The sequence below is a fragment of the Melitaea cinxia genome, chromosome 7, assembly GCF_905220565.1.
Source record: "Melitaea cinxia chromosome 7, ilMelCinx1.1, whole genome shotgun sequence".
NCBI lineage: Eukaryota > Metazoa > Arthropoda > Insecta > Lepidoptera > Nymphalidae > Melitaea > Melitaea cinxia.
This window is the reverse complement of record NC_059400.1, coordinates 9,609,673-9,753,851: the sequence shown is the minus strand read 5'-3', so window position 1 is coordinate 9,753,851 and position 144,179 is coordinate 9,609,673. Positions and strand designations below refer to the sequence as shown.

The window sequence follows — 144,179 nt, the reverse complement described above, 5'->3', positions numbered from 1 at the left end:
AATAAGTGTAAGACTCTTTTAATTAACGACCCCATCCTTCAGTATCCAGACTTTAACAAAGAGTTCAATCTCACCACAGACGCTTCAAATGTAGCCATCGGAGCTGTATTATCTCAGGGACCCATAGGTTCTGACAAGCCTGTTTGTTACGCGTCTCGTAGATTAAATGATAGCGAACTCAACTATAGTACAATAGAGAAAGAATTATTAGCAATAGTATGGGCAACGAAATACTTTAGACCTTATTTATTTGGCCGAACATTTAAAATAGTTACTGATCACAGACCATTACAGTGGATGATGAATCTAAAAGAACCTAACTCACGACTAACAAGATGGCGACTTCGACTGAGCGAATACGACTTTACGGTCATATATAAGAAAGGTAAATTTAATACCAACGCAGACGCTCTATCTCGTGTTCAAATTCACATCAGTGAAACTGACGAAATTAAATCGGTAATGGATAGTATTAGAGAGCTTGAGTCAATGATTAATAACCCATCAGAAACACCCCCATCTCAACATAGAAACTCTTCAACTGACACCGTACACACTAGTAATGAACAACCTATATTAGAAGTCCCGATCACTGACGTTCCCCTTAACAAGTTTCACAGACAAATTTACTTTACTGTAGTTAGTGATGTAAAACGACGACCGATTATAACTAAGCCATTTGAAAACCATACGCGGATAGCTATTCAGTTGTCGAAATCTAGTTTAGAAAACGATGTTATCAATTCTATTAATGAATACGTTAACCCGAAAGTTAAAACAGCTATATTGATAGATCCTCCCTTAGAAATGTATTCGATAATACCAATTTTACAAGAAAAGTTTAAAAGCTCCTCTCTTAACCTCGTATTAAGTAAAACTGAGCTCGAAAATGTTAAAGATTATCTTCAACAACAAGACATCATTCAGAATTATCATAACGGTAAAACGAACCACCGTGGTATTAACGAATGTTACCTCGCTCTGTCTAGGAAATATTATTGGCCGAAAATGAGAGAGCAGATCACTAAATACATTAATGAATGTACTATTTGTGGTCAAAGTAAATACGACAGAAATCCCATTAAACCTCAATTTAATATAGTACCCCCTGCTACCAAGCCATTTGAAATTATCCACATGGACCTCTTTACAGTTCAAAACGAAAAATATATCACCTTCATTGATGTCTTTACTAAATACGGTCAAGCGTATCATTTACGAGATGGAACCGCTGTTAGCATCTTACAAGCATTATTACTTTTCAGTACTCACCACGGAATACCTTTCACTATAATAACCGATAACGGTACGGAATTTACTAATCAGCTTTTTTCAGAGTTTATTCGTCTCCATAAGATAATCCATCATAAAACTTTACCTCATAGCCCTAATGATAACGGTAACATTGAACGATTTCATTCGACCCTATTAGAACACATAAGAATTCTTAAGTTACAACACCAAGATGAACCAGTAGTTAGATTAATGCCATACGCTATTATAGCATACAACAGTACTATTCACAGTTTTACAAAGTGTAGACCTTTTGATTTATTGAACGGACATTTCGATCCTAGAGATCCCGTTGACATAGATTTTACCGAACATCTTTTGCAACAATACGCTCAGAATCATAAACAACTAATGAAACAGGTTTATGACATAATTAATGAGTCCTCACTGAGCAATAGAACAGCCTTAATTGAAAATAGAAATAAATCTCGCGAACCAGAAGTAGAATATGTTCCAGGACAACAAGTTTTTATTAAAAATCCCTTTGCTTCTCGTCAGAAAACTGCACCTCGCTACACACAAGACACAGTCTTAGCTGATTTACCAATTCATATATACACATCAAAAAAGCGAGGCCCCGTAGCTAAGTCACGTCTAAAACGCGCCCCTAAAAATAACCGATTGTTGCAGGATTCTGCTACTGCTGACAATACACGTGACGCATCCTCAAACCATAAGACTTGAGAGCTTAGCCGATGGACCTGGACTTTTGCCCTACAAATTAGGACCGACCAGACTAATATCACATTACCACTCCTTTATACAGTATGTAAAATTGACTGATATTGAAGATAAGATAAATTCTGTACAGACACAACTTAACACTTTTAAGACCAGACTGAACAATGAAACTTACATTCTTTACGAGTACCAGATTAATTATCTTACAGACAAGCTAAACAAGGTACTAAGTCAAGTTAAATCTTTAGAACCCATTAGAGTTAAAAGAGGTCTTGTAGATAGTCTTGGATCATTAATAAAAAGTGTTACTGGTAATTTAGACTATCTTGATGCTCAAAAGTATAATGAGGCTATTCAAATATTGCAAAACAACCAGAATAAAATTATTTCCGAATTCAATAGTCATATTAGTCTTAGTAAAGAATGGATGTTACAACATAAAGGTATTTTAGATCAGTTAACTATAAATCAAGAAAAAATTAATAACACATTAGAATTTCTTATAGAAGTAAATACTCGTAGAGACAACAGTTTAGTCCAGTCTGCTCAGTTTGCCCAATTATTAGGAATTATAAGTAATAATGTAGAGGATTTAGTGCTAGAAATAATTAGATTAGAAAATATAATGGCTTTTATTCGTGCCTCCAGCACTCATCATTCTATGATAGATATAGGAGTATTAAAAACGATGTTAGATAAGTTAATAACTATATACAGTAAGGAGCAAATTCCTGATTTAGAATTACGGGAATATTATGACTTAATCAAACCAGGTTCATACTATCATGATAGAACAATAGTTATAGTTTACAAATTTCCTATAATATACATAGACAGGTATAACTTGTACAAACTATCCATCGTTCCAAATGAAAAACAACTAGCCCTTATTCCTCCCTTTCCTTATATAGCAACAAACGAAAAAGCATTCGTGTACATAGAGGCTGAATGCCCGAAGTATAGCAGGATATTATATCTCTGTGACCAAAAAATAAGTCATCAAATTCGTACAGAACCAGACTGCATTCAAGAGCTTATTATCAACCAAAATCTTAAGGAAACCTGCCACTTCACGAAGGTTATGTTGTCTGCTGTAGCAATAGATAAACTGGATGATCAACACTATGTTATTTCATTACCTAAGCCGGAGAAAGTACAGTTAGCCTGTGAGAGAAAAGAATTCAATATACTACAAGGAAGCTATTTGGCCACTATTCCCATGAACTGCCTGTTGCGAACTAAAGAATTCACCGTTATCAACGAAAATGATGAGATAAAAGGCCAGCCGCTGAAGCTATCAAGGATCCCATACAACCAAATTAACCAAACGACTACCTATACCCATACCGGTTCCAAGATGATTAGTCTAGATGATCTTCACAGCATCCAAGATAAATTGTTACTAGAAACCCCTATACAGATTGACAAGACACAATCAATTGTTTTATACCATACAACGATACCATTTTATATCTTAATTTTATGTGTATCAGTAGTTATCGTTGTATTAGTAAGCCGAAAATATAGATGTTGGCCCTTAAAATCAGAAAATGAAGAGAAGCAGCAAACGCCTAAGACACCAGTATATGAAGATATGGATAAAGGCATCAAGAGACGAGATGAACTTCCAGCAACATTTTCTCTGAAGCTGACAAAATAGTTGCTGTTCTGCGGGTGGAGGTGTTAAGTACGGAACCGTACTATCTATCATACAGTACCCTAAGCTCATCCATGAAAATGCCGAGCATGCATTTAATATCCATATTCAATAAACAACGGAAAACCGATGCAGCCCATGTCGCAACGTCCGTCCAGCCACGAGCCGCCGACGCAGCGATTTCGTCATATTTTAAATTTAATTTCATTATTAATTTTTATACAAAATTTTGTCATTCCTAATTCTCGCATCGAATAGGTTTCACATCTCTTAATTGTAATTTTATTTTAATTAATTAAAGTATTTTTTAAGTCATTTTGGTTTTTTTTCGATCCATCGGCTGCAGTAAACGTAATTCACATATCCGCACGAATAAACATTCAACTTATATGCACACATCTCTGATTACAATGGATAAAATTGAACATAACTATTTACTTGTTAAGCAACATAATGCTTGAAACTAACTAGTTATGTATTTCATAACAATTAAGTTATTCATATAGGTGTAATCCTATTCTAGCTGTAATCATACTATATATTGTACAAAACTATTAGATCATAACTCTGTTGGATTGCCTAGTAAAATAAAGGTAAAAATAAAAAAATATCCACAATCTCGAGCATAACAATATCATAGACTGGAATATTTAAAATTATTATATAATACCGTTGGTTATTTCAACAATTATGTTGGTACACAAATATTATTATATAACAAAATTAAACAATTTCGGGCCAAAGAAAAAGTATAAATTATCAAATCCAAGTAGTCTAAGTAATAGTTTATTTTCAGCATTTCTAGATTCACAATAGCTGAAATTCAATTAAAATACGGAAAGCTCTGATTACTATTATTTTCTTGCTTTCAATATAAATGCTAAAACTTTGAAATTCACATTAAAACTTTATCTGAACAATCGTGTGCGGTTTCGTAAGGATAGAAAGCGCAGAGTATATTTTACGTTTTTTTTTCTTTATACACACACACACACACATACACACACACACACACACATATATATAAATTACATTTTATTGATAGATATATTTTTACACGCATTTTTAAAAGTTTAAATTGAATTTTTACGCTTTAATAGTATTCTATGAAATAAATCAAGTTCGTTTTGTCCCTTCAGTCTTGACTGAAAATTTACAGAATATTAAATTTTATTTTAACACACACGAACAAAAGAGAATGATAATATGTAACTATGTACTATGAAATGTGTTCTCAATGTCTCGTTGTTGAGTACAATAATCCCTATGGACTTAAACTGGTAACACACTTACGGTATTAGAATGTATGTATTTATTGGCATATATTTTCAAAGACTCGTTTATTCTAGAAACATGTTATTCATGTGTTAGGGTTAGTGTAGAAAATATCATTGTCTATTCCATTTCTGCAAATGGACAAAGCAGTTCGGTGTAATTTCATGAACAGTTATCTGAAAAGCTGTATCTTGAAGTTTAGTTACGTTAAATATTTACAGTAATGATAAATTAATATTGCTTTAAAGAAAAGAAAAGAGAAGACTCGAAGCTCGTTTCGCAAATTCAATTTAAAAAAACGTAAAAATTAGTCTTGGTTCTTTGGTCTTTGAAACGCAAGATATTTTAGAGAAGTTCTATGTTGCGTTATAGGTAAATGTTCTCTGTGTCTATCTTTAAGTATACGTCGACCATATCTTGTTCTACTCGCTGAAAGTAAAACTTTCTGTAATAAAACTAATTTCGATTTTCCTATCTTATAACAAGCCTTCGAGATTCAAAATGTTCTCTATTTTGATATCCTTCTTTGCGAAGTGTTATTTAAGTACGCAGTTATTGCGTAATGTATATAGACAAAGCTCGTTACTGTGATTAGCAACTCTATTGTAGAAGGTCGATGTTGAACGGAAATAAAACACTCGTGGACGAGAATATATTTATTTGATGATAGATATAAGATTTGACAAATGACTAAATTGTAACGTGCCGATCGCAGCGGCGGTAACTGGAACATACATATTTTACTGCACCACATCACTGAGTATGTATGTATATACATGAATTACAGATAATATATTGCGTCGCTTACATCTATTACTATGTAAAACTGGATCTCTGTTTATATCACATAATTCAAACAAACAACGTAATGCCCAATTTTAACCCTCATAGATGTTCGTACTTTTCAGATTGGATGATGTATATATCAGATATTATTCGATAGATAGTTATTGTTCCGTTTCTGTGAGTCCAATCGTTATGCTTATAATCTTCCACATAAATGTGCTGTTTAGTCTTGTAATAATACAATAACTTCGGGTTTTTACAATAAACTGAAATATTTAATAATAATTAAAAAACTTACGAAGCTATAGATAAAATTATGTGGTGTCATGTGACACGAGGTAAGAACGAAGTTCCTTCGGATAGTATAGAAGCAACACAATTTAAAAAAAAATTATTTAATTTTATGTATATTTTCTAGTTCTTGATTTTATTTTTTTTTTTATTTAGTTGGTTGGTTTTTAATTAAGTACTTAAAAGTATTTAGGAAATTTAATATTTTAGAAAATAACAAATACCGTAAAATAAAATAAATCAAACAAAAAAACAAAATAATAAATAAAACTATTAAATGAAATAAAAAACATGTCTTTATTTACCGTGACATATATAAAAAAAAACCTAAAGCAAAATAATTTTAAGTAATTCTATTTTTCTTAATAACGTTAAGGGCGTAATTTTCTACTATACTAAGAACTAAGAAGTTTTCATCATGATTAGTAGGATCATGAGGGTTCCTTATTGACGAAGGAACTGAAATTTTTTTTTATACTATTTCGGTTTGTAAGCATAATTCTACGGACGTATGTGTCCATGTATCTCTTAAATGTTAATAGTTACGATTACTTCGCCTTATAGACATTAGTTTAATGCTACAGATATACTATTTTGTTTATATATTCTAAAAGATAAAATAGAAATTCAGTTGTCATTCAAAGTATATTCAGTTTTATTACCACAAAAAGAAGTAAATACAGTATTTTTTTTTTTTTTTTATATCACTAGTTCGGCAAACAAGCGTACGGCTCACCTGATGGTAAGCGATTACCGTAGCTTATAGACGCCTGCAACACCAGAAGTATCGCAAGCGCGTTGCCGACCCAATCCCCAATCCCCCCAGGAGCTCTGGTCACCTTACTCACCAACAGGAACACAATACTGCTTGAAAACAGCATTATTTTGCTGTGATCTTCTGTAAGGTCGAGGTACTACCCCAGTCGGGCTGCTCCATATTTTGAGCAGGAAATTCCTGCTGTGCCCTACCTCAGTTAAGTTATATGCCCACAATCAATAAGACTCGCGAATATAATAAGGGTCAAGCATTGTGTTAAGTCAGGATTCTGATTTTGACATCGACTTTGAGCAACAACCCAGAAGTAAGCAGGAAATTCGCGTCTCGAGGAAAACTAAGCAATTAAGATCTGTGTCATATTTACTTATAATATAAGAATTATATATATATATATATATATATATATATATATATATATATATATATATATATATATATATGCATTTGCTATTAATTTTATAAGAACTAAGAAAGGCATTGCTTTGCAAGCTTAAATAAATAAATATCATTAGAACTTAGGCCATCTTATTAATAAAATCAGTGTTAGTGCAAAAATGAAACCTCATTTCCAAAAGCGTTTTATTTTTATAACTAGCTGACCTGGCGAACTTCGTATCACCTTATTTTTTCTGAAATATAACAATAACATAATATATCAAAATAAAATATAGCCTATCTTTTAAGTTGGATCAAACTGCACACGGTGTGCAAATTTGACTAAAATCGGTTAAGTAGTTTAGGAGTCCATTGAGAACAAACATTGTGACACGAGATTTATATATATTAAGATAATATATTCCATTCCATTCCATATAGTTCCATAACATTTTGATTTTGGTGCCGACAATTAGTATGGTTAAAATAAAAGCAATCAACACCGATGCTGTTTATCAGAAGAGCTTCTGACCCTTCACGAACTAGGGGTTTCAACTTGAAATACATGTTATTTATTTTGTTAACGAGAATTTTAGTAAATGAATATTCAAGGTCAGAAATCTCTTTGAATTTTACATGTTCCTAAAATAATTTAATTAGCACTAAATATTTGTGTACAGTACTAAAATATTAAGTTCCTAATTGCCTTAGATTTTGTGAGAGAAACTTAAGAGATTAAGTGTAAATTTGAACACAAGGAATACAAATACCCACTGTACAGTGTACAGTATATAACGCATTTTAAAAAGAAGTAGAAGGAGAGCAATGACCTAAATATTTTGTTGACCTCTACTTACAATATAAGAATGTAACAAATACTAATTACAATGAATACTTTTCTATTTATTGTCAGAATTGTAGGAATGGTCTTGTTTCGAGAAAGCGCAACCGCGTTCCCGTGTTTCCGCCCAGGCGTGTCGAATGAACACCCCAGAGGTCCGTGCGAATCGGACATATCCTCCAGCTCCCCCGGGCTGGAGGCATCCGTTAGGGATTTCCTTTGCGTAAAAAAAAGGAATGGTCTTGTTAAAGCATTTAATTGCAATAGTAAAGTAGACTTTATTACACTGATAATTATCCACAAAGAATTCTGTGTTCTAAATTTATTATGCTTACTTAGAATAACAAGTTAGCATTTGAGATTTAGCTATGACTTAGCAAGTGTGTCTTGTAATGTTTTATCATAACAAAGTCAAAAGTTATTATCTCACGGGAATCACTTTATCTTTGTGGTTAATGTAATCTGTATTCAGCATTCGCTGAAGCAGACGTAAAGACTTTATTAAATTAAGGAAAATACCAGTCATTGCCACGCTTACTTTTGAGATAAGATTTTATTAACCGACGAGATTTATTTTATTATCTTTGATAGAAATATATACGGATTGTAGCACTTCTAAGAGTTTATGGTTAGATATAAAATGTATCTTTGTAGCTTGTTTATTGCCCTGCCTGACTTCAAATTCGTTTTTTTTAAATATCATAAGCGCAATAGCTTGAATAGGTCGGTGTATTGAAGTTGCTCCACGAAACAGAATACGTTCAACTATACTCTAATCAGATAATAATAAATATAATTTACTACTATAATCAGAACTAAAGGTCTTATTATAATGAAACATGTACTGCAAATAGCTGGATTTCCAGAATAGCACGTAAGTGATGTGAAACTAATTTATTTCAAGTTAAGATAAAATAAATACTGTACTTAGAGTAACTTATAAACGCAAAGCAGAAATAAATAAGTAGTTATGACACGTTACGTTAATAAAAATTAAATAACTTACAATGAAATAAAATCATTAATTGTCCGATCGTTTTATTGCGTGATCGCTGCTGACTTTGCTAGGCGTCAAAGTTTTTACTTGTGATGAATCTAAATTTTTGATTAATTCTCCTTGATGGTTATTCATTTCTATGTACTGACATACCTATTGTCTTTGAAAAGCAAGTTTAAAGCAGTGTACAGTAAGCAATTTGCATTTTATTGATGAAAACTAGCAGTTGCCGGCGGCTTCATTCGCGTAGAAATCGATAATATTACATAATAATAATATTACACAGAGGGGCTAAAGTAGTGTATAGTCATTATATTACAACAATTCAAAACTCTTTGCACCAGATTAATAGTTCACCTTTCGTGCGTTACAGTGGCGTACCGTGATTTTGTGCCGCCCGGGGCCCACCGAAAATTTGCCGACCCTACCAATTCTTTTTTTTATCAAATAAATATAACAAACTTATTACAAGGACAATTTTCATTATGTTAATAAACTGACTTCAATAAAGGAGGAGGTATTCAATTCTAATGTATTTTTATGTACGGACGCAATTTGGAATTATCTTTTTGTCAACTGACAAAAATTCGTTGTGATTTCGCAGCCCCTCTTTCGTGTGCCCCTCTTGTATGGCCCCGCGGCTACACCCACGCTACGTAACTGGTGCGTTAGAACTACCAAACTGCTTGCAAGTTCGCAGAGTTATAAAATAAATAAGTTTCTGAAATAAAAGTAGCCTAAGTTACTCCTTACTACATCAGCTATCTGCCAGTGAAAGTACGGTCCAGTCGTTTCAGAGATTAGTCGGAACAAACAGACAGACAGACAAAAATCGTAAAAAATGTTATTTTAGTATATGTACCGTGTACACAACCACATGCATTTAGTAAAAAGCTTATCTTAATATTACAAACAGACACTCCTTTTCATTTCATTTTATTTATTTGTATAGACAATTACTTAACCTGACATACGTCGTCATGTCTTGCGTACAAGTCGCGCATGAATTTGAAATAATCATTACGTTTTCTGAAATTTTAAATTTTTTTTAAAGTTTTAGAAGACTATGAAGATATCAAAACAAGTATTACTAAAAAAATCTAATGAAAAAACAGGCTATAAATGAAATAGGTAATAGAGAAAGCTCTTGACTCGAAGCTTCTATAGCACAGATCAGATGAGCTTCATACCTGTCAGTATTTGTACAAAAAAAAAAAACATAGAATCCAAATTGTGGAAAAATATAAAACGTTGTTGAGCTCTTCAAATCCGCTTTGCAAGAGTAAAATATTTTAATAAAATGTAAGCCGCTCAGTTTAACATACATTTAAAACCTTCCATAGTGGATCGCCTGTCTATCTGTTTATTTTTACTTTAATAATAAAATATTTGTGTAAGTAGATACAACGGTTTAAATTTACATTGGTTATAATTTCGTAACAAGTTTTTATATATATTGTATATATTTATACATATAAATTTATTTGTTATCAAGAGCCTAATGATAAAGTTTCATAGTTTTAACTCCAGAAATGGTGAACTTTCACAATAACCTGTATACTTATGATCAAAATATAATAAACATATCATACATTCCTACACATTTATTATGCACCCGCTTAGATCTAGAATTTCCATAAAGCCTGAAACAAATTTTACCTATTTTGAATCAGTAAATAAATCACTCATTCACTTCAGCCTAATACATTCTACTGCTGGACATTGGCCTCCACAAGTTCGCGCGATGAGTAGGCGGGTTAGTGATCGCAGGACTGTCTTTGTCGCACTGAAAGCGCTGCTGCCCGTCTTCGATTTGTGTATTTCAAAGCCAGCAGTTGGATGGTTATCCCGCCATCGGATGGCTTTTTAAGTTCAAAAGTGGTAGTGGAACTGTGTTATCCCTTAGTCGCCTCCTACGACACCCACGGGAAGACAGTTGGTGGTTATATTCTTTACTGCCATAACCACACAGCAGTTTGGAAGATTACCCAGAACAAACAGACAGACAAACAGAGAGTCGGACAAAAATTTCAAAATCATTTGTCTGTGTGTTAGTTTCGTGTAAACAACAATATTTTGAAATCACAGACAGATACTTCAATTTTATAGTATGGACTTTCTTAATATGACCTACGGTACCTTACGGTGGCATCCATTAATAACCTGGGCTATTTTTCGAGCAGTTTAGACCCCTCCCTCCACTTAGGTAGGATTTAGAGATTTGCATGGACCCCCTCCTCTTATGTGAGATTGACGCTGAATATAATAGAGATTGATGGGAAATAATAAACTGTTCAAGTATACCTACTATTAGTTAATTTATTTAAATGAAATAAAATTCACAGCAAAAACTAAATGATTGTTATAAATTAATAATATTTTAGTAAGTAATATTTTATATTTTTTGAAGTTGATGTGATATTTTCCATTATACTCCCTCGGTTTAAATGAGATTTCATAGGACCCCTCCATTCTGAGTTCACGTAATTAATGGATGTCCTCTGAGGTGATTTAAAAAAAAAAACACATTGCATAAATTCAATTATTTAAGATTATGAGAGTTATTATTGTTATTTCGAACAATTATACTAGAGTACCTGGGTGACCGAGTTTAGCTCGGTATTTATAGTAAATCGTGTTTTTTTGGAAATCGTATTTAAATGGGAATGACATATTGATAAAATATGAATAATATTTTCCGAATTTACCGACATATAAAAAATATGAACTGGTTATTTAAATTAAAAATCATGAGTGCAATTAGAAAAAAATAATCGATCTGGAGACATGGGGATTTGATAGGGGTCGTCTTGGTCGATCCCAACCAGCCGATTTCCTGACGATGAGCTATTACAACTTTATCGCGAAATTTGCTGTCGCATTCTAACGATATTGTAGCCATTTTTTCACGCTTAAAAACAAGGATAAAACGAAATTTTCTAAAAATGAATCCTAGCTATATATGTACAGAACATATGTATTAGATATACATATATACATAGAAATCAAAAATGACGAATACATGCTAGCCGACATAGTTGAATAACGTAGTGAAAACACTCAATCAAGGAAAACTACATTTTTCACTAGAATATAAATAATTAAATTTATTAAGTATTGGAAAATGAATAAAAAAAGCTCTTGGAAAAGTTACTGAAATCTTAATTGTGTTAAAATAAAAACTTTCGGGTCTTTTCACGCCCCACAAAATCCAATTTATGTAATAGTTTGGATAAAAATTTTCTCTCATTTTAAAATATTTTTGGCTACAATCCAAACACGTTAATTGATTGTCCAAATACTCCAGCAGTGAAGGATTTTTCGATTCTCATAAACAGACGTAAACGACGTTTCCTCCCGTGACCATGGTTGCTGTAAAGTATCCGAATCGTCAGGTATCTAAAAAACTGAATAAACCACGATAACGACCGAAAAAATTGTTTCATTATAATGAGTGAAATTCGCGTTAATTGAATTATTAGTCCTTATTAGGAGTATAACAACTTTTGATAATTTTCGAAACACATAACACATACCCACATAATATAGAAATATAACTAAAAAAGTAGAGCAATCTTTACTATAAACTAACTGCTCCCACGTATGGTGCCGGACGTAACTTTTATTCACAAGGGTCACGGAGGGTAATAATAATTTTCGGAATGAATATTATACGTCCTCTAAATCGGTTGGTTGATTTATATACATCTATAAAAAGTATCCGTTAGGATATTTTAGAACTTTTCATATTTTTATAATTTATGTATGTCAGTTTGGTCTGTTAGTAAAATTAAATATTTTCTTAGGTACTTTTATAATCTATACTAATGTTACAAGAAAAAAAAATCTTTAATTCAAACTAAGAGCTTATTTGGTTATTATTTTAGTTTTTTAACCGACTTCCAAAAAAGGAGGAGGTTCTCAATTCGACTGTATTTTTTTTTTTTTTTTTTTTTTTATGTATGTTACATCAGAACTTTTGACCGGGTGGACCGATTTCGACAAATTTTGTTTTAATCGAAAGGTGGTGTGTGCCAATTGGTCCCATTTAAATTTATTTGAGATCTAACAACTACTTTTCGAGTTATATCTAATAATGTGTTTTTACTTGACGCTTTTTTCGTCGACCTACGTTGTATTATACCGCATAACTTTCTACTGGATATACCGATTTTGATAATTCTTTTTTTGTTGGAAAGGGGATATCCCTAGTTTGGTACCGTGATAAGGAAACTAGGATCTGATGATAGGATCCCAGAGGAATCAAGGGAAACTCTCGAAAATCCGTAATAACTTTTTACTGGGTGTACCGATTTTGATAATTTTTAATTTAATCGAATGCTGATGTTTATCATGTGGTCAAATATAAATTTTATCGAGATCTGATAACTACTTTTTGAGTAATCTTTAATAACGCGTAGTTGCTTGACTATTTTTTCGTCGATCTACGTTGTATTACTTGTCGATGTAATTGAAGTCGGTTTTTTTTTCGTTTGCGAGCAAACACAATTATGCGTTTGAATTATTACAAGAGAAATATAAAAAAGTATGATAAAAAAAATTAAACAATTATAGAACTTCTTAAACAAAAATACCGTTCGACTATATGGAATAGTTAATGGCAAGGATATTGAACGTGACACTCAACCTACGCAGAAACGAATATATGGTCTCTTTGAATGGTAGAGTGAGGTACAGGAGTGAGGTAATCATACTGTCTATGATCAAACACATTTCACCCCATCAATTCCACTCGTGTGTCTTTCATATTTTTTTCTTGATCAATACCTCGATTACACGACACATTCTATAAAATTTTGTATGACTGCTTTGATAGATGTGTTCCTAAAAAAAAAGTAACGCTAAATACATCACGTTATAATTATCCGACATGGTTCACACCTGAGATTATACGTACTATTAAAAACAAGTATTTTCATTTAAAGAAATATAAGCACAGCGGGCAGGAATTTAATAGAGAAATGTTTAAGTTTTATCGAACAATGACTAAAATTTTAATTAATAGTGCTTTTTCAAATTATGTACATACATTGGAAATTAACTTGAAAGATAATCCTTCTAAATTCTGGGACTTCGTTAAAAATCAGCGTGCATCTAATAATTTATGTACAAACTATGAGATTAATGGCAATGTAGTTTCGGGATTAAACGCTGCTAATGCTTTCGCAACCTATTTTAGGTCGGTATTCCTACCCGCAAAACCTAGATTAGATATGAATGAAATTTGTTCAGTGCCTGGTGCGTGTGTTTCTGTAAGTTACATATCTGAGGCTGACATCCGTACCGCAGTTAGGCGCCTTAAGCCCCGTTCGACAGCAGGTCCGGATGGTATTCCTTCATATCTTATAAAGGACTGTCTGTCTGTTTTTCAGGGCCCTCTTTACTTTATCTTTAATCTGTCACTATCATCCGAAAAATATCCGACTGCTTGGAAATTATCTCGAGTAACACCAGTTCTTAAGAGTGGTAATAATGGTAATGCATCTAATGGTAATAAATCTAGAACTATAGACCTATAGCTATTTTATCAGGCTTTGCAAAAGTTTTGGAAACAATATTAAATTGTCATATCACTGCTCAAATCCAGTCCCGACTGTCAGACTCACAGCACGGTTTTCGCGCCCGCCGCTCAACTACCACGAACCTTATTAATTTTACCGACTACAGTGCAAGGGCTTTAGACAGAAGAAAACAAGTTGACGTTGCCTACTTTGACTTTCAAAAAGCGTTTGACCGCGTAAATATTGATATTCTTTTAAATAAGTTTTCAAAATTAGGTTTTACACCCACTTTATTAAAGTTCTTTGCAAATTATTTCACAAGCCGCGTTCAATACGTCCAACTTGGGTTTTATCGGTCTGATCCGTACTTTGTACTTTCTGGTGTAAGCCAGGGTAGTACTTTAGGTCCTACCCAATTTCTCACCATGATTAACGACCTTCCAGAAGTACTCAAAAGAACCCAATGTCTGATGTTCGCTGACGACCTAAAGTTGTTTATGACTATTGAAGGCAATAATGATTGCGATGCGTTTCAAAATGACATACATAATGTTTGTGCCTGGAGCAGAGACAATCAATTAGCATTTAATACATCTAAATGTAAAATTGTAACGTATACTCGGTCCCATTCCCCGATCTCCTTCACGTACACCGTCGACGGCGAAGCTTTGTCTAGAGTAGATAGTATACGTGATCTACGTATAATCTTTGATTCGGCGTTAACATTCAATCACCACATTAAATTAACGTGTCAAAAAGCGTACAAAGCACTTGGGTTTGTTATAAGACAATCAGCAAGATTCTCTAACAAAGAATCAATTTTAATATTATACTTTGCTTTTATTCGCAGTACATTGGAATACAATGCTTTAATCTGGAATCCACACGAAAAACTTTATAAAACCTTAGTTGAGCGAGTGCAAAAAAAGTTTGCCCGTTATTTGTTCTTTAAACTATATGGTTACTATCCTTATTTGTATCCCTCTCTTTATGTGAATGGTATGGTGGGCTTGGATACTCTTGAGCTAAGGCGAAAGTGTGCCCTTATGCTCCACTACTACCATTTACTAAATAATAAAATAGATAACCCTACGACATTGGGGGCATGTGGTATATGCGCACCGCGCTGTACGGTCATGAGGCGCTCCCGGCCGCTGTTCGCGGTGGAGTGTGTGCGGACGCATGCTGCTCGGAGCGCCCCAACGCAGTCAGCCCTTCGCTTACTTAATAATATGTTGGCCTCCAATAGTAGTACTGATATATTCGCTATGAATTCGTCTGAATTTGTTAAATCTTGCTTTAAGTATTTAGAATTATGTTAATGTGTATACTCGTATTATAAGATAAATTGTTATTTCTTTAATGTATTTGTTGTAGTGTTATTAATTTATGCTTGTTTATTGTACGCCTTGGTTGTAAACTGTAAGTGCAATAAATGTAAACTGTAATAAATAAATAAATAAATAAAATTACAAATCCATTATTTTATTGACTTTAAGGCTTTAATTATAATAAATGGCTACGAATTAAAGTAGGGTCTTAAAAATAAAATACTCAAATTCTGGAGTAGTTCGATTTTGAAAGTATACCTTACAACTACCTACCTTAAGCTGTGTAGCTACGGTAGTAAAAAATATGAACACCCCCTTTCTTCCCGTAGGTGTCGTAAGAGGCGACTAAGGGATAACACAGTTCCACTACCACCTTGGAACTTGAAAAGCCAACCGATGGCGGGATAACCACCCAACTGCTGTTTTTAAAATACACAGGCCGAAGACAGGTAGCAGCGTCTTCGGTGCGACAAAGCCAGCTCTGCGGTCACCAACCCGCCTGCCCACCGTGGTGACTATGGGCAAAACACATGAGTTCGTGCTATTTTTGGCGCGAACTTGTGGAGGCCTATGTTCAGCAGAAGACTGCGATAGGCTGAAGTGATGATGATAATGATTTAAGCATTAACGTTAATAATACGAATATTTAACAATAATTGTAAATCACAAATTTGCTAGTAATTCAGTAGGTGAAGCATATTAAATTAAATTCAATGTTCCGTGTCTATTAGCATAATCTCGTGATAAAATACAATTATAGCAAAGTAGAGAATCAAAGCATAAATCCCCACAATTAAGGTTTGTATGTTTGGCTACATGAGGGATTTCTCAATGTTATAACGTGCTGAATGTAAATATAATCTGCTTAGTTCATAACATTCTTAAATAAACACAAACAAGATACATATTTAATGTGAAGTTGATTAACAGACATCATTGATAAATAATTTTCTCTAATTTCTGTCTAAATAATTTTCATTTCATACCATGCTCGGTTCTTGCGTCCCTAACAGTCTAACACTAGCCTTACCTAATCCATATTCTGTATATAGTCGCGTGGTGTCGGCTGAGTAGAATAACATCACTCCCTTTCTTCCCGTGGGGGTTGTAAAAGGCGACCGAGAGATAAACCTGGCTCAAAATCATCAGGGTCCTGGAGAGGGAAAACTTCATTTGAAACCCGGAATGGGGTCTCCGTCGAGCATTCGTGCCATAGCTCTAAAATGCGAAAGACTCCTGCAACCGAACTGGCTCCACACGTATCGACTCGTCGTTCTTGCGGGCCTAGCCAGTGAGGTCAAGAGGATGGCGCAGAGCTTAGGCAACTCTGCGTTTTCCTAAAAAATGTCCTAGGCGACACAGTGTATGTCTGACACTGTCTAAATTGTCTGCAATAGACGGACTAAGGCCAATGATGATGATTCTGTTCACTGTTATGGCATTCAAAATGAACGGATTATAAACAGACGATTATCAAAATTTTATGAGGATGTAAATGTATATTCAATAGAATTGAAAAGATATATTTACCACAATACATAACAAATAACTTAATGTAAGGTAATTGTTACATTATATAATCACGTCAATCCAGGGATAACCACAAATCTAATGGCTTCTCATTAGCTTGAATCCATTGAGACATTGGAGGTTTGTAATATATTTTATGTAACTACTGACCTGCCCGGCTTCGCTGGAACGCAATTTTCTAATGGAAAATGAAACTTTATCCAATTTGAACGGATTATTGCATGAAGTTTGGCAATCGATATAATAAATTTTGTCAAACTTATATAATTGAACGAAAATACTTGTAATTAAATTATATATACAATATACTATGTAGTACTGCATTGTATAATAAATAATATTTACTTGTTTTCACTAAATATGTGAAGGAATGTCTTTTATAAAATCTATTTTTTTTATTGATCAGCCTGTATAGTAAAAAGACAAAATAGCTGTCCAAATTTCATGATTCTATTTCACCTCTTGAAGGTTCGACTATACGATGACAATTATCGGTCAATCTTTTGTAATTATCATTTTATATTATCTGTTTATATTATTATTTATTATAGTTGTAGTGTAACAGGCCTAATTCTGTATATTGATGATTTCTTTTAGAAAATATAGATGTCATTCAATATTGACCCAATTGTACAAATAATAACAATACTGCTCGCAATGCAAAACTCTTTATATTTTAATTTTTGTCTTTATGCCTGTCTCTTGGCTCCGCATGAGTAAATAAAAGTTGAAATAATTTAAGCCCATACTACGAGCTCGCACTCTGGATACTTTTTTATTCCGAAATTCTTTCTCGTAGGAGAGCGAATGAAAGCCAAAATTTATAATAGCGAAAAATGTAGCGTAGTTGTAAAAGCTTTTAAGCAGTAATGTTATAACATATTGTATGTAATTATAATGCTAAAAAAAGTTTAAAGCTTCTAAACTCAAATATGACGGACTTTTAATTTGTATTTAGGCGTAGGATTTCACAAAGGCTGAATACCTATTTACTTATACATTTTTAAATAGTACCTAGTGGCCTAAGAATAGAGATTGATGATAGTAATTTCTAAAAATATTAAAGTGTCTATAAAATTTTATTCCCTAGTTCATTCCCTTAGAAAAATTTAAGTAAAATTAAGTATTTATTTTTTTATTACTAGCCTTAAAATTAGTTTTTCATGATTATATATAGCCTTTAAAATAAAAATCTTTCATAGAGATTTTCAACCCTTACGTATCTCGTTTAGGGGCAAAACTACAATAACTGTCTTAAATCGCAAGCGATGATTGACTTCAATAAATAACAATGACTTATGAAAATATCAACAAGTAATACAACGTAAACTTGTACTACTGTAGTTGTAGTAAAATTACTACTGTATAATAAATAAAACTATTAATTTAAATTCGCGTTGCCAATTAAATACTAAACAGATCGTAATCAAATATAAATTTGATCACATCACAAAATCCTTCTAACAAGAACTTTAATGCTTAATCTTAACCTACCCTCTTTAGCCTGAAGCTTTTTTTAATGCATATTCTATTTACCTATTAAGATAAAATCAAGGAAAAATATATGTTTATTTGTTAATTAAATAGCAATTCTAAAATTACTTAATCGATTTAAATTATATTTTCTACCATCAGGGAACAAGTACTATACATGTACAAAATAGAAAATGAAATAATAAATTGCCAAAAGGATCAATTCACACAATAATACGTAGCACGTAAACGAAAAAAGCACTTAACCTTCAATTTAATTGCTAGAATACTTTTAAATTATAGACACGTGCGCAAATGATTATCTTTAAAAGTAGTTATAGAGGTTATAATCCACTAGTATTTCATTTCTTTTTTTATTACAAAGAAGGCAAACCAGTCTACAGTTCGCCTGATAGTAAGCGGATACCGCAGCAAATGAACGCCAGTAACAACAGAAGCGTTGCCAACGCGTATTCGACCTTATCCCTGACCCTTCCCAGGAGCGGAGATATTTGTATATATTGACCCAACATACAAATTAATATTTAAAAAACGTATTATTTTGTCTTTTCTTATTGATATTGATTTTCTTTGTTTATTTTTTACGCACATTTTTTTCAATACCTGTACATCTAACCTTAATTAAATATTACACATATGTCTGCGATGGCTGATGAGTAGGCAGTATGGTTTAGGGTGAATAATTGATTGTATTGATGTCGTAAGGGCCGTCGAGAACCACAACAAACGCATTATATTTATATGAAAACGCTTACTTGTACTAGTTATGTGCCTTTTACCAAATGAATTGAATTATTTTTCTCTGTGACGAAGACGAGTCCAATATTTTTTTGGTCTTTGTATTAAGTTAAAGCACAATAAAATGTTTTTGTAGTATCTTCTGAACTGACTGACTGATACAGTGTATATAAGCTCTTGCCAAATACCCGGGTAAAAATTTTTTCGTCTTCCTTAGAAGGACCGAACCGGGCATGCCTGATCTGGACCGGATAAGGTATGTAACGCAGAAGATATGTCTGGACTTGATCAGGATGAGATGAGATTTCCTGATCGGGTCCAGATCAGGAAATCTCATCTCATCCTGATTAGCCGGTTCGGTCCGGTCATTTTAAAAAACACAAATGTGTATTCTTGAAAAAATTGTTTAATAAAAAAATCTAATAGATATTATAAATATGTTACTTAACATTATTTATTTTTGTTTATTTTTGCCAATGCATTATTTATTTATGTTTTTACTTTAAATATCAATTATTTTTATATTATTAATTAACTATTGTTATTAATTAAATTTAATTTATTAACTTCTTATAATTAACCACTAATTAACTACTTCCTACTACTTACGACTGCTCCACTGTGTGTCGAAATGGACTTCTTGCTAGACTGTCCTGATAACTGTATATATACTAAGTGCGCTTAAAAATATTGATAGCGCGATTCAGGCTCAGTTCGCGTAATTTCTTTCAGGCTATCCTGAGCTGGACCGGACCGGGTCCTGATCCAGTATGCCTTACCATACTTGATTATATTTTACATCGGGCTATCCTGATCTGTACCGGACCGGGTCCTGATCCAGTATGCCTTACCATACTTTATTATATTTTACATCAGGCTATCCTGATCTGGACCGGACCGGGTCCTGATCCAGTATGCCTTACCATACTTGATTACATTTTACATCAGGCTATCCTTGTCTGAACCAGACCTGGTCCTGATAGAGCTTGCCGGATCTGGCATGCCTCATTCTATCCTGATCCGGTTCAGATACATGGTCTGGTTAAGCCTGATCTTTTTAACCGACTTCCAAAAAAGGAGGAGGTTCTCAATTCGACTGTATTTTTTTTATGTATGTTACTTCAGAACCTTTGACTGGGTGGAGCGATTTCGACAAATTTTCTTTCAATCGAAAGGTGGTATGTGTCATTTGGTTTCATTTAAATTTATTTGAGATCTAACAATAACTTTTCAAGTTATATCTAATAATGCGTTTTTACTTGACGCTTTTTTCGTCGATCTACGTTGTATTATACCGCATAACTTTCTACTGGATATACCGATTTCGATAATTCTTTTTTTGTTAGAAAAGAAATATCCCTAGTTTGGTACCATGAAACTAGGATTTGATGATGGAATCCCTGAGAAATCGATAGAAACTCTCGAAAATCCGCAACAACTTTTTACTGGGTATACCGATTTTGATAATTTTAAATTTAATCGAAAGCTGATGTTTATCATGTGGTCACATATAAATTTTATCGAGATCTGATAACTACTTTTTGAGTAATCTTTGATAATGCGTAGTTACTTGACTATTTTTTCGTCGATCTACGTTGTATTACTCGTCGATGTGATTGGAGTCGGTTTTTTTTTTCGTTTGTGAGCAAAAACAATTGTTTTTAGTCGGGTAACTGTCTTCTCCTAATATAGGAGAAGGATTAAAAAACTTTACCTCTGAAGAGCAACAAAAACAAACTAGTTACTACATTTTTTAATTTATTCATGTAATAACAATAATTAAATATGTCTTAAATGCATACGATTTATTTGCACCCTTAAATATTAATTGCTCGTTAAATAAATTCATTAATAGATTCCTTCACAAGTATATGTATTCGAAAACAAATTTGGAATTATAAAACGACTCATCAAGTTATGCAACGTAAGCGGAATTGAACTAATTTACAATTTAAAACGTCAGCAATAATCGTGGGAAAACTTCGAAATATTCCCTCTGCCAATTTTATTACGTTGAAACTTTATAGACTTATTATAATAAGTTGTATATATTGTGAAAAGTTATAGAATAGAATAGTAATAAGAGTAAATAATTAATTGCATAGAGAGGAGAAAATAAGATTACAATTTCAAAATATTCTATAACATGTTTATCGTAATAAACTCACAGATATATAATTAGAGAAGGAAAAAGCAGTAAAAATTTCTTACTCAAAATCTCGAACAAACCGATTGGAGAAGTATCTCAACCTAATAGAAGATCTCAGGTAATTAAGACTGCTCTGAAACGGTATTATGTTCCTATGATTAGTAAGATAGTGTGAGTGCCTGATGCGGTGTATTGACAGACTGTAGAACCAGCAAGGAATTCGTGATGCTCCTTATTATTATTTTTAAACGACTTGGTCGCAAAGAAACTTACTGCCTCTTAAGGTAAGCGAGAACCGTAGCCTATATACGCCGACACTATTCTCGATCCTCCTCAGGAGCTCTAGCCAGGTCGGACTACTCGGTCGGATAGCTTGGTCGGATAGCGATCGTTACTCATAGTAGGGAATATATCCGCCAGCCCGCATTGGAGCAGCGTGGTGGATTAAGCTCTGATCCTTCTCCTACATGGGGAAAGAGACCTATGCCCAGTAGTGGAATGTTACAGACTGAAACGAAGCGTAATAAATAATTATGAAATAACACACATAAAAAAATACAATCGAATTTAGAGCTTTCTTTTTTCCATCAAAATTTCAAAAGCAATATCATCCTCATTTCACAAATTATAATTTCAATTATTTTTAAAAAATGAAGCTACCACCGGTTAGGAATGCAGATTTTGATGTCGTTTATCAATAACCAATCAATTTAGATAAACCTTGACATCATATCACTATTTGATTTTATGTTATAACCTTAGAGACCTGACCTTAATTAGTAATGTAAAAAATTTAGTTAATATAAATTTTAAGATAATTAATAATTCTTCTTAATATATAAAACAAAGTCGGGTTTGTTCGAACACTTATAACTGGTGAACGGCTGGACCGCTTTTCATGGTTTTAATTTTTTGTATTTATCTCCATCCCAAATAGCAGAATAAGTATTAAAAAACATCGGTATATCGACGAAAAAAAATCCAAATGTTCATGGTTTTAGTAACTGTCAAACATCCTGTCGATACGCTAAACTTTCCCCTAAAATTAAAAAACATATTTAAATAAAGGTTTCGAATGGAAAAAATATATCCACAACAATCAAATAACGGCGTATTTCAGATTTTAAAACTGTAGAATAATGACAGTAATGAAAAAGGATTGACTTGAATGACATATTGGTTGTCAAATATTTATGCATGCGTTTCAACAGCTTTCTTCCCTATATGTACGATGATGCATTTTTACAGGAAAAAAGATATATAAGGTTATGACATTAATTATTATCATATATAATATAGGTATTTTGGTTATTCAATTTGAATATATAAATCTATACTAATATTATAAAGTTGAATCGTTTGTTTGTTGGAACGCACGAACCTCAAGAACTACCGGTTCGAATTGCAAAATTCTTTTTGTGTTAGATAGTCCATTTATCGAGAAAGGCTTTATAGGCTATATAAAATTTTAGTATTTTATTCTAATTAACGCGGGTGAAATCGCGGGTCACGTCTTGTACACTATAAAATATCGCTAAAAAAACGGTTTACTGTTTACAATATGAAAAAAGGATAGCCTTAGTAATTATTTTAGATAGTAAATAAATTAAAAGTAAAAAACTTTTAAATACAAGTTTTCATTTAAATATGCTAAAAAATAATAAAATAAACGTTTCCATTGAAACTTTTACTATCAAAATATAATGCCATAACACAATTTGTTGCATTACGAGATTTAAGTACGCGTGACAACTAAATTTGAATATTTTAAAATTTAAATTTAATTATTTTATCTGCTTGATTATCTACATAATTAAATTCATCGATTAGTTTTTGTATCATATAAATTGTTTATGACTTTTATGTCGATAATGAGAGTTTTATTAATTATTTTTAATGCAATAAAAATTATTACTATTATTAAAGGCAAAGTTTATTTTAATTTTTAGCGTATTTAAATAAACTTGTCTTTTAAATAGTTTTTTTTACTTTCATTAATTTTTTACTTCTTAGCTATCGCTAGACAGGTTTCTTAGTCAGTTCTTACATTTGATATCCATATTGTAAGAAAGAAATAAAAAATACTTTATTTAGTCCACTATTTTTAAAAGTCCAACATACTAGATTTACAGTGGCGTCACTTTATTTTTCAAGATATTCTAAGCCCTTTTAAGTGATACCCGTATTGAAAGAACATAAAAACTTATTTCAATATCTCTTGAAACGCTGCTATATTAGGTTTTAAGTAATGTCACTTTATATTTTGAGTTACTGTCAGCAAGCCTTTTATTTGATACCCTTATTGTGTGTATTGTAATAGATGTCCCGCCATGTCGGATTTAGAATGACGTCACACAGCTGTAGTGCATAGTCATGCATACTAAACGTATATACAAAATTTCAGCTAAATCGGTTGAAGATATATGCTTTAACGTAGAAATGCAAGATTTCACTCTTATCGACCTATATACACATGTACATAGTTACATACATACACTGCAACTTAAATTAAAGTTATTAACAACAAATAGGACAATCTGCAAAAAAAAATATGAGTTTCTTTTCTTTATAGAAACAAATTCGAAAGAGCCGAAATAGCCACCTTTTCAAGTGCTAATTGGACATCATGGACCTAGGTTATAGGTTAGCACACTGTGAGTAATGATGAGTCATTCAGTGAAGAGTGCGATGGGTTTTTCACCTTTTTCAAAACGTTAATTGTGAACTAAAAAGTTTTTTGATTTTTCTTATGTCGTAACAAAATGTCCTGAAAGGAGAATCAAGCTTAATGATCATAAATGAGGAATTTTATTTTGATGCATCAGTAAACTTTCGTATCGTTACCATATATACTGTGCAGTAAGACTTAACACAATCAAATACCAAAACGTATCAGCGTCAGTCATTCGGCAAATTGTTCTAATAGCATATTAATCTTCATATATATAATTTGTCATTAATTTTCCATTCATTATTGTTAAATTCTAGCTTGGATTCTTGACCATAATATATAATAATTCATACTTACCACATAAGTATATAGTTATCTTGGTAATTAAAATCAAGCCGCTTGTTCGTCTTATGAACGTTGCCATAATTAACCTTTTTCTCTTTTATAATAAGTACGTAGTTATAAAACATATAATATATTTAGGGTATTAAAGTAGAAAACTAATTAAACTTTTAATTCACGCTTAACAGACAAGGATTTCGGTAGAATGAGATTTAATTAATGGAATACTGAGCCTGTCAAAAACAACGATGACGGTGCTAGCTTTCCCTTAAAAAAGTAGTGATAGAATGGGCATTTTGATATTAAAATATTTTTTTGAATAAAAGAAAGTAATTTTTCAATCATGTATATTTAATTTTAACACTGTCGTAGTTTTACTTAATACATTTATCTTTAGTATCACAGTTTCAAAACATTATCATCACATCGATACAATGAATGATATATACATATACAGCCTTATTACTAACAATTAAAGTGTGTAATTATTCTAAATATAAACAAATTGGTGCGTTACATAATATATTTTTTAATATATTAAAATGATAAAAGTAGCCAAACGGCCATGAAAATTTATTTTATACATATAGCATCAAATGTATTTTTGCTAACAAAAATATTACATAAAATATTTATAGTCAACGAAAACATAGGATATAAACAAATTTGTATATATATATATATATTTATGTATGGCTTATAAAATAAATAAGATAAAAAAGTATTTTTAATACCTTTTTCTCCTATTGTAGATTTTTCTTTAATTACGTAGTGAAGGTAAAAAAACTATTTGCTTTCAATTACGTATTACGGTAATAGAATAGTGCAATATAATCTTATATTCTGAATTATAGTAGGTACGCGCGAGAATAGTATATATATAATATCAGGTATTTTAAGAATTAAACGTTATATAATAATGAAAACTAAAAAAAATTGTTATAAATAAAAAAAAATAAGAAAAATGTTACAAGTATAACATGCATATGTTATCTTGATGTAAAGGAAACAGTCAAGAAAATGTTTTTACAAATGTTTTAAAATAGAAAAAGTAGTCCTTTATATACATCTACAATTTATATTCACTATCTACGATCCTAAAATTTAGGAATATTGTATTTCACACTAGGATCACTGCTACCTGCAACAATATCACAAACAATATTTTAATAATACAAAATGACAAGCACCAGCTTCCGAAGCTTTTGTTTAAGCTTCGATACCCGTATATCATTTGAAAACTTTCACTTCTATTGCAAACTATTCTTTTGAAATTCTAAAATAACTTTTCATAGTCGTACCTAAAATAAAACTTTTCACGTTTATTCTTGTCATAGATATCGGGTGTCCGTGGAAAACGATCTTTATTTTCTCCTATTGAATTCATGCTATCCAAAAATGTTTTCCTTTCTATTAAATCAATTGCAAATGTTTTATTCCGTTCGATTTCAATTGGATTCAGTTTGAATTCATCAAATAAAACAACGGAACTTAAGAGTTCATACTTTTACGTTCTCTCTAATTAATTCTAATGTATAAAACTTACAACGCTACTTTTCAACTTTTTAGTAACTTGAATTGTACAAGTAAAAGAGTTTTAAAACTGTATATTAAATGATTGTATTACCTTGGATAAATTGCATGGACATCGGGATGAACTGGGATGTGTGTGGCAATGTGCGAGTGTGCGTGTGGAGACATGGCCACTGCGTTAATAGCCCGTATACGAGCGCGCAATCTCTCATAATGCTCCGGTTGGTATTGGGCGGCAACAGTAACTGCATTGCCGGAGTACTGTTAGACAAAAATACACTCTATATTATATAAATTACAAACAATTGTGTTAATTCGCGAACAATAATTAAAATGAATAATGAGTAAACTACTTATTAAATATCGATCGAATTTAATTGGGACTATTACTACTTGCTGACGAGTTATGATGAGTACTTTTTGAGGTTTTCCTAATAATGCGTTTTTAAATGATTATATCTTGGACTATCTTCGTTGTATAATTGTAGACGTGAATTAAAGTTATTACCGTTTGCTACTAACACAATTATTTAGAGTCGGTTAAAATGTCATAATATGTTATGTACAAACAAAACATACAATTTTAAAAATATTTGTATGACATTTTTGTTTTCGTATATATTAATTACCAATAAAATTTTGGTGCTTTGTATTTATACTGTTCAGTTTCGTCAAAAGTCGTTTCTGTAACAAAATATTTAAATTTCTTTTATATTCAAATATTTGTTTCTCTAAATTTATTTTATTATACTTCTGGTTAAATTTATTTCGTCAAATCAAAAGGCATTGTTATCAAGATAACTAACCACAATAAAAATAGAGTTTGGTTTTTATTTTGTGCCAACAAATTGTTAACAAATATATTTCATTTTTAAAGCTACCAAATACTTCAGCTGAAATAACTTTTCATGTGCCCATTGGGAGCTAAAACGTAAATTTTATATTGATTCAAATTCAGTAAATTGATACTTAAATCCTAGTCAACTCATAGAGTAGGCTGACGTGAAGTGTGGGCACTTAGGATAGTAATTTGAAGATGATGTTTTAGGTGACAGCTAGCTGATACTGATTAAAAAAAAAATGTAATAAATGTACATATAAATAATGCGTATTTAAATGTTTATTTCACGCAAACTCGGGACAGAAATCGAACCCACAAACGGTGCAAACCGGAAGCTATTTGTATTGGTGTAAATAATTTTCAATTTAGGCGTAAATACCTTTAAAGCAGCTGCCGCTTGTTCGTGTGTTGCACGAGTTAGATCACGTCCATCAACACTCAGTATTCTATCTCCCCTATGTAGTAATCCATATGCTGCCCCTTCTGTTGAAATACCAGACACAAAGACACCGCATGTGTCATCTTCCTCTCCAATGCTGCCATCAGTTTCGCCACCCAAACCTCCTACTATGTCCATTCCTAATCGGGAACCCGTACGCACAAGACGTACCATTCGCACACACCTGTTTCGTGATAAATAATGGATGTTACATCGTATAGTAAAAAAATAAAAAATAAATCTGTAACAACATCATGGTCTTCTGTTTAACAGCCCACTTTGTAGCTGTTTTTTATTGTTGTATATACATAAATATATAGAGGATTATCTCTTAATCCGTTGTTAGTTAGCGCATTATTTTGTATATTTAGACTAATATCTGTAACGTGTCGATTATACGAGTATTAACCAGGACCGATGGCATTACAAAAGCTTAAAAATTATTAGTATTGTGTTATTTTCTAAGGTTTTCGAAGTGTATAAAAAAAACGAATATTTATCTCCTTGACAACTAGCACATGAAATTATTGATGAAAAATTTCGATACTCAAAAAAAATATACTAAGAATAGAAACATATTTTTATTTAAGTAAATAGCCAATCTATTGGTTTTTTTTTCTTTTTTATTACTTTTTGTAGCAAATAAAATTTTAGTAATGCTCGATAAAATCAACGAAATTTGAAAAGGTGCCAATATGCATTCGGTTCTTACGAGACTTGAATTGAATTTCAAAATACCTTGGTATTTTATTGAGCTCCTCTTCAGACAGATCATGTAGAGTCGAGCAGGATGTAGCCTGAGTTCTCGCTGCAAAAGTATTTCGATAAAAACGACGAAAAAAAATATGTGTGCGTGTACTAGTGTACACACGTAAGAAGTGAAACTTCTTTAAGACCTTATTTTTCGAAAAATGATCCACTATATGCAACTTTACAGAAATTGGTTATTAAAGTTAAATTAGATAAAGTTTAACAAAAGGCTTTTATTATCATACAAATAAATACAAATAATACAATTATTTCATTTTATCTTATTACTACTAAGATTATTACAGCATTTTGATATTTATCACGTTACTATAGAGTGTTAGAAATAAATAAGGGTGCAATAGAAAAACGGTCAAGTCTAGTGGTGGGAGTCAGCCTGCTTAAACGACATGCTATCCCTACCTCGCTGGCGAAAGTACTCTTCGAATCAACCGTGCTAGGGACAAAAAAAAAGATGGCGCGTGACGGAAAAATGTGACGCGTAACAGAAAAATGTGACGGTATTTTTTTTCCAACGCCGATAACGAAGTTTCACTACGATAATAAAATAACATAATTTGAAATAAAATTCTTTAAATATAAAAGGTAAATTGATTTTAAAAACTAATTGACAAAACACATTTTTCAATTCAATTATATTAATATATTTCTTTCACTATTGCGCCAACGAGGTAATAATAAAAATCGTTTTTAAGCTTACATATTAACTTTTTTAATAATAAAATTATAGTTGCTTACTAGAATAAAGAGGAGCAGTTCTTGCAACGGGAGGAATAGAGCCTGCTGCTGGCAAAACCACTAATGTGACATGATCTCTTGTACTACGCAGCGCTGACACTGCTTTAGCGTGGGTTACTCCTATCAATGATGTTTCAGTTCCCTGTTGCAAACAAAAAGCATTTTTTTAATTTAATCAAATATAACATATTATAGCTATAAATACTTTACTTCGTTAATTACTACCCAAACAATACTGAAACAAGCGTGTGACCTAAAAACCTGCGTGAGCTCCTAATATTTCCTTATGAGTGCACTTGATTGGCTACAACGATTTGCGCGAATATTAGCAAACATTCCTAAATAATCACTTGCTTAAGTACGATATTCTGGCAAATTATTGTCTAACATAACAATATAATTATCATACTTCAAATAACATTCTTCCCTTTACTTACGTTTTCATCTCGGACAGCTAAAATTTTATCTCCTAGTTTCAAGCGACCGTCATGGTGAGCGGCACCTCCAACGGCAATGTGAGATATAAAAATCCCTTCACCTCCTGCCGCATCGTCTGCTCCACCAGCGATTCCTAATCCTAGCCCTCGTATTCCACGACAAAGTGTAACAACCATGGCTCTACGCGCTCTTCGAACTTTCTGTTAAATATATTACAATATTTAAATAAATATAAAACGCGATTATATTTTCAATAAGGTAGCTTGACTATCCTTCAATTTTTTTTTGTAAGGTTGATTTCTGACAAACTTACCAATCTAACAACATTTCCAGCCTTTTGTAAAGCATCTACTGCAACAGAATGTGGAGCACCTTCTACGGAGATGTCGTTCACCTAAACAATTAAATTTTAGGCGTTCGATAAGCTAATAGTTTTGTCTTAGTAATATTCACTTCTATTACAAAATATTTATCTTATATATTAACGAAAAAAATTGTTGTTTGTTAATAAGATATTTAGTAAATGTTAAACATTACACTTTCAATGATAGTTGTGCATTATGTAAGTCAGAATCTAATAATAGAATGAGTCGAGCATCTCGCGAGTGAAGTACATCACGGTAACGGTAGTAATCTAGGTAATAAGGGTCTAACAATAAACAAAACTTAATATAACATCAAACTTAAAAAAACATCAAACAATACTTTATTAAATATTTACCTCATCATTATTTTTTATAAACTTGGTTATTTTTTCGCATTTTTATATTTAGTGAAAAATGGGACTTAAAAAATAAATATCACGTAAGACATTTTGCTAAAGCTTTTAATCCTTGAATATATGAGTATATTCACAGAACGATGTATTTAAAAACAACTGTAAACGTTGGGCTCCATCTCTCTTGCGCCTGTAATGTGACTGACTAATTTATCTTTCACGCTAGAATAACAGAAGAAAGGATTTGCTTTGCTCAGGTAGATATTGAGGAGTTTACTGATTTATGTATTAAATAATAAAAAAAGTAAATTAGACGAAGATAATGTAACTAATTACTTCAATGCCTAAGAAGAAGAAAACTGAAGCCTAACCTTTTGTTTATATAAATAGATTAGCAAACAAGCGTACGTCTGCAACACCAGAAGCATCGCAAGCGCGTTCCTGACCCCACTGCCACTTCCCCCCAGGAGCTCTGGTCACCTTACTCACCAACAGGAACAAGACAGTGCTTAACACAAACTTACGTGCTTAAACAGTGTTATTTAGCTGTGATCTTCTGTAAGTCGAGGTCATTCCCAGTCATCTGATCCATATTTTGAGCAGGAAATTTCTTGCTATGCCCTACCTCAGTTAAACTATTAATTCGTTCAATAATTATTTCATAATGAAGTTATATTAATTCTCTGGCTACGTTTCTTTGCTCCTTCAATTTTGAAGTTTTAATTACGAATTATAATATTCATAAACGAAATGAGCGAATGGATTTTTAACGGAAATGTTTCAGTCTGTATATTTTTAGGTTTTCGTATCTTAAATACTTGACAAATCGTACATGGCATTATTATTTTTATGTATGAAGGTACGCAATACATATCTTTGTAGGCAGTCAAGAAATCATTCAAATTGAAACTTTTGGCTGACACGTCATCTTGGTTTTATCTTAATCGCTAGTGTATTGTGTCCCAAGTTAAAACCACAATTTAACTGTATTGGCCGTGCAAATTTGACCCGAATTTATGTTTGCTGTTCCGCTTTTTTAAGTTGTTGCTTAAAAAATTAAAGGCGTATCAATATATTTTTAAAAATAAACTTTTAAAACCGGACCGGTAATTCTAGAAAGTTTTGTATTCAAATGCAACAAGCAAACTCCTCAGCTTCCAAAGTTTATAACTACCATTCAATAACAGCATATTAATAATATATAAATAATTGAATATCATTTGCAAAACAAATAGTTGGTAAACTTATTTCATGATAGCCGCACAAGACTAATAGTCCGGTCAATTTAGACATTCGAAGTTACATACATTTACAACAACTTGATAATATACCCGAAAAAAGATGGCTGTGCATATTATGACAAGTGCCTGGGTGACCGAGCTAAGCTCGGTATTTTTAGTAAATCGTGTTTATTGAAAATCATATTTAAATTCAAATTACATATTTTATATATATTATTTTTTACCGAAAGTATTAAAAAATATAAACTAATATAAAAAATCAAAAAAAAAAATTAAAAATAATAAAGATAAAATATGAATAGTTATAAAAAATAAGAACTGGCTATTTAAACAAAAAAAAAAAAAAAAAAAAATAACGAGTGCAATTAGAAAAAAAAAAAAAGAAAAAATAATAATCGGATATGGATCGGAATCGGATTTGAGGATTTGAGCCATGGTCTTTTCGGTCGATCGCGACCGACCGATTTCCCACCTATTACAACTTTATTAACAACTGCGAAATTTACCTGTGTATCCTAACGATATTGTAGCCATTTTTTCATTGTCTAAAAACTGGGATAAATGACATTTTTTAAAAATGAATCCTAGCTAGATTTATTTATCTCCCCCGAAATTCCCTGCATACTAAATTTCATAAAAATCGTTGGAGCAGTTTCCGAAATTCAGATTCTGTATATTTATACAGGGTGTCCCAAAAAGTAGTGATAAGCGGAATTCCAGAGATAGGGCACCCCTTGGGGTATCCGAATCACCCCTATGTATGTTCACCGATTTTGCATAGTTTTCGAGTTATGAATTTTTTTATATGTTTTTGAGAATTTTCCACCTGAACAACTTTAAAAATTTCTAAAAAAAAAGATTGAAGACTTTTTAGAATTTTTGTTTTTGTATCTAAATAGTCATGAGCTGTAGCTTCCCGCTTAAAAGATTCAGCTTCTTAAATTTGATGGAAATTGTGAAAATCTAAGTATAAAGTGAAAATTTTACGTTTTGAGAACTATGACTTCAATTTTCAACTTAGAATTAAAAATCTAAACAGGCAATTTTATGGTTTCTAATTAGACTTAAAAACTTTTCCAAAGTCTCAGCTTTCATAATCATAAATAAAAAGTTGTACTTAATGGGGCTACTTTTGCTAAAATTTGCCTTCAAAGACATCAAGGTGGAAAATTCTTAAAATTACTAATTTGAATAAAAAAAATTTTTTTGCTCAATTTATTATTCCTTTAAGGTTAAATAGTTTTGTCGGCGCTCTAGCTGGGTCATACGTATAGGATTCGTGCGGAGGAAAATGATAAATCCGTAGACTGAGTGATATGGTTCCAAAACGATGGTGCTCCATGCCATTTTGCAAGAATAGTCAGAAAACATTTAACAGAAAGATTTATTTTAGATACATCGTCTTAAAAAGTTTTCTTTGAGTCTTACGAATGCTATTCTGTTGTTTTGAATTGTTTCTTGTGCCTGTCTCAATTTTCGTCTTAACTCCGCTACGTTGCTAATGTTTTTAGCGTAAAATATTTCTTTATAATATTCCCAGACAAAGAAATCGATTGGATTCAAGTCTGGGGACCGCGGCGGCCATGCAATGGGCCCTCCACGGCCGATCCATCTGTCTCTAAATCTTTCTGTTAAATGTTGTCTGACTATTCTTGCAAAGTGGCATGGAGCACCATCGTTTTGGAACCATATCACTCAGTCTACGGATTTATCATTTTCCTCCGCACGAATCGTATACGTATGACCCAGCTAGAGCGCCGACGAAACTATTTAACCTTAAAGGAATAATAAATTGAGCAAAAAAATTTTTTTTATTCAAATTAGTAATTTTAAGAATTTTCCACCTTGATGTCTTTGAAGGCAAATTTTAGCAAAAGTAGCCCCATTAAGTACAACTTTTTATTTATGATTATGAAAGCTGAGACTTTGGAAAAGTTTTTAAGCCTAATTAGAAACCATAAAATTGCCTGTTTAGATTTTTAATTCTAAGTTGAAAATTGAAGTCATAGTTCTCAAAACGTAAAATTTTCACTTTATACTTAGATTTTCACAATTTCCATCAAATTTAAGAAGCTGAATCTTTTAAGCGGGAAGCTACAGCTCATGACTATTTAGATACAAAAACAAAAATTCTAAAAAGTCTTCAATCTTTTTTTTTAGAAATTTTTAAAGTTGTTCAGGTGGAAAATTCTCAAAAACATATAAAAAAATTCATAACTCGAAAACTATGCAAAATCGGTGAGCATACATAGGGTTGATTCGGATACCCCAAGGGGTGCCCTATCTCTGGAATTCCGCTTATCACTACTTTTTGGGACACCCTGTATATACAAGAATTGCTCGTTTAAGGGGATCCCAGACAAATTCGGCCGTTTTCATGTGCTATAAAGTATACGTTAAAGTTACGTTAAAAATATCAAATAAATATATGTTGTAACTCGGATTCAGTTTATTAATGTGACTGTAAGATAATTGTATAAAATTCTCTAAATAAAGAGAAATAATTGTTTACCTGGACCTCCTTTCGCGTACAAAAATCGTATAGGCTTTCTAATTTTACTACTTACAATAGTGAATATTTTTTTTATTAATTAAGAATCCTGTACTTAATATTTCTACAGAAGGGTTTTTTATTAAGTGCAGTATTTTATTAGAAAATCGTAAAAATATAATTTTTGGTTATTTGCCGGGCGACAGGCGGCCCGCGGCAGACGGCCAGAGGCCTTTGTACGGGGAACTTGTGTCGCTCGTCATCGCACGCTGCTCTTGCTTACGCGCAAATCTATTTACTTTTTTTAATCCAAGATAGGCATCAAAATGTAACAGGTAGACAGACTTACTGTTGAATTTCGCAATTGTATTTACTTCAAATAAAAAAATAATTTAAATTATTAATTTTGAGCTGTGTAAATGTAAAGCTGCTTAGCTTGTAGTCTAAGATCCGAACCTAAAGTCGATCTTCACCGAGCTGATAATAGAATAAAATATAAATTTAGTATATCTATACAAATAAAATTGGAGCGGCTGCTTTTAATATTAAAATAACCGCTTTTTACTAAATTCATATGGATGTATACACGATACATACACAAAAATAGCATTTTGACAATTTTTGTCTGTCTGTATGTCTGTTTGTTCCGCCTAATCTCTGAAACGGCTAGACTGATTCTGACGGAATTTTCACTGGCAGATAGCTGATATAGTAAGGAGTAACTTAGGCTACTTTTATTTTAGAAATTTATTTATTTTATAACTGCGAACTGAACAACAAGTAACAACTAGTAATTAATATAATTTTATAGCCTAAATGATCGACACGACAAGAAGAAAATTAAATAATAATTATGGATGATCACAACTTGTACGCAAGCTCTAGGTCTAGGAAACGGATCAATCGCATGTCCTAAGTAGTACAAGCTAGAGCCGGTAGATGGCCGAGTTTAATAACCTTTACGTAATACTGATCAGGTGAAGTGCGGGTGGGTGGGGTGTGGCAAAGTCTAAATGCTCAAGGTCATTGAGAAGGGGGAGCCTCTTAATAGTATAAGATTACAACTTTTACTAATTTTTGAATCGTTATAGAAACGGTGGCTCGTATGAATAAAAGTATATATGCATTTTTATAGATAATTTTATGATCTACAATTTTTGTCCGAAGTATTTTTATGATAAAATTTACTTTTTTGCTGAAAATCGCGAAAAACTCATTTTTTTACCTTTGACCTTGAATAAAAAAATTCTATACAGGGGAAAGATGGGGGGAACTTTCAAATTTTGTTTATAGCTTGTTGTAAATTTGTTAAAAATAAATGGTTTACAAAATACTTTCCAAAATAGAGAAAGATTTAAAATTTGACGTACAATCCTTTCGCAGCGGTATTTTGACTGCAAGAATGGTTACGGACGTTATGGACGTCGTCTGCGTCAACGCTATACAGCACCAAAAATACCTACGATTATACCTTTTAAAATAAAATTCATTTACCTGTTTCTTCTTTACATTTCATATCTACAGAAAGTGCCGTAACAGAGGTAGACTGTCTTTTGTAAAATTGACCTTCAAAAAGTGCTTATTTTCAGCCCGCTTTGAATAAATGACTTTATGGTGATTCTGCTGAGTTAAGTTATAAGTTGTGACTGAAGCAGATGGAGAAAATAATGAATATATATGGCTAAAAAAATAACACATGGTGCTGCTTTAAAATTGTCTTGATACTACTTATATTCATTTAATTATGTTTATCGGCCTAAGTTACTAATATTGCGAGATATTTATAGTGTGAAGCTAGCTTATAGCATGGTTATTATTAACATAATAACAACAACATTCAAATATGCGTCGTTAGATTACACGTTGTTACAGAATGCGTTGAAGAAATAAAGGTTCATTGCTCGTTCCCCGTAGGTGATAGCGTGATAATATGTAGCCTATATGTTGACCCGACTTCTTAATAATATTCGTGCCAAAGAAGTAAATCTATGCAGTACTTTTTGAGTTTATCCCGGATATACATACAGACAAACAGAAAAAAAAATCTATAACCTTTTATTGTAGATCACACCCCAAGTATTCTTTTAAAAAAATATTCAATGTACAGTTTTGACTTCCCTACTATTTTATTATATGTATAGATTACTATCTTTTCGCAACATCGACTTGAAATGTGTTAATCTTTACAAAAAAAAAAAGAACATATGCAATTTATGGTTCAGTGAAAACGTTTAAAACTATAACTTGTTTACTAAACAATTTAGTAATACCAGATTAGTTATTCTTCGAATATTTTAAACAGGAATGATTTATTTAAATAATATTACACGAGATAATTAATAGTAAGTCTGAACATAAAATGTAGGTGTACTTTACTAGTATGGAATGTCAATAACACTTGTGACCTAAATAATTCGAATAAATATAAATTCTAGTATATATTTTATGCAAAGATAAATTATTCAAAACCTTGGTTTAAATATGTACCTGCAGTAAGACGTCCCCGGTTTGCAGACGGCCGTCGTTTTTAGCTGCGCCATTCGGTGCTATTCGAGTGATGCTGACGTCACCACCGCTTTCACTACCCGCTATACTCAATCCTAGACCACTAACACCCCTCTCTAGTGTTACATCTGTCGTTTCCCAGACGTCATCCGGATTCGTCGTGCTATGATGCATTAAATACTGAAAAAAATTGAAGTAATTAATTTTATAGTTTAGGTACTAGCACACTAAATTTTGTTTTATTTTGGAAATCATCATTAAGATTCACATAACAAATGTCAGCATAATAAAGGTTGGGTTAGTATGAATTTTGTGGGGATGCGCTTTTGTTTGATATTTAAGAAAAGATCTTGATCAAAACAAAATTTTGTTTTCGAACGCTAAAGCCTGTAATATCCCACTGTTGAGAAATGGGTGGTCACAAAATAAATTATGTTTAATTTATTACTTCATAAAATCATTTAAATACTACGAATGAAGCTTGTTTATCAACAATGTATGTGAACCTTGAGAATAGGTTTTGTAACAGAAATGAAGAAGCTTTTGTAAGCGCTTTAAAGTAATAGGACCGCTTCAGTGGAATAGGTCGAGACGCCGCGTTTCTCAGCATTTTTAAAGTAGCTATTATACTTATAAAACTGTTTAAGTTTACGCTCTACATTTAATTCAAATAGTTCAATAGCGTTCAAACAAAACTGTAGCTAGAGTTAATAACTAATTTCCCTAATCCATGTCTATGTCCCATCAATGAAAATATGAAGGAAAAAAAAACGTAGAAGCTTCTGTATGTATAAGTTGAGTAGACGATAAAAACCCACAAAAATTAGTTCTTATAAAAAATATACATGTAAAATAATTTCATCTAGCTCACGATATAATTTTACTGTGTTAAGATAATTATACCTGCAGGGACTTCTTACTTTGCTTTTTTCTGTAGTCAGTCTACAACTTTAATTGTTTAAAAAAGTACACGAAGACAAGAATTACTTAAGTATGTGAAAATCGTCTACAATAACGTTATACACTTGCATCTACCCTTCAGGTGATGTTAAGCTAATGACTTTTTAGACTATCACAGATGAGTGATATGTAGCCTCAATCTTTATTTTTCTTGTTTATTTTTTTATTTATTAAAGGATAACCGACTAAAGATACATTAAATGTCCAGAAGTTACGAATAAATGAATGATGTGTATACTTTTCCATCAAATACTAATTGTAAGGAAATAAAAAACCGTCAGCGTTGGACCATGTCTTAGTTTTACTAAGCAGTCACAGGACTGTCGATTTGTAGTTGTAATGAAAAATCGCCTGTGGTATTATAGTAATACATGCATGTTAACAAAAGGCATGGACATTTTGAGACCGTAGATGTAAATTTTTAAATAAATAAAAAAAAATATTTTACAGTCGCAACAATACAAGGAACAGCACAATTGGTATGAGTATTGTGTTAATATTTAAATTATATATACTGTTAAGAATAAATTAAATAAAAATATTTAATTTATAATTCGCAATTTATATTGATCGATCTTCTTGATTATATACCAAAATAAAACTTAATCATATCTAAAGTTAATACAGTAAATAACTTATCAACGTTTCGTTTTTTTTTTAAGAACAAAATCAAACGATTCCTGAATAGAGCATTAGGGTTTTAATCAATGATAACTCCAAAAGTTGTAATCAGATCTCGATGTAATTTAAATGTGACCACATGATAAACACTGGCTTTTGATTAAATTAAAAATTATTAAAATCGGTACACCCAGTAAAAAGTTATGCGGAATTTTGAGTTTCCCTCGATTTCTCTGGGATCCCATCATCAAATCCTGGTTTCCTTATCATGGTACCAAACTAGAGATATCTCCTTTTCAACAAAAAAGAATTATCGAAATCGGTCCATAAACGATGGAGTTATCCCCGTACATACATATCTCCCGAACATATATATATATACGCGGTCGAATTGAGTAACCTCTTCCTTTTTTGAAGTAGGTTAAAAAAGTGTCGATAGTACTAGGCAAATAATAAATGAAATAACGAAATTGTTAAGCCGTTGACAACATTACTATGCTGATTAACTACTACTTACTATGCTGATTATCTTTCTTTCAAAAACCCGCTGGTAAATTTATAATTGATTTCTGTATTGCTCGATTTAAATTATTCATGCAGCTTTACATTACGTTGAAAACATTATTAAAAAAAAAAACAGTTACTCTAACACAGTTAATATTTTATAAATCTTTGGACTTTTGGATTTATTTTTAAAACTTGAGGGTCAACCGAGTAAAAGAGAGAGACGCTAAAAATACCTGAAAGCTTCCTGCGACCTTTTCGACAGCTTCCGAACTGAGTGTCGATTGTTCACGGCCGCCTTCGTTGTTACAAACGTTCGCTGCAAACAAAAGCGAAAATGACACAAAATGGAAAAGTCGTGTTTTCAACGTGAGCCGCCCTGTAAACGTTCATTTAAATGAAGAGGAAACATCCACATTGATTTGTGTAAACAAAATTTAGGTTTTTTGTCGTTTGTTATAGTAATTTTAGCATGTTTTTATATGAATTTACGCAATTACTTTCTCTACGCAGTTACTTATATATGTATAAATTGGATACCTACTGGATAAATTGGTATAAAGACGTATTTTGAATTAATTTACTTTCCCAACATTACTTTATTAAGGTGAAATGTGTGGCGACAAAAAATGGAATAATAAACAAAAGTTGAATTTCAACTAAACCCAGATATTTTGAAGGAAAACAAGGGTTTTTATAGTAGATTTACAAGTAGGTAAATACGCCACGGTTAACTCTGACTTTGATTTAGCATTTTTTTAATACAAGGAAACCGTGTTTCTTAAAGAATCAAGGTACTAGTCCAGTAATCCGATTAGGTATTGCAATCCCGCAATGCGGGATCCCGCGAGGATGCGGGATTCCGCACGACTTATTGACTTACAGGATCCTGCACTTCATAAAAACGCGGATTTGCAGATTTCACAAGTTTGAAAATTTGTGCTAAATCTTTTGGTCAATAAAACAAAATAAAGATAAGAGTCACAGTAGTTGGTGACTAATATTAGGGATATGATAGCGACGTTTTTAAAATATAACTTATAATAATATAAGCGTCAAAGTCCAGAGACTAAAACATATTACAACATAGGTAGTCGAAAAAATAGTCAGTTAAAGACGCATTAGTAGGGATAGCTCAAAAACTACTCATCAGATCACGCGAAATACTTTTTATACCAAAGGAAAATATTAAATATTAGCCATATTCTAGATACATTTTGAGTTGACCATATCTTCTAGTCGTAATCGCATTTACCATTGACAGGTAATTTACCCAATTGGCCTGAAAACGCTGATTTGTACTTGATTACGATTTAAATATTATTTTGTTAGGTTAAAAAATTATGATTGTTCAATTAAATTTTTTTTACATACAACATTACTATATTCATATATAACTATATATGCCGCAGGATAGCGCACGATAAATTGAGGGATTGCAATCCCTAAATCCAATACTCTTATATTTATGTAAATTAAGATAGCACAATAATTTTCTTTGACTATGTACAGACGTCACTGAATTACGTCTCACACTACAAAGAACAAAAAAAAATTAGCATTTCTAGATATTTTTATACATTCTGTATCTATATGTGTATAAAAGAACTTATCTTCTAGAAATAATAAACTCATTCTTTCTCTAATGTGAAACTTCCGTTTTAAAATTTGGAAATGGTATGCGCCTGAAAAGAAAATTATAAAGTAAACAAAGTTAATTGAGCTTATCAGGCTGATAGAGTCGAGTAGATACTTGAGTCGAATCTTGTGATAAGTAATTTTAGAACTTCAAATTTGGACTAATTTTAGGGAGTTTAAAGATGGATCCTAATAAAAGCTTTGTAGCTGAGTTTAGTTCCAAGCAGTTAATATTGTGAAAACATTTTTTAAACTTATTTTTACTAGAGTTATTAAATTATTATATAAAATTTAAATATTTTCTATCATATAGGTATCATAATTATAGGACGCCGCGTTGGCGCAGCGGTTACAGCGGTAAAAATTAAAAAAATAGTATTAAATGCAACACATTAATTAATAAAAGAACATGCTTATAAATATATAACTATTTCGTTTTAAATAGTGCCTTGTAATTAATTTCTCTTTTGACTATGTAATGCCTTTGGTATAACCAAAGGTACAAGATTACATAGTCAAAAGTTCATATGTTCTGCACGTAAACCAGCGCTACTGATTTCAAACATTTTTGTTCTTTAATTAATTCTCTACCAAATATATGCTTTTGTTATTAGAGTTTTTAGCATAAACCAATGTTAGTTAAGCAATTGTATTACATGTATATAAATCATTTGTACCTAAAATATACCATTAGATCGGTCGGTCAGGATCTTCAATAACGCTTGTATGTCAAATTTATCATTTTAATAGTCTAGTGCTATTGAAGATCTTTGACAATTGAAAGGTCAATGACATTCTACTAAAAATGATTATAGAAAACTGCTGACTCTTTCCATTAAACAAAAACACTAACGGCCGCACTCAGAGACGTTTAATGATTATTTAAACGATAACTAAGTATAGAATTACTATGGGAAATCTGTACTAAGGGCGGAGTTCACCGACTATCATTTAACCAATGTTTGAGTAATCAGACGATGAACTCCTAAACATCGGTTATGCACCCGGTAAAGTATTCACTGTTCACCACGAATATTTTAACCGTGGTTACTAAATCAGGCAATCACCATATGCTCAGAGTGAATGAACCACTAATGAATGAATGCTATAAGTCTACTCATTAGGGAAGTCACATAGTTTTATTTAGTCGACACGAGTTTTGGTGCCATCTATAGTTAGTAGCATAAAATAAAACGCTTGTAACTTGAGAAGTTCGAGAACGCATTGGAAACTGTTACGTTAGCATGTAGTGTCCAATTTGGATGGGTAATAACGTAACGGCGCTGTCATTGTCAAATATATTTTTTTATTATTTCTTTGCACGTGCTAACATTCTCTGTGTTGATTATTATTTTGTTCTGTTGTGAGTGTTTAATTTTTAAATTACGGTTTACTTGAAAAATGGCAGCTTTTAAAAAGAGAACAAACAATTTTTCAAGCGACGAGAGGCCTTTTTTTTTTGACAAACGGAATCTAGTTTTAAATGATTCCTCATTGTATTCTTCGTAATAATTACGACGCATTTGAAATAGGTACTCTAGGTCGCCTTGTTTTGGTCTTTATATTTTCTAGATTTTCAAGAAGACCTAAAGTCTTGATAGTTATCAATACCCATTGAGGTCGTAGACAACCACACATATCTTGGTCTTATAATATATTGTAATATTGTAGATCGCAACTTAAACTGACAACCACATATTAATCGTATATGTGAATAATTAAGAGCATTTTTGGCCAACATCATAATAATAAAATAACCTATTTCTTTCCATACACGCTTGCTTATTTATAATGCCTTTATAACCTCTGTCTTGTCCTACGGACTCAGTAGTTATGGACGTACTTATCGCACTTACCTAAATAGTATTCATCGATTGCAAATAAGAATAATTAAAAACATTGTACCGTCTAAAATTAAAATGGACTGCGATAATAATGATAGTCTATTATTCAAAATCTGTAAAACACTTCCCGTTCACGACCTTGTAAATTACAATTTACTTAAAGAACAATTCTTCAATTTGAATATTCAATAGTTAAAGGAACACAAAATTACCACACTTCAAGTCACAAACAAAAAATTAAATATACCTAAAATCAAATATATATACGGCAAACGTACCAGCGCCTATCTGATTTCGGTTTTAGTCAACGATCTTGATCTAGAATTAACAAATAATATAACTCCAACAAATATAAAATACAAACTTAAGATGCATTTCTTGAAAAGGCTGTAACAGCCTGTATCAATATTGTTTTTGTATATTTAACATGTTTGTATATGTATATTTTTTATTGTATTTACTGAGTCGGATTTCTTTTAATACTACCTTCATAATTATGTTGTTTTGTATGTAACCCTAATTGGTTTTTTTACGAATGTGTAAATTGTACTTTTGTTACATGTTTGTATGGGGTAATAATAATTTAAAAAAAATAAAGATACACGCATCATGAAATTAACATTTTTTTTTTAAATTCAATTACGGGTTAGGAGTCGTTTTTGAATTCTGATGACAAATATGGTAATGAAATGTCAAATTACTATAAAACTAATTGAACTAAAAAAACATGTATGCGTAAATACCAATCTTCAATATTAAGTTGTAAGCATTTTATTGAGAAATTGTTGTTATTTTAAAATGAAAATCTCCTTGTGAGTATTTGTAGTCTACTGATACTAATACTGCGAGATTCGATTTTGTACATGGAATACTTTTTTTGCAGTATCTTTGTAGTCATGATTGAAGCCAAATCTTTAGAAGTAGCTAAATGCGTCACAGAACACTCTTATTCTAATTCAGAATTTATTTAATAGAGGAAACATGTACATAAGACTAAAGATTTGTGGATTAAGTGACACTGTAATTATTACTTGCAACATATTACAAATTTTATATAAAAACACAGCTATTTTTTTCGCTCGCCGATTCTTCTCTGCTGGATCTACATTCCGAACCGGCGGTAGCTTCGCTTTTAACGATAATTAAAATTTTAATTTGTGAAATGAAGAATTGATGGTGCTCTTGAAGCCTATTCGAATAAAATTATTTTTGATTTGATTAACATTTTCATTTTGGTGTATCTGTCTGTCTGACTAGTATTACTAAATTGATTTGCGTAAAACTAATAATACGAGTATATCATTATTGTTTACCCTAAAATTCAGTACAGTTCCCTTTGTCGCGTTAAAATACAAAATTTTAACCAAAGAAATTTTTCAACATGATATTAGTTGGCTTATGACAAACTATCATTAGTGTGAATTTTCATTAAAAGGACAGAATATTTAAAACGTATTTCTGCAATATAAAAGAGCCAAAATACGTTTTCTATTTGATTTAAACTAAAATATAAAAATAAATAAATAGATAAAACCTTTTAAGTTAAAACACGCCCAGTTCTATCAAAAGCTATAGCAATACGTTATTTTCTGTTAAAATAGGCTTCATAAAATGAACCAGTCACTGATTAATGTAACGGTAATTCTAAAAGAAGTTTTAGAGTGAAATTCCTTTTAAAAGAGCAACCACCCAACCCAAATAGAAATGTTCTTTAAAATGTTATTAATACCGGCTGTAATGCGTCAACAACCTTTTTCGACCGCAAATATGTTAACAGGTTTATTCATATGTACATCTATCGAAAAGTTTAATTAATTTTGATTGTTTTAAAATTCTTGTGAAACGGTAACTGCAGATCATAAATTATTGTTAAAATATTTTTAAGTAATATTTTTTTAAAATTATTTATTAATTGATGGTACGCATGTAGCATGTACTTTGTTACTACATGCATACCATGCATGCTAGGTTATTCTTCATTAAAGGTTATTCTTATTTTTTCTAGCTGACTTGGTGAACTTTGTTACATTATTTATTTCGTAAATTTAATGATAAAATCTTGTCCTAACAATAATAATCACAAAAAAATCTAATTTGATGCAGTCATTTGGAAATTACGCGCCTACAGACATTTTGACGATTCATTTTTATCTATATAGGGGAAAAGGGTACAAAATGTCATTGGCTGGGAAAATGACACATTGTTTTTTCTGTAAAACTACAGAAATATTAATCCTAATAAGGACCTGTAGAGGTCCGTCTAGTGACCGATCAAAACCTGTGTCGACGCCAGTCGCATCCGTTCGGCCGTCTGATGCAGAAACTTGGTTGTTTGATCTTTGCACTCTCGACTTTATAAATGTCGTATCGTTTATTTGCAAAAATTATTATTTTAACAAAGTGTAGTGGGAGGGGAAGAGACGTTTGTTACAGTATTTTTTTTTCTTCATATCTTTTTATTAGCGTTGGTTTATTATAACATTATTATATTTTATAATGTTATAATGATGGTATTTGAAAGAGATGATGTAGTGACTGACAGACTGCAATATCTTGATTGGAGATGAACAAATTGAACAGGTGAATGAGTCTGTGTATCTGGGTTCAAAGTTTACAAAAGATGGAAAGTGTGAGAGTGATATTGAAAGAATAGTGAATGCAGAAAACAGGGTGAATGGAGCTTTGCACTCCTTTATGAGCAGTCGGAAGATGTCTAACAAGGCTCGTTTGGCTATTCATGAGGGGGTTTTAGTTCCGACACTCATGTACGGAAGTGGAAATTGGGTGTGGCAGAAGAAATATACAAACAGAACAAATGCAGTTGAGATGAGAGCGTTCAGAAGTATGATAGGAGTCAAACTGAGTGAGAGCATAATAAATAGAGAGATAAGGAAACTTTGTAGTCTGAAAGAAGATGTAGTGACAAAAATTGAGTAAAGTATGCTCAGATGGTTTGGTCATGTCGAGAGAATGAGTGAAGAATGATTGACGAAAAAAGTGTATAAGGCGAGTGTGAATGGAAGGGTTGGAAGAGGTAGATCTAGGCGGACGATTCGAGATTAAATAAGGGACGTATTGAAAAAAGGCCAGGCCAAGAGTACCCTAAACAGAAGAGCATATATGAAGGGAATAATGAAAGTGGACGAAGTAAAACAAGTATGTAAGGATCGTACGTAGTGGTAGTGGAAAGAAATGGTCTCTTCCTACCCCTACGGGAAAGAGGCGTTATTATATGTATGTACGTATGTATGTATGTATATATGTATGTATGTTTATTATAACATTATTAAAAAACTTGGTTGATACGTTTAACTATTAAATGATTTCTATATTATTGATTGTTTTCTTTTACTGTAAGTTATACAGTGGACTAAATGGTACACTGCTTGTTCGGACACAATAGCACAGTATGTTGCTTGACCCCATCATGTTTTGCGTATTTCAGATAATTAAACAAAAACCCGCAGCTATTCTTAAAAAAACAATATGAGACAGGGTTGGGATAAAATGTCTTTGAAAAGAAACTACTTAAAAAACCAACAACTTTGTTGTTAACTATAATACCAAATATAAAGAGCTAAAGCAAAATCTGCTCCTATATCTTTGATAAAAAATAATATCAGAAATATTTCAAAAATTTGGATTCTGACAGTTAAAGTAATTTCTCTTGTTTACAAGTTTACAACCAAACTGTTGTTAATGATGAAGATTGTCCGTGCATTACATTACAATGACTCCTACTCAAGGTCTAAGCTAAAAGAAGTTTTGTTAAAATGCATTGATCATATGCAGATATTCCTCAAAAGGCAAAATATTTTACGTGCAAACTCTGCATGTGATTGACCGAATATCAATGCAAACTTGATAATATGTTATTTTGTCCACACCACGTGTGCCATTTTACCCACCTAGGATGGACAAAAACGGTTTTATTTTAAGTTTTTAGAAATGCTTCATAATTATTTCGTTATTACATTAAGTTGATCGATTACCTTAATGCTGACTAGGTGACTAATGAAAAAATTTATAGATGTATAAAATGTTGAAAAAGATTAATAATTTTAAGGATATTATGAGGTATTTTGTGTTTAGTATGTCATTTGTACGCCTTTCGCCTATATAGATTATTCTTACAATTTTTTAATCTCCGAACCGCTGCAAAATTGTTACTTGATCAATTTATATATAGTGTGCATAAGAAAAAATATCACTATATTGATTATTTGTAATCGCAATAAAAATATTCCCTTTTTTCCTATGTAATTTTTTCAACTAGTTTTCGACCAAAGTTCCGCATTCATTTATTTTACGACATTGTACTTTGATAACCCGCAGAATCTTTTTAACCCTTTTGAGATTGATTTTCGTTAAAGAAGCAAAAGTTACCAACTTTAAGAATGATAGGATCACTTTTTACAACTTGTTAAGATCTTTTCCTTTTCTTTAAAGGGTGAAAACACTTTAATGTACCTATTTTATTATTCGCAACCAATTTTAGTTACTTTATTAAACTTAAATAGGGTAATAAATTAACTATCTTTGCTCTCCTTATATATTTTACTATCTCCATAGTTTTTTTTTTTTTAGTTTTGACGATGCGTTGGCGCAATGGTCCCAGCACTGGTTTGTGGCTGTTGGGCTAGCGTTTGCGGGTTTGATACCCGCACATTGTATTGGCCATACTGTAATACAGTCTGATCGTGATCGCATTGGAAAAACGTGGTGGATTAAGCTCTGATCCTTCTCCTACATGGGAAAAGAGGCCCATGGCCAACAGTGGGGTATTACAGGCTGAAGCGATAGTTATATACTAGTATTTAGTAGTAGGAACATATCCACCAACCATAGGGCAATGTGGTTAAGCTTCGACCCTAGTATTACATGTGAAGAAAAAGGAAGTATATGCCCAGTTGTGGGATGTTACAAGTTGAATCATTTGTTATTGTTATAAATTTCATATCCAAAGATTGTTAACGGAATCCTTTTACTGATTTTCCGTCGTGGGATTATCAGTTACAGGACTACATGACCGTTGTGATTATTATGTGAAAATCTAGTTCGCTGGTAAATCTGTTTGTTTGTAGTAATTTATTACTTCTTAAAATCGTAAATTGTCCATCATCACTTCAGCCTACCACAGTCTACCAGAGTAAGATATAAAATATTACCTGAACGTTGAACGTCACAAGTATCACAAAGGCATAATATAATAAATAGGTTGCAAGGTTCCGAAAATTACAATGGCTTTACACACAAATTTACTTCATGCTTTAATGGACTATGAAAAAATAATAATAAAGAAGTAAAAAATGTGATGTTGAACAGCATGTTACAGAAAAAATATATGTATATACATAAAGTAATAGTAGTAGTAGTTCTTAGGCGTTCTATTTTCATTACTAAGTTAATATAACTGCCGTATCGTTACCCCACTGTATTGTTAAACAAAGAGTGCCAGGTCTTAACCGTGCGCCAATTATTTATACTTGACACCCTACTAAGACAATACTTCTTAAATACCACCCGTCAGTGTCAGATGCCAAAAGGCGGTACAATCCTGTACAGTGTAGCAAATTTTTCCACAAGGTTCTCAAAGAGATTCTTTTGCAGCTTGGGTGGCTTCTTATACAACAAAATCAATAGATATCTACCTATATTCAATCTCACTAAAAAAAGGTGTAAACGAAAATTAACTGACTGGTTCCAGAAGTGGAACTAGGATAACACGGAAGCGATTCTTTCTGCCCTAACTTAGAGTACTTCTAACATATACGCACCTACGCCCACACATACACATACACACACACACACACACACACACACACACACACACACACACACATACACCACCTAATCCATATCGTACCATGAATAACATAAAATATACTAACCTTAGATATAAATACTTACATAAAGTTACTATCTCATATTATATTGTTTACAACAAAATCGTTAATTCCCGTATGATAATAATGGAAATGTACTTTATTAAGGGGTGGAGACCTGGTGTCCTGAAACACAGGTCTCGAGCCTAGCTTAAGCACCAGTCTCCCACAATATTAGTGCTCATGTTATTATGTACCTATCTAATGTCCTATTAGCAATATTGTAGTGAGAAAATAAATAAATCTTATTATTATCTTATTATAATAATAATAATAGAAAGTTAAAATTAAAAATCCATAAATTATACCATTCCATTGAAATTTTCAAAGGAAATGTTTAGACAATATTTGTCTCAAGTAAATGTCAAACAACGCCTTTCCAGATTATGTTACCAACTTGCTATTAAATCCGAAACACTGTGCAAAGAAAAGACAAAGATTGTTTCCTTTTACAATCTTAGTTTATCCGCAATATGCTCATATGCTACATGATGATCATTTTGAGACTATTTATTTATTAAGTAAAAACGAGATAATAATTATTTTTTTAATATATTTATATTATTTTGCTGGTTTCGTCATAATGAAATTAATTTTTAATTTTTTTATAAAGTCCACTCAACCAAAGTCGTGTGCAGAAGCTAGTTGAATCGACTATTAAACTTTATCAACAATTCTACATCGCCTTTTTCAATCTCATTTCGTTTACTCAAAGGTTGTCTGGAAGAGATCGCTCTTTTAGCGATAGCATCGTCTTTTGTACATTTTTTTTCTGATGTTGTATATAAATGTTTTAGTGTTTATTTCTATATTTAATAAATTATTTTTATTCTTTTGTTTTATTAATATTGAAGGCATATTATATATATAAGGCATTATTAATTTAAAATACTATAACATTTAAGGCAAATCAATGATTATTTAATAAAAAAATAAATCTAATTACAGCTGTTTATTATAGACTATTAGTTATGATTTATATTAATTGACTTAATGATATTATTGCCTTTAGAAATAAAATCTGATATATAATGTACATCGAGCTTTGATAAGAGACAATCACAAATTTCGATTTCGTAGCGCGTTATAGTCCAAGATCACAGATCCCAGCCCTTTGTATAAATAAAAATAATAACAATGTAATAATAATAACACACATATATATTTATTTTAGATAATCTTAATCAGGATCTTCTTAATAAGGACGCAACTTTTTTATTTAAATTACCGCTTGATAGCAATCCGTGCGAGCTTCAGCAAACATAAGCGACGCGGATCAATATGGATTTAAAGAGTTGCTAAAATATCTTGTACGAATTTTCAAATATATTCTATTTCTGTCTGTCTGGCAGTAAATACTACCGATAGAAGGTTTCTGACATTATGAATAAATATGCAATATTTTATTAATATAATAAATAATATAGAATATTTATTTAATACCATTATTCGTACATATAGCAGCTTAATATAACATGTTTATTGTATCTATCTAGTACCTACTACTTACTTATTGTGTATATTTTGTCCTTCAAAAAAAAAAGGTCTGGTGTGCCTGGGATCTTACACTATTAGATCTGTCATAAGAAATAATAACAATCCGATAGGTTACATACCTATAAGTAATGTGTATCAGAGACAACGCTCTACATAATTGAAATTAGCGGACTGTCTCTTCCACAAAGGTTGATGTGCATTATTTATGGCTGTGTATCTAATGGCAACGCGTTAGAGCAACGGTCACAGCACTTGTTTGTGGTTGTTGCGATAGTTTTTGTGGGTTTGATCGCCGCACATGACAAACATGTGTATTGGCCATACAGATGTTTGCCGTGGTCTGGGTGTTTGTTCAGTCCTTGTGGGTCTCCCCACCGTGCCTCGGAGAACACGTTAAGCTGTCGGTCTCCATTGTTATCCTATGTGTGTACACCTGATAACGATCGTACGTAGTAGGGAATATATCCGTCAACCCGCATTAGGGCAGCGTGATGTATTAAGCTCTTATCCTTCTACTACATGGAGAAAAAGGCCTATGCCTAGCAGTGGGATATTACAGGCTAAAGCTTAGCGCGTATATCTAATATCTTTAAATATATATACAAGACTCTCGGAAATGGCTCCAACAATTTTCATGAAATTTAGTATGCAGGGGGTTTAGAGGGTGATAAATCGATCTAGCTAGGATTCATTTTAATAAAATGTCGTTTTACCCGTGTTTTCAACAATGAAAAACTGCTACAATATCAGTCACGAAACGAGGAGATCCCGGTTCAAATCCACGTATCTCCACATCGATTTTATTAATTCATTTTTTTTTTCTAATTGCACTCGTGATTTTTTATTTAAATAACAAGTTTAAATTTTTTTATTATGTCGGTATGATCGAAAAATAAATATTATTCATCAGTATGTAATTCGTATTTAAATATAAAATTTTCTAAAAACAAGATTTACCAAAAAATAATTGTGTTTGCTCGCAAACGAAAAAAAAACCGACTTCAATTAACATCGACGAGTAATACAACGTAGATCGATGAAAAAATAGTCAAGTAACTACGCGTTATCAAAGATTACTCAAAAAGTAATTATCAGATCTCAATAAGATTTACATGTGACCACATGATAAACATCAGCTTTCGATTAAATTAAAAATTATTAAAATCGGTACACCGAGTAAAAAGTTATTGCGAATTTTCAAGAAGTTCCCTCGATTTCTATAGGATCCCATCATCAGATCCTGGTTTCCTTATCATGGTACTAAACTAGGGATATCTTCTTTCCAACAAAAAAAGAATTATCAAAATCGGTACATCCAGTAAAAAGTTATGTCGTATAATAGAACGTAGGTCGACGAAAAAAGCGTCAAGTAAAAACGCATTATTCGATATAACTCGAAAAGTAGCTGTTAGATCTCAAATAAATTTAAATGGGACCAATTGGCACACAATACCTTTCGATTAAAACAAAATTTGTCGAAATCGGTCCACACAGTCAAAAGTTCTGATGTAACATACATAAAAAAAAAAAAAAAAAAATACAGTCGAATTGAGAACCTCCTCCTTTTTTGGAAGTCGGTTAAAAAACCAACAAAGGTCATCCAAGTACTATTATGAACTCAAAAAAAACATTTTTTATTATCTATAATATAAAAATGAGTCGCTGAATGTGTTGCTAAGCGCAAAACTCGAGAATGGTTGGACCGATTTCGCTAATTCTTTTTTTTTTAAATTTCCTTGAAGTACGAGGATGGTTCTTACGGAGAAAAAAATTCTAAAAAAAAAAAATTTAAATTTCGTGAAAAAGTCTAAAAACAACACTTTCTATACTCCCATACAAAAGATTTGTGATAATACTTAAAAGTCAATTTGAACTTTAATACCATACGATAAAGTTTGTGTTAGGCGATACGAAGTTCGCCGGGTCAGCTAGTCTATAATCTATAATCTATAATATATATAAAAGCGAAAGGTCACTCATTCATCACGAAATCTCCGAAACTATAACACATACAAACTTGAAATTTGGCAGGTAGGCTCCTTATAAGACGTAGGCATCCGCTAAGAACGGATTTTACGAAACTCGACCCCTAAGGGGCTGAAACGGGGGTTGGAAGTTTGTATGAAAGTCCTATGTTTTTGAAGTAAGAGACTTAAAATTTAAAATTTATGCTCTATAGATGGTGAGGAGGTATCCAAATAATGTATCTTTAGAAATCAACTCCCTTTTGGGGTGAAAACGGGGGATGGTAAGTTGACTCACTCATCATGAAATCTCCGAAACTATAACAGCTACAATTTTGACATTTGGCAGGTAGGTTCCTTATAGGGCGTAGACACCCGCTAAGAACGGATTTTACGAAACTCAACCCCTCAGGGGATAAAACGGGGTTTGGAAGTTTGTATGAAAGTCCTATGTTTTTGAAGTAAGCGACTTGAAATTTAAAATGTATGCTCTATAGATGGTTAGGAGGTGTCCAAATAATGTATCTTTAGAAATCAACTCCCTTTTGGGGTTAAAACGGGGGATGGTAGGTTGATTCACTCATCGCGAAATCTCCGAAACTATAACAGCTACAAACTTGAAATTTGGCAGGTAGGTTCCTGATATGGCGTAGACATCCGCTAAGAACGGATTTTACGATACTCGATTTCTAAGGGGATAAAACGGGGGTTGGAAGTTTGTATGAAAGTCCTATGTTTTTGATGTAAGAGACTTGAAATTTAAAATGTATACTCTATAGATGGTGAGGAGGTGTCCCAAATAATGTATCTTTAGAAATCAACTCCCTTATATCGTATCTTTATAAATTAACTCCCTTTTGGGGTTAAAACGGGGGATGATAGGTTGACTCACTCATCACAAAATCTCCGAAACTATAACAGCTACAAAACTTAAAATTTGGCAAGTAGGTTCCTTATAGGGCGTGGACATCTACTAAGAACTGATTTTACGAAACTCGACCCTCAAAGGGGTAAAACAGGGGTTGGAAGGTTAGGTTAGTTCCCCCCCCCCCCCCCTTCGGACGTCGTCGCGAGCAGACGTGTTTTTGTATATATCCTTACATTTTATTTTATAAAAGTGGTTTAAAACTCAGTGAAAAGGTGAATAAACATTGCAAGTACGAGTTTAACATACGAACTACCAATTTTGTGTAAAAATTCAACAGTGCAGCAGCAATTACTTATAAAAACTTTAAAAACGAATGTTAAAGTGAACTTAAATTGTTTAGTGTTGCTTCGATGTGTCGTGGCGCTTGACCTTAATAAATGTCATAGCGCAATCATATCTGTCTAAAACATTAATAAAATATATGATAATTTCGCATCTAAAGTTAATGTTCCGGTGGTCCTGCGGTGTATATGCATGAATTCATAAGTTAAGCGTTGAACGTTCGAACCTCAGTGAAATCGGAAGGTGCAAGATATATATAAATTTTTATTTTTATTTTTTTTTTTGTCTCCATTTTTATTTTTGTTTTGGATTTTTTTTTCTTTCATTCATAATCCAATATGCTTCGAACACCACCAAATATTTCTCCAACTCAACAACCTTCACGTTCGGAGTCCGATATACAAAAATTATGTATTGAACAAGCTCTTACGCCGGAGTTCACGGCAGTAAATCTTATACAGCGTTCAAAGCGGCGCCGGTCTTCAGATGAACATACGGACTCAATAACAGAACTAAGAACCGACCTCATGAACATGATTAAAGAATTGGTAAGCTCTCAAAATACGCGACTAGATAAATTAGAAACGCATATACTAGATATAAAAACCCAATACGTAAAAATAGAAGAATCTAATCGAGACATAGAGAAATCTGTTACATATGTTTCGGATCAATTGACCGCCATAGAAGAAAAAATTTCAAAACTTGAAAGTGAACGCAATAAAATAGCTGAGAAAATGTGCTCACTGGAAGGAAAAATAGACTTTATTGATTACAACCTTATTAAAACCTGCGTAGAAATGCGTAATGTCCCCAAAATACGTCAAGAAAATAAGAATATGTTATATGATTTAGTACATCGTCTGTCAAAGGAAATAGGAATGGAGATACAAATGTCCGATATTCGAGATATCTCTAGACTACCATCAAAAAAGGAAAGCAGGGTGTCAAGCATCAGCGTCGAATTTACAAATACTCTTCTTAAGAATAACTTTCTGACCTCTGTAAAACAATTCAACAATAAAAATACTAGCAGTAAAATTAATTCGACTCATCTGGGCCTTGATGTACCCCGTACACCTGTTTACATCGCAGAGCAGCTAACTCCATATTCCAAAAAACTGTTTTATGCTGCAAGAAACTTCTGTAAGGCAAACGCTTTCACTTTCTGCTGGACATCAAATGGACGTGTCTTGATCAAGAAAAGTTCTGATACACAATATATTGTCATAAGAACCGAACAACAATTACAGCAGTTATCGTTGAGGAATAATAATACTAACATATGACTAGATTATTATAACTTTAATATGTCTGCTTGGCTAGTTTTCTGCTTTAACTCATGCTTCCTTTTAGTATTAATTTGTAAACCTTTTGTGAACTTACACTCATTTACACCAATACATGAACAACATTACCTATTTTCATGCCTATACTCTACTCTCACACTAAACAAACACTACCTCATTCTAACACTAAACTTATATAATACACCTATCTTTTATCTGGAATATTTTCTCCAGCATTGTAAAAATTTAATTACCCTTAACTTTATTTTCAAAAATGGCTAAAAATAATAATTTATCGGACAATCTTGATCAATTATCTGTATCGGAGTCGTATTGTTGTAGTCCAGAACAGGTACAATTATTTATTAAGCAACCGCAGCATTACTTTAAAATCTTTGCCCAGAACATAAGATCAATAAATTGTAACTTCTTAAGTCTGCAAACAGTACTTCATCGAATTTCCATTAACTGTGATGTTATTGTTTTGACCGAATGCTGGTTACCGTGTAGCAGTAATACTAACATCCCTTTTTTAACAAATTATTCAGCACACTGTACCAAAAATAATTTGAATCAGAGTGATGGTGTAGTTGTGTATATCAAAGACGACCTTGATGCCACATGCACAGAGGTAGATTTGGGGGGCTGTGCTACTGGAATGTTGGTTAATATTGGGATGGATCTAGCTATTCTTTGCCTTTATCGATCACCAGCAGTTGACAATGTAGATCCATTTATCTCTACACTAATTGACATATTACCATCCTTCGCTAAGTTCAATTCAGTCGTTTTAACTGGCGACATAAATTTGGATATAAAACCACATACCTTGGACACACGCGCTCATGACTATCTCAATGCTCTGGCATTTCATGGTTTCTTGCCCGCCCATACCATACCCACTAGAGGTTCCAACTGCCTTGATCATTTTATTTTAAAAACTAAAATCCCCGCAATTTCTCTAGTTCTTGAAACCACAGTGACTGACCATTTTTCTTCTCTTCTGTGCTTGTTTTGTAAAAAAATTAAATCCAAAACAACATCCAATAATATAACAAAAGTAGATTTTGCGAAACTTGACAAACAAATGAAAGAAATTGATTTTACCCCCATTTATTCTATTAAGGACCCTAATATTGCTGCTGACACTCTGGTGAATATGCTAAATAGTGCTATTTCTAATAGTACCAATGTTATTAAACTACCTGCTAGAAAAAAAATCATAAAACCCTGGATTACACCTGGGCTCTTGCGATGTATACGACACAGGGATTCACTACATAAAAAATTAAAAAAGTCACCCAATAATAGTATTCTCGAAATTAGTTATAAACGATACAGAAACTTTTGCAATAAAATTTTAAAAAAAGTTAAACGACAGTACGATACCGATGAACTTACTAAGGCTGGAAATAATTCTAAGATTCTCTGGGACAAATTGAAAAAGATTACAAATATATCAAAATCACAACATTCAGCAAATCACCTACTGTCTCACGCCGAATCACCCTCACAGACCTGTAATCACATAAACAATTTTTTTGTTGAAACACCAAAAAATCTAGCGGACAAAATCATCTGCAAAGACCCATCGTCTCAACCTATGTGCATACGATATACCAGACTAACAAACACCTTTGTTTTAAATGAAACGGATCCTAAAGAAATCATGGCTGTAATTAACTCTCTAAGAACAAATGCAGCGACAGGATGGGATGGAATTTCACCTGCTACTTTAAAAAGATACTCTTCATTACTTTCACCAGTGTTATGTTATATTTTCAACTTGTGCTTCCAGACTGGCATTTTTCCGACAGCATTCAAAAAGGCAATTATTCATCCAATTTTTAAGGGAGGTGATGTAAAGTCTTTTAATAATTATCGCCCTATAGCGGTTCTTACTTCTCTATCGAAAGTTCTCGAGCGTTTAATAAATAATAGATTAGTAGATTTCCTTGAAAAGTTTAATTTGATTTCTCCACAACAATTCGGTTTTAGACGGAATAGAAGTACCTCTGATGCAGTTCAAGACCTTATGGACTTCATCATTAACAAATTAAATAACCACAACAAAGTGCTTACCATATTTCTTGACCTTGCTAAGGCTTTTGACACCATTCCTAAGTCCAAACTGTTATTAAAATTAGACATGTTGGGAGTAAGAGGTTTACAATTGGACTTATTCCAAAGCTACCTGACAAATCGGACACAAATGGTTAAACTGGGTAACTATATTAGCAATGAAATTTCAATAACCTGTGGAGTGCCACAAGGCAGTATTCTTGGTCCTACGTTGTTTTTAGCCTACATAAATGATTTATGTAATTTGTACACCCCTAATTCAAAAATAGTGTCTTTTGCTGATGACACAGCACTAACTTTTTATGGAAACTCGTGGGCTGAAGTTCAGATTATTGCTCAAAACGGTCTTAGTTCTGCATATGATTGGCTTCTTTCTCATACTCTTACATTAAATACATTAAAAACAAAATTTATAACTTTTTCTATTTCACCAAAATCACAACCCCAAACTCCTATCATATTAAAAGCTCACTCCTGTCACGCATACTCACAAATAGACACAGCATGCAAATGTCCTCTCATAGCCACCGTTGATAATATACGATACTTAGGTATATACATAGACAAAACTCTTAACTTTAAAACACACATTAATCTTCTTACAACTAGGGTCAGGAAACTAATTTATATTTTTAAAAACCTACGACATATTGCCAACTGTTATGTAATACGCACAGTCTATTATGCCTTATGTCAAACAATTATTACCTACTGCATTGCATGTTGGGGTGGCGTTGCTTCTTCCGCAATAAAACCGCTGGAAATAGCCCACAGAGCAATATTGAAGGTAGCCACATTTAAGCCTATTATTTACCCAACTACAGAACTTTACAAAACATGGAATGTTCTCAACGTCAGACAGCACTATATTTTACTAACTATTCTTATGCAACACAGAAAGACCCCCTTTATTCCGATCCGAAAACGACGAAAAGACAAGATTTGTACTATCCCACAGTCGAATTATGCCTTCACAAAACGATTTAATTATTTTCTCGGGCCATATCTGTATAATAAACTAAATATAAAATTACCTATCTATTCCTTACCTTATGCAACTTGCAAAAGAACCGTCCGTTCCTTTCTTCTTTCTAAAACTTATGACGAAACTGAAGAACTCCTCAAACTGATTGCTTAATTCGGTCACCATGTAGTGCATCCACCAAATTTCCTGATAAAAGACATATCAGCATACTTGCACACACACAAACATACACAGAAACACAAACATACACACCAACACAAACATACACATATACCAACACACACTTACATACACGCACACACAAATACATATTGGTAACTCTTAGTTGAAATCATGCAGACATATCTGTTACAAAATTACTATTTTATTTCATTTTTTTTTAATTTGTTTTTTGTTTTTTATTATTTCACTCTTAACCTACTTAATATTAAAAATTATGTATGTTATCTTTTGTAGAATGTAATGTAACTTTATAATCTATAATGTAACTTTGAACTCTGAACAACTCGTGACAAACTAATGAAAAGTAAAAATTGTAGAATTCTTGGGAGGCAAATCTCTTCTCCTTAATACAGATAGCTCAGCTACCTAGCTAGGAGAAGTAGAGATCAAAATAGTAATTGCTTTCAAATTAAACCTAGAAACTGATTGTTCCTTTTTTGTCACTTGTTACTTGAATATGTTGTGTAAATACGGAAATAAAAATATTTAATTTAATTTAATTTAAGGTTGTATGAAAGTCCTATGTTTTTTAAGTAAGAGACTTGAAATTTAAAATGTATGCTCTATAGATGGTGAGGAGGTGTCCAAATAGTGCATCGTAATCTATATATATAAAAGAGAAAGATCACTGACTCACTCATCACGAGAACCCAAAAACTGCTGGAGGGTCCATCCATCCAGAATGGATAAAGATGAAATTTGGCAGAGAGGTAGATATTTTTGGCTTCAGTATCGATTGTAAATCACACCCCAAGTATTCTTTTAAAAAAATATTCAACGTACAGTTTTGACTTTCCTACCATTTTATTATATGTATAGATTTATCTATCTATCTATATCTATCTATAATATATATAAAAGCGAAAGGTCACTCACTCATCACGAAATCTCCGAAACTATAACACCTATAAATTTGAAATTTGGCAGGTAAGCTCGGATAGGACGCAGACATCTGTTAAGAAAGGATTTTACGAAACTCGACCCCTAAGGGGGTAAAACAGGGGTTGGAAGTTTGTATGAAAGTCCTACGTTTTTGAAGTAAGAGACTTGAAATTTAAAATTTATGCTCTATAGATGGTGAGAAGGTGTCCAAATAATGTATCTTTAGAAATCAACTCCCTTTTGGAGTTAAAACGGGGGATGGTAGGTTGACTCACTCATCATGAAATCTCCGAAACTTTAAAATTTTTGTCTGTTTGTATGTCCGGGATAAACTCAAAAAGTACTGCATGGATTTACTTCAAATTTGGCACGAATATTATAAAGAAGCCGGGTCAACATATGGGCTACATATTATCACGCTATCATCACCTACGGGGAACGAGCAGTGTACCTTTATTTCTTCAACGCATTCTGTAACAACGTGTAAACGTCTAACGACGCATATTTTAATGTTGTTATTTTTTAACCATGCTATAAGCTAGCTTTACACTATAAATAAAGACATTCTGTATTATATTTAGTATCAGCATTGCACCCGTGCGAAGCCGGGACGGGTCGCTAGTATGCTATAAATGTAAATAATAAAAGATTCCTAAGAATTTATAATACATAAAATAGGAATCTGAATATAACGTTAAGCCTTTAGGCGTAAAGTCGTTAAGTAAAGAAAATCCAGGACACAATAAAAGAATTGGTACAGCGAAGACAGTGCTACATTTCCTTGGGGAAATTGAGAATAACCAAGAAGAGTATCGACTTAGTATGCTTAAGTTTATGGTATACAACAACTAAATATTGATATTTTAAATTTTAAAATACAATTTTATTTTGGTTTAGATATTTTTACGCTTTGAAATTTTCTCTTGCAGCTTCGAAGCGTGGATTCATTTCGTATATATGTAATATATAAGCTATTATATAACATTTGAATTTTCCAGCTGTGTTTCTAGCTGTCTTTATGTATTAGTTTTAGTTCACGTTGTTATTCCTATACTTTTACGGAAAGCGGCCTGAAAAGTATTAAGACTTAAAGTTACGGTATAAGTAGTTTATTTATGTCCAAACATACATTGTAGGTACGTACCTAATATTAATAAAAAAACGAAAAAAAAACCGACTTCAATTACATCGACAAGTAATACAACGTAGATCAACGAAAAAATAGTCAAGCAACTACGCGTTATCAAAGATTACTCAAAAAGTAGTTATCAGATCTCGATAAAATTTATATGTGACCACATGATAAACATCAGCTTTCGATTAAATTAAAAATTATCAAAATCAGTACACCCAGTAAAAAGTTATTACGGATTTTTGAGAGTTTCCCTCGATTTCTTTAGGATCCCATCATCAGATCCTGGTTTCCTTATCACGGTACCAAACTAGGAATATCCCCTTTCCAACGAAAAAAAGAATTATCAAAATCGGTACATACAGTAGAAAGTTATGCGGTATAATACGACGTAGGTCGACGAAAAAAGCGTCAAGTAAAAACGCATTATTAGATATAACTCGAAAAGTAGTTGTTAGACCTCAAATAAATTTAAATGGGACCAATTGGCACACACCACCTTTCGATTAAAACAAAATTTGTCGAAATCGGTCCACCCGGTCAAAAGTTCTGATGTAACATACATAAAAAAAAAAAATAAAAAAAAAAATAAAAAAATACAGTCGAATTGAGAACCTCCTCCTTTTTTGGAAGTCGGTTAAAATTAGGACAGTTTTTATAAAACAACATTAATTCTGTGTAAACATGTGGTAGCTTCTGATTCAACGTGTATAATACATATCAATAGATAAAAACTATAACATTTACATTAAAAACAGTGAAGTGTGTCAAGGTCCATAGTATAAAAGCTGGCAAGTGGCTTAAAAAAATTCAACTTGGAACATTGATTTTGTGACACGGGATTTATAAGTCAATTTGTAGTATTCCGGACCCGCAGGCCGAACGCAAGCTCGCTCGCTGTCACAAATTGAATACTATCGTAATATAAATGTTTCCGATGCAGGGCGATTGTGTACGCAGGTAATTCTTTCATTTTTCGAAAATGACTGAACGCTTTGTTTATTGTAATTTTTATTTAAACAATCTTTTATATTTGACGACGCGATGACGCAGCGGACTTAGCAATGACTGTTGCGTTAGCGGTGGCCACTTCGGTCACCGTTTATGGCAAAGATTTGTACATTTCCAAGATGTTTTTCTTTAGTTTGGTCGCTATCGCTTCAGCCTGTAATATCCCACTACTGGGCATAGGCCTCTTTCCCCATGTAGGAGAAGTATCAGAGCTTAATCACCACGCTGCTCCAATGCGGGTTGGCGGATATATTCCCTACTATGAATTATGATATTAGTTTGGTCATTTGTGCTTATATATTTTGTGTATTTCCGCGCCCTGTGCCATGAGTGATACTACTGCAGGTCGTTGAGTGTCAGAGATTTATTTATTTGTATGTTTATGGAATTGTCAACTATAAAGCAAACTCAATAATGCCATAACCAGGCACAGTCACAGAACTTACCTATAGAAAATATGTAAACACATATGTGTGGCCCTATCTCTCATCTCCTTTTCCCTAAGGTAACCTGGAAGAGATTATTTTTAGCAACAAAGCCGGATTTCGTATTGTTAATGGTATTTTTATGGTATGGTACATTAAAGTGTTATTATTGTTATGACGAAAATTATTTCAATTAGATGCCCGTAACTGATTGAAGGATTTTTTATAACTTTTGACATGTAAAAAATATTTTATTTCACTTTTCAATTTCACAAAATAGTTTACAAATATTCCATAAGATGGGTTGAAGTAGTTTGTAAAACATTTCAAATACTAAAACAAAATATATAGTATCTTGCTTGATACATAAATATCACAAACAAAAAATTCATAATACATGTGATATATAAGTACTACTTTACTGCCAAAAGAGTTATTATAACATAAACTATACTTAAATAGCTTAAAAATGCTTTTTTTCTGTACTAACCCCAGGATCGAGTACCCAGTTAAGTGACGTTCTAACAGGCTATAAAAAGACACATTATGACGCCAAAAGGACTGACTGGCATCGAAACATAAGGTAGATGAGGTCTTTTTAGACAGGTAATTTACACTTTAAAATATAACAACAATAAAAGACTTCGTTTATAGATAGCTACTTTTTAAAATAAAGCATGAGAACGTATACGTAACGTAAATGTGTATTCTTTCGGAAATCCCAATAACAACAAATCAACTTTGAGTTACATTTCGACCGCTAACAAGCACGTAAGTAGACTTCTATCGCTTTTCCTAAACCCACTTGACCTTTGGATAAAGTTTCTGTGTCAGCTTCTGAATATATTTGTTGTTCTATTTTACATTCACTTATGACTTTGTTGTTTTGAATAATCTGTATGTTATAGTTATGTAAGTTATATTTATTGATGCCTATAAATAGTTTTATTTTTCGTTATTCAAATATCTGAGATATATTTTATATTTTAACCGACTCCAAAAAAGGAGGTCGATTCAATTGTATTTTTATATTTGTTGCCTCATAAATTTTTACTGGGTTTACCGATTTGGATGTTTTTTTTTTTAATTCAAAAACTGGTGCATACCATATGACAATATGGTCCCATTTAAATTTGAACGAAATTTGACTTGTTAGTTATCCCTACAATTTTTTGTTTATTTGACTATTTTTTCGACTAGTTACGTTGTTATTACTTTGCGATGAAAATTGAAGTTAGTTTTTTTTTATGTTTGAGAACAAACAAAATTATTTTATGTAATTTTTCGAGGACATGCTAATGTAGAAGGTACAATATTGTAAATATTTTTTTGTTTAGGCGGTACGCGGTTAGGCGGTTAGGCGGGTACTAGACTACACTAACTAGATGAGGATGATTTCATGGACCAAAATGCGGCATACAAATAGGGCTAAAAGATGGTACTGGTGTATTTTTAGTATATTTTTTGAGTTGTTATGATACATTCATGGCTTATAATGATAAGGAAGGGAAATAGTATTTACCAGGATGAATTTCGCTGTTATACTCGTATTGTTACTGCCTATTTAGAAAAGTATAAAAATCCAATAATGGGGTCTGGTCAGGATTTTTTTTTAATTAATCTGTACATATTAAATAAACATCCTACATATTTATTTATAAAACGTTGTAAGTGTCATCATCGCAGCAGCCTTTCGCAGTCCACTACTGGACATAGGCGTCCACAAGTTCACGCCAAAAATGGCGTGAACTCATGTGTTTTACCCATAGTCACCACGCTGGACAGGCGGGTTGGTGACCGCAGGGCTGGCTTTGTCACACCGAAGACGCTGTGCCCGTCTTCGGCCTGTGTATTTCAAAGCCAGCAGTCGAATGGTTATCTCGCCATCAGTCGGCTTTTTAAGTTCCAAGGTAGTAGCGGAACTGTGTTATCCCTTAGTCGCCTCTTACGACACCCACGGGAAGAGAGGTGGCTATATTCTTTGATGCCGTAACCACACAGCATAAGTTGTAAGTGTATTTATTTATTTATTTATTTACATAGGAAGCCAACGTAGTATACAGTGGTTTCTATCATAATTATATAGTTAAACAAAATATCTTACATCTACTTATGTAATATTTCTATGAAATATAAATTGTGAGACTACTACTGTGAAAAAAAAAATTCTTTATTCATACAATATTGATTTGTTAATCCCACGAGAGAAACCACAAGGCACGTAGCATATAAAATTATAAATGAACTGGTATCAGGTATTTTCTTGGCATTTCCGTGTAACGTAAATAATAGAAACTTATATAATTCACGAAAGACCCTATAAGTACAATCTAATCCGCTGTTTACTGAATTCCGAAATTTCAAGGTTATCGGATAAGAAAAGTTGCCAAGTTGAAACTTATTGTAATCTGTTTAATCTGACGGACATGCACATACAGAGAGTTGTCATGGTTTAAAAGTATTTTAATTAATTTAAATATAATAAAATATAATGTATTTAATATTTTTTATAATAATTATTTTTTAATATATATCATAAATAAAAAAAAATTAAAAAAAAAATTAATAGATTAATTATCTATCAGTAAGTAACCATGAAAAACCATTATGGGTCTCACCACCGTGCCTCGGACAGCACTTTAAACTATCGGTCCCAGTTGTTACCATGTACACCTGATAGCAATCGGAATATATCCGCAAACCTGCAGTGGATAAGCGTGGTCGATTAAGCTCCGTACCTTCTCGCGCACGGAGAAAAAGGCCTATGCCCAACAGTGGGGTGTTACAGGCTATATCGTTATCGTAATCGTGAAGAATGAAAAATAATTAATAAAAGTAGACTAAAATAGTTTTTTTTTTGTAATACATGTACACAATACACCCACACTTGGTTCGGGAATCGGTCAGATGAAATGACGTAGGTAATTTTAATCTGTAAAATAAATATGATAGACCAATATTTTTTTACTAAATGTAATATTTAATTAGTTACTGTAAACGAGTTTTAGAATATAATATCACTATAGGAAAAGTAATTATCCGATGGGCATGATACGCGAATATGATGCAACATGAAAAAGAAAATAAGTGAACTTTTTACTTTTGAAGTATTAAAATATATTGAAAAATATCTGCGATATAAAAATAAATAAATGCAACAAAATTTTCGACTCAAAATGTGTAGGTATTTTCAAAACAATCGCATATTTTTAAAATGAAACTTAACAGTCACACTATCACCATTTGTTAAATAAATTTTTAAATCTCGTTGTTTATCTATTACGTGAAGTAGTTTTATCTTATTTCGTTGTAACATAATATGATATATACTTTATAAATGGAATATTAAAGTATGTTACACACAATACATTAATCTCCCGATATTTTGTCAAATTGAGAATTCAAATCATTCAGATGCCAATATCATTATAATCTATAAATATAAGTAGGTAATACAATATAAGGTAATACATAAGTTGGTAGGTAACTATATAAATATTTATTTAACAATAATATAACAATAGCACAGAGAGGTTATTTCTCGATTAATATTTACACTTATATCGTTGTACTTGTACTGTATTAAATTTGTTGTAAGTGTCCTATATATTATTATAATAGTATTAACCTCTGTTATTAAGAGAAAATATTCAAGTATATTTAATTACACTACTATGTTGGGTGAAGCTCATACAAGATTAAGATTAAGATTACAGTAATTTATTTAAAATACGATACGCATATGTTAATATACGCATATGTGTGCTGTGTGGCTACGGCACTAAAGAATTTAGCCACCCCCTCTCTTCCCGTGGGTGTCGTAAGAGGCGACTAAGGGATAACAAGGTTCCACAACCACCTTGGAACTTAAGAAGCCGACCGATGGCGGGATAACCATCCAACTGCTGGCTTTGAAATACACAGGCCGAAGACGGGCAGCAGCGTCTTCGGTGCGACAAAGCCTGCCCTGCCGTCACCAACCCGCATGCCCAGCGTGGTGACTATGGGCAAAACACATGAGTTCACGTTATTTTTGGCGTAAACTTGTGGAGGCCTATGTCCAGCAGTGGACTGTATAGGCTGTAATGAATGATGATTATGTTAATATAAACCTTGCACCAAATAGCTAAAGTGACTAGTATTTCTTAAACCAATTAAATTTTTGTCAAATTTAATGATCTTTTTAGCTACCGACATTACTATTGTACACAAAAATAGCTAAACAGCCAATTTTCGTGAGGGTGGATTACATTCTTGTGTAAGTAAGAAAAGCCGTAAAAAATTGACTACGAGTTGTGGGTTTCTTGAAATTTTAAAAATCACTTTCGTGGAGTGTCAAGTTGTCGTACGTTTCTTAGTATTAACTAACTAAGATTTAAAAAATCAATTTTCATGCGTCTTATCAATGTTCTCTGCTAATTTATTATTATTATTATTATCTTCGCTGAAAAACTAGACCTAAGGTACAACATAAATAATACTACACTTATTGCAAAAAACCGCGTAGATAAAATAAATAGACGGAGAATCATTGATAATTTCCTCTATTTTTGAAATGAATAGCATCTTTATTCTTTGGTCAATAGGCTACTCTAATATTCAAAACACATCATAGGAAAGGAGATATTATCCCTATATGCTAAATTGCGCATAAAATTTTTGTTCGGGAGATAGGTTACATTTTAAGGCTTTTAAGAACATTTAAACAGACAAATTGTCAGTATCTTTAAACGTAAGACTTAAGTATAAAAGATAAAAATTTATTTAGGAGTCAGAGTGATAATCTGTATGTTTTTAAGCTGTTAGAATACGACATAATTATGTTATTTTGGATATAGCTTACATAATATATACAAATAAGCGAAAATGGTTTTATTTATCATAGCTATAGATCAGCTGTAAAAATTGTTGTTTCACTCGCAAAGCTATAGGCAACAGCTGGTAAACAAATAAAGCTGATATTAAAATAGAATTTTAGATTAATGGTTGACTGCTACATTTTAGTTTACGTAATAAAGATGTGTCTATGTTCTAGTTTACATAATACACTGATCTAATAAAACAATCAACTAATCTCTTATTATATACACCAAAAGGCAAGGTAATGTGCAAACGAATTTTAAACAATATCTAGCACGAATCATAATTTATATAAATTCATTTGGAAATATAACATAAAAGTAGTTACTAATGTTTAATCCTTCTTATTAGTTATTGTATAATTTTTTTTTTTGTTGTTTATTTTGGTTGGATTATATTATGTCTAGTAGTGTAAGACTGAATACTATTATTACAATCTAGTATTTAAAAACGGCTGTGTGGCTACGGGTGCTGTGTGGCTACGGCACTAAAGAATTTAGCCACCCCCTCTCTTCCCGTGGGTGTCGTAAGAGGCGACTAAGGGATAACAAGGTTCCACAACCACCTTGGAACTTAAGAAGCCGACCGATGGCGGGATAACCATCCAACTGCTGGCTTTGAAATACACAGGCCGAAGACGGGCAGCAGCGTCTTCGGTGCGACAAAGCCAGTACTGCGGTCACCAACCCGCCTGCCCAGCGTGGTGAATATGGGCAAAACACATGAGTTCACGTTATTTTCGGCGTAAACTTGTGGAGGCCTATGTCCAGCAGTGGACTGTATAGGCTCTATGATGATTTAAAAAAAAACTAACTAAACATAATTATCAATGTGTGTATTAGCTTTATAATATTCTAAAAATGCACCCAATTGCTATTTTTTTCTCACCTAAAAGCCATAATTATGTCTAAAGATCAATATAAATACAATAAGATAGTAAGAGTACGTATGTTTACATATAAATTATATATGTATATCTTAAGCCTAGCAACTGTAGGTATATAGTATATTTAATCAACTTAAGTTTATATTAAAATTTATTAGTGGCATAGCCTGTGCTCTTTGATACTAGGTAGAACGAAGAACCTCACGAAGTTACTGTATCAGCTTTGCGTTGTATTGTTTTGTTGGATTCCTCTAGTTTGTGCTAGATAATTTGTTGATTTATATGCATCAACAGGAATTACTTGAGTTCTGTAATAGGACTCCAGACTCGTCTATGTTCATTATTGCAATTGCTCTGTGATAGCAATATCCTATTGATTCCATTGAAATACAGTGTAGGTAGAAATGTTAGTATATCAGGTAGCAGTAAAACGGCTGAGCAATACGAAACATGTTTAATATGGATTTTGTATTAAATTCCCCCTTATTATATATGATTTGTGTAATTTGTTGCACACTTACTTTGCTGTCTTACACAGTTTCTACTTACCATTGAACTTCTTAGCGTTTGCTAGATAAATATTTTTTTTTTTACAGAAAAGATTAGAGGTTAAAAATGTACGATTACATTGTGATATCCTGAAGATAGCTTTCAGTCAATTGATCGTAAGTAGACGAATGTGTAGACTAGAAATTTTCAGATTACTTATTCGTCATTAAAGAATAACTACTGAAATGTAAATGGTGACATATATCAAAACATTTCAAAAACGTTTTAAGTTTAAAGCTAATATATTTATTCGATTCACACTCGGAATGACTAGTTGAACTTAGGGTTCTAGAAACGGAAACCATCATACAGTATAATGAACACTTTTTTGTTTCTAGATAAACATCGATGATCAATTTTGTATATTTATTACTATGAAAATAATGACTAATACAATAAAATTGCTGAGTAGCCTTGTTTAGTCTTCTGGTAATCGAATGGGGCTCGTCCACCATCTCCGCATCTTTTAACGAAGAATACTAACAACACTCCCCGCCGCACTCGATTCTGATTCTGAAGCCAGACCGCGCAGGATATAAATTAAGGGTCTACAATCATAAAATATTTTAAAAGAACCAATGATTATATCTTTGAACTGGAATTATACAATATTTTTATATGATTAACAAAAATCACTACAGGACCATGTACCAAAATTAATAGTACGTATGAAAAAGACGAGAATAATCATAAATAATGAACAAGTGTATGTAGATAATTTATATAGTACATTTACAAACATAAAGATGAAGGTAAGAAAAAAGAAACCAAATGCGCTAAAGGTCCGTACTATCGTTAAAGTTAGCGATCGAAAAAAACCTTTGACGAAGAGAAGTTCTTTGATTGAAAAGACCGATAAAATGATTTATACGACAGAATATATTTGTAAACATTCAAAAGAAAAAAAGCAACCCTTTTAATATCATTTTTTATTATACAAGGCAAATTATGGTATTTTAATACTATACATACACTGTTAAAAATTTCTTTGGTAAACTTACTAAAAATGTGTGGGAAGTTTTAACGCAAAACAATTTAGTAAATTTACTAAACAGAATGCTTCAACTCAATTTGAGAAAATTACAAAATGTTTTTGGAAATTTACCAAGCAGTTCCAGAAGATTTAAATAGTAATTTTATCATACAGTTTTGTAATTTTACTCAAGAATGTATCATGAAAATGCTTAGTAAATTTACTATGCTGTTTTGTAACTATACTACTTAATTCACTTGAATTGAGTTTGATAAAATTGCAAAATATTTTTGGAGATTTACCAAGCGGTTACAGAAAATTTGATTAGTAATTTTACTATACAGTTTTGTAATTTTATTCAATAATTGATCATAAAAATGTTTAGTAAATTTACTACGCAGTTTCGTAACTACACCAACCAATTCATTTGAATTGGGTTTGATAAAATTACAAAATATTTTTGGAAATTTGCCAAGCAGTTACAGAAAATTTGATTAGTAATTTTACTATACAATTTTGTAATTTTAATCAATAATTGATCATAAAAATGTTTAGTTTTTTATGCATACTAAGAACTTTTAGCCCATAAAACCGTCAGGGAATATTTAATATTTTAAATGATAGTTTATACATAATTATTCTCCTTATATTAGAACTTTAACTGAGAAAAAAAATCATTACTTTTAACTGCAAGAAAAAAATTAAATACATATATTAAGATTGAATGGAAAAAAATTAAGTATTCGATAATTCATTTTCTAACCAGCTAATTCACCAACATTTTCTAACTTTATAACTTGTTAAAAAAAATATCGAAAAGAGGATGACCCTGAAGGCCATCCTTGCAACTTCCCGCTATCTACACTCGAAGCGCGCCGAAGTAAGTTCAGGAGTGCTTTGTTGAGCTCTGCGAGCTCATCAACACTTCAACATTAATGATTTTTGAGCTCTTCGAGCTCAAAAAATTTTTTTAGAACTTTTGCAACAACGATATCTTACGCATCAATTGACCGATTTTAACTTTCTGAATGCTATTCGACGCAGTTTCTCGAGTACTAAAAATGTTGTGAAGAGAACATAATTGTGTTTGCTCACAAACGAAAAAAAAAACCGACTTCAATTACATCGACAAGTAATACAACGTAGATCGACGATAAAATAGTCAAGCAACTACGCGTTATCAAAGATTACTCAAAAAGTACTTATTAGGTCTCGATAAAATTTATATGTGACCACATGATAAACATCAGCTTTCGATTAAATTAAAAATTATCAAAATCGGTACACCCAGTAAAAAGTTATTACGGATTTTCGAGAGTTTCCCTCGATTTCTCTAGGATCCCATCATCAGATCCTGGTTTCCTTATCACGGTACCAAACTAGGAATATCCCCTTTCCAACAAAAAAAGAATTATCAAAATCGGTACATCCAGTAGAAAGTTATGCGGTATAATACAACGTAGGTCGACGAAAAAAGCGTCAAGTAAAAACGCATTATTAGATATAACTCGAAAAGTAGTTGTTAGATCTCAAATAAATTTAAATGGGACCAATTGGCACACACCACCTTTCGATTAAAACAAAATTTGTCGAAATCGGTCCACACGATCAAAAGTTCTGATGTAACATACATAAAAAAAAAAAAAAAAAAAAAAAAAAAAAAATACAGTCGAATTGAGAACCTCCTCCTTTTTTGGAAGTCGGTTAAAAATCGATAAGTCTCAAAATTTCAAAGTCATCTTGGAAAAACTTTTTTTTTGAAATTTTTGAAATGCCATAACTTTGGAACGTGTTGTTCGATTTTGACGTTCAAGACGGCAATCGACGAAGTTTTTTGAGGCGTAAAAATGTTACAATGAGAGCGAAACCGATGAGACGTACAGTCTCCATGTTATCCTAAAAAAACGCTTGTTTTTGAATTTTTTCGATTTTTTTGGTTTTCGATATCTCACGAACGAATCAACCGATTTCGATTTGTACAACGGCAATCGACGCAGTTTTTTGAGCACTAAAAGTGATGTAAGGAAAACAAAGTCGATAAGTCTCAAAATTTCAAAGTTATCTTGAAAAAACGTTTTTTTTGGAATTTTTGAAATGCCATAACTGCAAAACGCGTGGTTTGATTTCGATGTTCAAGACGGCAATCGACGCAGTTTTTTGAGGCCTAAAAATGTTACAATGAGAACAAAATCGATTAGACGTAAAGTCACTAAGTTATTCTAAGAAACGCTTGTTTTTTAATTTTTTCGATTTTTTTGGTTTTCGATATCTCACGAACGAATGAACCGATTTTGATTTGCAAAACGGCATTCGACGTCGTTTTTTGAGCTTAAGAGCTGATTAGGTTATGGAATTGATCGGTGCAATAGCCAAAAAGTTATTCTAAAAAAACATCATTTTCGAAAAAATTTTTTCGCGGTTTTTTTTTAAATTTCTCAAAATCTACCGAGTCGATTCACTTCAAATTTTCAGGAAGTCTAAGTTGAGTGGAACCCTTTCGAATGCCACGAGTCTCGTTTCGATCGGTCAAGCCGTTCAAAAGTTATAAGAGGTTTACATGCGTACACACACATCCACACAGACATACAGACACCCTCGTAAAAATAGTCAGGGAAGCTTTCTAGGGCCTTTAAACGTCGAGATATGATGAAAACTCGACTTTCGAAAAACGGGGTAAAACCAATAACTTCCCGATTTTTAAAAAAAATTTTAATTTTTTTAGAGGGAAGTTAAAAATGCTTTATTAATCATAACTTTACTATATATAATTTTCAAATCAAAATTTTACATATAAATATGATATCAAAATATTGATAAATTTTTAATAATTTCAATAATATGTAAATAAACATTTTTTTTTGTAATCTTTCAAGAAACTATGGTAAACCGAAATACTAACAATTTTGGTTCATCTAAAAAAGTAGTTACCCTATTATACTGTTAATTATACAAAACACTGTATAATTTTACAGTCAAAATAATAAAATTAATGAGAAGATTATTGAATTTCCAATGAATTCATTAGAATTCGAATTTAACTATTGTTTCACAATCTTACTAGACCACAGATTAAATTAAAATACGCACAATGTTTGTAAATTTACGAAGCTTGGAAACGAAAGTCGACAGCGTGTTTAGTAAAATTAAACAAGGCTAAAGAAAAATAGTATTTTTTAGTAATTTTACAATACATTGTGTAATTTTACAATAAGAATAGTAAAAATACCAAAAAAAATTTTTGAATTTTCAATACTTTGATTGTAGTTTAAATTACAATATTGTTTTGTAAATTTACAACAAAATTAGTAATTTAAAACACAAACAATGTTAGTAAATTTAAGGAGCTTGGTATCGAAAATTGATAACCTGTTTAGTAAAATTATACATGGCAACAGACAAATAGTATTTTTTAGTAATTTTACAATGTATTGTGTAATTTTACAGTTCAAATTGTAAAAATAATAACAAAATTTGTAAATTTCTAAACACTTCACAGTAATTCGAGTTATAAAATATTTGGTAATTTTACAAAAAAAATATAGTATCTCAAATTACTAAAAATTTTGGTAAATCTTCAAAGTTTGTTATTAAAATTTAATAAACTGTTCCGTGAAATTACAATACAAGTAAGATTTATACTCTAAGATTGTAAAATTAAAGCGCATCTTAGCAAATTTTCTCATATGTCTTGGAAAATTACTCAAAATGTGTTATAATTTGAATTCATACACACTGATTAGTAATTTAGCCATCTCATGTTGAGTAAAAAAATGATAATTTTACAAAAATTTTTTACAGTGTATAAATTATGAAAAATAGGTGGTCATGAATATAAATTAATTGCTATGTCAAAAAAATATCAAATTCCCTTGTTTTCAATACAATTATATACAAATAGTATATAAATTATTTAAGACCATTTCTTGTTTTTGTTGTACATATTTTGTTGTATATTGACGCTTATATATCGTTAAGATAGGCTCCTGCAGTTTTGTTTAGAATTTATTCATCATAACAATATATAAACAAAGCTAATTCTATGTTTTAATTATTTTTTTATCTAATCATTGGATCTCTAACATGGATATCTTATACTTACAGATGATAACACAAACGAAGTGTATGATTTCTGTTCTCTGAAACTTCTTCCAATGTATAAAAATTATTTCATGAAATTTCATTTTCCCTGTCTTACATCAAATCCAATTTAAATCTACAAAGCGCTTTCCATGTTCATAATAAATGAATGTTTTGACCCGAACTGTAATAAACAATGCTACGTGGTTTTAATCTTATTATTTCCTTATCAAAATATTAAGATACATTATAATTGTAATTTATGTAACACAAATTGTGTCCCTTTTAGTTATGTGTAAACAAATTATAAAGAAATTAAAGATTATAATGCTTGCGACGGGCTAAAAAATAAAACAAGCAGTAAAACGCATCACAAAATCCAGGAACTAACAACTTCCGTTAGACTAAAACCAACAGACCGAAAGACTAACTGACTGGCCAACTAACTGATTGACAGAGTAACAAGCCTAACCAATTGTGGCCATATATAGGCATATGAATTGATGATTGCTTTTAGGAATATTTTGCTATAGTAACATCAATTAAAAAGATTTTTCGGAATTTATTCCTTAACGATTCAGTCAGTTACATCATACTGCTGCGTCTATACCCACGGAACGAGACCTCGAGGCGAGTCATAACTCGTTCCCTGTACACGAAGGATCGCTTACATTACTAAAAACATTACTTTGAAGTGCAACAAAAATCACGAGCTCAACACAGCATCTTTGAATTGATAAAAGCTTCAATTTAGGAATGAAAGGACGTGCCTTAGTGCAGCTATACAATTGATATGGTGTTGATTCGAAATTGTTTTTATTTTTCGGGTTATCAGACAAAGTTTTTGAAATTTTAAAACGTAAAAAAAATGGAAATATTGCCATTTTTAAAGCTATGATAATATAAGTTTGTAATAGAGCATTATTATTTTAGGCATTCATATAAAATTTAATTGCACTTCAGCAGTTTTTGGTATATATATATTATATATGCATACTTGAAATGTGTATTTTATTTTATTTTTGCCAAAACTAGCTTATTTTTTGTTTGAGATCAAGTTATTTATTTATATATTATGCAAAGATTATGCACGACGATGTAACAACATTTTTAACGGCGAAAATGTATTTCTTTCCTAATATTTATGATGGTATTGTTACGAACACTCGAAGAAACTAGCGCCATCTAGCGGCAACCATTGAAACCACACAAAGACAGAGACCGCATGAAACTCTCTACTCAATACTAGATGGCGTTAGAGGAACTACTGTGGAACTTTGTAGAAGTATAGTCTCGAAAACCGGGCACATGCGCGAACTTTCCAGAATGGTCTGGGCCTCGTGTCGGCCGATATAAATAGCCGCAGGGAGGCGAGCGAGTACAGTTCAGTTTGAGCGATCTTCGAGGCGACTTCAAGAGTGAAAACTAGTGATCAAGAGTGGTACCAGCGAGACCTACGACATTGGCTACGACTGAGGACATTGTAAGTGCTTAGTGTTTGAACTTAGTGCTTAGTGTTTGAACCTAGTGCTTTGTGTTGGACCTAGTGCTAGTGAATAAAGTCTTGAAAAGAGTCAGCAGGTCTTTCTCTCCAAATCCTTCGAACCCTAACACGTAACAACGAGTTACCGGGTTAGGATTGGATCTTGAAAATGTGAAAACCGGCCTCGCTGAACTACAGAAGAGAGTAGTGCGCCTTGAAACCATGAGAATCGCGATGTCTAGTGGAACTACCGGAGTGGGGCAAGGAGCAAAAGTGAAAGTGCCTCCATACGACGGCACTACTTCGTGGAACGCTTATCGTCGACAATTCCAGACTGTTGCTACTGCCAACGGATGGACGGAAGAACAATGCCTAACCGCTCTCACTGTTGCGCTCAGGGGGCAAGCTTTGTCGGTTCTGGAAGCACTGCCACATACGGAAAATGGGTTCCAAGACTTGATGGAGGCACTTGAATCCCGGTACGGGGATAGACATCTGGAGCACGTGTTCCGTGCCCAACTGCGTGACAGAGTTCAACGCCCAGGAGAAGGACTACAACAATGGGCGTTGGAAATCGAAAAACTCGTTAGGAAGTCACACCCAGGAGCAGACACCAAGATGGTAGACACGAATATTGTTCAAGCATTTGTCGACGGAATCAAAGACCTGGAGGTCAGAGCTGCAGTGAGGCTTCGTCACCATACATCGTTAAAGGAAGCATTGGCGCATGCTTTGGAGGTCGAGGCTGTTCGCCATGACATACGGCATAAGATCCGCGAGGTTTCTGAGCAAGTCAAGGTAGTTAAGGCTCCTACGAAGAAAAGTTCTGGAGTCATGTGCTACAAGTGTGGCGAGAGGGGCCATCTTCAGCTCAACTGTCCGCAGAAGAAGACCCAGATAGCACGGATGAAAAGGATAGAGGAACAAATAGAGGAGCTGAAGAAGCAAAGGGCTTCGCCTCCTGCCCGGGATCAGGAGTATGACTTCAAGACGAAACACCGCAGCGGGAAGTTGTATGGGAATGCCGACGCACTCTCACGAAGGCCGTGTTCGGAAGACTGCAAACATTGTGTTAAGCAAGAATCTAATGAAGTAACATTAAAGCTCACAAGAACAAGTCCTTTGGGTATCTGGGAGAGTGATGCTATGAGGGAAGCTCAAGAAAGAGATGACGACCTTCGGCACATCATCACATGGAAGAAACGGGGTGACGTAAAACCAATCTGGAGTGAGGTTGCACCCACTGGCGCTGTCACTAAGGCGTACTGGGCGCAATGGGACAGTCTGATACTTCAAAACGGAATACTCTACCGGAAATGGGAGAAGACTAACGGCAGAGAGTTCCACCTTCAGATAATTGTCCCAAGAACGAGAGTACCAGATGTTCTCCGTGAAATACATGATGGCGTATCAGGAGGTCATCTAGGTGTCAAGAGGACGTTAACAAAAGTGCGAGAACGATTCTACTGGTTGCATTGTCGAGATGATGTACAGGATTGGTGCCGCAAATGTACTACTTGCGCTGCTGTAAAAGGACCTCAGACCAGGAGCCGTGGGAATCTGCGATTGTATAACGTCGGTGCACCGTGGGAACGAATTGCAGTTGACGTAGCGGGGCCATTTCCTGTAACGGAATCGGGAAACAAGTATTTTATGGTCGTCATGGACTACTTCACCAAATGGCCCGAAGTGTTCGCCATACCAAACCAAGAAGCTACAACAGTCGCTTCTAAGTTAGTCGAAGAAGTGATATGTCGCTTTGGTGTGCCTCTAGAAATCCATTCTGATCAGGGCAGGAACTTCGAATCGCAAGTATTCCAGGAAGTGTGCAGAATTTTGGGCATGCATAAGACGAGGACCACCGCGTACCGTCCACAGTCTGATGGAATGGTTGAGAGATTTAACCAGACCCTTGAGAGGCATTTAGCGAAATTGGTAGACGACAAACAAAAAGATTGGGACAAGTATATACCGCTCTTCCTTCTGTCGTATCGAACCGCCGAGCATGAGAGCATAAAAGCTACCCCGGCGTATGTCAATTACGGTAGAGAATTACGAATACCAGTAGACTTATTGACTGGAGGGTCACCGGAGGAACCAAATACCGTACAAGAATATGTCAGCGATTTAAGGGAAAAAATGCGCTATATACACGCCTTGGTTCGGGAAAATGGTTTACAGTCAAGTGAGAACATGAAAACCCGATACGACCGGAAATCGAACACGAGCGGCTTCAAGGAAGGGTCACTGGTGTGGCTGCATAACCCAACCCGCCGGAAAGGGAAATCGCCAAAGTTGCAGACCAAGTGGGACGGTCCATACAAAGTGGTTACCCGACTGAATGATGTGACTTACAGGATTCAAAAGCAACCTAGAGGGACATTCAAAGTGGTACACATAGACCGTCTGGCGCGTTACCATGGCAGTAACAACGATGCTCGGGACGAGCATCTCTAAGAGGGGAGTAGTGTTACGAACACTCGAAGAAACTAGCGCCATCTAGCGGCAACCATTGAAACCACACAAAGACAGAGACCGCATGAAACTCTCTACTCAATACTAGATGGCGTTAGAGGAACTACTGTGGAACTTTGTAGAAGTATAGTCTCGAAAACCGGGCACATGCGCGAACTTTCCAGAATGGTCTGGGCCTCGTGTCGGCCGATATAAATAGCCGCAGGGAGGCGAGCGAGTACAGTTCAGTTTGAGCGATCTTCGAGGCGACTTCAAGAGTGAAAACTAGTGATCAAGAGTGGTACCAGCGAGACCTACGACATTGGCTACGACTGAGGACATTGTAAGTGCTTAGTGTTTGAACTTAGTGCTTAGTGTTTGAACCTAGTGCTTTGTGTTGGACCTAGTGCTAGTGAATAAAGTCTTGAAAAGAGTCAGCAGGTCTTTCTCTCCAAATCCTTCGAACCCTAACACGTAACAGTATTTATAAGCAAGGACTCATGAAAAATGAGGAAATATTATAGAGCAAAACGTCGTGTGCACAAAACAGCTACGAGCTATTCTTGTGGTGATCATTACATCAATGTTACTTTGTCGGATCTTTTTCTTTATTCTGATATCTTTTTCTACAATAGTACATAGCACAGTAAACTCTATGTATTTAACAAATATTTCTTGTATATAGTTTGATTATTTAGTTGAAATTCACCAATTTTATTGAACGCAATGTCTTGTTTTATAGTTTCTAAGTCTTACTATTAAAAATTATTGAATCAAAATGTAAATATAAGTAATATTTAAAAAAAAAATCTTCAATCGTCAAGGTACAATAGTTATCATTTTTAAAGATTGTCCGCCCATCTTATAAAAAAGCTTTTTTTTTAAAGTAATATTAAACCTTCCATAGTTATCATTTTTAAAGATTGTCCGCCCATCTTATAAAAAAGCTTTTTTTTTAAAGTAATATTAAACCTTCCATATGACGATGATTCATTTCATATCTAAAATATAGTTAAAATGATATACGGTAACATCCTAATTCTAAAATTAGGTTTTGTAAGCCATCTATGGTTGTAGAGATCACGCAAATCCATTAAATTTAATTTTTTTTTTTTTTTTTTTTTTTTTTAATTTTAATTATCGTTTATAAAAGTAGTAATACACGAAATATTAAAAAAAATAGCAACAAAAAACCACTAAGGTTTCAACCTGTGCTATCTTAGTCTAATTATACACATTCATTATTTATAACGGTTACAGACAATGTTCAAATTCTTTTAATAAGAAAATAAGAAAACAATTTGTAATATTATAAATAAATACAATAATACAATAAAATACAATTTAAGTAAATGTTTAGTTCAAAATATTTAAGTAATGTTGTTTTAATTTATTTTTGATATTTCTATTTGAAATACTTTTGCATAAATCTACGGGTAGGTTGTTAATAAGTCGAGGCACAATATAAGCAGTTGTACGCTCACCATACATATTGTTAGCGCGCTGTGTACGTAGTTGTCTCTCAGTGATCGCCCGTGTGCATACAGGATGTTCAATAATATTTTTTGATGATATATTGAAAAATTGTTCTTTAAGCAATATAAAATTTACTTTGGAATGTACTGGTAAAATTTTACAATGCTTAAAGAGCCCTGATTCGTTATTGGAAAATTTACATTTTATTTTTGGTGACACTATTGTTTTTAATATTCTTAATTGGAGATTATATATTTTATCGAGGTAAGTTTTATACGTGCGGCCGTAACTACTAATTCCGTATTGTATATAGGATTCTCCTAATGCGTGGTAAAGCATAATTTTTAATTTGAATGGTATACGATTTTTAAGTATTGTTATATTTGCAAGAAATTGTCTTAGTTTGTCACACACTAGTTCAATATGGTGAATCCAGTTAAACTTGTTATCTATGGTATGTCCAAGATATTTCTGTGTTTGGGTAATCTCTATAGTTGGGCATTTACAATTTGCTTTATTTTTTGCGTGAAGACAGTCATGGTTATGAGCAATCAAATTTTCTATAGGACATTGTTTAATATATGGAGACTTAATAATCAGTAGTCTTGTTTTACTTGCATTGAGCACTAGACCAGAGTCATGACACCATCGTGTTAGGGCATCTAGGTCGACTTGTAAACTGCTTATAGCGGCTTCGAGATTTCTATCAGCCATAACAAGACATGTATCATCCGCGAACTGGTAACATGTACTATTAGTGATACAGTTGTTCATATCATTTACGTAAGTTAAAAAAAAAAGTGGACCCAGCACGGAGCCCTGAGCTGTACCCTCAGTCACAGATATATGTTTACTGCAAATATTATCTACTTTAACAGTAAAGGTTCGGTTATCGAAGTAATTTTTGCACCAGGTCAGTAGTGGACCACGTACTCCACAATTATCTAATCTGTCAACTAGCTGCCGATGTACCAATGTATCAAAAGCACGGGAGAAATCAATAAAGAGAGCTAAGACAATTTTTTTGTCATTAAGGTGTTTGTTGACTTCGTCGGTAAACTTTGACAAAAGGAATGAAGTGCTTTTACCCGACTGAAATCCGAACTGATTTTGATTGATTACATTATGTTTTCTGTAGAAACTATTTATCTGTTCTGATACATATTTTTCAACAATTTTATCTATGGAAGATAGGAGTGTTATAGGGCGATAATTTGAGTAATCATTCTTTTTACCTTTTTTATGAATTGGTCTTATACAACCTATTTTTAGAGCATCCGGGTAGTGACCACTTTCAACACTACGATTAATTAAGTCTGAAATTGAGCCAGAAATGTTGTCGCCTATAACTTTAATATCGGAAATATTAATATTGTCCAAGCCTGGAGCTTTTCTTGGGTTTAATTGTTTAATTATTTTATTGACACATTTTGCTGATGCTCGTTTGAACAATATACTTGAGTCCAAAGTTTTACGGGTAGCTATAGAATCAGATAACTTTAAATTACATTTTGGAATAATGTCTTTAACTGCTCTGTCAAATGTTATTGCAAAGTTCTCGGTCATGTCTTTGGTATTAATACCCTGTGCATCGAAGGCTCTATGTATAGCCATATCTAATGATAGTGTTATTCTTCCTAACATTTCGTTAACGATTTTGTATATTTTTCTTGTGTTTCTAAAATTATTATTAATATATTGTACGTAATAATTATTTCTTTTGTATTCTAAAAGTTTATGAATTTTATTTCGAATTTTGTTATAATCTAATTTAATTTTTGGATCTAGACTATTTTTCCACTTAGAAAATATATAATCTCTCTTATCACAAAGCCTGATAATATTGTTATCTATCCAGGGCGAACTAAATCTTATAATATCTTATCTTATTTTAATTACGAAGTGGTTTCATTATACGATATGATACGATACGATATGTAGATTCATTTCATTCATATACATAAACACACGAATGTGCTCACAAGAACACAAACACATCTTTAGATATAAAAAAAAAATTAAAGTTTTTGACTTGTACAATAAAAAGTAATTTTTAACAAAATCGATATCGTTACCCATCTCAGAAGTCAACATCACATACTTAATGATGTTTACCGCTGCGAAAGATCCGTTAAAGATCCGCCGAAAATGATAGGGATAGAAGTGCAGACCTTTTTTTTTGTAAGTATCTACGGATACGAATATCCGATACATCATTAATAAGAATTAATCTAAGTATAAAAATGTTATTGGTACAAAAATGTTTGATTTTTGAATATAATCTATATATATACAGGGTGTCCCAAAAAGTAGTGATAAGCGGAATTCCAGAGAAAGGGCACCCCTTGGGGTATCCGAATCACCCCTATGTATGTTCAGCGATTTTGCATAGTTTTCGGGTTATGAATTTTTTTATATGTTTTTGAGAATTTTCCACCTGAACAACTTTAAAAATTTCTAAAAAAAAAAATTGAAGACTTTTTAGAATTTTTGTTTTTGTATCTAAATAGTCATGAGCTGTAGCTTCCCGCTTAAAAGATTCAGCTTCTTAACTTTGATGGAAATTGTGAAAATCTGAGTGTAAATTGAAAATTTTACGTTTTGAGAAGTATGACTTCAATTTTCAACTTAGAATTAAAAATCTGAACAGGCGATTTTATGGTTTCTAATTAGGCTTAAAAACTTTTCCAAAGTTTCAGCTTTCACAATCATAAATAAAAAGTTGTACTTAATGGGGCTACTTTTGCTAAAATTTGCCTTCAAAGACATCAAGGTGGAAAATTCTTAAAAATACCAATTTGAATAAAAAAATTTTTTTTGCTCAATTTATTATTCCTTTAAGGTTAAATAGTTTTGTCGGCGCTCTAGCTGGGTCATACGTATAGGATTCGTGCGGAGGAAAATGATAAATCCGTAGACTGAGTGATATGGTTCCAAAACGATGGTACTCCATGCCACTTTGCAAGAATAGTCAGACAACATTTAACAGAAAGATTTAGAGACAGATAGATCGGCCGTGGAGGGCCCATTGTATGGCCGCCGCGGTCCCCAGACTTGAATACAATCGATTTCTTTGTCTGGGGATATTATAAAGAAATAGTTTACGCTAAAAACATTAGCAACGTAGCGGAGTTAAGACGAAAATTGAGACAGGCACAAGAAACAATTAAAAACAACAGAATAGCATTCGTAAGAGTTAATTAGTCTGTTAACCAACCAAAAGATTGTAAGAAAACTAAGATCGAAGATTTAATAAACATTTGGAGGTTATTTAGGTTTAATTAATAAAACGAAAAGTAATCGTCTTAAAATTATTTATTATAAAAAGTTTTCAATATGTCGACCTTCGTGCTCGATACATGTTCTACATCGTCTTAAAAAGTTTTCTTTGAGTCTTACGAATGCTATTCTGTTGTTTTTAATTGTTTCTTGTGCCTGTCTCAATTTTCGTCTTAACTCGGCTACGTTGCTAATGTTTTTAGCGTAAACTATTTCTTTATAATATCCCCAGACAAAGAAATCGATTGGATTCAAGTCTGGGGACCGCGGCGGCCATGCAATGGGCCCTCCACGGCCGATCTATCTGTCTCTAAATCTTTCTGTTAAATGTTGTCTGACTATTCTTGCAAAGTGGCATGGAGTACCATCGTTTTGGAACCATATCACTCAGTCTACGAATTTATCATTTTCCTCCGCACGAATCCTATACGTATGACCCAGCTAGAGCGCCGACAAAACTATTTAACCTTAAAGGAATAATAAATTGAGCAAAAAAAATTTTTTTATTCAAATTGGTAATTTTAAGAATTTTCCACCTTGATGTCTTTGAAGGCAAATTTTAGCAAAAGTAGCCCCATTAAGTACAACTTTTTATTTATGATTGTGAAAGCTGACACTTTGGAAAAGTTTTTAAACCTAATAAGAAACCATAAAATCGCCTGTTTAGATTTTTAATTCTAAGTTGAAAATTGAAGTCATAGTTCTCAAAACGTAAAATTTTCACTTTACACTTAGATTTTCACAATTTCCATCAAAGTTAAGAAGCTGAATCTTTTAAGCGGGAAGCTACAGCTCATGACTATTTAGATACAAAAACAAAAATTCTAAAAAGTCTTCAATTTTTTTTTTAGAAATTTTTAAAGTTGTTCAGGTGGAAAATTCTCAAAAACATAAAAAAATTCATAACTCGAAAACTATGCAAAATCGCTGAACATACATAGGGGTGATTCGGATACCCCAAGGGGTGCCCTATCTCTGGAATTCCGCTTATCACTACTTTTTGGGACACCCTGTATATAGGTAGGCTCCTTATAAGACGTAGGCATCCGCTAAGAACGGATTTTACGAAACTCGACCCCTAGGGGGGCGAAACGGGGGTTGGAAGTTTGTATGAAAATCCTATGTTTTTAAAGTAAGAGACTTGAAATTTGAAATGTGTGCTCTATAGATGGTGAGAAGGTGTCTAAATAATGTATCTTTAGAAATCAACTCCCTTTTAGGATTAAAACGGGGGATGGTAGGTTGACTCACACATCACGAAATCTCCGAAAATATAACACCTACAAACTTGAAATTTGGCAGGTAGGCTTCTTAAAGGACGTAGACATCCGCTAAGAACGGATTTTACCAAACTCGACCCCTAAGGGGATAAAACGGAAGTTGCAAGTTTGTATGAAAGTTTTATGTTTTTGAAGTTAGAGAGTTGAAATTTAAAATGTATGCTCTATAGATGGTGAGGAGGTGTCCAAATAATGTATCTTTAGAAACCAACTCCCTTTTGGGGTGAAAACGGGGGATGGTAGGTTGACTCACTCATCACGAAATCTCCGAAACTATAACACCTACATACTTGAAATTTGGCAAGTAGGTTTTGTATAAGACGTAAACATCCGCTAAGAACGAATTTTACGAAACTCGACACCTAAGAGGATAAAACGGGGTTCGGAAGTTTGTATGAAAAGCCTATGTTTTTAAAGTAAGAGACGAAATTTAAAATGTATGCCCTATAGATGGTGAAAAGGAGTCCAAATAATGCATCGTAATCAATATATATAAAAGAGAAAGGTCACTGACTCACTCATCACGAGAATTCAAAAACCGCTGGATGGTCCATCCATCCGGGATGGACAAAGATGAAATTTAGCAGGGAGGTAGATTATAGTTAGTAAACGTCCGCTAAGAACGGATTTTTGATATTCCGCTGCTAAGGGCGTTTGATTGGGGTTGATAGTTTGTATGAAACATATACAGCAGCTATAAGTTCGCCTGTTATACTGCAGCCTGAAAATAAAACCAAAAATGTGGTGTATAGAGAGGTTTTATAAAAATAACTAATAAATTATACTAAATTGTGCCTTTTAAAAAATTACTCAGCGTGATAAGCATTTCAAGTGACTGAAATAAAAAAATTATTTGCTTAAACATCTTGATAGTAATGCGTATCTTCATTACCACGCGAACGTAGACGCGGGCAACAGTTAGTGTATTATAACAATAAGTCCCCAAAAGTGTATGTGATCGATTCCCTCAAAATTTACTGAACGGCTTTTCATGCGGTTTTACCAATGAGGAGAGGGCTTCAAGAGGAAGGTTTACGGAACGACTAAACCGATTTTGATGAGATTTTGAGTTTCCAATACGCCAAATACGTCAATACGCCAATGCGCCAACACGCCAACACTCCAACACGCCAACACGCCAACACTCCAACACGCCAACACGCCAACACGCCAACACGCCAACACGCCAACACGCCAACACGCCAATGTGCCAATACGCCAACACGCCAACACGCCAATGCGCCAACACGCCAACACGCCAACACGCCAATACGCCAATACGCCATTACGCCAACACGCCACTATGCCAACACGCCAACACGCCAACACGCCAACACGCCAATGTGCCAATACGCCAACACGCCAACACGCCAATACTCCAACACGCCAACACGCCAATGCGCCAAGACGCCAACACGCCAACACGCCAACACGCCAACAGTTCAACTCGCCAACACGCCAATACGCCAACACGCCAACACGCCAATACGCCAATGCGCCAACACGTCAACACGCCAATGTGCCAATACTCCAACACGCCAACACGCCAATGCGCCAACACGCCAACACGCCAACACGCCAACACGCCAACACGCCAACACGCCAACACGCCAACACGCCAATACGCCAACACGCCAACACGCCAACACGCCAACACGCCAACACGCTAACACGGCAATACGCCAACACGCCAACACGCCAACACGCCAATGCGCCAACACGTCAACACGCCAATGTGCCAATACTCCAACACGCCAACACGCCAATGCGCCAACACACCAACACGCCAACACGCCAACAGTCCAACTCGCCAACACGCCAATACGCCAACACGCCAACACGCCAATACGCCAATGCGCCAACACGTCAACACGCCAATGTGCCAATACTCCAACACGCCAACACGCCAATGCGCCAACACGCCAACACGCCAACACGCCAACACGCCAACACGCCAACACGCCAACACGCCAACACGCTAACACGGCAATACGCCAACACGCCAACACGCCAACACGCCAATGCGCCAACACGTCAACACGCCAATGTGCCAATACTCCAACACGCCAACACGCCAATGCGCCAACACACCAACACGCCAACACCCTAACAGCCCAACACGCCAACACGCCAATACGCCAACACGCCAACACGCCAACACACCAACACGCCAACACGCCAACACGCCAACACGCCAACACGCCAACACGCCAACACACCAACACGCCAACACGCCAACACGCCAACACGCCAACACGCCAACACGCCAATACGCCAACACGCCAATACGCCATTACGCCAACACGCCACTATGCCAACACGCCAACACGCCAACACGCCAACACGCCAACACGCCAACACGCCAACACGCCAACACGCCAACACGCCAACACGGCAATACGCCAACACGCCAACACGCCAACACGCCAATGCGCCAACACGTCAACACGCCAATGTGCCAATACTCCAACACGCCAACACGCCAATGCGCCAACACACCAACACGCCAACACCCTAACAGCCCAACACGCCAACACGCCAATACGCCAACACGCCAACACGCCAACACGCCAATACGCCAACACGCCAACACGCCAACACACCAACACGCCAACACGCCAACACGCCAACACGCCAACACGCCAATGCGCCAACATGCCAGGACACCAACAAACCTGTTTAATAACGAACCGTTATTTATGATATTATATCTGTCCAGGTCCGGAAGAAGCCACTTCGCCATCTAAGGACATCGTGGCAGGATAGGAAATTGACTAACTTTTTGCGCTTGATAAAGCTCCAAAAAAGTTTAGGGTTTGAAGACAAAGTTGTTTCCAGGCTATTCAAATACAATTTATAGTTTAGGTTATGAAGCTTCGCGCAACGGTTGCCATTTTTACGATATTTAAATTTTTCATTGATGACTTTAGCAGTGCTGCAGAAAACCATAGCGGATATTTACTAGACCGTGTTTTGGATTTGGGCACGTTTAGCAATGATAATTCTCAGAACAGCAATCATAATTCGACAATTTCTTCTCCCAAGAATATTAATCAGGGCACTTGTAATTTTGTCATAGTCAGCTTTTTAGAAGCGGAACCTAGCCCCAATACAAGATTCGAGCTTTTCCTGAAAGTTAATTTTAACGGAAAACTCAATAGGAGGGTGTAATGGTTCTATCCCGGAAAGAGGGTCCTTGCTTTCGCTCAATTGGGAGATAACCAGAGAGCTAATTACCAGGTCTAAAACGCGATTTTTATTATTTTTACAACAATTATACTGCGTAAGAGCATTTAATGACATTAAATCAGTAATCATGTTATTCAACAAATTATTCGTTGTTATCGGAGTCAGTGCAGGGCCAGACGTCTAGTAATAATATAATATATAATATATATAATATAATAATATAATATAATAATATATATAAAAGCGAAAGGTCACTCACTCATCACGAAATCTCCGAAACTATAACGCCTACAAACTTGAAATTTGGTAAATAAGCTCTTTATAAGACATACGTATCCGCTAAGAATGGATTTTTCGAAACTCGACCCCTAAGGGGGTAAAACGGGGGTTGGAAGTTTGTATGAAAGTCCTATGTTTTTGAAGTAAGAGACTTGAAATTTAATATGTAAGCTCTATAGATGGTGAAAAGGTGTCCAAATAATGTATCTTTAGAAACCAACTCCCTTTTGGGGTTAAAACGGGGGATGGTAGGTTGACTCACTCATCACGAAATCTCCGAAACTATAACACCTACAAACTTAATTTGGCAGGTAGGCTCTTTATAAAACGTAGGCATTCACTAAGAACGGATTTTACGAAACTCGACCTCTAAGGGGATAAAACGGGGGTTGGAAGTTTGTATGAAAGTCCTATGTTTTTGAAGTAAGAGACTTGAAATTAAAAATGTTTGCTCTATAGATAGTGAGGTGTCCAAATAATGCATCGTAATCTATATATATATATAAGAGAAAGGCCACTGACTCACTCATCACGAGAACTCAAAAACCGCTGGATGGTCCCCATCCATCCAGGAGTAAAAAAGATGAAATTTGGCAGAGAGGTAGGTTAGTAGACGTCCGCTAAGACGAAGTTTGCGATATTCCATTGCTAAGGGGGTTTAATTGGGGTTGATAGTTTGTATGAAACATATACAGCGGGGTTACGGTTTAAAGGAAAATAATCGCGTTTGCAACCCTATGTGTTCAAGAAACATTTATATTGATCATATAGTAGTACAAAAAAAATTTATATAGTATCTAACCTTTACGTTACTAAAATACTTTTTTATTTACCCCTATCGTCACGGAGTCACGGAGGAGCGTGCGTTACGCTATTCCGTGGCATATATTTACGTAGAACCATATTAAAAACTAAATTGTTGCAGTATATTTTAACCCTTAATTAGGCGCATGGGGTCACGGCCATTTCAAATTGAAAAATATATATCTTTGAGAGATTAGAGCGCGCTCACGCTCACTCTAGCTTCCTAACTTCCCTCAGGGTACGCAAATCAGTCGCTTCCAGAACATCTACGCATATGCGCTGGTCGCTTTACTCTAGAGCGCTGACCCCATGCGACCACTTACGTGATTTTTTTTTGCGGAGGTAAGTTTTTATTTTTATGTTTTTACTTAATTTTTTATATTAGTATATATGTATTTATATACCGGCTATTTAATTTACCTATTTTTGTGTTTATTTGCACAGACTTTTTCTTTTATTTTCAGTTTATTGATTTTTTAAGTGGCTAATAATAGGCAGTTATTGGAATGGCTGGAGGTGGCTGACGATGAGCAAGATGTTGCTAATTCTGCTTCGGAAGACAAATTGTAAACGGAAACGCTGTGAATAGTTCCCATATGATTCTGGTAGTAAAATTGAAGAGTTCGCAGATAGTCAAGTTATATCATCTGAATCATCGGTGGCAAAAGTGATGTCGATTGCAATGAACAACTTTGCACTAGTTATAATTTTGGAAGAGAAATAGAAATCTGGCTATATTTTGTCATCTTCTAAAGTTATCTGGCATCAACGCAATTATCATACTCAGATCGAATGCTAATAAAAGAATATTACACATACAAGACAGATTTTTTTTTTAAATTGGCAGCAGCACTTATAGAAAGTCACAAAAAGCATCGTATTAGCAGCTTTCTGTCCCTGCGTCAACAAAAAAATGGCTACGTGAAGCATATCATATGAAAAAGACGGTGCATCAGTCAATATCTAAGCGCGGACGTTGCTCATTGTATCCTAGGAAGAACGACAAAAAAGTGCCAACCAAATGTCATAAGTGTTGTAAATTTGTTTCTCAACAACACTTTAGAGTATACTGCGTCGATTGCAGATAAAAATAATCGGCTAATGAGACTTATTATTATTTTTTTAAATAAGCGCATCGGCTAAGTCAAAAATTATGTAGTTTTAGGAGTAGTTAGAAGTTTGTCATTTTTTGTTTAAATTTTAAGTCAGAGCTATATTTGAGTTTATTAAAGTTAAAGATAATAAAGAACACTAATATTTTATATAATCCAATCATTGTTTTATTTATTTCATACACTCCTTTTTCAATCTTGTTTTTGGGGTCACTCGAGACCCCATGCGACTAATTGTGTGATTTTCTTAATGCGCCTAATTAAGGGTTAAGCATATTTACACTACAATACTATATTTATACTACATTATTTCATACCACAATTCTGACGAATTCAACGAACCATTTTGTTCGACGCGACGCGCGCTTCACGCGGACGTAATTGCGGGCAACAGTTAGTGTATTATAGAACAAAGTCTCCAAAAGTGTATGTGATCGATTCCCTTAAAATCTACTGAACGGATTTTCATGCGGTTTCACCAATGGAGAGAGGGCTTCAAGAGGAAGGTTTATGGAACGGCTAAGCCGATTTTGATGAGAGTTTCACTGGAAGTTTGCTGGGAAAACTTTGTGACACACTGATTTTTACGCGGGCGTAGCCGCGGGCACAGCTAGTACTATTATAATTGTATTTGACACTACTGATACTTTGATAAAACGACTTCAATTACATCGACAAGTAATACAACGTAAGTAGACGAATAAAAATTAACAAACGCACTAGTAGTCACTACGATTTTCGAGGGTTTCCCTCGATTTCTCCGGGATTCCATCATCAGATCCTAGTTTCTTTATCATGGTACCACACTTGGGATATCTCTTTCCCAACAAAAAACGAACGATCAAAATCGGTTCATAAACGATGCAGCTCCCCGAACATAATTATATTATAAGGTCGAATTGAGTAACCTCCTCCTTTTTTGAAGTCGGTTAAAAATGTTTAAAATGAAATTAACATAGTGAATTTCTATAATTAGTTAATAAATACTATTACCAAAACGAGTGTTATATGACTATTTTATGAAAATATTTCACCTTTAATAACCATTTTCAATTTATGATAAATCGTAAGTTTTGCTGCTTATTCATTCAAACCAGATTCGTTAATATTCGCTTATTTGAATTCATTTGTTAACGTCATTAATATCACTTAGTAATAAAATTATACAATTGACACAAAATTTATCCACGTTGTACATAGCTCTTTTATTATATTTTAGGAGTTTACCCTTGGGAAAATTATAATGTTTACACACAAGGAATGGGAGAGACATACATGACATATTGATCAAGAGATACAGGTAAAATATAGAACGTGTTAATCCGCACTTAAATAATGTACACTTAGAAATAGTATAAAGTGTAATATTGTCAGAACAACTTACATTCTTCTTTAATCTGCAGCTCGATTTTGTCTAAGTCTTCTTCATCGTCAAAATCCGTTTGTACTGTGACGTCACGCGTATATCTCTGTAGAGCGATGACATCAAAAGTGGCATGCTCGTTTGGACTCGATGGATGCTCTGTATCCACAACTTGCTCATCAAGGCACGGCGTACTCGCAGTTCTCACAGGTCTACTATATTGGATCTCCTGTGTTTCCATACGAGCACGCTTGCATGCTGTACATCCGCATAAAGATCCGCGTACTCGCAGCAGCCACACTAGCCCGAACAGCGCCATCCACTTGCTCATACTGTGCACATCCCCACCATCACATTTCACCGACACTTAGATATATTAAAATGTTTATATAATATTTCTACAATTATTTTATTTAACTAACTCATGCTAAGTTTTTTCACTGTCTGTTATTACTGCAATTATAAAACCTTATTTTGACAATTCAAGTTTTGTTAAGTAATGATTGTAGTCGTAAAAAAAAAATCATTGATGATAATCATTGATATCTAAAATAAAAAAAAATAAAAAAAACGATATTATGAAAGCTAGAATTAATTTTCTTTCAAAACAAATAATCATTAAATGCGAACGTAAGACGTACACCTCATAAATACCTCATCTTAGGCTTTTCTCAAAGAAAGATCTTATTGCATGAATGTCACAAATATCGCTTGGAAATGATTAATGACGACTATAAATTGTAATCCCGTTACATCGACAGCAATGCGAAGAATTCATAAAAAAGGATATCATTTTGTTACAAACGATCTCATCGCTCTCGATTTAATTCTCTCTAGAGTAAAAATTAATCTTAAAAATATTTCAAGTTATTGGCACAGCGTTTTGAAGATATCGTGCTTCAAATCTCTAGGGGTAATATGTTCAAACGAGTATTTAATTTTAATGTTCGTATAATCGTATACGATGAGTAGCGTAAAGTAATATATTATATTCCGATGATGAATTGGCATCGCGGTAATTTTGCGCTAGGGGTTACGAGTTCGACATCCGCACACGACAAAGGCTTTCGAAGTCTAAACTTTCGTTTTTATGTTCATTTTTGAATATCCACGCAGATTTTCTTACACTACTAGCGCTCTTGTATACATATTGTATATTCCTCATATATATAGTATGTGTAGTACTTTTTTATTACAAGGATAAAAGGTGACATCTGATCCAAAGTTTTAGCAAGAAATAATTGAATAAATAGCGGAATAAACTATTATTCTTACTTTACCATTACAAAAAAATTATGTTGAAGTTTTATAATAAGTGTTACAAGCTGCTGCACTTTAAATGTAGCTGCTGCCAAATCAATTCATGTCCCTAAGGCTACTTGGTGTTAGTTTGACATATTTCACATTTTCATACGTGCAAGGATTCTTTTATATAGTTCATAGAAACCACTAGACTGATTAAACTGATTATAATTAATTTTTATTGAAAATTGCTTCATAATTTTCTGTTCACTAATAATTGAAATATTCTATATAGACCAGTTCTTTTAGTCTCTGAAAATGGTAAAAAGTGAAAAAAATTATAGTTGGATGAAACCCATTGGAAAAGGAAGAGAATATAACTAAAATGAAAGGAAAAATTAATTACCGGCGATCTGAGGTCGGAGAGTACGGGGGGGGGGGGGGGGGTAAGAGTAGTAGAGTGTTGAAAATATCACTTTTTTATGCATATTAACCTTTTTTACTATTTATCTATTAAGAGTAAATAAATGCAATAAATTGCCATGCAAAATTAAGATTTTATTAATGACAAAATTTGGGTTAAACTCTGATCCGGGTTAACGAGGTACTTTCGAACTTATAAGTGATTCTTACAGAGACTTAATTAAAATCGGGTGTTAATACTGAAATCGACATCAGAAATCTATTTATTAAATAAAGTAATAATAAGTTTTATATTAAAGGCTGTACTAAATAAATATCTACTTCTGCTATTTTCTTACTCAAAAATTAAATTAATAAAATATGTATAACATAAGCACATGACTACCTCGTTCTGAGGTAACTTAATACCTATGTTACGTTATCTGGGTAACGTCCTATTAATATAATTATTATTATTGTGATATATATGCGAGTATGATATATGCGCATATAAACAACATATGTATAAAAAAGTTTATATTTAGATTCGGGACGGGAATCAAATTCACAACTCTAGAGCAGAAATTAGAATCGCTTGGATTTTCCATCAACGACCCAGTAAAATTTATTAATAATGAGACAAGACTAAATATTATAAGTGAGTTTGCTTGAAAACGAAAAAACCAAACTTCAATTTACATTGACAAGTAATAGAACGGTAGTCGAAAAATTTGTCAATGAATATCCTGGTTAAAATCTGGAGCAACCCAATCGGGAAAGTACCTTGACCGTAAGGTCTCTGTAGCAGATCGTAGTATTATTTAATATATCTAAATAATACTGCTTTCAAGCAGTGTTCTGTTCCTGTGGTGAGTAAGGTGATCAGAGCTCCTGGGTGGTTTGGAGGTAGGGTCGGCAACGCGCTTGCGATGGCGACCCTACCTCTGGGATCTGGTGTTTCAAGTGTCTATAAGCTACGGTAATCGCTTACTATCAGCTGAGCCGTACTTTTGCTGTATAAAAAAAGACATTATTAAGCATATCTCAAAAAGTACTCAACAGACAGCAGCAGCTTTCGATTAAAAAAATAATCATCAAAATCAGTACTCTCATTAAAAACTTATGATCCCTCATAACTTTTTACATATTAAAAATTGACTATCAATTTGAGTAGGTATCTCCTCCTTTTTTAAATTCTGTTAAAAACTCATAAAACACAAAGCTTAAATATTTTCCAGCAAATTTTTCCAGACTAGATTCATTCGTAAAGTTGAGTACAATATTTACTTACTTTTAGCACCTAATATCTGAGAATTAGCCGTCGGTTTAAACGAGAGGATTTGTAAACGTGTTCTGTACACACTAAAAATACTACATTTTATATATTTTATCCATCAGAAACTGAGTAAGGTCTGGGCGCCTAGAGTCTTGGACTTTAACATTAACCACCACATGCAGTAACTTATCTTTAACTTCGTAATTCTGATGAAAATATTAACGAAAAAATTAAATATAAGCAGCAAACATAATTACGTGAATAATATATTTTAAGCGTCACAACATTTTCCTCTGTCGACCATTTGTCGTTATATAAAACTGACAGATTTTACACTTTATTAAAAATTGTTGACTCTTGTGGAAAGTGGAGAACTTTTCTACGAATTTTATGAAATATTATTAACTCTTAATTATTTAATAAACAAATAAAGAACTTCGATGAGAAAGAGGTTTAGAAGTCAAATTCGTTAATTCATATTTATTTCAAAATGTCAAAGAAATAAAAAACAAAAATAATACATCAAATCTTCCATATGAAGAAAGAGGGCTATGTTCATCAGTAGGGTGTTACAAGCTGAATTAATCAACGCGTATAATATTAATATTTAAAACATTCCTGGTTTAACTTTTAATGTGGTATGACTACAAAATTTTGTACATACTTCTTTAATAAGAAAAAAAATTTATGATGTGTATTTTCTCAATTAAATAATGGAAATAAAATATTAAATTTTACATTACTTGTGCCAAAAAATCTATTTCATGACGAAATACTATTTTGTATAGTTAAAGTTTGTTTAGTTTATTCTAGACTCTCCGAGAGACTTTAATAAAAATAAAACCAGAAACATATTTAATCAACCCTTAATCGCGTTAAAAAAGTAAAAACAAAATCGTAATACAATTTCAAGTTTAACAAAAATAATAAGAAAAGCTAAGTTTACTCCTTTAACATGCTAATTACTTGTTCGGTTTTCGCGTAATAACTTACTGAGCGTAAACACTTCGTTACGGATACCTCAGTAAAAGCCTTTTTTTGTGAGAGCAGTTACTTACTGCCTTTTATTTAAAATTAGTCGCGAACTAGCTCGATTCCTTGATTTTCGCTTACATTCTAGACAATATTATTAAAAACATATTGAGCATTATACATACTCGTACATATGTTATATACATAAAATTAAAAGAAAATACTAAATTATTTAAAACAAGAGTTTTATTATAGTGACATGTGAAAATGAATTAAAGTGTCAACAACTTATCAAATATTATTTCACTTTTACTAGTATTTGTATTTTTTAAATTTTAGTTTTAGTAAATATTTACTTACGTTTACAATTATATACGAATACGTTATCTTACTGCAACTGTCTATAACATTCTTCAGTAAACAGGCTTAGTTATAGATTTTTAACTTAACCTAACCATCCTAAAATAAAAATAAAAATGCAGAAAGACAAGAGATCGAATGTATAACTTATATAACGTGTATTTTAATATTCTTAATTACAAATAGATGTATATATTATTAAGAATCATTTTGTCAAGTTTTCAAATGTGTGAATAATTGATAATGTTTGATCTGATCTGGACCGACCTGAAACTGGATTATGCGGTATATTCGAATAGCATATAGCACGTAGATCACGAATATTTTTTTTATAGATCATAGGTGTTTTTATTGTACTCGTATACTATTTTTCTTCAGGTACTGGCGTAGGCTGTTGAGGTGCCTGAGGGTGATTGATAATTTTAATAATAGTTATTAACAAAAGTTATCAAATAATAATAATCATGAATCAATGTCATATTAACCTTCCATTCTGGAAAGTTAAACTCATTATTTTAAAAACCAATTTTACTAACTTGTTCTAAGTCGAATCGAATTTGTAAAGTCTGCTAAAAGTTCTGACTTGTGTATAAACACTGTTAATGTTTTATTACCTCATCCTAAATGTAGTATTTTACATACAATTTTTGTTAAAATAATACATCAAATGAAACTAATGGTGCCATCTATTGGGGATGTTGTAGAGTAATTCAATATTGATTGTAATCTGTTGAATTGATTGAATGATTTGTTTTTGTAACTCTTTCCTTTAATTATAAAAAAGTAGTTCGCTGTTCGCCACCATTGTGTTAACTTGTTATAAGTCATTATTATATTATAATTATTAATTTTATACGCTACAAAACATTACAAAACTAACCAAGATTTGTTTGGTGTTGATGTTGCCAAAAATAAAAATGCTACGTTAAGTAAGTTAACAGCACTGGTAACAAAACAATGCAAAAAAAGTTAGTTTTTTATTTTTAATTTACTACTTCACAAAATGCCAAAGTCGATACTGGAACAGGAATTTAAAACCAAGAGAAAAAAAGCAAATGTCCTTTACACACCAATCCCGTATAGGCGGTCTCAAACTACGAGTCAACGAAATAAAATGTTTAACTTTTACATACTGATCGAATATTTATGAGAATCACATGACCCCATGAAAGCGACAACGTGGACCCTAACTCGTAATAAAATGTAACGACATATCCTTTGTTAGATTTTTTGCGTTTATTTTAATACTGCTTTTATTTAAAACATTACTAAAATTCACACAAACCACTTTAATATATACTTATATTAGCTAAAATCACACTTTTATAACATGAGTTTCAGTCAAACAGTTTCTGAACGTCACTAAAGTAACCGTAAATCTTACATTTAAAAAAATATGGCAGTAATTATTTTCACTTCAAACACTTAACTCGATTGTTGTAAAATTCCGAATACTTCGCGATAGCGTATAAAGGTTCCTTTTTCGAGGGACGACCTTCCCGCCAAGTATCTCCGTTGGAACTGATATTCCTGGCTGTAGATTGCTTTACGCATGCGGATTGCTCTGCCTTAAGCACTTATGAGGGAATGGATGTTTCATAATTAAACCTCACAGCTACAATTAAGTATAAGCTAAATTTCGAAATAAATTTCGACATAAATAAAATTAACGTATTAAGTCATTACACCTCAGACAGTCTAAAAAAAGGCGTTTCGCAGTGATCTGTTTAAAAAAAAAATCATTTTGCAATCAAATCAAAAAACAAAATGTATTAAGTCAAAATCAAAGGGTTTCATCAAATATAACTTTTTGGAAAAATGGTCAGCGATCGAACGTAAAAATCTAACTATCGGTGAAAAAATGAGTACATTTTCTCTAATTAAAAAAATACGCACCAAAAAAAAATGTAGTTTGGTAATTTAATATCCTGTCGTTGAAGAAAATTTTTAAGCTTATCCATAATCACCATAATAGTGTCGCTACAGTGACGTGATCGTTGAACGCACATGACCCTGGAGTGGAATGGTTCAAACAACCTAATGACATTATCGTTAACGCCAGGAACGTCTTTAATATAACCTGATGCAATACACAAATTATTAGGAAATTAAACAATTCGTCATTTGACTTTTTACCATTTAAAGACTTACAAAAAAAAATAGAATTAATTTTTTACTAATCGACTTCAAAAAAGGGGGAGGTTCTCAATTCGACTGTATTTTTTATGCGTTACCTAATAACTTTTTCCTGGATGTACAGATTTTGTAGTGTGATCGCATTTAAATTTGATCGAGATTTAACGAGTACTTTTCGAGATATACCTAATAATTCGTTTAAATCTACTCCTAGAGGTAGAGCGCCTAAACACCGACGGTCGCAGGTTCGATTTCCGCTTGGAGTCTTTGTGGGTCTCCCCACGAGCCTCGGGAGCTGTTGGTACTGGTTATTATCATATAGATCTAATAGTTATCAATCATTACTTTTGATAGAGAAAATATTCGCCAAACCGCAGCGAAGCAGCATGCATTAAGCTGCGACCCTTCTCCTACATGGTGAAAGGGCCCTTAGCCCAGCAGTGGAATGCAGACTTGATCAATCAATAACAGGTTTTTATTTTAGAACTACCGATATTTCCGCATCGTTGCAAGCGCTATGGTGCGGTGGCGTCGGGCGACTGAGTAAAATAAAAAGCGTTCATAGTGATAACACAGTAATGTTTAAAATTTGGATTTTATTTTTACCATTTTTTTATTTACTTCGAACGCTTAATAAGCCTTTATCTTATTTTCTTCTCATGTCCGTAATGGAGCAGCAAGGCTACGAAGTCATTACGAAGTGTCCTTTTCTTAATTTTGCGAAGCGCCTTAATTAACAAATCTAATAAAAAAAGAGTTTATGCTATCATTTATCTTTAAGACTTAGTACGTTGACGACGATAGAATTTACGTAACTGTATAAGCAAAACTTCATATATTAAGCACAATCCTTCTCTAGATATTCATATTTAATTTGTTACACAATGAATATATTACTTACTTACTTTATATATGCATTATATAGCCTAAGAGCTTCATACTTAACGGCTCCCACTAGGAGTATCTCCTCTGTTGGGGGTCTGAAAACACACAAAATACACTAACACAAACGTCCAGACAACGATAAACATCTAAATGGCCAATATAAAAGTTTGTTATGTGCGGGGATCAAACTCGCGACCATTAGTGCAAAAGCCAGTGCTGTGGGGGCTGCGCCAACGTGTCGTCGTAGTTTCAAAATAAAGAAGTAATCTAAGACCTGACGACTTGACTGTCTGGAAATACTTTTGAGAAATATTAGGTTAAAGGGGAACGATTCCATTTCTTACGGAACCTCTACTACAAATTAAAATTACATAAAGAAATAGTTTAATTAAATTATTACTACGGTGTGCAATAATTAATTAATCAATACCATTTCAGACATGTAGGAGAGACCTACCGGGGATTTCGGGAATGATTCGATTGCATCAGAATAAGAGAAATGAAGTAGCCTTGCACCTTATAATGTACCAACTACACTTGAACCCTTTATAAAGTGTCGGACGTCCAGGGCAACCGACCATTAGTAAAAAAGCGATCGTTAGAAAAACTAGAGCAAGTCAGATTATTATGATATGCAGATGATTCATGTCGATGTTCTCGACGTACTGACGTTGAGGAAGTTCCTGAATCTAAAGGTTTGACGCAAATCAACAGATTAACATTTTTCCGTTATCAGAAATACGTAGGGCGCATATACTGTTAATATCTGACGTGCTTGAGTACCTGTTTCTTTATGACTGACTTTAGTCAACTTTCACCATCGGTGAAAGGGCAAACATATGACATTTTTATTTCTTTTTAGCATCAAATCATCACAATCCAATATATCCCCATGACGCTCAAGTAAATCCACATTTAGCTTTCTGGTCTCCACTACCATAAGCTAATATTTTTATTTTGTTATCAGGAAGTGGTTGATTATTACTATTACTGTTTTTATGTCTATTTTTAATAGTAGTTTATGCAACTGTCATATAATGAAGCGCAGCGAGTTTCATAATAGTAACGAGTGTTTTAATACCCGTGTTATATGCAGTTGCATACACTACTTTATCTTCACTAATGCAATTAATCAAACAACAAGAGTAAAAGCTGACAATAGTTTATTTATAATAATTGTTCAAATTTTGGATGGTACAATTTTGAAAGTTAATGTTAATTATTGATCCAGCAGCTGTAGCGGTCGCGGAGCAAGCAGTAGAGCTCGTAGACGGAGTCGGAATAAGTTATTATATTCTTTTTCATATAATTTTCTAGATTTTTCTGGCAAAAGATTGTGAGTTAATTTTGTTGCCAATTCTAGAATATCCGGAGGCGTACAAATATCATCGTCGCTATCCATTTTTAACTTTTAATTTATTAAATTAAATTCACGCGTACGTGTATTGTCACAGTGATTTTGCCGCCATTAAAATCTAACCAATGAGAGCGCAGCTGCGCGCATGCGCGCGATGTTATAATGAGATTTTACGATATCGATGTGGATATTATACCATCATGTGAAATTGCTTAAATTGAGTGTTTTGTTGTCTGCGCTATAACAGTAGTAATTATAAGTCAAGTATTGGAAACATAAGTAGAATGTTACAACATTAGTGTAGATAAAAATAATTTTAACAGATATTACATAACTTTTTTTTTTTAAATTAGAACAAGAATTTAATCAAGTGTTATTCATAGAAACGTTTAATTTTATAGAAAAATAAAGTACGAATATACTTTTCCACTTCGATTCCTAAATAGTTAACCTAAATATTCAATGATAGCAATATTTTTATAAAAACGGAATGTCCAATTTCTATCTAGAACCCAATATACATTATAACTTACTAAACATTTTTGACTAGCTCATTGGCGCAGCATTTGGCGCAGTGGCCCAAAGTGCTTTCTGCTTTGCGAGTTGCCGTTTCGATTCCCGTCTGGGTGTAATATTTGTATTTATTTATATGCGTATGTAATATATCTATGTATATTTATAGAAAAAAGTATCTGATCATCCTTCTCCTACATGGGGAAAGAGGCCTTGCCCAGCAGTGGGATATTACAGGCTGATTATATTTTTGTCTACGAAAAAAGATAAAGAAATAATTAAAAGTGAAGGCATCCACTTCTTTTATTATTGCTGTTTGGCTGGAAAAAAGATACTGATCTTTAAAACACAGATCTTGTACCATAAAGACTAAGGGATTAATCTTTTAAATACTCATATATATAAGTACAGTATGAAAGCATGTATGTGTCCACCAACTTATTGTAAAATAAATGTTAATTGTATTGGGTGTGTATTGTACCTATTCATGTACAAATAAATAAATAAAACATGTTGATATGGTTAAAACAAAAATGACAATCGCCTAAAAATTAAAGTAAGAATTTCAAAAACATTTCAAAATATAATTGCAGCTTTCTAATAAGGCTTCGGTTTCTTACCACTTGAAATTAGTTGACTATCGGCGACTAAGGTTTAGATAAAAGCTAAACTTTGCTTTGTCAAACTCAACAATGACATGCCGTGTTAAAGTTTCCGGTGCACCAGGTCGATCACCTCGACACAGATAGCAAACTGGACGTCGTGATAGCGATCAACAGAACGACGTGTAACGTGGCTGGACGAAATATGGACATATTTCTTGCTTATTACTCAACGATCTATACAATAGGAATAGTTAAGAAAATTATGTTAAATGATAGTGATTTTAATTTTAGTCATAACACAAATTCTATGATAGGCTAAATAATTAAATTAGTAAAGTGTAAGGAAGCAAGAATAATAGAACGTAAAAATATATATAAACTAGCTGACTCGGCAAACGTTGTCTTGCCGCTAAACGCTATTTAAAAATAGGGGTTTATCGTAGAGGGTTAAAAATTTAGGGTTGTATGTGTTTTTTAATGTTGTATTATAAAAAAAAAAACGAAAAATTGGTTGGTGGTAGAAGGGTGAAAATTTAGGGTTGTATGTATTTTTCAACACCAAATCATAATAAAATAAAAAATAAATAAGATATCTGAAAATTAAAAAAAATAGGAGCGGACTACACTTTAACATTTAGAGGGATAAAAATTGATGTTTTTCGATTCTCAGACCTACCCAATATGCATACAAAATTTCATGAGAATCGGTCAAGCCGTTTCGGAGGAGTTTAACTACAAACACCGCGACACAAGAATTTTATATATTAGATAAGCCCTTTTTTATGAGCTACATCATTAAACATATAACATAAAAAGACATAGTCGTAGGGTAATAAAGTACATGGAAATTTCACATATTATATCATAGTAGATGTATATATAAATAATGTAAAGTGTGAAAAATGAATATAAGAGATACTTATTTATACTACGTATAGATTAACGTAGTTTCAATGAGTAAGTAATTAAATAAAAACTCCAGCAGTTGAATATATAAATAAGAAATCCCCTTTAGCTTTAAATTATGTTCTGGTTCTGGTAAATAAAAAAAAAAACAATAACATTGAAATAAATTCCAATTTTACACAATATTAAAAGTCTGTATACACAAACTCAAAAAATGTATGTACATTTTGGTGTGCTAACCAAATAAACGATATTTCTAGGCCGTGCTCATGTTTGAATTATAATGTAAACATTTTTTCTTATTTTAGTCAAATAATAAAAAAGTAGTAGGCTTATTTATTTAAGCAATTTTATGAAAACACTCGTGTATAAATGATTTTTTATACTACTAGACACAGCTGTGGGAGTGTTGAGAATAAGCTAAGTTGCTACGAGTGTAGTCACCATCGCACTTGTGATGCTTGTAGTGAGCTATGTTACGGTATCCGTTTACTTATTATACAAGTAACCATATTTGCCACTCTAGTGTTATAAAAAGGATTAAAAGTCTTTAAAAAAGTGAAAACTTTAAAAAATCTAAGAGTGATAAAGAAATTGAATATTTTTATGTTTCACCCGATGTGCTACGTTACGTTACTACAAAAACTAATAATTTCTTGAATTCAATCAACGTGTCAAAAATATCGTATTTGGCCTTTTGTTTTGTAGCAACATAATAACCATTTTAAAGATTTTAGTATCAGAAAAATATTTATATCAAATATTATCCTTTAACAATATAAATTAAAACTTATAATGAACGTAAAAACTGCATTTTTATGACACATATAATTGAGAGAAATTAAAGTCAGATTTAATGAAATTTGTAAAGAGAAAACTGTCAATTTCACGTAATTTAAGTCACTTGCAATTAATTTTAATTTACTGAACAGAACCTATTTTGGTACTTAATAATCAGTAAGTAGATTTTTTTTTTTTTTGTATTACATTATCGTTTATTTTATCTCTGCTGTGTGGTTACGGTAGTAAAGAATATAGCCACCACATCTCTTCCCATGGGTGTCGTGAGAGGCGACTAAGGGATAACACAATTCCACTACCAACTTGGAACTTAAAAAGCCGACCGATGGCGGGATAACCATCCAACTGCTGGCTTTGAAATACACAGGCCAAATACAGGCAGCAGCGTCTTCGGTGCGACAAAGCCAGCTCTGCGGTCACCAACCCGCCTGCCCAGCGTGGTGACTATGGGCAGCACACATGAGTTCACGCCATTTTTGGCGCGAACTTGTGGAGGCCTAAAACTTTTATCAAAAATATTCTATGTTTTCTTTTGTGTCTACAAATATGTTTTACTTATAAATAATTTGAAACTGAAACATATTTAGCCGGCTACACTAAAATAATAGACATTGTTATTTCCTTTTCAACGTTCCAATAATAACAAGGAAGTCAAGTCAATACATTCGAAAGGCCTTTAAATCGATGTAAGTTCTACCAGGTCGCCATAAATATAAAGTGAATTGCTAACTCGGAGCACTGTTTCCCGACAAGTTTATTTCCGGAAGAAGAGTGATGTAGTAACACGATACAAATCTGCAACTTAGCTAAGCGCTCTCTGCATTTCACTTCAACTCTGTTCTATGCTGTGAACAATGTAATTATTGGTACATATTTTTTATCGTTAAGTATCTTTTAAAGAGGCCCAATTTTAATGGAGTTTAATATGTACCAATGTTAACCATGTAATATGTTAATATCATCAATTGGACGCAGGCATTTTTTCCATTTGATATGTGTATAAAATCATATATTCAATGTTACATATATAGGGTACTGATTATGTCGGTTGTTGGTAATTTTGAATTCCCAATATTTGGTCCCTACTGTAGGCGTCATGATCACGCATTCCTTTGTCTGCATATAATATACCGCCTTACATATATATGAAAATCGTAGTGTCAGCGACCATGACTACTTTTAAACATAGGTATACCTATTTTTTCCAACAAAAATCATAATTTAAAAATATGTTCTTACAAGGAAATAACTATGAAATCACATTTTAAAATGACGAAAAAATTATATGACAGTCTTTTTATAATTATTTATATAAAGTAATATAAAGAAACTGTTTTTTTTTTCCTTTTCTTTACTTTGAATTGCTACTATTTTTCAAGAATGTTTTAAAGCTACAAAGGGACAAAGAGTTTTCAACGGCCATTTGAAATATAATTTATGAGTTGAATTTTGCACTACTCTAAGTAAACTACTACCCTTAATTAATTAATAATACAAATTACGTACAGTACGTTATATGCACTCTATTCAACAGCTATTAGTGTATTTTTAACACTAAAATGTGAGTAATTAAATTATTAGTGTTAAAACCTTTTTTAGGGATTACGTTGACATTTGAACAATTTTAACGTTCATAATATCTGACGAATTTTGTTAAATAAAAGTGAACAAGTTATTTGTTTGAAAAGGCTTATCCTAGAATTTTATTTGTTTAATATGAATGTTTGTTTTTGAATATGGTGTGGTATTTTAATTAATTTTATTTAAACTTGGCTCTTGACATTTTGAAGCTACCGTGTTAAAAATATGCTGATATTAAAAACTTTGACTGTCATCGAAACCAGTGTGAGTGAAACACACAATAAGCTATTAATAACACAGAATATGTCCTTACCTAACTACGTTACTATAACTAATAGTAACATTGTAATAATTTATTTCTGCAACCGATGCAAATCTCTATTAAACCCATCCCACCAGTTTGCATCGTCTGTCTAGCCAAAGTGCAAGATTGGAATTCGTAGTGCTTCATGTTTACACCGTCTCTCAATTTTACAATCCATTTTACTTTAGTACAATATCATATTCTTCGAAGTTAATTTAAAAGTGCACGATTTAACTGTTCTGAATTTCGATACCTCATTTTTTAATTAAAGATTGTTTTGTTGGTATAAATTGTAGCGTATAGTTTTAGCTAGTTTCTAACTGAAATAGATTGTAATACTAAAGTAGATTATGCGCAACTGAATCAGAAAGTTCGATCTAGGTCATATATATCTTGAAACTGAAACTTATTTAGTTATGCTTAAATTGCTATTCTGTCTAATTATACACCTTGCGAGTTACCACGTTTGTATTTGTATCTTTTATATAAAATTACCAAATTGTGTAATTACTATTTGCAGGAAAAATATTTTTTTATTCTGACACTTAACCTAGTTACTTTAAAAATTACAAGTAATACAAAAGTCTTTCGTGTTTATTATTAAAGCGAATCGAACAATAAGCTATTTAAAATATAACTTTAATACAAAGAAGAAAATATATTATGATTACTAGATTAATTTTAACAATTATTCAACATAAACAAAGAAAATAAACAAAAATCAAGTAGCAAATTGGAATTTGTAAAGGCGGTTTTATCAATGTCAGTGATCGCTTTCAGAGAACTGAGTACACAAAGAAAACAATCTCAAACAAAACTAGTGAAGAGGCTAAGAAACTTAACAGACTATGAACCTTGAAAATAACTATTCGTACTTAAATAATAATACAAAAATGTTTTTACGTATTCATGTTGTATTATATAATATAAATTAATAATTATATGTATTATTTCGCATAATATATAACGCTAGTGAATATAGTAGTATAGTAAAGTTACATATAATAATTATCCAGCAAGTATAATGTAATATCTACATTTTTTTATACTAATGGGTCGACATACAAGCGTACGGCTCACCTGATGGTAAGCGATTGTCATAGCTTATAGAAGCCTGCAAAACCAGAATCATCGCGAGTGCGTTCCCAGTCCTACCTCAATCCTCCCCAGGAGCTCTGGTCAACTTACTCACCACAAAAACACAACACTGCTATGCTCCAGATTTTGAGCAGGACATTTCCTGCTATGCCCTATCTCAGCAAAATCTATTAAAGTATGTATAAAGTGGTAGCTGTAGTCTGTCTGTCTGTAGTATCCTTCTCGTACATGGGAAAAGAGACCTTTACCCAGCAGTGGGATATTACAGGCTGAAGCGAGCGAGCGCTAGTTGTAGTAGAATTTATTAAAATAAATAGTTATTTATCTAGTAAATTTTAATGCGATGCCGAGAAAACTTGACGAATCAAAGCAAAATCAGAGCAATCTTACGTGCCTTGATTCCTTTTAGTTTTGTATAAATTAAAATATTATTTATACCGACGCAAATCTCGTTTATTTGTTTATTCGTTTTACTTAAAAAATACGTTGCGCAAAAGACGGACTTAAAAACATCAGCCTTATTTACTAGTCGACCTTAAGACGAACAAGAAAGCGTTTTAAGCGTTTACAAACAATTTTATACTCAGTCTGTATTAAATTTGCAAGTTAGTGTACTTCCTGTTTATACTGGACTTATTCTATCAGGTTGGTGTATTTAGTTTGATGGTTTGTTGGTAAAAATAGTTAAGTCGAATCTTAAGATATAATTACATACCGAGGAAACAGAACTTGGTACCCATAAAGATGATATCGGTGAGGTTGAGAACGGGACATACAATTTCAAACTAGGCTCTTATTTGAAAATTATGTTTTTGATGGGATATGATTACATTTTTTGAAGATTTTTTAAAATCTAATCATTAATATATTATTATTATTAAAATCGATTTTTTGTTTGAACGACCCCATTAAGTTTAATAATTGTGTTATAAGTACAATATATTTTTATATTATCTTACGTTTGCGTAGGACAAACGTCTTAAGGACGCTATCACATTTTTCACTCGCTCAAGTTTAGGTATTTAAATCGCAACACAATAACATTACGCGTACGCACACATTGATACCGCTATCTGCTCTGTATCTGATTTTGTACCGACGTAACTAATCTTGGTACTTGAAAGTATTAATTTTTAATTTTACTGGTATTGATTAGTAAATTTAGTTGTAAGTTTAAAGTCGAACTTGGTAACTGTTACTAAGTACCTACTGTTCACGGAACCTCTCCCCTACTCTGTGACACAGATGACCACACAGCAGGTAATTCCTCGAATATCTTTCGTCTCCATCATCAGACTGTAATGGCACTTGTAACTCATATAGGTGCAAAGTTCTCATCGATACAAACGAATTAAGTTCAAACAGCAGGTAATTGCTATAAATCGTTAAAGAGTTCCCTCGACTATCTTTTGTCTCCATCATCAGACTGTAATGGCACTTATACCTAATACAGGTGCAAAGTTCTCATCAATAGAAACGAATTAAGATCAAAAAGCAGGTAATTGCTATAAATTGTTGAAGAGTTCCCTCGACTATCTTTCTTCTCCATCATCAGATCGACTCCAGACCTTTATTAAATAGTAGTGCTTTATAGTACTTAATGAAAACATGATTAAATTTACTAGTCACCCGTACGATTTTTGAAAGTTTCCCTCGATTTCTCTGGGATTCCATCATCAGATCCTAGTTTCCTTATCATAGTACCAAACTAGGGATATCTCCTTTCCAACAAAAAAAGAATTATCAAAATCGGTTCATAAATGAAAAAGTTATCTCCGAACATACATTAAAAAAAATATATATATATATATATATATATATATATATATATATATATATATATATATATATATATATATATATATATATATATATATATATACGGTCGAATTGAGTAACCTCCTCCTTTTTTTGAAGTCGGTTGAAAAGAAGACAAATTGCGAAGATTACTTATCATTATTGATTATTATATATAAACCAGATGCATAGCAAAGATAATCGATTGTGAAGTATCAATTTCGTCCAAGCACAGTACACACAAGGAACTCATTTTTTACGTAATTATTACTTGCGCTGAAGCAATACAGCCGTGCTTCCATGAGCGCGTTTCGGCGCGGAATGACGAACAACGATGGTTCACTTGTAAAAAATGTATGAAGAAATTTGAGAGCGTTTCTTATTTTTCTCATAAATGGAAATATTATTTATTTTTATATAAAATATCTAGCGCTACGCATAGAGGACTAAATAAGCAACAATTTCTTAGTGTATTTATTTTTCTTAGTGCAGTGTATTTAGGCTATAATGGTTCCAATTCAGACCCGTCTTTTTTTAATTTTTTGCGATTTCTGTGATGGTTAAACTGTATTTGTGTGAAATGTTTGTATGGGGCTATAGAATTTTTATGGTCTCACTCGGAGATGAATATATTATCTTTCATTTGAAACCAAGATATCCTCTCAGGGTGACTCCTAATTAATTAAAATGGTACGTGAAAAACACTGATATTTGTAGAAAAATGTGATAGCGTCCTTAATGGTCTTCCAAAAGATTACCCGAAAAGAAAAACGCTTTGTAGGACGGCTATCTTTGCAAAAAGAATCATGCGTCGTCGTAACATCATCCTGATACACTTCGATCTTTACGGTATACAAATTTTCTGTGGCCTACACTGCCCTGTAAGTCATTGAACATAGCATTTTAGCACGATACCCTTTTGCATAGCCATAATGATCTCTATTTGAGACGCATATTTTTCCGTACTATGAGTAATGTTTGCTATCAGGTGACTACGATAACAACCGAGACCGATACCTTAACGTGCGGTTTGGAGACCCACACAGACAGATGTTCAGACCGGAAATAAGTATTTATACAAATACAAAACTCCATCTTATGCGAGAATCGAACCCGCATCTGTCGGTGCTTAAGCGCTTACACGGTACGTGCACCAATACAGCAGAGCGGTGTCCAAAGACTGATGATTTAATAAATAAGGCCAAAACATTTTTTTGTTAAAAATTTATACATATTTTGATATTCATTGAAATCCAAAAATGTCAAGGACATTTTTTTTAGATAAATACTTGTGATGAATAATGTATGTATTTGGACAAGGATTTGTACCATGTCTATAAAACCTCCTTCGCAAATAGTGCATATTATAGAACAAAATTGACTATAATAAAAAAGTTTATAAAGAGTTACAAGGTAAACTATATAATATGTATGGTACTGTTGTGAACTTTTTGTAGAACTTTTAATGGCAATCAATTCCGTAATACATAGTTTTTGGCTAGGCTTAACCGTTTACACAGCGTATGTAACGGAAGCTGAGAGCAGATTTTTTTTCCGTTTTCGTAATATTTCTTATGAATGCTCAGTTCCTAATGATCGTGACGTTTTTCTATATAGCCTACTATAGCCTTCCTCAATGAATAGTCTATTCAACACAAAAATATTTTTTCAATTAGATCCAGTAGATCCTGAGATTATCGCGCTTAAACAAACAAATTCTTCAGCTTTATAATATTATTATAGATTACACACGACGCGTTAACAGTTCATTTTTTTGCTGCTATGTTATTATTTTGTCGATTCTTATTGGCATAAAAAAATCTAATAACGTTTCTAGCCTTAGATTTAATCACTCAAACAAACAAAGCTTTCTTCTTTTGAATACTGATATAAATTAATTCGATTGCTTTAAATATTTATACCTCATAATTATATACAAGCAAACTTCATAGTCACCTTTGACTTTATTGATAAGATCAAATTTGTTTAACATACATTTTATTTATTACGTCTTTTTCACTTCAATATGTTATTTTTAGTTTTTTTATCATTTTTTCTAAACCTAACAGTAATAACCTTGCGTCTATGTAATGTTTATAATGCTTTATATTATTATTTGATATCATAATAATTTTAAGCGTTCATTTATATAGTAATAATTCTAAAGTTTTTATACTTTAAAGACCTTACGAAAAAATGTGTGTTATTGTATTTTCTTCTTTCAATGGTGTGATATTTTACAACTACAGCTTACCCTCTCCGTAAGTTGTAAACTTATGTGTTAATATTTCCCAGTATTACAACAGCACCCAGTATGGTAGCAGCGTTTTTGGCGCGACAAAGCCAGCCCTGCGGTCACCAACTCGCCTGCCCAGCGTGGTTACTATGGGCAACACACATGAGTTCACGCCATTTTTGGCATGAAATTGTGGAGGCCAATGTCCAGCAGTGGACTGTGATAGGCTGAAATGATGATGTATTAATTACCACAAAAAATAGTGATTTTTAGTAGCTTATTAAGTATCTATTCTTAAGTCAGCCCTTTATACGTTTAAACTTGAATCAAAAGCACTTTGTAAACCCTTCTATTATTAAATTTTAAAGTATCAGATAAATGAGATTAAGCACAAAGGCGGCCCAGCCTGTCCAAGCTTAGGTCTTCAAATCGAAATATAATAGCGACACGATTAGACTTTAAAGTAAATTTCATTAAGAAAGTAGAGCCTTCTTAAGACGCAAGGTACAAGCATAGTTTAAAATTAATTTCCAATTTCCGAGTGATATTTTATATTCGCTCTTCAGAAATAACAATTGTTTTATACTTGCGGAAATTACTTAAGAATATTTTAAATGAACGAAATGGTTATGACTTATTTCATAACTTATTTAGATTTAACATTAAAATTTACAACACTTCATTAGCTTAAGAAAGTAACAATTTCTAAATATTATTTACGATAATAGATCTGATATCTGATTAAATTTAATAAAAATAAAGTTATTAATGAATTCATACTATCAAGTTTTTGGACTTCCTTGGAGTATTCCGAAGTTTGCGATAAATGTTTTTGGATAGCATCCAAGATCTAGTTATAAAACTATATCCTTTTAATGACTTTCATTAGTTTAACAGGGACGTCTCAGTTCTGATAACTACTAATAATAGCATTTAATTTTGTCTACCATAATATATTTTATGTGTATTAAGTCTTTTACGAGGCCCTGGCTCATTAGACAACAAAAGAAGACTGCAAATCTATTAGAGATTTGGAAAGATTTGCAGCAGTGCTATGTTACATTTCTTAAGATTTTTTTTTAACTTAGCAGCGTCTTCGGTGCGACAAAGCTAACCCTGCAGTCACCAACCCGCCTGCCCAGCGTGGGGACTATGGGCAAAACACATGAGTTACAACTTGGGGAGGCCTATGTCCAGCAGTGGACTGTGACAGGCTGAAATGAAATGTTTGTTATGATTAAAATGTTTAATTTGTTTTTTAACTGCATGTGTTTTAGTATTTTTATATTCCTAACTTTTGATTTTTGTTTTAGTTTTTTTTTTTGTCATGCATGCTATGTCCACATCTAGTAGACTCAATTGTACATACTTATTTACACTTTGTACTTTACTTTATATATCTTTATTAATCGATTGTGATTGTTGTTTTGTGGACTAATAATTTAAAAAAAAAGTGATTAGATTTTTTTTAAACATTTGTGTTGACAATATACCTTCTACTCCGCTTCTACATGACATTAAGATTACGATACAATTCAGCCCGTAATATCCCACTCCTGTTACACTCTTTTTCCATGTAGGGGAAGAATTGGAGCTTAATCCACAACGCTGCTCCACTGAGGGTAGGCGTATATGTTCTTTACTATGAGTAACGATAGCTATCAGGTATTTGACATTATGATAACATCCGGGATCGCCGGTTTAACATGCTCTCCGAGGAATGCTACGGAGACTCACGATGACAAATATCTAACTAGAAAGAAATATCCCTTCGAATCAACCTCGCAAACCATTACCGTTTTAGAAGACCAAACGCTCCACTACACCAGAGCGGTTGTTACATGATATTAAGTGTAATTAATTATAGTCTATGTCCTTCTGTATCCATTTAATTAATTTTGCGATTATACCTATTCTTAAATTATAAACCGAATAAGTCTCCCTCTTAATTTAAATCTTCACTAGATGTATTTATTGAATAATAAACTATGCCCGCCGCTACTTTTAAATTTGACCCTATTGTAATTTCGATCCTCTGCAATTAACCTATAAAATATAATAAATACATCTCCTAAAAATTTCAGTTATTTTCTGTTTACTGAGGGTCATAAGATATTTGGAGTATTACCTACTAATATCTGTGACTATTGAAATTAAAAAACCAAAAATACCGATAAAGCTTTTTTCTTTTATTAATATTAATAAAGATAATAATCCTTTTATCCAGTTTATATTTAAATATTCAGTCCTTCAGTATACCACGTACATATATAATTTTTCAATCTCAAGTTATAATGTTTTAAAGATATCTCGTTGTTATTTCTCTAGCGTTGTGTACGTTAACCAAAGATGTATTAAAACTTTATATTGAAATTTCGTATGACTCAGTTACCGTTGTTTATTTCATAAATCTCAGTAAAAATCCATGAAAAGAGTTACCATAAATCATTACCTTACCGCCTCTGTTTGATTTATTCACATTCTATAGGGGAGTGTCACAAACAAACACCCTTACCGCCATTAGGTTATTTATGCCCTATTACAAAATACTTTTCATGATTTTTGTTAGTCGTAGCGTTATGTGAAATATTTGTCTGACACAAATTATTGAGTATTATAGAATATTTATTCAACTTTTATCAATAAAAGAAAAATGTTTAAATTGGCAAACTTCCACTTGAAATTTTATTTTATTTAAGGTATGCTGTTTCAGGACGAAATACTTTAAAATTCTTTCTTTAGTCTAAACTATGTAACGAGTATAGCCAAATCTAGAGTAGAATCCATAGCCCTAAAATAATTGTCTTCAGCAATATTTATAGTGAGAACTCACGTAATGTTGGTTTTCTGTTCCGTATCCGCGGCGGAAGCGGAACCGCAATTTTATTTCAAGACTCACGACATTACACGTACACCATATTTTTTATTAGTATCTCACGATACACAATGATCTTGTCAACTCTTAATTAAAAATTTATACAAAATATTACACGACATCACGCATAACTTCAATTCCCTAATAATTCGTAACTTATCTCTTCGATAAATTTATCATTTAAAATAAATAACAAATGTAAAGTGCCGTTGCTTGCCACAAGGTCTCTGTAACTAGAAGCACGCGTAATCCCTGTGTATTTCGTTGACTTTTGTGCTAAAGTAATTTATGGCCTGTAAAATTAATATTATACAAAAATGAAACTTTAGTGTTATTAAAAATGAAATTTATTCGTTATTCAAAGTACCTTATTATAAAATATACCTACTTTTCTTACTTTCATCATTGTAGTTCAGTTTAGCATCTTATACATCTCTATTAAATATGATGATCTTAAGAAATGTGTTTGTTCTCAAACAAAAAAAAAACAACTTCAGTTTACGTCGTCAAAAGAATGTTAGCTTATTATTATTGGATTGCGAAACCGGAACTTGAAACTGCATTTGTTTAACTGATATATGTAATAAGTCCATTTAAAGTTCAAAAGTCAGTGTCCCCTATTCTCAATAAAATTAAAAAACGTCCAATTTACAATCTAAAGATATAAACACAATCCGTTTTTTAATCGGTTAGGACCTTGAAAACAATATTAATAAAATATAAATATGTATCAGAAAATAAGTAATCTTAAGTTTTATTGTCAGCAATACTCTTAGCTTCTTATTGTGGAGCTTATTATGATTAACATGGTAAATACCGAGTAAATTAAAATATTATTAGTAACCATGACCATACTTATACTGAATATTTTTGAAATTTTTAAAATTGCTTTTGCTTTCATTTTTTTTTTTAATACTAGATCGGCAACAAGCGTACGGCTTACCTTTAAGATGGTAAGTAATTACCGTAACCTATTGACTCCTGCAACACCAGAAGCATCGCAAGATCGTTGCCGACCCTACCACCAATCTCTACTCTGGTCACCTTACTCACCACCACAGGAACACAACACTGCTTGAAAGCAGTATTATTTAGCTGTGATCTTCTATTTACGAGGTCGAGGTATTATATATATATATATATATATATATATATATATATATATATATTCTTCTCCAGTCGGACTGCTCCTGATTATATGCTGTGCCCAACCTCAGTTGCTGCTATTATCAAGTATTTTAAAGGGAATATCTTTTTAAGTATATAATTTATTATTTATACGTTATATTTAATGCATGCTAATTTCGATTTCAGTTGAACTTGAGAATTCAATTAAGTTTGTGTTGCATCATATATTTTTACTGGATATACCGATTTTAGTGATTATTTTTTCAATCGAAAAATGCTGCTTCATTTAGTACCAATTGTGACGAGTTATTTATGAGTTATCTCTAATAATTTGACTTCTCGTTTTATTACTTGTAGGTATATAATTTGAAGGCAGTTTTTTTTTCGTTCGCGAGCAAACAATTATGTATTTTGTGACTAGTGCAATATAAACTAAATACAATTCGTTATGCATAAATATTGATGACACGTCTATGCTATTTATTGGTTATCTAAAAGTCATTTAGATTCTTAGATAAAACTAAAAATTACTCACTGAGCAATTTTTATCCGCACTCACAGCGGAAGCAGCAGTAAAGCTTCCGTGGCATGCAGATGTAGACTATAATTTAGTAGAACATTTTACAACGCGTTATATATCCTGGCGGATGTAACTGCTTAAAAATATTTTTAAACAACTATCTATAGTTTAACCTTTAACTATCATCGTGCGGTCACACAGACCGCTGTGGTCTTCGAACCTAATAGATTAATCTGCTCCCGGTGTCCCTACGTCCTTCGACTCTCAATACCTTCGAGTTCACTAGCACCTACTTCGTTAAGGGTTGTAGTTGTGAAATAGCGTATAGTTTACGCGAATAATTGGGGTTTGAAGTTGAACAGCGATCTTTGTAAGCATACGGTTACTTAGCTTTTTTGAATTGTAGTTATAATTTGATAATTTGTTTTATGTTTGAATATCTACAATAAAGTCATATCCTGGACAATTCTCGACAAAAAAAAGATTTTACTTTAAAATATAGGTAATAACATATTTTATATGTCAGACCTTCGTGCTGGGTTACAGGAAGAATTTAAAATTTCACTAATACAACAAATATAAACTTTTGTCTTTTGTCTTTTAAAATTGAAAAGAAAATCATCCCATCAGGATGATTACTAAAAAACACATATACGCTGATTGTGTATAATGTTTACTCATTGTCAAGTTTCTTTTAAACATGTGTGCTATTTTTTTCCTTAAGTTTATTCAACCCCTTATTATAGGTAAAACCATATTTTTGTTATTTGATTGTAAATTTTTACTTGTAAATTAACTATTATTGATCACAAGTCTCAAAATTTACGGCAGCAAAACAAGTTCTCAAAGTTTTTGATGTTTTAAAATTCAACTAAATGATGATTCATATATTTGGTATATTTATATTCCTTTATGCCTTAATAAGAATGCATTATAGTTATTTATACACAATCACATTAAAAACAATGTTTTATTAACAATTTTATTAATTATATTAATATAACAATATAGCGGTCTGTGACCGCATGTCGGTAACTAACTACGTGACAAAAAATAGATGACGGTAGTTAAAGGTTAAAAATAAGGAAAGGTTGCAGGTATATCACTGAGGGTAATCATTTTATATTTATTTTATAGTTCCTAGGGGTGAATTTTTTATTAGGATCAAACAAAATTTGAGATGTAAAACTACTTTGGTATGGAAATCGTTTACATATCACACACACTCTTAAAAAATAAAAATAATATCTATTAGAAACTTCTGCCGGGCCGAATCAATTATTTTTATTTAAAAAAATCTTAAAAGTAGTAGTGTAAGTATCTTAGGTACTACACTAAATGAAAAAGGATATTTTTTTTTAAATCGCTTTGGTGGGAAATAAGCATATAATCCCTGATAGTAGGCAATTATCATAGCATATGGGCGCCTGCAACATCAATACCATCATAAGTCTGTACCTAAGCCCCGATGTCAACACAGTGCTGTTTTGGCTAGTCAGTGCGAGTTTTGCTGTAATTTTATGCAAAGTTGTAGTGTTTCTCTAGTTCCACTCCTTGTGATTTTTGACAATATTTTTCCTGCTATGTTTGTTTAAAATTTTAATTTCAAAAGTTGAATGCTTGATAAAATTGAGATTCATACAAATTATGTATGTTTAAAAAATACTTGACACGAATAATAAATCGCAAATGTTGCTAACATATAGCTTACCTATATAAGGTATACAGTATAAACACAACTTAATTTATCATACTGTTAGTAGTCCCTGCTGGACACAGGCCTCCACTAATTGTCGCCACTCCTTCTGGCCCTCTGAATCCTGCCGCTACCCGCTGTCTACTTAAGGTCCAGCCCCCTTGGTAGAGGACGGCCGCAACGTTGTCGCCATTCGAGAACCTTCCTTCCCCATCATTCATCGATTGTTTGTGCAATATGAGCTGTCCATTGCCACTTCAGCTTGCAGATTTTGAGAGAGGTCGGTAACCTTCATTCGTCTACGGATTTTATCATTCTGGACTCTGTCACGTAGAGAAATACCAAGCATAATATTTAATTATTGACTACTTAATAATAGCAACTTTTTATTATTATAATTTTTTAAATACAAAGAATCCTAACTAAAAACATTATCATTAATGATGTGACAAAAATCATTATTGATATATTCGCACACCGGCATTTGACACCGAACGCTCACAATATCAAAAATAATTCAATAGCATATAACAACAATACGATCAACATTTTTACATAATACCCTCCAAGTTTTACAAATCAATTAATCACAAAATAATGTAGTGGCAGTAGCACGGACACGGAGTGATTTAACATTGGGTCGATATTATTTAAAGTTTATTTTTATTAACGATAGGAAAAATTGCTTTAATTTATATTTTATATTCGTTTTTGTGATTTAATTTTTAGTGAAGACGGTAGGTCGTTTATTAATTTTGGTATTTGATATTGTAGTAGTTGTTTGCCATAAAGATTATTCTAACTCGATACTTTTATATATTGTTTTCGAATGTTTACGCGCATTTTACTCATTTAATGAAACAACTTTTTCTTCTTTCTTCTTCAACTTTTTCTTTTCGATACTTTTAATTCAACTTAAGACGCACTACGAGTTTGGTAGGTACGCCCGATGACATGTTGATGTTCACCGTTATGAAATTGTTCAAGCAGTAATATTTATTTAACCTGATCATATATTGGTACAATTATAAAAGGGCGCATGGTAATCATTTTTGTAATAGGTTTTAATTTTTTTAGATACTATAGCTTTCATAATTCTTATTTGCAAATTATATATTGTATCAAGGTTTGATTTACAAGTCTACTATAGCTACTCAGACCGGAAAAATATAATTATTTCGCCTAAAACTTTATATAGGTTTAATAGAATTTTATATGGATTTTTTCTTGAAATTGTAGATATTTTAGCAAATATAAACATAGCATTATTTATTAAAATAATAATGTCGTCAATTTTACTTTTTGTTTATTCATGAAATAGATTTTACGAAATTCCTTGATTGTACCAACAACAATGACTCCGGCGTAAGACAGGAAGGAAGTAACAATATATTTCATATAATCGTAAATCAAATGTTTTCTGATTAGGAAGTATATCGCACCGCGTGTGTGATATATCATAATGGGAAACCCTAAGTAGAAGGTTGTTCCGCGGTAAAGGTTACTATAAAGTTCTCTTATTGACAGCGCTTGATCTTATTTTAGTTATCAAAATGCAGAGCCCGAGTAGAGTCGCCCATATAGCCGTTATTCTAGTGTGCTTCAGGTGGAAGATATTTTATTAATCTTAAAAATAAATTATTAATACAGTGCCGTATCATATCGAAGCTATATTTGTTTTGATAAAAACGTGTCTTATTTAATTTTATATATTAAATAATAATATATTTCTAAATTTGTAATTTTTATTAGCTTTTAAAATATTGTGATATTGGTTGTGTATACTTGTGATATTGGTTGTGTATACATACGTATTATCACTAAAGCGATAGTGTACGCGTGTGTCAATGTTTAGTTTATATGTCGTTATTACAAACTAAACTAATCGCTTTTATCTCACAAGTCTATTGTGCTAGCTGTTAATCTTGTCAATTTTCATTTTACCACGCAAACTATTTTGTAGTGATACTTTAATCCGTGACACAATTTTAATGATAGACGGTATGAAGAGTTACTTTGATTTTACTCACTTATTAGATAATAAGTAAGGTTTTCCGAATTATAAAGACAGATTATTGTCACGCTTTATCACACGTTATCAAGCGTTGTAATAAGACTGGTTAAATAAACAAGCAAGTATTCTTAATAATAAAAGTGAAATTAATAAAGGATTCGTTAGTTCTATAATGAGACGCAACATTCGATTAAGATTATCATTAATAAATTTTTATTAAGGATTTATATCTCACCTAACTTTAATGCTGCATTTTAAGTCCCACAAAATTATTGGGACTCGTTTCATTTAAAATAAATATCTTTGTGACTTCATTTCAGCCTTTTGTGTTTAACAAGAGGAGTGAACACGTTAGTAAACGGTAATGGGTTGAGCAACTACACGTTTCCAGACAATTTTATGTTTGGAGTCGCAACGGCTGCATATCAAGTAGAAGGTGCTTGGAACGAAGATGGTAAGTGATTTACTTAATTAGATTTACGGAAGTTTAATTTCAAACAACAATGCTAGCATAATATATTCGTATATAAATTTGCATAACATTTTTATGCCATTTTTTTCTTACTGTTTATAGTGACACATATTCTTTTTCATTTTGGATTTGTGTATTTATGCAAATTAACCTGTTTCACAAGATGTAGGATGTACATAGGTATGACGAATTTTAATACATAATTACGGTGCCGTTAAATTCGTCATAATAGTGATAGTGACGCGATGTATGAGAAACTTTGATAAGGTTTCCAAGAACAAGATTTGTTTTTTCGAATGTCATTGTTAGCTGTGTGGTTATGGCAGTAAAGAATATAGCTACCCCCTATCTTCCCGTGGGTATCGTAAGAGGCGACTAAGGGGTAACACAGTTCCACTACCACCTCGGAACTTAAAAAGGCAACCGATGGCGGAATAACCATCCAACTGCTGGCTTTGAAATACACAGGCCGAAGACGCAGCGTCTTCGGTGTTTTTTGTTTTGTTGTACAAAGTATCAACATACAATCAACACAATCAATTTTGTATATTCATAGTTTGCAGACCAGAAAATAACATTTTCTATACTTGCGTAGGCTATTATTAAGTTAGATAAGATACTCACATAGAGTACATCAGAAAGACATTTTTAAATATATACGTGAATAATATAACAGATATAATTCTTTTTTATTCTTAGTAATAATCGCTGAATAAGATCATAAATATACCAAATCAAAAAAAAAAAATCTCAACGAAAACTTACGTGAAGAATATTCGTGTATATACGAAATAAAAAATGGTAATTTCTAACCGTATTTCTTAACTTTACGGAAAAATTACAATCGATTTAAGAATTTATATAAGCTTAGTAATCTGACAAAGACTAATCTTAATACAAACTCAGATTAAAATCGAAATAATTCTGCTTTAGAGTAACCTGTTTTATAAGAACTAGTACCATTACATCGTTAAAATTTATCTATCAAAACCCTAACAGTATCAAATACCTGAATGGAAATGAAATCCTCACTGAAATTAATTCAGACATATAATATAATCTATTACTCGTACAAGGGCTGGTATTAGCGAATAACAAGATCTGTCTGAGTACAGATACTTGTTAAATAATACAGGAATTTCTACAATTACTGATCACGTTGTTATAATGATAACACGGTAATATAACTAGGTATAATTAAAGATAATTTATTTGTTTTTTTAATCTGTATAAATCTTTTTTCATTAAATCGAGCAAGTAGCTACTTACTGTCTTACTTACTCAGTAACTCATTCACTTAAAACTATTCATATTCAGTCTCCAAAGTCTAAAATTGTTTAATAGAACTCTCTCTAGATAGTTGATAAGTTAGGTTTTTGTCACTGCATTTTTTTATATTTAATAATAAGTAATATATTACTAGAAAACTTTATTGATAATTTGTTTTTGAGAATGTGAAAAAAGAAAGCAATCTCTAAAAGAGACGTAAACGGATTTCATACTGATTTATGCTCTTAGATTGGATAACGACATTCTTAGCAAAAAATAAATAAAAACACTTATTGTTTTCCTCGTTTGTCCTAGCAGGATATGCTTATTTTACAGAATGTCTATTCTTAAAAACAGTCTACGTTACGATAAGATAGAAAAATTATTTATGCTTTTTTTATTATTATTAACAATTTTCTGCTATATATTTATATACATCTGTATAGAAATCGTCTTTGCATGTCATACTTTTAAAGTAAATTAAGTAATTAATATAATATAAAAAATTGTATCTATTACTAATTTGTGCAATTTTCAAAGTGGAATCGCCTTAATTTGTTAAAATAGTAATTAAAAACATTCAAGTTAGTTTCTACTTATGATAAGTTTTAACCAAACGTCGAAAACTATTAGGTCTGCTGAGCTAAAACTTTGCATATTAAGATCCTGAGACTTGTGTAACTTTGAGGTCATTTAAACTTAACTGGCCACGGCGAAATTAAAATTGAACGTGGTAAGAGTTCTACACTACATAAATGTATCAATCAAAATGTAATAAACATTAAATAAGCTGACTTTAAAAGTGCCATAATTTTGTTCCTTTATTGAACCTCCCGATTTTGTTATATTTTTGTAAATAGAAAAAAAATACTGATTTTTAGACTATTTTTTAAAATAAGTCGACTAAAATTAACACTTTGTTTCATTCCTTTCCTGTCCCGTAAGTTCCATAGATCCAGGGTTTCTAATAATTCACATTGTTACAGGAAAAGGTGAAAGTATATGGGACACCTATTTGCATAAACATCCGAATTATACACTAGACCACTCCAACGGTGACGTCGCTGCCGATTCTTATCACAAATATAAACAAGACATAACAATAATTAAAAGTCTAGGAGTCAAATATTACAGGATATCATTGTCATGGACAAGGTAACGATTAACAAGCTTATCAATAATTTCAATTACATCATATCTCTTAATAATAATATCTAAACATTAATCAACAACAGAGTCATTTGTTCTGTATATATCATTAAATAAAACTGCAATCATAAATATTTAATGAAGTCTATATAATTATGTAAATAAAGATATTTAACGTTTTATGATTAATTAATAAAATTGAATAGTAAATTGCCAATACCATACACATACAATTTTACCAAAAATAATACGCAAAGTATAAAATCTATCCAGAACTAAAACCAGGTCACTGCGACATTTTGTGTAACATTGAATACAATGGTTTCCGCTTTTAAGGTACACAATGGAGTGTACAGCTTTTTTTTTCTATTTACGGTGCAGGACTTCTTGAATTTGTAAATGTAACTTGCTTTTCCTGGCTACTCTACCAGCATAGTAATATCTTTAAATAAGATATTTGAGCATTCATCCCCTATTTAAATATTCATTGCGGCATTTAGGCTAAAATGAAATTGAAATTTTAAAACGAATATTATATTACGAACAATGTTTTCATTACAGATTTAAATAATTGTGTTTGCTCGCAAACGAAAAAAAACCGACTTCAATTACATCGAAAAGTAATACAACGTAGATCGACGAAAAAATAGTCAAGCAACTACGCGTTATCAAAGATTACTCAAAAAGTAGTTATCAGATCTCAATAAAATTTATATGTGACCACATGATAAACATCAGCTTTCGATTAAACTAAAAATTATTAAAATCAGTACACCCAGTAAAAAGTTATTGCGGATTTTCGAGAGTTTCCCTCGATTTATCTGGGATCCCATCATCAGATCCTGGTTTCCTTATCATGGTACCAAACTAAGGATATTCCCTTTCCAACAAAAAAATAATTATCAAAATCGGTGTATCCAGTAGAAAGTTATGCGGTATAATACAACGTAGGTCGACGAAAAAAGCGTCAAGTAAAAACGCATTATTAGATATAACTCGAAAAGTAGTTGTTAGATCTCAAATAAATTTAAATGGGACCAATTGGCACACACCACCTTTCGATTAAAACAAAATTTGTCAAAATCGGTCTACGCGGTCAAAAGTTCTGATGTAACATACATAAAAAAAAAAAAAAAAAAAAAAAAAAAATACAGTCGAATTGAGAACCTCCTCCTTTTTTGGAAGTCGGTTAAAAATGGTGGTAAAATCTTTTCTAATTTTCTCCCTAACAAAGATTGATCTTAGGTATTAATTAGAAAACAGTATTAAAAATGTAGTTTTAGTGCATTATTTTAAACTCTAATATACTAAATGTCGCAACACCATTACTATATCGTTTAAAATATATCAGCAACTACTGTTATCGCTATAATTTTCATAGTAGCACAGATTTATATATATTTTACATTTTCCCTCATTCCTTATAACCTGATACTGTAATATTTTATGAATTTATATATTAAAACTAGCTGAATCCGCAATACACATTAAAATATGGATAACGAATATGGACTCCGGGTTAATAAATTTATTGTAAGTAAAACGAGTGAATTGTCGTAATTACTATTACATTAACAATGTATTTATTCATAACAGATTGTTGCCTAACGGAACTGACAACTACATAAACAAAGCCGGTGTAAGATACTATCGCAGGTTCTTCGAAGAGATGTTAAAAGCAAAAATCACTCCCGTTGTCACACTTTTCCACTGGGATTTACCTACAGCTCTAATGGATTTAGGCGGGTGGACAAATCCAAAAGTAATAGATTATTTTGAAGATTACGCAAGAATAGCTTTTACGTTGTTCGGCGATATTGTCAAGACGTGGACAACTATGAATGAACTGCATCAGCATTGTTTCAACGTAAGTTTAACGTTTGTTATAAAGAAACCATTAATAAATATAATTTTATTAATTTTTATTTTTATTTGAAAACAAGACTTTGTTTTGCTTTGAATTAGACTTGATTCGTTTATATTTACCCGTGAGTTACATAATCCAATGACTGGAAGAAATATCGACACAACGTTTATTTCAAACTTATAATTCAATTTCTCGTTAGTAAAAATGACGATAATAAGAACAATTTTTTGGCACTAAAACATCATTCTTTGATACATGAGGGAGGTAATTATGTTTTTATTATCAATTAATATATAGACATTTAATACGATAAAATCAAAATTGATGTTAAAAGCTTGATTACATACATTTGTAAACTTGATTAAAATGCTACAGATTGTATTGTTACTGGAACAACAAAAACGCAGTTTTTGTTTTCGGCCATTATCATTTTTTTCTAATGTAAGTTATTTTTTTAAACTGATTTGTATAATTTGCATGCTTAAATATACTTTACAATTTGTTTTGACAGTCATATGGTGGCGATTATTTCGTGCCTGTGTTACAATCTCACGGAATTGGTGTTTATTTGTGTTCACACTACATGCTGTTGGGACACGCACGTGTTTATCACTTATATGATAAAGAGTTTCGGCCGAAGCAAAAAGGTATTATTAAGAACATTTCCTAACTAAAAACGATAAAGTAACATCCGTAAACAATAGTTGGGACGAAGTTCCTTACGGCAGGCTTGACATTTGGCTGGGCGACCGAACTGAAAAAAATGTGATACTATCGTTTTTTTATTTCACTAATAGTTTGAATTATTATTATTATTATTATTATTTTGTTTGATTTATTTTATTTTACGGTATTTTTTATTTTCTAAAATACTAAATTTCCAAATAAAAAAGTATTTAACTTTTATGTACTTAATTAAAAACCAATTAACAAAATTAAAAAAAGAATCAAGAACTAGAAAATATATATAAAATTCAACATTTTTTTTATTCAAATTGTGTTGCTTCTATACTATCCGAAGGAACTTCGTTTCTACCTGGTGTCCCATGACACCACATTTTTTTTTTAAACAGATCTTCTAGATTTCTTTTGCTAACGATTGCTGCTATTTTTATCATAGAACAAGGAAAAATATTATTACACGAGTGTAATTTTATATTTTTACCATAGATCAAGTAAAAAAAGGTAGATAACGCACCTAGAACAGAAAACTGAAGCCACTTTTTTAAAGATGTGTGAGTGAGTGAAGTGTTGACACCTTTTAAAAAAAGTCCCTAAATTTTTTATTAAACAATTAATTTAATATAGGTAAAATGGGTATGTGAAAATAAAAACCTGTTTATAGTTTTAAATAAATTTACTAAAAATAAAACAAAAAATCGGTAGAATAATAAAAAAATATATTCGTAAGATAATCGTATGAATGGATACTTCCTATCCCCTCTGTTTATCTCTTTTCAGTTTGCAGTCGGTTTTTTTTTTAACTATTTTTCTTAAACCTAGAATCCTTTATGTTGTATAAGTTTTTTAAATTTTTGTCGCTTAGAACTCAGAGTCATCGTCATTGTTTGCATTTTACTAATATAATAATAAATAATAATAATAAATATTTACACAATACACACACGGTCGTCTGTTCCTAAAGTAAGCAACTTAATGCTTGTGTTATAGGTTACAGCCGACTGGTATATAGCTACATATTTTTTTTTTCGATAAACATACTTATAAATAATACATATATAAATATATAAATAAATATTTATATTACACCCAGACTCGGGGTGGGAATCGAACCCACAACCCTCGGAGCAGAAAGCAGGGTCACTACAAACTGCGCCAACGGGCTAGTCGGGCTAGTAATATGATGTAGTCTTATGTTCAAATATTTTTCAATCACTAATCGTATTAAATTGACTTTATGCGCATGGCCAGCATAATCGTGGTCATTTTCTCAGTCTTACAGCCGCTACCCATTCACCTCTTATTAAAATATTCGTTGGAAACCTAAAACCATGAAATTTGATAGTAAAATATGGGTACCTAGTTTACTCAAAAATTGTAAAAAGTTAAAACATAAAACAAACGAGTTAATAATTCATAAATATATTTTGATTTTTTTATTTTCAATTTATGTAACATCAAAAATAACACGAGAAAAAAAAAACAATAACTATGTCTACTTTTTACTTCATTATTTTTCTGATTGCGTACAATTTAGTTACCTACATTTTGGGGTATTGAAAAAAAGAACTACTGACAACACTCCCGTGGTACGTCATTTCGTGACATTGAAATTATAAGTTCCGAATAACCTCAATATTATTTTGGAATAACAATAAATTTAAAGTTTTATATGTACTTACGTGTGAAACGATATTCCTTCAGATTTTTTGTTTACTTTGGTATTGTTTTTGCACCATTTAATCACACAAGACGGCATTTTATAAGCAAAGTTACTGTATGAAGCCTCGTGACATACTAACGAAAATGAGCGTAGTTTGATGCATATGTGTGCGTGAGCGCGTGTATTTACTTGAAGGAGCCGAGTTTTGTGGCTTCACTAACAACAAAGGCCGCGCATTATCTACTTTTTTTACTATATCTATGATTTTTACTAGCTGACTCAGCAAACGTTATCTTGACGCTGAACGCTATTAAAATAGGGGTTGGTGGTAGAAAGGTGAAAATTTAGGGTTGTATATATTTTTCAACGCCAAATCATAATAAAATAAAGAATGAATAAATTATCTGAAAATTAAAAAAAAATAGGGGTGGACTACCCTTAACATTTAGGGGGATAAAAATTAGATGTTGTTCGATTCTAAGACTTACCCAATATGCACACAAAATTTCATGAGAATCGGTCAAGCCGTTTAGAGGAGTTTAACTACAAACACCGCGACACGAGAATTTTATATATAATACTAGCTGTGCCCGCGGCTTCGCCCGCGTTGAAATCAGTGTGTCACAAAATTTTCCCGGCACACTTCCAGTTAAACTCTCATTATAATCGGCTTAGCCGTTTCGTAAACCTTCCTCTTGAACCGCATGAAAATCCGTTCAGTAGATTTTGAGGAATCGATCACATCGACTTTTGGGGACTTTGTTTTATAATACACTAACTGTTGCCCGCGACTACATCCGCGTGGTTATGAAGATATGCATTACTATTAAGATGTTTAACGCATTTTTTTTTATTTCAGTCACTTTAAATGCTTATCACATTGAGTAACTTTTTAAAAGGCACAATTTAGTATAATTTAATACTTGTTTTTATAAAACCTCTCTATACACCACATTTTTAGTTTTATTTTCAGGCTGTATATGTTTCATACAAACTATCAACCCCAATTAAACCCCCTTAGCGGTGGAATATCGCTAAATCTCTCTACTCTACTACTATTATCTACTAACTATAATCGACCTCCCTGCCAAATTTCATCTTTATCCATCCTAGATGGATGGATCTTCCAGCTGTTTTTGGGTTCTCGTGATGAGTGAGTCAGTGACCTTTCTCTTTTATATATATATAGATTACGATGTATTATTTGGACACCTCCTCACCATCTATAGAGCATACATTTTAAATTTCAGCTCTCTTACTTCAAAAACATAGGACTTTCATACAAACTTCCAACCCCCGTTTTATCCCCTTAGGGGTTTAATTTCGTAAAATCCATTCTTGGCGGATGTTTGCGACCTATAAAGAGCCTATCTGCCAAATTTCAAGTTTTTTAGGTGTTATAGTTTCGGAGATTTCGTGATGAGTGAGTCAACCTACCATCCCCCTTTTTAACCCCAAAAGGGAGTTGATTTCTAAAGATACATTATTTGGACACCTTTTCATCATTTATAGAGCATACATTTTAAATTTCAAGTCTCTTACTTCAAAAATATAAGACTTTCATACAAACTTCCAACCCCTGTTTTACCCCCTTAGGGGTCGAGTTTCGTAAAATTCCTTCTTAGCGGATGTCTACGCTCTATAAGGAACCTACTTGCCGAATTTCAAGTTTGTGGGTGTTATAGTTTTGGAGATTTCGTGATGAGTGAGTCAACCCACCATCCCCCGTTTTAACCCGAAAAGGGAGTTGATTTCTAAAGATACATTATTTGAACACCTTTTCATCATCTATAGAGCATATATTTTAAATTTCAAGTCTCTTACTTCAAAAACATAGGAGTTTCATTCAAACTTCCAACCCCCGTTTTAACCCCTTAGGGGTCGAATTTTGTAAAATCCGTTCTCAGCAAATGTTTACGCTCTATAAGAAACCTACCAGCCAAATTTCAAGTTTATAGCTGTTATAGTTTCAGAGATTTTGTGATGTGGGAGTCAACCTACCATCCCCCGTTTTAACCCCAAAAAGGAGTTGATTTCTAAAAATACATTATTTCTACACCTTCTCACCATCTAAAGAGCGTATATTTTAAATTTCAAGTCTCTTACTTCAAAAACATAGGACTTTCATACAAACTTCCAACCCCCGTTTTACCCCCTTAGGGGTCGAGTTTCGTAAAATCCGTTCTTAGCGGATGCCTACGTCTTATAAGGAACCTACCTGCCAAATTTCAAGTTTGTAGGTGTTATAGTTTCGGAGATTTCGTGATGAGTGAGTGACCTTTCGCTTTTATATACAGGGTGGCCGATCACTTGACGTCATAAAAAAAAATTTAGGTCCGGTATGTTGTGGGGTATCCGAATCACCCCCATGTATGTTACGCGATTTTTTATAGTTTAGGAGTTATGAATTTTTTTCGATTTTATGAGAAATTTCGACTTGACCATCTTAAAAAATTTCTAAAAAAAAAAGAAAAATTTTTTTTAGAGTTTTATTTTTTGCAACTGAATTCGCATAAGTTGTACTTTTATGCATAAAATAATCAGCTTCGTAGCTTTGATGAAAGTTATGAAAATGTTGGTCTAAAGTCAAAAATATACGTTCCGTGAATTAGGACTTAAATTTTCAACTTTAAATTAAAAATCTAAACAGGTGACCTTATGATTTCTTAGTTAGTCTTAAAAATGCGCCAGACTCTCAGCTTTCATAATAATAATAAAAAATCCGTACTTAATATGGAAAATTTGGCTAAAATCGGTCTTCAAAGACAGCAAGGTGGAGAATTCTTAAAATTAGCCTATTGATTAAAAAAAGTTTTTTATCATTCCTAAGGCTAATTAATGATTAGAAAATGCTGGAAACCTATTGTGTTGGTTGGATAAGAAAAGTTTTAGGCTTTTAAGTAAGAACAAGATCATAATGTTAAAATATTTTAATATTTTTAAAATTTATAATAAATTTTCAACGTGGCCACCTCCAGAAACAATACACATTCTATACCGTCGTAAAAAACGGCAAATTTTACCCGCAATAACAATGGGCTGAAAGGATAAGAAACTATATTGCTATCTCCCTCACTCTCGGTGGCATAAGAGGCCGATCGCAACCGATCAAAGCTAGTTCGTTAGTTACTGATCTCAGTTGTGGTCACATTGTGTTTACTGCTACTTGTGTCACCATTCGTTATTTCATTGCTGCTGAAGATGGCCACGTTGAACATTTATTATAAATTTAAAAAATATTAAATGATTTTAACATTATGATCTTGTTCTTACTTAAAAGCCTAAAACTTTTCTTATCCAACCAACACAATAGGTTTCCAGCATTTTCTAATCATTAATTAGCCTTAGGAATGATAAAAAACTTTTTTTAATCAATAGGCTAATTTTAAGAATTCTCCACCTTGCTGTCTTTGAAGACCGATTTTAGCCAAATTTTCCATATTAAGTACGGCTTTTTTATTATTATTATGAAAGCTGAGAGTCTGGCGCATTTTTAAGACTAACTAAGAAATCATAAGGTCACCTGTTTAGATTTTTAATTTAAAGTTGAAAATTTAAGTCCTAATTCACGGAACGTATATTTTTGACTTTAGACCAACATTTTCATAACTTTCATCAAAGCTACGAAGCTGATTATTTTATGCATAAAAGTACAACTTATGCGAATTCAGTTGCAAAAAATAAAACTCTAAAAAAAATTTTTCTTTTTTTTTTTAGAAATTTTTTAAGATGGTCAAGTCGAAATTTCTCATAAAATCGAAAAAAATTCATAACTCCTAAACTATAAAAAATCGCGTAACATACATGGGGGTGATTCGGATACCCCACAACATACCGGACCTAAATTTTTTTTTATGACGTCAAGTGATCGGCCACCCTGTATATTAGAGATTATTCTTAAATGCGGTAAAGGAAAATATTAACGTCTTTTCTTGGAAATTACATAACCATTGTATATGTCACAAACCATAGTGCATATCGTACCACTATTATGTAATCATGCGCGCTCCTCCAGCTGAAGTTTAACCGTCAATATTGCGTACTGTACATGTGATATTCACGTTATATAACCTATTAATCCTATTTTATCATGGGAAAGCTGGCGTTATTTAGTTTTTATGACTAGAATTGTCACTGCTATTATTTTAACAGACTTAAAAAATAGGAGTTTTTTGAATTCGACCGTATTTTGTTTTTTGTACTGATTTTGAGGATGCTTTTTTTATCGAAAGCTGGTGCTTTTCACGTAATTCCATTTAAATTTGATCGAGATCTAGCGTGCACTTTTTGAATTATCCCTAATAACTCGTATTCAGTTGACTGTTTTACTGACTACCTAATTATGGACTGCGTCGTATTACGTTGATATAAGTGAAGTCGCTTTTATTTCGTTTGCGAGCCAAAACAATTATCTTTTAACAATAAAACAGTAATTTTTATATTCGAACCTAGCTTTTTGCTAAAATTTTTTAATTTAATGCACTTACTATTCTCGTATCATATAATTACACCATTAATTGTGTTTTTATTTATTTATACGCAGGTAAAATAGGAGTAACTTTAGATGCGTTTTATGCGGAACCAAAAGACAGCAATAAAAAAGAAGACCGGGAGGCCGCAGAACGTTATTTGCAAATGCGTGTAAGTATAACATTTAAAGAAAATATCTAGTTGAAAATTACTTTGACCATTTATTTAGTTGACGACGCGTTGGCGCAGCGGTCACAGCACTAGTTTGCGGCTGTTGCGCTTGCGGTTGCGGGTTCGATCCCCGCACATGACAAACACATTGGCCATACACATGTTGCCATGGTCTGGGTGTTTGTGCAGTTCTTGTGGGTTTCTGTTACTCATAGTAGGGAATATATCCGCCAACCCACATTGGAGCAGCGTGGTGGATTAAATTTGACGACGTGTTGGCTATATTTATTTATGGCGCCGACCCGCATTGGAAAAGCGTGGTGGATTAAGCTCGGATCCTTTTCGTATGCCCAACATTGGAATACTAAAGGCTAAAGCGATTTATTTAGTCACTAGTCTTCCGCCAGCAGCCTCGCAGCTCGTTTTTTTTTTTGAGTTTTCCTCCGTTTAAATATAGCCTATGTCACATAGTAATAACGTAGCATTACATTGGTGGAAGAATTTTTAACGTCGGTTCTAAGTTTTTAGTTTTTCAAACAACCAAAAAATCAACTCTTTCATTTTTCTTAGAAGTATAGAATAAGTTTTTTTTTTTTTTTTGTAATTGCAGTTAGGGTTATTTGCCCATCCAATTTATTCAGAAGAAGGTGATTACCCGAAAATGGTTCGCGAAATAATCGATAAGAAGAGCGAACGTCAAGGATATCCAAGATCACGTTTACCGTATTTTACACCTAAAGAAGTAAGTAAATTACTTCTACTTCTACTAACTTGACTGTTAGATATTATTAATTCACTGATATATACTTATATTTAGTTACATTTTATTTAACTACTGAACTGTTTAATAGCGTCCAGGTATCACAAAAAACAACAAATATTAGAATATGTATGTTTACGAACATTGCGCTGACGGGAGAGTATGAAATTTCGCACACTTATCGCTTATACAGAGAAGAAGTACAAAATACTAATTTTTTTTTAATTATGCACAAAAATACATGAAATCAATAAATAAAAAAACATTACAAACACTTCCAAGTATTTCACATACACGCGCATATATACTCTTTTGTTTATTGTTAGTCTGTGGTCAAATTGAAAATAGATTACAGATTAATTAATTATAGTCAAATTTCGACCACTAGGCCATCACTATTTTTTATTAAAGTTTGATGAATTTGGGTTAAAATCCCTTCCGAACTTTTCAAACAAGTTATAATTTCTTTTTCAATATATCGCCTAAAATTCCATGATCAGCTTCCCCTGTTCCTGTGTAGGAATAAATCACAAACGTAATGAATAAGTTTTTCTTCATGCGTTACAAATTGTTGATTGCGTATTGCATTAGGTTTGATATACAATAGTTATTTAGTCATTCGAATAAAATAATTTTTATAATGTGTTTTTCAGGTCGCCATGCTACGCGGTTCGTCCGATTTCTTTGGTCTGAATCATTACACGACATACATAATGTCCCCTTCTGAAATGGAACCTACTTGGAAAATTCCCTCTGCAGACCATGATACAGGTGTTAAGATAGAGCAACATCCCGATTGGCCTATTCCAGGAGCCGGGTGGTTATCGGTATGTTTTTAATACGTATAATTATATTTTGTACCCTTCTTGCGTGACCGTTCAGAGAATTTTTTTAGTGTGTGGAAGTTTGTAATCTAAAAGTAGACAATATAATAGCTTACCATAATGTACAAGTATGTTTATAATAAAATTAAAATTAAATTAAAAATTCATCGAATTTTTATCGCATATTTTGACAATGAAATTTCATACAATATAACTGCTTAACAAGTGCTTATTGTACAAATCGATGAAGGAGTTACGTTTAAAATTAGTGGGTACTTCTATATTACACCTTACTTATAAAATTCTCGTGTCACAATGTTAGTTACAATACTCCTCTGAAACAGCTGGACCGATTTTTATGAAATTTTGTGTGCACATCGGGTAGGACTGAGAATCGGCCAACATCTATTTTTCATACTCCTAAGTTATAAGGGTGGGGGGGTGTTGTTAAGTGGATTTATTATAACATATATGGCAAAACAACGTTTGCGCGGTGAGGTAGTATGTTATAAATTAGCAAATGTAACGTAAATCAGTTGGTAGGTACATTTTATCGTCAAGTAACTTAGAAAACGATAGTTTGTTGTCTAAATCAATAAAGGTAAAAGCCATATGAATCTATTTACACGTTTTGACGTTTCGATCATAAAATATTTAACAAATCGTAAGCGAGTTATACGTTTGATGTCCTTATTTACTCGCGCTGACATGTGTGGGTCTTGCCTTTTATACTATAGTTTTCCCTGATGTGAAATAGCTTAATGTTATGTAGCCTGTCGCTTTTTTTACTAGGTTGGCAAACAAGCGTACTTATTACAGGAAAAGAAGGCTACATGCGAGCAGTAGCTCTGATCTTCTGTAATATATAATTATGTATAATCAAGGTTAAAATCATGTCATGGATTTGTATTAATTTTATTTATTTATATAAACAACTACATACAAACGCACATGTAAAAAATATGTACATAAAAAAATACATTAACGAAGAAGAATATTAGGCTTCAACCTGTAATATCCAACTGCTGGGCATAGGCCTCTTTCCCCATGTAGAAGAAGGATCAGATCTTAATCCACCAAGCTGTTTCAATGCGGGTTGGCAGATATATTCCCTAATATAAGTAACGATCGCTATTAGATGTACATAATAACAACTGGGACCGATGACTTACGTGCTCTCCGAGGCACGGTGGAGAGACCCACAATGACTGCACAAACGTCGTTGCGCCAACGCAATCAAATTATCAATCAAAGAAGAATATTAATACTGGCATTTATATTTATTGTCATTTGCTCATTGATAGAAACAACTTTATTTATCAGGCATATAATCAACTTTATCTGTTTGTTTACAATCGATCTTGATATAAAGTAACCGATTTTAATTACTTCTTCTCTTTAAGTTTCATTATCGACTGACAAAATTGGCCGTAAGACAACGTTCTATAGCTACGACTATTGCTAGTACAGCAACCATAAATATTCATACGGATGATACATCATGGGACTTCCAGTTATATTGCATAGGGTGCTTTGCTCCTTCCGGCGTCATAAAATATCCCGGTTACTGCCCTGTTTAAGCATGTTAATTTTAACTGATACAGGACGCAGTAGGAAATATCCTACTTAAAATCTGGGGCAGTCCGACAGGCGAAGTACCTCGAACTTATAGAAGATCACAGATAATAATACTTCTTTCAAGCAGTGTTGTCTTTCTGTGGTGAGTTAAGTGACCAAAGCTCCTGGGGAAATTGGAGGTTAGGTCGTAAACACTAATAATACTCATTATGGGTTGATTTATAATCCACGACAATATATTTATCACAATAATTCTATAAGAAATATTAACTTTCATTATACATATAGTTACTACCTAAGTACCTACATATCTAGGAGTATGTATTGTATATCAAACGGTACGCAATGAATACGAGTATGTAGGTAAGCACTACAAGCTTATTTAACCTCCTACAAGACATTAAATGTGCAACCAATCTAAATAGCGTAAGTTATTACAGCTATAAAGCAAATTTGTCTATTCAGAATAAATAAACGGCCAGAAAAATATAACGCTTGACGCTTCAGCCTGTTATATCCCTCTACTGGTCGTAGGCCTCTTTCTCCATGTAGGACAAGGTGTAAAAAATATATAAAAATAACACACATAGCGCAAAAATCGTATATAAAAATATTAATATCAGAATATCGACGTAAAATATCAATACGTATCAACATAAATATATGTATATCAACACGTAGATAATAACTCGCCGGTGGAAAAAACGCCAATTGTTGTCTAATATACCTTTTACAAACTGTTATTTTATTGACACCAATAAGCTTACAAAGCAATAAAATTACGAACTATATTAACCGGAAGTTTTTATAATATTCTCATATAACATGTGATTTTCAAAGCATATTTTTTGTTTTAGTTCTATCCTCCAGGCTTCCGGAAATTACTAAATTGGATAACGAAAAATTATGGAACTAAGGTACCAATTGTAGTAACTGAAAATGGTGTATCTGATTTCGGCGGGCTCACAGACTACGTCCGAGTATCATATTACAACAAATATATGTACCAGATGTTGTTAGCAATGCACGAAGATGGTTGTAATATTGCTGGCTATTTTGCATGGACACTTATGGATGATTTTGAATGGGGTGACGGATACAAGTAAGTGCTGCTATTATTTTATGAAACTACCTCGGAACCTCACGATTTTGATTACTGCTCATGATAAACATTTGTATACGCCAGGCAGTTATTTGTCATGGTCTGGGTGTTTGTAATTCTATGTGTGTGTGTGTGTGTGTGTGTGTGTTTTCGATGCTCGATATATAGATGTCATATTATTGGGGACTATTAAGTGTGTAAAGTGTCCTCTGTAATAATACAGTATAAAACGAAACACGTAATTATTATTTATTACACAACTTACTTTAGAAGCCAAATTTCACACGTAAGACCCATTGTCATTTGTCTTAATTTATAATAAAATATTATAAAAAATTGATAGAAGATAAATATCTTCAGTTCAAATAAAATATTATCGGGTAAATTTATATCTTACAGTATTACGTATATGTATGGAATAATTACTAGACAAACGTGACTCACGAACTCAATCTTTGCCATTTATACAAAAAAAAAAAGATAAATAAATAAATGCCTCACATTCAACGGCTTCCACTAGGATTTAGAACACAGACACCCAGATCACTGCAAAGATCTATATGGCCAATAAAAAATGTATGTTATGTGCAAGGAACCCACAACCGCCAACGCACAGTCATATAGGTCAGTGACCGCTGTGAGGTCTGTGAACGCTGCGCTAACGCATCGTCTCTCTGAAAATAACCCAATTGTATATTTGTACTCGATTACACAGAAGTATGTACTGCATAAACACCCGGTCGTTAGTTGGAAAATTGTATGGCCAGTAGAACTGATTGTCATGAGCATGAATGGAACCCGCGACTGTCATATTCCACGCCATGCCAATGCTATGTATTGTATAATAATAGTTTAACTTTACTATTATTTTCTTTTTAAATTAAAAATGAAATCTAATAATACAGTATATAACCATATATTTATATCTTTCTTTCAGAGTTAAATTTGGTCTCTTCCACGTAGATTTCGAGAGCCCAGATAAGACCAGAACACCAAAACTATCGGCTCTAAATTACCGTGAGATCGTGCGCACAAGACGAATTAATTTTAACTTTATAAAAATACCATCGTATTACAAATATGATGATTTATAACATGAATAAACATTGTTGTTGAGTAATGTAAGTTAATAAAACTATTAATTAATATTTATTCTAAATATAAGCATGTAATAGAAATAAATTGTTATATTTTAAATTTTGTTTTATTTATCTTATTAAGAAAGAAGGGATGTGGGGCTTAATCGGTATAAAATTATGTTGGTAAAATCGTTTAATAAAAACCGGCCAAGTGCGAGTCGGACTCGCGTATCGAGGGTTCCGTACAAATATTATTAAAAATATTTTATTTTATGATATAACTAAAATTTTATGTTATTCGCAATTTTTTTTTTTTTATCTATTCTATAAGACGTTGCTTCGTACTAAATTTCAAGATTCTTTGTTCAAGGGAAGGATCCTATAGGTTTTGATTTCCTTGCGAGTGTTGAAAATTTGCAGTACAAACGGCTGTATCTTTTGATTGCCTTGCCCTTAGAAGTTTGGTTTTTTTTTCTCAGCTTCAAGAGACAGTAGACTTGAGTATTTGACTTGAATTTCGCCAGGTTCTTGACAGACAGACGGCAACGAAGTGATCCTATAAGGGTTCCGTATTTTTTCTTTTAATGTATGGAACCCTAGATACGAATATAAAGTGACACTGAGCTTACAAAAAACTCTCTTAAATTAAAATGTATATATAAATATTATAAAAATAAAATCGATGAAATAAATAAGGTTTCCATTTTGAGTTATAGAAATTAAAATATTTTTATATCATATTTCATATTAGTACGTATCAACGTAAGGGTGTTTAATGTAAAGGAGCTAAAGTTATCTATTATAGGTACTATTATATTATTTTTCGTGTAATTAAATTGAGGTCAGAATATGTGTCCTACCTAAAAAGGTGACGCGCATTTCGAGGCTTTTTCTTACTATTGACGTTGACAAGATATTGTCATGCTAAAGAGAAAAACTTGATGGTTTTATTATATACTAGCTGTGCCCGCGGCTTCGCCTGCATTGAAATCAGTGTGTCACAAAGTTTTGCTGGCAAACTTCCAGTGAAACTCTCATCAAAATCGTCTTAGCCGTTCCGTAAACCTTCCTCTTGAACCGCATGAAAATCCGTTCGGTAGATTTTGAGGAAATCGATCACATACACTTTTGGGGGCATTGTTTTATAATACACTAACTGTTGCCCGCGACTACATCCGCGTGGTTATGAAGATATGCATTACTATTAAGATGTTTAACGCATTTTTTTAATTTCAGTCACTTGAAATGCTTATTACGCTGAGTAATTTTTTAAAAGGCAAAATTTAGTATAATTTAATAGTTGTTTTTATAAAACCTCTCTATACACCACATTCTTAGTTTTATTTTCAGGCTGCAGTATAAATAACCTATCGACGAACTTATAGCTGCTGTATATGTTTCATAAAAACTATCAACCCCAATTAAACCCCCTTTGCGGTGGAATATCGCAAAAATTCATTCTTAGCGGACGTCTACTAACTATAATCTACCTCTCTGCCAAACTTCATCTTTATCCATCCTGGATGGATGGACCCTCCAGCAGTTTTTGAGTTCTCGTGAAGAGTGAGTCAGTGACCTTTCTCTTTTATATATATAGATTACGATGCATTATTTGGACACCTCCTCACCATCTGCATAAATTTTAAATTTCAAGTCTCTTACTTAAAAAACATAGGACTTTCATATAAACTTCCAACCCCCGTTTTACCCCCTTAGGGGTCAAGTTTCGTAAAATCTGTTCTTAGTAGATGTCTACGCTCTATAAGAAATCTATCTGCCAAGTTTCAAGTTTGTAACTGTTATAGTTTTGGAGACTTCATGATGAGTGAGTCAACTTACCATCCCCCGTTTTAACCCCAAAAGGGAGTTGATTTCTAAAGATACATTATTTGGACACCTTCTCACCATCTATAGAGAATACATTTTGAATTTCAAGTCTCTTACTTCAAAAACATAGGAGTTTCATACAAACTTCCAACCCCCGTTTTACCCCTTAGGGGTCGAATTTGGTAAAATCCGTTCATAGTGAATATCTATGCCCTATAAGGAGCCTTTTTACCAAATTTCAAGTTTGTAGGTGTTATAATTTCGGAGATTTCGTGATGAGTGAGTAAACCTACCATCACCCGTTTTAATCCCAAAAGGGAGTTGATTTCTAAAGATACATTATTTGGACACCTTCTCATCATCTATGAGGCATACATTTTAAATTTCAAGTCTCTTACTTCAAAAACATGGGACTTTCACACAAACTTGCAACCCCTGTTTTACCCCCTTAGGAGTCGAGTTTCGTAAAATCCGTTCTTAGCGGATGTCTACGTCTTATAAGGAGCCTACTTGCCAAATTTCAAGTTTGTAGGTGTTATAGTTTCGGAGATTTCGTGATGAGTGAGTGACCTTTCGCTTTTATATATATTATTATAGATATAAATCCACTTTTAATTAGTGTTGGTATAACGAGATAAATATTTATAAAAATCATAAAGTATTGTGACTAGATTCTACGCCGTATTAATATTAACTACGTATTTTAGAGTGTGAGTGATCATATCCCGATCTTTTGTCTATTAACAATTTGTAAAAGTTTTACCTCGTCCTGATGTGTTTAAATAAATAGTCATAGCGAAAAATAAGTACGAATTACACTAGATCGATAAACTTTCTTCAAAAAATCGGTAATTTATAGTACGTTCACACTTGTTTTATATAGGTACCAAAATTTTTATTTTTCATTGTTTTAAGACCGAAGTTTCGTATATTCTATGATTGATTGCAAAAGTCGAAACTGTAGTATTCATACCTTATTATTTAATCTTTATAAAAATAGTGTTTTCATCAACCAAATTTAATATGGTAAATATTTTTAACCTTTAAATCATTCATCATCACGTCATTACCGACTGAAATTATGATCGTGTACAGTATTTGTAGTGTATTAAAAATATTCGCCAACTAAATACTAATATAGTAACCGCTCTATTATTATATTTTACTTACATTCTGTTAATACCAAATTATACTCTATAAACATTATTGAATATCATATCAAAAATTGACCGCTCCAGCGGGATTCGAACCCGCGTCTCCGACTGACCGTGTCGGCGCTCTAGCCAATTAAGCTATGGAACGATGTACCCGCTAGAGCGAAATTCTTGACGGCCACCACGTGCCACGGTTCGCTTAAACCGAAAGTAAAAATCATCATATCAAGAATTTTTGATATGATATTCAATAATGTTTAGAATTCCTAATTGTGGGTAACACAAAAATAAAATCATACATATACTCTATAAGTTACTGTAGGATTATAATAGTGTACACATTCTTCAAAGAAGAGATATATTGTGAAAGTATTTTTTGTGTTGCGTTAGTAAAGAAAATAATAAAAAAACTTGTATCTTCTAGTTTTCGAGTCGCAAAGTCGATGACCCCTTTTTATAGGGCAAGGTTCGTATAAATAATGAAATTCCATAAACAGTTGCCAGTAACTAACTTCAATTGTCTTTAAGGCGGTATAAAATATTAATAACCAAAGCATACTACTATTCGGTATAATTTATACAAATGATAATAATTAGGACACGCGGACTTTTAACACAGAAAATGGAGTTCTTGAAATTTTAGATTTACTCTTTGAATAATTGTTGTTTTCTTCTTAGCAGAGTAAGCATTCCGACTTCAACGGCTCTACATTAAATTAGCTATATATAATATCGTACAATTTAGTTATATCTTTTTAAACATCCATATTGTAACATTTATTTTCAATTTTCATATGAAAGTTCGCTTTGTTTATATTATATAGTATCCTCGACTCTTTGTAAAACTCATATATGTTTTTGTTCTACTCTTCCTCATTCATGAAATTTTTGTTTCTGGTTAGTGCCTTATGTTTTATGTGATAATTAAAGATTTATCTTACAGACATGTATATTATATTGTTTATATTTAACTTAAACAGTATGTTTTATGTGAAATTTAAAGATATATATTATAATTAAGTTTACTCGCGAACAAAAAATACCGACGTTATATCGACAAATTATATAACGTGGGTAGTAAAAAGTCAATGAAATTCGCATTATTAAAAGTAACTCAAAGGGTACTTACTCGTCAGATCTCGAGATTGAATTTAAATGGAACCGCACGCACCAGCTTTCGATTAAAATCGATTCACCCAGTAAAAAGTAATGACTTAAGACCAAAATAAATAAATACAGTTGAATTGAGATCCTCCTCCTTTTTTTAAGTCGGTTCAAATAAATACACAGAAAGGAGAAAACAATGATAAGGGTAATAAGATTATATTTAGATAGGATATAAAGATTAGGGTATGGGTCGCCAACGCGTTTCTGATGTTTTTGGGGTTAAAGGCGTGTATAAGCTACGGCAATCGCTTACCGTCAGTTGAGCCGTACGCTTGTTTGCCGACCCAGTTGTATAAAAATATATATACTATGTATATATTTATTATTTTTTTTATTTAAACAGTTACAAAACTTGTGAGATTTTTGGATCTTTCCCTATTCTATAGAACCCAAGTCTATTTTTTTCTAACGTTTAAAAATCTGATTACAAATTACTACTCTACCATTCCACTGATACTAATAGTCTTGGCGTCATTCGTTTTTGACATAAATATATATGAAAATTAATGTAGTGCTCTCACACTTTAGTCTCCTAAATTATTGTTTTAGATGTGTTCAAGGTGGGTATCTTATGAATATATATTATCGTCAATATAGAATTTAAACATTCTACAAGTCAGTTAAAATTCATTGCTCAATGTCACATAGTTCTGATGAAATAATAATAAATAGTGCGTAGTATCGAAAGTTGAATATAAAGTAGTTTTAAGGTATTAGTTTTCTTACATATTTGGCTGGAATGTTTACTGTATTTTAAGCGCAAAATATTATTTTATTTGTAGCATTAAAAGTAATAGATAATTATGAGTAGTACAGATTAAGGAAAACTAAGTTGCTTCGTTTCTACATTAAATAGGTTCGCAGAAGTAATAATTGTGTTTGCTCGCAAACGAAAAAAACTGACTTCAATTACATCGACGAGTAATACAACGTAGATCGACGAAAAAATACTCAAGTAACTACGCGTTATCAAAGATTACTCAAAAAGTAGTTATCAGATCTCGATAAAATTTATATGTAACCACATGATAAACATCAACTTTTGATTAAATCAAAAATTATCAAAATCGGTACACCCAGTAAAAAGTTATTGCGAATTTTCGAGAGTTTCCCTCGATTTCTCTGGGATTCCATCATCAGATCCTGGTTTCCTTATCATGGTACTAAACTAGGGATATCTCCTTTCCAACAAAAAAATAATTATCAAAATCGGTACATCCAGTAAAAAGTTATGCGGTATAATACAACGTAGGTCGACGGAAAAAGCGTCAAGTCTCAAATAAATTTAAATGGGACCAATTGACACACACCACCTTTCGATTAAAACAAAATTTGTCGAAATCGGTCCACACGGTCAAAAGTTCTGATGTAACATACATAAAAAAAAATACAGTCGAATTGAGAACCTCCTTCTTTTTTGGAAGTCGGTTAAAAACGTAATTTAAAAGTAGGTAAGTTTAATTGTATTTCGAAAAGCTGCAATCGAATACTATTTTTAAGCGACTTCAAAAGAGGAGGAGGTTACTCAATTCGACCGTATATATATATATATATATATATATATATATATACATGGCCGTACTCGTATATGTATATATATATTTTTTTAACGTATGCTCGGGGATAACTTCGGCATTTATGAACCGATTTTGATAAATCTCTTTTTGTTGGAAAGGAGATATCCCAAGTGTCCCTTGATAAAGAAACCAGGATCTGATGATGGAATCCCAGAGAAATCGAGGGGAACCCCCGAAAATCGTAGTGACGACTAGTGCGTTTCTTATTTTTTTTTTATTTGTCTACTTACGTTGTATTACTTGTCGATGTAATTGAAGTCTTTTTTTTCGTTTGCGAGCAAACACAATCATAAATAGACGTACTCGTAAGCAGTCATACCATCAATCCATGCAATAAGTAACGTTAGCTGGCCTTGCTTAAGCGATCTGATATATATATGGGTTTTTTTTTGCGATTAAAGGTATGTAATGTCGCTTATGAATCAGGAATTATTTGCACGTTACTTGATAATAAATGCAGTTATTGTTAAATGCCTTAGACTGGTTGACCTTGGAAGCCCTTGTGAAACATTTAATCGTTTTATCAGTTCTAGGTTTAATATTAACCTTTTAAATGTTAACCAGTGGTAATTTTTGTTGAATTGTTTTATTTTTATAAAAATTAAATGGATATTAATATTAATACTTAATACAATCCTAGTATTATAGGTAAAATTAGGTTTTTTAGTCCAAATAATTTAAGGGACATACAACCCTGTTTACAGACCACAATCTTGTATTTATTATACTAATCTTGTATATATACTTATGTGAGATTTACCTATATAGATAAACAAGTAAAGTAAGTAATTATTAAAATAAGTAAGTAATATTATTGATCTGATTGAATTTAATTTATAACCGACTTCAAAAAAGGAGGAGGTTACTCAATTCGACCGTATATATACTCGTATATATATACATATATATATATACATATATATATATATATATATATATTTTAAATGTATGTTCGGAAATAACTCCGTCGTTTATGAACCGATTTCGATATTATTATTTTTTTGTTGGAAAGGAGATATCCCTGGTTTGGTACTATGATAAGGAAACCAGGAACTGATGATGGGATCCCAGAGAAATCGAGGGAAACTCAAAAATCCGCATAACTTTTTACTGGGTGTACCGATTTTGATAATTATTAATTTAATCGAAAGCCGATATTTATCATGTGATCACATTTAAATTTCATTGAGATCTGATTACAACTTTTGGAGTAATATTTTATAATGCGTATTTACTTGACTAATTTTTCATCTACCTACGTTGTCTTACTTCTCAATATAACTGAAGTCGGTTTTTTTTTCGTTTACCTCCAATTAATCAAATTTTCAAACTAAGTATATAGAAGTACATCAGTCTTGCGACAAGCCTTTACATTATATAAATTATGTAATGGGGTTATATTTTGGTAGTACAAGTTTTAAAAGACATTTTTATATTATTCTTTTACGTGTACTCGTATTTAAATATAGCTTCGTTTATAAAAGTTTCTTACCTTTAATCTACTACGTTGAGTACTATATAATTTATTCATTTAGTTATTTATTCATTACCATGTAGTATGGTTCATTATCTAATGTGATAGTACATACCAAAATATTTTAACAAAAAAGTTGCCAACCATAACCTATAAGAAATAAAGCAGCCCTTGTGCATTCATTCAGAGTATAGCAGAATAAGTCCTTCTAATCTAACAGCTGATTCAGAAGGCATGTGGCGCCTCCCGCAGCAAGTTGGTGCGCGTGGCTTCGCTAGCAGCCGCGGCCGCCGCCTCCTCTCGTCGTAGCGGTCCAGCACGTTGAAGGATAGATACCCTTCCGAGCAACAAAAAAGCTTTACAATTAAACATTGATTCATTTTTTTCAATTTTGTGTTTCAATTTCGGATTTTTGTATCTACTGTAAATATCAATATTTTTATGGTTCAATATACTTATTTTCAAAAGAAATTTAATACTCTACTAAAAAAAGTTGCTAAACATTTTTAATTAAAATCACTCCTTTCAAAGTTATTCGACGTTGAAGTTAAATTCAAAAGTAATTTATCGTTTTTTTTTTTTTTTTCGAGTTTCAGATGATTTTTCTATTATTCAGTGAGCTTATGATTTCATTCATTTTACTTTATTTATTTATTAATTTGCGAGTATATTTTACATGTTTAACGAGGTAATAAATCTTGTGTAATGAGGTAAATATATTTTCTTTTCCTTTACTAATAATTACAAATAAAATTATAATTAAAATAAAAGAAAGAAATATTGTACAACACAGTCATAGACAAATTGCAACGTTAACCAGTTTTTCTTAGTCTAAATTAATATTTATAAAAGAAAAAAAGTTTCTGCTGTTTCTCAGAATTGCTATAAACTAGTAGCAGGCGACACCTCTAGCTTTTGTACCAACTTAGCTTATTAAATCTTTAACGAGCTATAATATCTATTGACATTTTAAGAGTCTCTGGACCCAAAAGTACTAAGGTAAGGCTGACTAAACAGCATTTAACATTATTTGCATTAGTTATATATTCTTCAGATAGATAAAGACTATTCTACTATAAAATTGTTTTTTTTTTTAATATTATTCTACTTATTTTAGACTTAAATACGTAATACGTTACTCAAGACGATGAAAAAATCATTACGTTGAAACAAAAAATAGTTTGAATATAAATGTAGCATTCGTTGTGGTTCCTATAATAATTATTTATATATAACAATTATATATCAATAATAATAATAATAATATGAACGTTTTTCAATAATTATTTTTTACGTTCTTTTACGTGCCTACCTCTATAAACTTCACATATTTAATTTTCTTTTGTGACATATAACACAAGAATATGACATTAAAACGATAATAATTGACAATAATTAAAATATCGCCTTTACACTGTTTTGATCTTTCTGTTTTGCGTATTAATTTTCGACTTAAAATTATTTACTTTCACTTGAAAACAAACAAAAAGAACTTTGGTAGAATCACATTAAAATGTGCTACTTATAAGTTCCAAGTTTTAATTTACAACTTAATCTGAGTAGTCAAATAAAATGCTTTAGTCTTTAAGAAAATAATGTTCTGTTTTAAAACGAAATCAATGCTCACAGTGGAACGCAACACTCCTGTTGTTCCTATAACGCATAATTTTACTATTCTGGAATATGCACTTGATTTATGGCCCAACCTTTCCTTTCAATATGAAAAAGTATTGAGAAAATATTCTTACTGTACCTTTTGTGTTATGTTTTACCTGCGTTGTTTGTAATAAATTAAGCTTTTTGTAAAAGTTCGACGAAAATATTTATAATTATAAATACGAAATCACTGTCAAATATTTGAAACGTACATTTTTAACAACAAAGGTGAAATGAAACATTGCCAGACGAAATATTTAATAAGTAGCCCTTATATTAAAATCTTTCAATAGGTTTCTTGAATATGAAAAAAATATTACGGCCTTTGATAATACTTCTTTATTATTTTCTAAAAAATAAAAATGAAAATAAAATATTCTATTCCTGTAACATTTTAAAAATAATACATGAATATATAAGTTAATTATATTTTATCTGACTAAATGTACTGTACTGTAGCGGTCTACAAAAATTCCACAACTGGACCTAAAGCTATTATTCTAGGAGGCTTCGGAGCTTTATCTTCTACGCCATTTATTACTGTTAGAACTCACGGAAACAGAAACTATTACGAGTTGATAAATACATCTGTATTTATAACGTAAATTAATTAAGTATTATAGAATTTATTTAAGTTAAAAATATGTGTATACACATAGTCGCTAAAAGCTATGTTAGATAAAAACGTAGGAATATGTTGAATAAATAAAAACATATTTTTATTTTTGTTTTATTTAAAAAATTTAAGTTTTTTTTATAAACACCTCTGTTGTTATGTAACCTAATCAGTGAATATTTTATTTAGTAATTAAATAAGCAAACATAAGTCTATTGCAGGCTATCAATGGACACCACAATTCTGTACAGACTAGTGAGACTGTATCTAGCCTAGTACTCGTACTTAACGCTTGGCGATGACAAGAATGCACAAATCAATCGGGCCTTGTGTTTATCAGCGATAAGTGTGGCCACAAATCTATAATATATATAAACGCGAAAGGTCACTCATCACGAAATCTCCAAAACTATAACACCTAAAAACTTGAAATTTGGCAGGTAGGCTCCTTATAAGACGTAGGCATCCGCTAAGAACGGATTTTATGAGAAACGACCCCTAAGGGGGTAAAACGGGGGTTGGAAGTTTGTATGAAAGTCCTATGTTTTTTGAAGTAAGGGACTTGAAATTTCAAATGTAAGTTCTATAGATGGTGAAAAGGTGTCCAAATAATAAATCTTTAGAAATCAACTCGCTTTTGGGGTTAAAACGGGGGATGGTAGGTTTACTCACTCATCACGAAATCTCCGAAACTATAACACCTACAAACTTGAAATTTGGCAAGAAGGATCCTTATAGGGCGTAGACATCCGCTAAGAACGGATTTTACGGAATTCGACCCCTAAGGGGGTAAAACGGGAGTTGGAAGTTTGTGTGAAAGTCCCATGTTTTTAAAGAGAGTTGAAATTTAAAATGTATGCTCTATAGATGGTGAGGAGGTGTCCAAATAATATATCTTTAGAAATTGAAAAATGAATGAACTAGAAATATCTTTTGGGGTTAAAACAGGGGATGGTAGGTTGATTCACTCATCACGGAATCTCCGAAACTATAACAACCACAAACTTAAAGTTTGGCAGGTAGGTTCCTTATAAGGCGTTAACATCTGTCAAGACCGGATTTTACAAAAATCGACCCCTACGGGGGTAAAACGGGGGTTGGCAGTTTGTATGAAAGTCCTATGTTTTTGAAGTAAGAGACTTGAAATTTAAAATGTATGCTCTATAGATGGTGAGGAGGTGTCCAAATAATGAATCGTAATCTATATATATAAAAGAGAAAGGTCACTAACTCACTTATCACGAGAACTCAAAAACCGCTGGATGGTCTATCTATCCAGGTTGGACAAAGATAAAATTTGGCAGGGAAGTAGATTATAGTTAGCAGACGTCCGCTAAGAACGGATTTTACGATATTCCACCTCTAAGAGGGTTTAATTGGGGTTGATAGTTTGTATGAAACATATGCAGCCTGAAAATAAAACTAAAAATGTGTATACAGAGGTTTTAAAAAAATAACAATTAAATTATACTAAATTGTGCCTTTTAAAAAGTTACTCAGTTTGATAAGCATTTCAAGTGACTGAAATAAAAAAATAATTTGCGTTAAACATCTTAATAGTAATGCATATCTGCATAACCACGTGGACGTAATCGCGGGCAACAGTTAGTGTATTATAAAACAAAGTCTCCAAAAGTGTATGTGATCGATTCGCTCAAAATCTACTGAACGGATTTTCATGCGGTTTCACCATTGGAGAGAGGGCTCCACCATTGGCAAGAGGAAGGTTTACGGAACGACTAAGCCGATTTTGATGAGAGTTTCACTGGAAGTTTGCCGGGAAAACTTTGTGATACACTAATTTCAACGCGGGCGAAGCCGCGGGCACAGCTAGTACTCTCAAATTATGTGATATAATATTATGGGTAGGTGTTTTAGAATAAGGAAAATGAGTAAGTCTCAGTTTCTGATCCGACAAAATATATGTAGATTTATAACGGTCAATTGATACTATGACCGGTCCTCTAACTGTGTCTGTTGTGACAATTTTGTCTGTCTATCTCAAAACTTTTAAAGGATTCGTGTAAGGTGCTTTCAAAATGCTTGTTAAGGAACTTTTTTTGAGAAAAATGTATTTAGAACCTTTTAAGTCCTTATAAATGAAAACGTTCTTAATGCCATGTCTCATGCCATGATGCAGGGATTTTTTTTTTAATTTTTGAAATACGCTGCCTAAGTTGAATCATAAACTCCGACGAGTGAGAGTATCTTTATTGATTGAACTGAATCAGACATACTCGA

General features: G+C 32.5%; 2 protein-coding genes and 1 long non-coding RNA gene across 3 annotated transcripts; 2 read left to right on the top strand and 1 right to left on the bottom strand.

Moving 5' to 3' along the window:
* Nucleotides 1-26,374: 26,374 nt before the first annotated feature.
* Nucleotides 26,375-89,009, bottom strand: LOC123655336 (disks large homolog 2-like). Its single transcript, XM_045591148.1, has 10 exons — nucleotides 88,895-89,009; nucleotides 88,700-88,849; nucleotides 38,785-38,867; nucleotides 36,446-36,643; nucleotides 29,822-29,902; nucleotides 29,508-29,708; nucleotides 29,071-29,212; nucleotides 28,303-28,372; nucleotides 27,505-27,748; nucleotides 26,375-26,545 (listed from the first exon to the last, which is right to left on the bottom strand). Exons 1-10 carry the CDS (start codon nucleotides 89,007-89,009, stop codon nucleotides 26,375-26,377), a joined length of 1,455 nt encoding a protein of 484 aa, XP_045447104.1.
* A 25,900-nt stretch (nucleotides 89,010-114,909) lies between these two features.
* Nucleotides 114,910-132,585, top strand: LOC123654983 (myrosinase 1-like). Its single transcript, XM_045590834.1, has 10 exons — nucleotides 114,910-114,974; nucleotides 115,703-115,836; nucleotides 118,110-118,278; nucleotides 119,869-120,139; nucleotides 120,651-120,786; nucleotides 127,027-127,124; nucleotides 127,735-127,866; nucleotides 128,538-128,711; nucleotides 131,144-131,388; nucleotides 132,326-132,585. Exons 1-10 carry the CDS (start codon nucleotides 114,922-114,924, stop codon nucleotides 132,480-132,482), a joined length of 1,569 nt encoding a protein of 522 aa, XP_045446790.1. The 5' UTR covers nucleotides 114,910-114,921; the 3' UTR covers nucleotides 132,483-132,585.
* Nucleotides 132,586-137,082: 4,497 nt separating this feature from the next.
* On the top strand, nucleotides 137,083-140,055 carry LOC123654853. The gene is made up of 2 exons (XR_006743282.1): nucleotides 137,083-137,175; nucleotides 139,887-140,055. It is a non-coding gene; the product is annotated as an uncharacterized LOC123654853 (long non-coding RNA).
* The last annotated feature ends 4,124 nt before the right edge of the window (nucleotides 140,056-144,179 follow it).

Bases quoted from the DNA above. Each gene is read 5' to 3' on its own strand.
- LOC123655336 (XM_045591148.1), bottom strand. From the start codon at position 89,009: ATGAGCAAGTGGATGGCGCTGTTCGGGCTAGTGTGGCTGCTGCGAGTA. The intron at 29,903-36,445 runs GTACATATTTAA...TTAATTGTTTAG, and splicing joins CCGGGGACGTCTTACTGCAG to GTGAACGACATCTCCGTAGA. The intron at 27,749-28,302 runs GTATTTTGAAAT...ATCACGAAACAG, and splicing joins GAGCTCAATAAAATACCAAG to GTGTGTGCGAATGGTACGTC.
- LOC123654983 (XM_045590834.1), top strand. From the start codon at position 114,922: ATGCAGAGCCCGAGTAGAGTCGCCCATATAGCCGTTATTCTAGTGTGC. The intron at 120,140-120,650 runs GTAAGTTTAACG...TTGTTTTGACAG, and splicing joins TGCATCAGCATTGTTTCAAC to TCATATGGTGGCGATTATTT. The intron at 128,712-131,143 runs GTATGTTTTTAA...TTTTTGTTTTAG, and splicing joins CAGGAGCCGGGTGGTTATCG to TTCTATCCTCCAGGCTTCCG.